The sequence below is a fragment of the Lissotriton helveticus genome, chromosome 4_1 (assembly GCF_964261635.1).
Source record: "Lissotriton helveticus chromosome 4_1, aLisHel1.1, whole genome shotgun sequence".
Taxonomy (NCBI): domain Eukaryota; kingdom Metazoa; phylum Chordata; class Amphibia; order Caudata; family Salamandridae; genus Lissotriton; species Lissotriton helveticus.
This window is the reverse complement of record NC_136063.1, coordinates 1,183,713,808-1,183,857,986: the sequence shown is the minus strand read 5'-3', so window position 1 is coordinate 1,183,857,986 and position 144,179 is coordinate 1,183,713,808.

Here is a 144,179-nt window from a genome sequence, read left to right as displayed (position 1 = left end):
AAATAATTTATATAATTCTAAAATGATGTTGTGTTGTAAAAATTATAATATTATATATTATACCTGTATTTTTTCTTCTCTTTTACAGATCCTAATTCTAAAGTTCAAAAGTTTTCAAACTTTAAAATATAAAAAAAACAGCAAAAAAATGTTACAATATTGTGATATCTACTACAGTAAAGGTAGGATTAAGTATTCAAACAGTATCCACCCACTATTACATTCACCTTTGCACTATCCATTTAAACCTCTAACCACCTACTTATTGCTCATTAATGTCTAAAATACTTCAGGTACTAGCTATACAGTCCATCAATCACTCTGTTACTCATAATGCAGTTCTTCAGTCATCTGCTAGTACCATGTAATATTTCAATACCTCTGTCAATACCCAAGCAGTCATGCAGTTCCTCAGGTGATCTCCTTGAAATACTCTTATCTTTCAGCCAGAACTATGTCCTTATCTAATCACTGTGCCAAAACACAAGCACTTATAAACTCACCCTGCTGTCAACTACCAGCACTCTAACTATTCAGTCTAGGTATTTTCCTTCCTATCCCGTGCACTTCCCCAATTACTTATCCACCACTATCTACTTATCCTATTACTCCGCCAATAACTAAACACATAAGTTTACCATGCACTCTGTTTGCAGCACTGTAATCATTCTAATTGTTAGTCATGTACTGATGGAATAGTCTAGCAAATAACACAAGTACACCTAGAATATTTTGTGCACAATGTATGTAGACGTCTAACCAGGTACATACTATTGGAAAGGTCTTATAAATTCTAAGGTACTACCCATGCAACCTTGGATTCCTCCTGTCACTACCATGCACTTCCTCATCACCCATCCAGCACTATCTTCTTATCTTATCACACCACCAATACTTACACACTCACAAATTCACCAGGCACTGTTTACAGCACTGTAATCATACTACTTACTAGTTATGTATTTATAGAATGGCTTAGCCACTAACACAAGTACACCTACAATATTCTGTGCACAATGCAGACAGACCTCTAACCAGGTACATACTATTGGTACACTCCTGTAAAATATCCAGATAGTACTTATACAGTCTAGGAATGTTCCTGTCACTCCCATGCACTTGTCCAATCATCCATGCAGCACTATCTACTTATCTTATCACTCCACCAACACCATGCCCTCTGTTTGCAGCACAGTAATCAATTTAATTACTAGTTATATACTTATGAAATGGCCTAGCCAGTAACACAACTACAACTTCAATATTCTATGCACTAAGCATTCAGATCTCTAACCAGGTACATACTATTGGAACACGCTTGCAAATACCCACTTAGTTCCTATGCAGCCTACCAATCCTCCTATCAGTCCTATGCACTTCTCCAATCACACCTCCAGCACTATCTACTTATCCAATCACTTTTGTAATACCTAAGCACTTATAAATTTACCATGCACTCTGTTTGCAGCAGTGTTATCATTCCACGTGGGGGTGGGGTCGCACACTACTCACACACCAGCGGGATCGCCCCTAAGGACTGTGGTAAGTGTAGTTCGTATTCCGCGATGCATCTTCTTTCGATTCTCTGCTATCTTCGCTTTCTTCGCCATCCCTGGACACGTGTTTCGCGGTATTTACCACTCAGCAGCAGGGATTAGGCCATGTTCTGGGGTTGCCGGTGGATGCCAAATATCTGCCAGGTTTAGTACCACTCAGGCGTGCAGGTGCGGGGTCCCAGGCTCGTCAGCCAACAGCTTGAGGGAGCTTTAACATTACACGTGGGGGTGGGGTCGCACACTACTCACACACCAGCGGAATCGCCCCTAAGGACTGTGGTAAGTGTAGTTCATGTTCCGCGATGCATCTTCTTTCGATTCTCTGCTATCTTCGCTTTCTTCGCCATCCCTGGACACGTGTTTTGGGGTATTTACCCCTCATCAGCAGGGATTAGGCCATGTTCTGGGGTTGCCGGTGGCTGCCAAATATCTGCCAGGTTTAGTACCACTCAGGCGTGCAGGTGCGGGGTCCCAGGCTCGTCAGCCAACAGCTCGAGGGAGCTTTAACATTACACGTGGGGGTGGAGTTGCACACTACTCACACACCAGTGGGATCGCCCCTAAGGACTGTGGTAAGTGTAGTTCGTGTTCCGCGATGCATCTTCTTTCGATTCTCTGCTATCTTCGCTTTCTTCGCCATCCCTGGACATGTGTTTCGTGGTATTTACCCCTCATCAGCAGGGATTAGGCCATGTTCTGGGGTTGCCGGTGGCTGCCAAATATCTGCTAGGTTTAGTACCACTCAGGCATGCAGGTGCGGGGTCCCAGGCTCGTCAGCCAACAGCTCGAGGGAGCTTTAACCTTACACGTGGGGGTGGGGTCGCACACTACTCACACACCAGCGGGATCGCCCCATAGGACTGTGGTAAGTGCCGGTGGCTGCCAATCGAAAGAAGATGCATCGCGGAACACGAACTACACTTACCACAGTCCTTAGGGGCGATCCCGCTGGTGTGTGAGTAGTGTGCAACCCCACCCCCATTTGTAATGTTAAAGCTCCTTCGAGCAGTTGGCTGACGAACCTGGGACCCCGCACCTGCGCGCCTGAGTGGTACTAAATCTGGCAATATTTGGCAGCCACCGGCAACCCCAGCACACGGCTTAATCCCTGCTGATGAGGGGTAAATACCCCAAAACACGTGTCCAGGGATGGCGAAGATAGCGAAGATAGCAGAGAATCGAAAGAAGATGCATCGCGGAACACGAACTACATTACCACAGTCCTTAGGGGCGATCCCGCTGGTGTGTGAGTAGTGTGCGACCCCACCCCAATTTGTAATGTTAAAGCTCCCTCGAGCAGTTGGCTGACGAGCCTGGGACCCCACACCTGCGCGCCTGAGTGGTACTAAACCTGGCAATATTTGGCAGCCATCGGCAACCCCAGAACACGGCCTAATCCCGGCTGATGAGGGGAAAATACCCCGAAACACGTGTCCAGGGATGGCGAAGATAGCGAAGATAGCAGAGAATTGAAAGAAGATGCATCGCGGAACACGAACTACACTTACCACAGTCCTTAGGGGCGATCCCGCTGGTGTGTGAGTAGTGTGCGACCCCACCCCCATTTGTACAGTTATCATTCCAGTTACTAGTCATGTACTTATGGAATGGCATACCCACCAACACAGGTATACGTACAACATTCTATGCACTATGCATGCAGACCTCTAACCACATAGATTCTATTGAAACACTCTTGTAAATACTATGGTTCTACTCATGCATCCTACAATTCCTCCTGTCAGTCCCATGCACTTCCTCAATCACCCATCCAGCACTATGTTCTTATCCTATCACTCAGCCAATGCCTAAGCACTTATAAATTCACCATACACTACTAATGCATTCTTTCAGTCAATCATGCTCTACACATATATTCAAGCAAACTTTCAGACATTACCATGCAAAACTTTTTTCTTTTTTTAACCAGATAAGGTAGTTCTGACAAGAACTTTTGTTTCATCTTTTTTCTTTTGTATTTTTTTTACCAATTTTGTATTTGTTTTTTTTTTTTTTTTAAATACTCAACAAAAAAAGTAACAAAGTAAACAGTTAACTTTTGGAATTAATTATCATTCCAAAAACAAAAAACAAACAAAAAATTAACAGCGGTGGTTTCTTTGGGCAGCACAAACAGCATCCACGACTGCTCTCGATAACTGATGATTTTCTTACGTTACACATAGTGCTGCTCCAGGAATGCAAATTCCGGCCTAATGTCCATAGGAGGTATAGTTGACGATGCTCCTGAGGTGCTTGCAACACCTGGTGCTGGATTTTGTGCAGTTCGTCTCAGTTCTTCCCGAGCAAGATTTCAGGGATGGAGAGTGCGCAGATGTTTATACATGCTAGCAGTGCTGCATGAATATTTTTTGTTGTTCCCTCTTGAGACGACCCTCTCGCAAATCGTGCATGTCACTTTCCTCGCATTAACTTTCTTTTCACCTGGAGTAAAAGTAAAAAAACTTCCAGACTACATATTCTGGTCTCTGTTTTGGTGGTGCTTCCTCCAACACTTCTTCATCTGAAGAAACTTGCACTTGCTGCTGCTGTCCTCATGCCATTGTGCTGTTAAGTTTTTCACAAACACCAAAAAAAACACAAAGAGGTTCTAGTAGGAGAAGAGATATTTCTCACAAGCTGCTCCAACAAGAATGATTAAAATGGGTGGGGTCCTTCAATAGTTACAGTGGGAAATGTTATGAACCAATCAAATCTTTTTTTTAAAGTCACATGGGAGTCGCGCACCCAGCGCGCATGGAGAACGCACCCGACGGAACTCCGCGAAAAAATATTTAAGGATAATATACGTTTATTACAAGTAGATATATATTATTTTTATGAATAGTTTAGATAATCTCTTGCCCTAATATGTACATTAAAGTTACAGACATATAGTTTTACAGTACAAAAACTTTTACAAGAGTCGCGCACCTAGCGCGCCCCAGCATGTAAATGACATCACACGTGTCCCGCCACTGCGCAAACATCGTGTATCGTAATACGTACGTGACGTGAATACACGGGAACAGGAATCGCGCATTTGTCGCATACCAATCACGCACATCACGTAAAGTTATACGTATATGACGTAACATGTAGATATACACCTGTCGCAGACCGTACGCGGATCTTTCATGACTTTTCCAATTTGGCGGTTGAAATATGAGCACCTGCCATGTTAGGTGCCCGATAGGTGCGCAACACCAAAATTTTTGAGGAAAAAAAGTAACAAATTTAAAGATAAAGGACATTACATAATAATATTAAAATAAAAAAAACAAAATAATTATACAATATGAGATTCAAAGATTCTTTTTAAAACAAATTGAAATTTACAGGAAAGTATATAATATTATTTAATGAATATTAAAATTACAAATTTACAATTAAAAAACTCAAGAAATTCAGTAAAGAAACATAGGCATAACAACCATTATACAAAAAAAATAGCATTTAAAAAACCTTTGAAATTCACTGAAAAAAACATAGGTTTCAGGCATGTTATAGTTAGAAATTAGCATTTAAAAACCTTAGAAATTCACTGAAAAACCATAGGTTTCAGAGACGTTACAGTTGGAAATTAGCATTTAAAAAACCTTAGAAATTCACTAAAAAAACATAGGTTTCAGGGTTGTTATAGTTAGTTGGACGTTTCACTCGTACAAAACCAATGAAATTCGCTGTTATGGTTAGTTGAGCTAACCATAACTTGTGCACCTGAAATGCACTGCTGATGGTGTCACATATTACATCACTCATGACATGGTCGGTGGCATCACTCATGACATTACTGATGACATCTCAAATTACATCACTGATGACATCATCCTTGTGATAGAGTGACAGACCTCCTCTCACCCTAATATAACCTTTGATACACAGACTCAAAAATATAAATTAGCATTTTCAAAACAATCAACATACCAATACCAGTTACAACATACCTAGGCTGTGGGGTTTTAGGTTTAAACCTATAATAACTGATAAAACCCCACTGAAAGAAAAATAGCCCTCACCGGTGAAAACATATAAACACTGAAAAAACGCCTGGACAACCACAAACTAAATGCCATTCAAAGAAAGGAAAAAGAGAGTGAAAGTCATTTTTTTCTTCCTGGAGGGGTCAATACAATGTAACTTTGTTATACAAGTAGCAGTAAGAAAGACTGGCTAACATTCTTTAGGAATGCCACTAAAATATTGTTTCTTCTTCCTTTTACTTTTTCAGTTTTGTGGCCTTGGTCTAAAGATGCAGGGTTTAGTTTCATGTTTTAGGTCTAAATCTTTCCTAATATGTGTCATCACATTTACCCACAGAGAATGGCTAAAACCCCTTAATACATCAGACCATAGTTTCTAGTGGGTCAGTATTGATAATAGGTGAATTGCCAACACCTCAGGCTTTAAACATCCAATGCAAGGTATAATGACAAGTATATATATCACCAAGCATCTGGGATAGTGGTGAAAACATGACACCAGACTTTTGGAAAACATGGAACGCAGTGTCACTTGTAATGTTCTGCAAAAAAGGTTCTTTCCAAGTAAAACAAAGATTGGAGTGATATTGTTTGTTTTTGCAGTGATTCAGCTACATATATAAAAAAGTTGTGTGATGATCTGTCAAAATTGATACCCGAGCTGAAGTGATTCCCTGTAGTAGATCCTTGCCACTTGTTGGATGGTATGCTGAAAGCATCTTTACAATCTTAAGAGTTAATGACAGATGCTATTGACTTTTTAGTCCATTCTGGTGCACTGGTTTCTAATGCACAGGAACTAAATCGCAAATATTTATAATTTCGTGCTTTATGTGGCATCAAAGAAAGAGTTATCCCAACTGTGTCCCTTAGCTGATGGTTTACATGGGAAGGAAAGAGCGAGCGCACATGACCCAAAGACTCACTGAAGAAGTATTGTATGGTGTACTACAATAAGATTAATTTGCAAAAATCTATTTGGACCTCATATACACTATAAGTACACTGTCTGTATACCATGTTCTTTCAGTGCAGAAAGCAAGTAATAATAACAGCAAAACGTTCCATAAACACCGGAAAAACACTTTTTCTGTTGTTTTTAGTGGTGCGGAAATGTGTAACCACTGATAACAACTGTTTTTTAAGATATTAAAAACACTGAAAAAAACCCACCAGAATTTACCAAAAATAGAAACTGAAAACAGGAAAGCCTAAACATACCCATTCAGTAATTCCACAATCTACACACACACATCATCTCATTCACCAACTGTCCTATTCAGTCACTCATACATGCACTCACTCATCATAGGTACTCATACACCTATACATACTGTTACACACCGCCACTCATTCATAGAGTTACTCACACACAGTCACACATGCAAACAAAGTATCAAACATTGATTTACTTGCATATTCAGGTATACACATACCACCACACTTACTTCTACGGAAACGTACACATACTTATTCTCTTAAACAATTATGTATAGAAACACATACTCATTTATACAGGAACTCTTACAATCTCTCACTCTCACATGTATTCACTTATATGCACCAATACTCACATATATTAGTTTAAAACATATGTTGTTACTCATAAAGACACTATTGATACAGTCATTCACTCACCAAAACACCCATGCACACACTCATCCACCCATACAGTCCTGCACACATGCTGTCTTCAACACATACAAATAGTGAGTCACTCATGTGTGCATCTATGCACAAAGTAATACCCCAGCAAACCATACAGACACTCAGACACTCATACTGATATTCAAAATTCCAACTAATAAACCATATAGACACTAATGTAGCTACTCACCAACGCATGCAGCCACTTATACACAAAATGAGAGACTGATACAGATATTTACATATTTAAACATTACTCATTAACCTTTGTATTCACTAAGATACACTTAGTCAGTTATAAAATCAATTTAAAACAAACAAAATCATCCATTTAGACACTTATATACACATTTATTCTTCCATCGACCTAGAGATATATATATATATATATATAAAACATATTTAGTTTTCAGAAAAACACACATTCACTGCTTATGACCTCACATATTACATCACTCATGACATGGTCAGTGGCATCACTCATGAGATTACTGATGACATCTCAAATGATTTTCTAAGCTTTTTTAAAATGTTAATTCCTAACCATAACGTCCCTGCAACCTTTGGTTTTGTTAGTGAATTTCAAAGGTTTTTCAACTAGCTGGTGCAGAGTGGCAGAGAAAGGGGGCAGGGCCTCCGACCAGCTCGCAGGCATTCTCTTGTGTAGAGCTTACATGAGGTACCAGGAGGGCTTCTTGGCCCCCAAGGTTCCTCTGGAGCCAAGGGGACTTCATCCCCCAATGAGTAGTGCACCAGGAGGTACATTTTCAGAGTGGTGGAGAAAGGGGGCGTGGCCTCTGACAACTTCAAAGCAATCCTGCTGTGTGGGACCTACCTAGTAGCAGGCAGTGTAGTTGTCCCCATAGATGCCCTTGGGGGTCAACTACCCCTCCTATTACCTCCAGGAAATCCCATACAGCAGGATTACTGAGTTCTGATAGCAGGAAATGCCTGCATTCACCCCCACTCTGCAAACAGGACTCCTGGCAAACTCTTGGTTGGGCCCCCAACTCTTGGTTTGGGGCCCCTTTGCTTGTGAGGGTCCTTAGGGGCCAACTAGCCCACCTGTTACCTCCACGAAGCCCCACACAGTGAGTTTGCTGACAGGTTGTCCAAGGCCACCACTTTGCAAATGTGCCTCCTGGTGCACTGCTATGAGGGGGGTGAAGTCCACTTTAGTCCTGAGGCTCCCTACCCTTGACCCTTTTGAGCCCCAGGGCCCAGTAAAATCATAAATGCAATCTCACATTAAAATGCAGTATATAAACGGAATGTGACCTCTTTTACCTTACTTGTTTTATTTCCAAAGGATGATGTCATGAAGAACTGTTATCCTTTGTTATGAAAAAATAAACCTAGCCGATTTCTGGCCCGGTCCCAATCCCCCGGGGCTGGGCCTTTTTAATTTTTTAAAATTTTAAAAGCAGGCCAATTTCAGCCCAGGGACCACATTCCAAGGGCCTGGCCATGTTTCTTGTTTTCATGTTATTTATTTTTTAGGGGAGGGGGCACAGTTTTGTCCCTGGAAACCCCATCCCCGGGGCCTGCCGTGTATTTAATATTTTCTTAATTTTGGAGGGGAGCTGCGCAGCCTCCCTCCTAATGCAAATTTTGGCCCCAGGCACACCACCCCGCAGGCCAAGTCTTAATATTTCTTTTAAAAAAATGAGTAGGGGGCTGCAAGGCCCCCTTACCTGGGCCGATATTGCCCCTGGGACCCAATCCCCTGGGACATTGCTAGGTAATTGGGGACCCTGGGGAAGCCTCAAGGCCCCCTTGGTCCCTACTGGCTCACTGCCTCCTTTGGGAGTCGGCTTTGATTTAGGGTGGAGGGAGCTGCAAACATGCAGCTCCCTTTGCCCAAAAGCAATTCTGCTCTGCTTCATGGAAGCAAGAGTTTTTTTTCAATATGCACTGACTTTTGCAGCCTCCCCAGTTGACACTGAACGGGCACGTCTTCCTGGATGTCTGATCTGGGAGATGAACCCATGCCTGAACAGTGGCAATATTGCTGCAACCAGTCCCCACAAACTCTCCCCCAACTATCGCTTACGCCTCATACATTTCAAATATCTACACAGATTGTACTGTACACTTATAACCCTCTACAAAATGGGACTGACTGCAGATGCTAACGGCGCGAGATGCACCACTCCTGATGCATCATTTGTGCACCTAGCCTGGACGTGCCCCAGAATTGCGTCCTTTTGTTGGTACATAAGCCGCATCACAAGTGATATCTCCATGGGCCCTCTAGCGCTAGACCCCATGATTTGTCTCTTAGGTTATGTCAAGGAGATTCCTGACTCTAGCCGACATCTGGTTGCGATGCTCCTGTTACTTGTCCGGCACATGGTGGCACTCCATTGGGGCCGGAAGCTGGCACCATCTTCCAAAGCCTGGCTTGTAGACCCTGCACATTGCCAGACACATCTAAGCGAATACTGAAATCGTATGCCCCCCACAAGCAGGTCACATGATACATGGGCTCTCCTTGTGACTTATCTACAGCAGACTGACAAAGACACTCAACCCCCCAACACCACTGTAACATACCTCTTAGTGACCGATCTAGCTGATGTGGAAATTGAAGATATGAATCTCTATGTTAGTATGACACAGTAAATTCCAATAGATCAATCCCGAAAGTCATTTAAATGCTCAGTATCTGTACTTGTTGACATGCGTAATATCACTAATTAGTAATACTTACTTATCCATGTGGGTAAGGTGCCTCAAAATAATGGTGTACTCAAATGCATAAATTGTAATGTTTATTTTCCCAAATAAAGTTTATAAAAAAATAATATTAATGGACATTACAATTAGGAAATAGAATTTTAAAAAACTTGGAAATTCACTGAAAAAAACAAAGGTTACAGGGGCATGATAGTTAGGAAATAGAATTTAAAAAAAGTAGAAATTCACTGAAAAAAACAAAGGTTACAGCGACCTTATTGTCAGGCTGATATTTCACTCATACAAAACCAGAGAAATTCAGTAGTTATAGTAAGCTGAGCTAAATATAACTTGTGCACCCGCCATGCACTGCTTATGACCTCACATATTAAATCATTCATGAGATGGTCAGTGACATCACTGATGACATCACTGATGATATCTCAAATAACATCACTGATCCTACACCGATTCCAGCTTCCACAATACCATTCTCAAAACCATTGAGACACCCATGCCAGTCAACATAAAGCTATAGTCGACAGTGTGTGCCATAAAAGCTGTATACATGAAAATATAATTTCACATTTAAAGCATTGGCTTATACAAAACTAATTAATTGGATAAAAACTATACATCGAGATGTGCGTTAAAATACATCAGTAGCTTAAAAATGCATTAGAAACATACACACAATGTAATTGTAAGTTACATAAATGAAGTTTTGATGTATTAAAAAGATCCAAGCAGGCCTAAAAGGCTCATTATCACAGATGACATAATCCTACATTCAAGTGTTTGCTGGGAGCAATTTAGATTTTATTGTCCACATCCATCTTAAAATGTTTCCATTGGTACTGCATAAGTAAGTGATGAGTCAGTACACAGGATTCTCATGACTATGCTCGATGAGTTGGTGCCCATAGTCCTACAAGTCGGTACAAGCCATACTTTACGAGGTGCAACATACGCTGAGCATACAAACAGCACATGAGAGTAAGTTTCTTCTTTATTGTCATCAGTAGCAAACCATTTAGCAGTAAGAAACTTCAGAGGTAAAATACAGCTTGCGGTCTAGCGGCTTAGAGATTACATACCTGTAATTCTCAGCAGTCAGGCATGATTTTATTTGTAAAAACTTCCCTGTCAGTGTCACATTGCTTATTCTGTAAGCATCTTGTACATTATGTTCTCAATTCCTTTGTGTCTTTTGTTGGAAACTGGGTGCTGCCAGGGGGTTCCCATAATGATGTCATTCCGATACTGGTTAGAGATCTTCTAATGTCACACAGCCAGCTGTTTTTATGGAAGCAGACATCAGCTCCGGTTCCACCAAACTCCTCTGAGCAGTCATTTTGAACGTGGTTATAGAAATCAAGTAACTGGAACAATAAGTGGGTGAATGGTTCCCTTTTTATAGAGTAAAAGGATACAGGAGAGGTGGATCCACCCTCCAAGAATTCAGAACAAGTTTACGGTTGTTCTTCATCTAAGTGTCTTTTATAGGGTGTTCTTCAGCCACAGCTTCTTTGTAGAGTATTGCTGAAATGTGATCCTGTTTCAAATGGTATAAAAGGAACTCATAGCCTTACTTAGAGGTTGAAGGTAATGAAGTTTCTACCAAAGGTAGTTAAATGTCCTGCCCATCAGCCTATTGGGTATGTTTCTTCACCTCATTTTGATGAGGAAACACTGGAAACACACTCACCTGCATGGAATGCTGGATGACATGGCACTAAAAAGCTCCTTCTCTTAAAGGCAGGCTTTATATGAAAGATAATAAGAATCCCACTACTCCCATACCATGTCTGTTGATTGGAATTCGTATATGCACACAATGTCAGAGTGAGTGGGGAAAATGGGGAAGTGAGAAAGATAGAGACACACAGATGGTAAGTATCTGTTTCTCACATTTGGCAGCAACAGTAAGCAAAGAAGGCCTGATGAGGCTTGAAGAAATCACATAACCCAAATAAATTACAGGTGTAAAGAATAACACTGTTGGTGTAAGACTGTTGCATTCTGAATTCTTATTGGACAATGCTGGAGCAGGAATCCGTTTAAATAAAACTTGGTTTACCATCTTACGGGCAGATCCCTGCTCATGTGCTCCTTAGGTCAAATGGGGCTTTGCTGTTGTTTTTAGAGAAGATCAAAAGCAAATCAGCGTATACATTATAATCACTATTCTAATTTCCATCAATAAAAATAATTTGTATGTAAGTTTCAAAGTTTTTATGAATGGGTAAATATTTTTAGTATTTCGTCTTTATTCAAAGTCCTAAGTTTTATTCATTATAGTTTCAATAGATCAATCATAAACAGGAATCGATAATAAGAACTGGTTAATTAGTAGTTCATATTAAATGCATTAATTGTGTTCCTTTAAGTAAAGAATCCATATCCTAAGAATCTGACAAAAACATGTCAGTTAGAACCTATAATGAGTTTAAGTTCGAGCGAGTGAGACTGAGAAATCAAGCATTTAGCCCATAAATCAATTAAAAAATGAATAAACGATTAAAGCATTACTTCCCATGAAGAGAGTTCATGAAACTCAGTAGAGTCTCAGAGCAACAGGGAATCAGGCAGGTTAAATGGGCAGCAGCAGTATCAATTGCAAAAGGTATAAGTGTGACATGGAAAGGTGTAACCTACTCAAGGAACATGCACCATTATAAATAGTTGAAAACTGTGTTAAAGTTAATGTTGCATCTTCTCCTCCTCTCGTCCAGCCAGCTTTTGGTACTCTCCTTGTAACAGGATCACTCCTCCTTCTTTTTATACAAACACAATAGTTCACAAACAGAAGCATCACTTTGAATTGCAAAACATTTCTCATCTGAAATTCTTTCATAACAAAGGATAACAGTTCTTCATGACATCATCCTTTGGAAATAAAACAAGTAAGTTAAAAGAGGTCACATTCCGTGAGATTGTATTCATGATTTTACTAAATTACAATTTCTAATCAACATTTAGCAATCTTGTTTATGTAAGTGGAAACATTTTGCAGAGTTATGGAAAACATTTGTGTATCATTTTATTGAAAGAAAAAAATATGATAATTTAAAGGTTAAGAAGTAAACATTTTATGTGCACTTCAGCAAAACTAGTCAAACTTATTTCAGGAAAAATGCAGCTCTAGTCATTTGAGGCCAAATACCAGTGAATCTGCCTATTTGGTACATTTCCCCATTTTTAGAGCATTTCAGTTTCATGAAAGCTTAAATGCTAATGTCATTTTGTGTTTTATTTAATAACGCTTCCCTAATGGTGCTATATTGAACCTCAGACTAACCTGGATACAGGTTGAGAACCGAAGAACACCACAAAATCCTGCACATTTACAAGACAATTGCAAGGTAAACCCTTCCTAAACACCTGGGGAATTCGCAGAGAAATACACAAGAAAGGTGCAGCGAATGGCTGAGGTGATAAACTACACAATACAGGAGACATGCAACTACATAGAAACATTGCCATGTACCTAATGTATGGCCCAGCACACCTTAAATACAGACTTTAACTGCAAAGCTCTGGAAGGGGTGGTTTAAATCCAGAAGAGGCTATACACAGAGGTAATGGGTCTATTTTTCTCTCCAAGTTTCTAAATCCCTACTCTCCAATCCATTCAACTACCCTTAAACCTCTGCTCCTGATTGTACCAGAAACTTGTAGTAAACACAATCTCCCTTTTGTGGTTGTTTTTTAATCAGTACATTGACATTGTTTCTCTTGACCGTTATTTCTAATCTTTGGATCTTTCTGCTGTCTATTCCTGATGCTGTCATCCATGATAGCAGTTTTTTTTACTGTGGTGAGGCACACAATGGGTGTATCGACCATGTAAATGTTGGTGGTACTTGAAAGGAACAATACAAAACCCACACACTAGGAGAAAACTCCAAGCACATTAGAGACATTGATTTGTTTTGTTTCAAACACTAATTCCTCCCTTGGGAGCTTGTCTTCTGAAAAACATTTTTGATCCACCATGATTTTATAGCATGGTGGACCAAACAATATTGGCTGCTTTCTCTGAAATTGTTCCTCCCATGATGAGAGTGCATTTTCTGTGAACATGGAGCCACAGAATAATTGATAACCTACAGATTTGTTAGGCAGGCTGAAGGTAAGGCTGATGAGTAGGTGCCTTCTCTATATCTGCTACTTGGTGTCCAGCACCTAAAACAAAAAATTAGGAACTCAGGGCACGGTTCACAAAGGTAAACTAAGACCAAAAGTCTAAGTTTACAACGTTCATTATTCAAAAAGGTCAAGTTAGACCAAAAGTCTACATTTACGACTTTCGGCATTCACAAAGTTAAGTTACGAGTAGCATCTTCACTTCTGAACCTGGAGTAGAGTCTCCGCACTTGGGGCAGTGGTGGAAATTCCACTCTGTGTGCAGTATGGAATCTCCACACTAGGGTCAGATATTCCAACCCAGATGCGAAGATTCTGCCCGAGTGCAGAAACTCTGCCTTGAGTGCAAACGTAAAGATACTACTCATAACTTACCTTTGTGAACTCTAAAAGTCGTAAACTTTGACTTTTGGACCAAGTTTACCTTTGTGAACTCCAAAAGTCATAATCGTAGACTCTTGGTCTAAGTTTATCTTTGTGAATCGGGCCCTTAATCTTTTACATATTTGACATCAGGAACTATGAAGACATCAGGACAATAGAATGAAGATGCAAGACCCTAAATCAGTACATTTTTGTCATAGGTAAATGTCACTGAAAAATGGCAACACTTATCCACTCCCTGTTATCCTCACTGGCACCAAAGATACGCAATTTTCAAGCAAAAATGAAACCAAGAGGAAAGTCGAAAGCACTGTGGTCATTTGCAAGATGGGTCACGTCTACCTTAAATAATTGGTGCTCGTTGGTCATAAATGAGTAGAATAAACTCAGAACGGTTCAACAAAGGCCCATCTGATACTCCATGATCTTGTTTAGTCTAAAATGATCAATAGTATTGAAGGCAACAGAAAAATAATGGGCCACAAGGAGACAGGGTCTACACCACTCGAATACTAGAGAAAGTACTCTAAAATCTTCAGTCTAATGCTGCAGCCAGTTCATAGGTGTTCTAGTTCAGTATTGGTTTTAACAGTTATCACTCACTTGCGTATCCTAGACAGCATAGTCATTCATGACCTACAATAATAGTAATATTACAACTGTGGAGACTCCCCAGTCACAGCGAAAAAGAAAGGACAAGCCAAAAGATAGGATAGGCCTATTATTTATGTACATAGAACTCTCCCCGATTGTGAAGCCTCCACAGTCGTAAAGTGACCATTAAATCGTAGTTTACGAATGTAGAAAAAGAGTAAACCTACAGAAAAGTGTAAGTTTAACTTTATGAATCATTCCCTATGTGGATCCCACAGCTAAAGGCATGCATTTGGTGCGAGAAAGCAATTGCCTCCACTGCTCAAACTTAAAATTGGAGCTTTCATTTATTATGGACCCCCTGTCTGTGGCCAAGTCATTGGGGACAACGGAAAAGAAACTTATTGAAGGGTGATCGAACATTCGTGTGGAAGGAGTAATCACAACCTCAACACAAATTCTGTGTTTCAGTGACTAGCGTTCTAGACTATGGAAGGCTTTCTGTGTAAACCAATGCTCCATTGGGCATTAACTTGGTTCTTAAATAGAATATGGAATGAAAGATTCATTTTAAGAATGGTCTCCACCACATAGCAGCATTCAGCAGCCAGAGTTAGCACGTTAGCGCATGCATCCATTTATTTGTGCGCACCTTCAGTTTCTATTTTGTGTTTTATTTTTAAAGTACAAATGTTTGAACTCGACTCCTTTAAAATCTTTGTTCGTGCCATATTTGTCTCATGTTCCTTCAAATTAACATGACTATTTTTGCATTATATGCTCTTTTGTAATGTTAGCCTCTATTTAATACATTAGCACCTTAAACATGACAACGTTTAAAAAACTGCGCTGGGGGAATGCTGTTAAAAACAAATTCAGAGAATATGTGTTGTTTCCCGCGTAATTATTTTTTTTGCATACATCTATACAGTACATTTTGGGGTTTAGAGAAAAACCCCAGAGACCCACAGTTATACTTGTACATTTTTAAAACTTTATTTTCCATAGTACATTGTAAGTAGAAGCAAAACGTACCGAGCTAGGTGCATCATCTACATACTAAACTGAGCCCGACATGGTCATGACATATAAAAGTATAATGAACAGGTGTGCTGATTATCAGAAACAAAACAGCATGTATTTGAAAGCTGCCAAGTATAGCGGCGATGCTGTAATGGTGAGGGCCCCACAATATCCAGATAGTCAGGTGTAGGGGACCAACATAAATAAGAGGAGTCACATATAATCAGTTTGGAGTTCCATCTGAAGCAGCTATTAGACATGATGACCTGATTGAGAAAGGTCTGACTGGAGAGGCCCCATTAGGGTGGGTGCTAGAATAAGGTACATTGCTCAGACATGTCATTGCAAAACAATGAGGGCCATATTTATTACAAAGTAATGCAATGCAGCGCAGCAAGTCACCTGGATGCCTTGTGCTACAGAGAAAGGGCAGGAATGCACCATATTTATTATGCTACTGCACGTTCCGTCCTGTTCCCATCACTGGTGCTCAATGGGCTGCTTAGCATAATGTTGCAAGGGTGCCTGTGTTGCATGCAGGATTATTTTTTGTGCAGGAAGGGCCACAAAAACAGTCCCCTAAGGGATATTCCTCTACCTTTGTGTGCTGCAGATGTAGCATTTTGGCACATGCCCAATTTTCCAGCAATGGCAAATCTGGGATTGCGTAATAATCTATGAGAGATGCATGGCAACACCCATGGAATGCCTTACCTGTGCAGAATAACACAACACAGTGATTTGTGCTGTGCTGTGTTACTCCTAATTTATCAAGCCACTCAGGCCTACGCAAAGTGGCCATGTGTGGGTTGATAAATTGCATTTGGAGGTTGTGTTGTGCATGAACCACATTGTGTGGCGCAAACGTAATCCAATCCCCTTCAAAAGTAGAGCCCAGCGTTTCTCAGCCAATCTTTATTCCTATAGGTGGGTCCTAAAAGCAAGGTCATCCCCGCTCAGGCCTTTGCAAGAAATTGGAGCACAGCAATTAATTGTGGAGAGTGTTGTGGTATACATCAGCATTGCACCATGTAACACCCTAAGAGGGATTGGGTTCAAATGAGAAGTAGCAGTTATTGTGACTACTACATAACACCAGTCCATAATGTATGTATACATGGACAATAGCAGCTTTAATGCATAGACCATGAGCAAGGATAGGAGCACCTAGGACAAGCCGGATGGTGGGCAGGGTCAAACATGTGTATTGCGTTCTGCCAGAGACACAAACTTTAAACTGATCAATTTTTGCCCATGGTTCATGGATACTAATTTTGTTTGAGTGTAGCAGAACTTCCAGCATTCACCACTGATCTCAATTCAGCATGAGCCAGATGAACTAAGATGGTACTCTTCATAACAGTAGGGCAATCAATCTAGATATCTATGTATGAGGTGTCACATTTGGATAAGACCAGTAGAAGATGTGAATTCATAATCCTCTTTAAGGAAAGTAGCATAGGTGGATAAAATGTATGCCAAATCCAAATTATATGAACAATTTCCATGGTGATGATGTACAGGTCGCCCTGAAATGAACAAGAGTCAGAAATGTTCCATCAGAATAAAAGGGATTGGTGTCACTACAACGCGGTTTTTTACAACGCATTCCGTTACATCGGAATTTTTACAACGCAGGATCCATTACATCGGATGCCATTACAACGCATGGCATTACATAGCAGATGCTATTACAACGCATGGCATTACATCGTAAGTATAGGTAAGTATACCTTTTTAAAAAAAATGTAATTAAGTTAATTTAATTAATTTAATTTAATTAATTTAATTAAAATACATTTTAAAATAGTAATTAATTTAATTTAATAGATTTAAATCTATTTATTTAATTTAATTTTAATAAAAATTGTAATTAATTTTAATTAATTAATATAATGAAATTAATTTAATTTAAATATTTTTAAAATTGTAATTAAATTAAATTAATTAAAATAATGTATTTAATTTAATTAATTTAATTAAAAAATGTAATTAATATAATATAATTACATTAATTTAATAAATATATTTTAATTAATTTATAAATGGTAAATATAATTTAATTAGCCCTAAGCACAAACCCAACCCTGAACCCTAAAACACCCCTGTACCCCAAAACCCAAACCCAACCCTAAAACCTAAAAATACCCCTGTACCCCAAAACCCTAACCCTGCCCTGAAACCTAAAAACACCCCTGTACCCCAAAACCCAAACCCTGCCCTGAAACCTAAAAACACCCCTGTACCCCAAAACCCAAACCCTGCCCTGAAACCTAAAAACACCCCTGTACCCCAAAACCCAAACCCTGCCCTGAAACCTAAAAACACCCCTGTACCCCAAAACCCAAACCCTGCCCTGAAACCTAAAAACACCCCTGTACCCCAAAATCCAAACCCTGCCCTGAAACCTAAAAACACCCCTGTACCCCAAAACCCAATCCCTGCCCTGAAACCTAAAAACACCCCTGTACCCCAAAACCCAAACCCTACCCTGAAACCTAAAAACACCCCTGTACCCCAAAACCCAAACCCTACCCTGAAACCTAAAAACACCCCTGTACCCCAAAACCCAAACCCTACCCTGAAACCTAAAAACACCCCTGTACACCTGTACTTATTTTAAAAATTACTTTAATTAACATAATAAATAATAAATTAATAATATTAAAAAACATAAATAAATATATTTAATTATAATTAATATTAATAAAATAAAAAAAATTAAATACTTACCTATACTTACGATGTAATGTCATGCGTTGTAATAGCATCTGCTATGTAATGCCATGCGTTGTAATGGCATCCGATGTAATGGATCCTGCGTTGTAAAAGTTCCGTTGTAAAAGACTCCCGTTGTAAAAGTTGCGATGTAACGGTGCATCACCGAATAAAAGTGCCCTAGTTGAGTAAGAGCTCCATTCATAAGAACAATCTGAGTTCCTTGTTCAGCAGTCAGAGGTAGCAGAGTTTGTCTTTCAGGAGGATAATGGGGGAGTAGAGTGCTCCAAAGCCAAACCTCCGGGCTGCCTTGTGCCACGTCTAAGCCATGCAATGAATGGGCTCCACCAAAGACACAGAGCAGGGCTCATGTTTTGCCAATACCATTTGGTTCAGCACAATCTGATCCCTCTTGACAATGGAAAGATGCAAGTACTGTTGCAAGTGACTCCAACATAGGCAAGAGCAAGACCCAGCAGGCACTATTTCTCCTTGCCCAGTACATAGAAACTTCCCAGATATGCAACTGCTAGATCTGGCACCTAGGCGTGGGTCTCACCTCCATTTTTTTCTGTTGCCTCATGTGTTTTTGCTGGATATATATGTTTTGGGCACTGTGCCACTGTTGTCCAGTGCCACAGTGCAAGTGCTCCCTATGGTAAATTCAATTGCTTTTTGGATTAGTGACTCCATGATTGGCTGGTTTGGGTTACTTGTCAAACCCTAGAACAGTGCACTGGGTGTGCCCAGGGCTTGTCAACCAAATGCTGCTGGTGGGCTTGCAGTACTGGTTGTGTCATCTACAGAAGCAGCCTGTAAAGTGTGTCTCAGTTCTGCCATTGCAGAGCCTGTGTCCAGTCTGGTACTGCCATGTTGACTGGACAAGGGCCTCTACTTGCCAGTCTCTAAACCTTCCCTTTTATGCATATCAGTCACCCAATGGTAGGCCCAAGGGCAGGGTGCATTGTAGGTAAAAGGTAGAACATGCCCTGGTGTGTGTGGCATGTCCTAATATTGAATTACAGCCATTTCCGTTTTTCAAAATTGCAAGGCTACCTGTTCCTCATAGGCCAGAATGGGCAGATTGATTATTAAATCTTATAATCCTAACTGACTCAGGGAACTAGGTAGCAATTTGAGTTTAGTATGCCTGAACACAGAATGATAAAATGCATCTTTTAGTGAAGTTGTTTTTAACTTTCTGAGTTTGAAAATACCACTTTTAGAAATTATGTATTTTCTTGCCTAACTATCCAAGCCTGCCTCTGCTAGGTTGTGTATTCCTTGTCTGGAGTTTGAGTGACAGGGGTGGGGGGATTCCAGGATACAGGGTGAGTCAGCAGAGGGCTGAATAGTTTAATCTCATGTAGATGGGTTGGAGGAGTTGCACCTGGGACTTGAATAGGGCTGTGCCTTCCCTCCACAATGCTGGCTCCACCTCCTTTGGTGCGTCTGATGTCCCTGGCCTACACTGTGAAAGGAAAGAAGGAGTCTTGTCAACAAAGTGCTCCAGGACTGACCAGAACTGGTTTGGACTAGGCAAAGGCCCCTCTGCCTTTAGATAACAAAGGGAAAATGAGTATAAAAGAGGGGACCCAAATCCCAGAACATTTGGGAAACAAGAAGAACCCTTGTTGAGGAGAGGAACCAGAGAAACTGAGGAGGAGACTATCCTTCGGCTGAGTGCTGTTTGGGGAATTGGCCTGCAGCGGTTGCCTGTTTGCCACGGAAAGAAGCAAGGGGTTTGTGCTACTTTCAAATTAATTTGGGCTTGAGATTATGCTTGCCTCCTGCTGAAGTCTCAGGGACAACAAACTTCACCAACCAGCTCCCCAAGAGTTCTTTGGAAGTGCCTGATGTTTTGTAGGTCTTTCTGAGGGACTGCATGTAGCAAGGAGCTGGAAGCGTGACTCAAGATGAAGAAGCGTGACGCCACCGCAGCTGCTGTCGTCACATCGCTGAAGAAGGGTGTCGCTGCAGCCGCTGTCGCATTGCGCCTTACATCGCGGGAGAAGAGTGTCACCGGAAAGGAGTGTCGCCATTGCAGCAGATGCGGTTGCATCACCAGAGAAGCGCGTCGCTGCCGCAGCCGTTGTCGTCGCATCCCAAGAGAAGAGTGTTGCTGTCGCAGCAGACGCTGTAGCGTCACTGGAGAAGCATGCCGCCGCTGTCACCATCGCATCACCGGAAGCTCGCTGCATCACCGGAGAAGAGTGTTGTCGTCGCAGTAGATCCGGTTGCATCACTGGAGAAGTGTGTCGCAGGGCCTGTCGCAGCTCAGAAGAATCGTTGAGTCACCGTACTGCCGTTGGGCATTCACTCATCTTTGTCGCATCAGGAAGAAGACGCCATTTTTGTTTCATTGCACTGGATCTTCATCGCATCACGGCTTTGCTGGTCGCATTGCCATGGAAGTGAAGTAAGAAACCGACCATCACCGCCCAACGCCGAGAAGAACCGACGCATCCCCTACGCAGCAGTAGGGAACAGAAGCATCACTGTTCTTGCGTTTAAGGAATCAACGCATCACCTTCCCTGCAACACTTTCATTGTATAGCGTTACGCATCCAAAGGTACAGTGAACTTAAGGTGTCGAATTTTACATCTAAATAGAACTAAGCTATTTCTACCATTTTTAAAGTACAGTATTGTGGATTTTTGTCGTTTGTGGTCTTGTGTACTAATTTTTATACTACACTTGTGTGGTGTCAATCTGTAGTGTTGTCACATGGTTACTGAATGTTTTCACAAATGCCTTACACACTGCCTCTGAGATAAGCCTGCCTGCACATGCCAAGCTACCAAAGGGGTGAACAGGGGTTGTTTTTTGCAGTGTACCCCCTTATGCTGACTAGAGGCAAGGGTCCCTATTTGGTCAAAGGTACCTACTTCCGCCAACTAGAGACCCCCAAATCTAACAGCAACACTAACATTTCTTCACAGCTTCAAAATGACTGTATATTGTCCGATATTACCGACCTAATCTTTATCTACAGTTACTGGCCTAATCAGTATTATGAAATTTGCAGTAACTCTTTTGGATCTATAATGTGTCACCAATGGAATCCACCTGCTGAAAGCAGACAGAACATCCTGGTCAAATACAGGGCAAATAAGGAATTTGTCTACAAGACCGGGTACTGTTAAAGCCTGGTTAGTCTACAGAATTGGGTGAGTCCATAGACATGTACTTCTGCAGCAATATTGATGTGCCACAAGGGCTATAGTTCACGCTAGCTCACTGTGGGCACACATCACATGTCACTGTTTTTAACTATTTTAGAGTCCTTTATGCAATTTCATCTATTTGTCACCACTATAGATAAGAAGTCAGGGTCACTAAAAGAAAACACCTGTTATTTGATGTTTGCCATACCAGCCTGTATGATGTCACATTTTGTCTCCTCGTACAAGTAGTTCCAGTTCTAAGCAGGTACACTAATAGGTAAATACTTGGATGATGTGAGTATGCTTCCATGTCACCCAAAATGTTATAGTGTAGATAGTCTTACCTCTATGGTCCTGAAAAATCGCAGGTAGAATATACTTAGAGCGAGAAACATGATGAACTTCACTCACCAATAGGGAGGAAGATCTAAATCCATGGGGAAACCCAGCAACAGAATCTGTTCCACCATACTATGCTTATGGAGTAGAACATTATTTTGGTGGTTTTCTCCTCAGGATTCACATTTACATCACAGCATGATTTTCTGTTACTCCAACCAATGTAAATTATGCCCTTAGTTCTCTTGAACATTGCTTTCCAGAGATGTTTGTTTCATCTGATCACCATAGTGAGTCCAGTGCAGTCCTAAAACAATCATTCAGTCTGCACGCTTCACTCAGTACATAAATAATGCCAAACATGAATGTTGTCGTTGAGGCTGCAAATTCAAAAACTTAGCTGATTGCATCTTGCTTGTATCATGTGGAAACATTGATTTGCACTAATACAAGCATGAATTTAAGGGGCTAATAATCAAGGGTATCTTGCAGAGCTTCGCTCCACCTGGTATGTGAAGACTAGTAAGAGAAAAATTATGCTCTCAAGCTGGCATTTTCAAGTAACTCTCAAGGTTGCAGTTGAAGTGAGAAGAGCCACTGATTAACAAATGTTACCAATGTACCAAAAGAAGTTGGTATTCTTATAATAAATGCACATATGACTGTTAAGCTTGAGAACTGAAACTATGAGTACATTTTCATTGGTAGATGAGGATATAACTTACTGTGCTTAGAGTTTTTTTTGTCAGATATTTTGCTGGAGCTCAGTAAAACTTTGCTCTTAAAGAAGAATCCTGCTTACAAATGTTATTTAAAGGCTCAAACACTCACAGGCATGCTTACAATATTTGATTAGAGAAATGCAGAAACCAATACAATATTTATTTTTGTTCTTCAGCATTTTGATGTCTTTTTGAGCAATTTATTGATGTCTATGTCCATAGTTTAACATAATTAAACATTTTACTAGATGATACAATAGTGTGGGATACTTACTTAATTTAGAGGTATAGTCCATATCTTTGGTTTTGCTTATTTTGTATTGCTAGGCAATTGTGATCGATAACATGAAGCCTGAATCTGATTTCATATTAACAGACATCCATGTCTTTTGAATTTAGGTGTATAATTGTCCTTTTAGTTAACTACATTTGAGGAGATATTTTTATTCTTCTTCAATTAACATGCATCATTGATATTTGTTCTGGATTTCGATGCCAACCTTTCTTTCAACTCAATTTATTTTTTATTTGCAATTTGGTTTGGAAAGTGTAGAAAACAAAATTCAACATCTTTCTAAAATTGAAGGTTTTAATATGTACTTAATTCTCATTGATTAAAAAGAGAATATGGCTCATATTACTATCTTTTATGCACTGCTGTGCAGTTTGAAATATTAAAAAGCACTTAACACCAAACTTACAAATAGTTGCACACTGCTTAATTCCTCAAGACTGTTTTTGTGACTTTTGGCTTTGGGCTATTGTGCAATGGATTCTAGCAAAAGTGTTTTAACAATATATCCCTTCCAGTATAATTCACTGCATGAAGTCAACCACACAAGTTGCGGATGGATAAGATGTGTGCTTTGATTCAACCAGACTTTACCCATAGGTATATCTGGCAATACTCGCTTGCCTCCTTACTTCTTTCTAGATTACCTTAGTCTAAGGATTGGGTGTACAGTCAGGTCATGCTACTTTAGTTGATCTGGCTTTGCAGCTAAATCTAGGGTAGCAGCATTTTTCTACGATATACACCCCCCTTAGGTGAACTAAAAGGATTATGGCCCTTCACAGTGCACGGCAGTTTGAACAATTTCTACACTAAAGAACATCAGCTCTTCAAGGTATATTTACGTTGTTTCATCCGCCTCCATGAGCAGCAAAGTAACTCTTTGCATTGCATAAGTACTGCAATGCATATACATTGGCCTGGTTGTTTATCTAGATGTTTGTATTAGAAAAAAAAAATGAAATGAATGAAAGTAAGTAAGAGTTGAGTTAATAAAAAGACAGAAAAAAATCTATTAGACAGAAAACCCTAAATACTATTCAATTTAAAAAAGAAGCACACAGAAAACAAAATAAGGTATTTACAGCCTATTTACTACTAAACAGCTATTGCCCTGTTATATCTGTTTCCTGGATTTATCCTTTACATGATTTACATGGTGGAGCAATGTATTGTATATACCGACCTTTAAAGGAAGGACCAGTCACCCGGTGATTGATTATATTTTTGTTTCTCACAACCTCATCCCCCTTCTGTCCCACTGTACAGTTATTGATACTAATTACCGGATTATAGCCTAGTCGAATTAGCACTAAGTGCCTCATTACGATGTCGGTCAGAAAGGCTCCGAATGACATTTGATTTGTCCCAATCCATGTTAGAACCCGTGTTTCCGACCGACCAATTATGATGGAAGGTAACCGTTCTGTCCTTCAGACTCGGTTCTGACCAGCATTGGGAGGAACCAAGTCAGTCGGAGACGACTTGTACAGCTTTATGGACCATATTTCCGACCGACAGATTACGATGTCAATTTCGGACGGCCTTTGTCTGGCATGGATCAGATGTCAGATTGCGACTTTAGGGCCCATGGCTGCACCCCCTTTACCCAGAGGCCTCCGGTTTGGGGCCCGTGGTGGTGCCTATGGGACCCCTCTTTGTAACCATTCAGAGTGTGGCAGGCACCATGGTGTGCCCGCCACTGAGAAAACGATTTTCCGCCACCACCCCTTTCTTCAATGGGAGTCTGTGTTGTCGGTCGGAAAACAGGCTCCCATTGAAGTCAATGGGAGTCTGACAGAACAGTGTTCGGAAGCATTGTAATTGGTCGGTGGACTCCCAGAAGCCGAGTCGGTCAGAAACCATTCCTACACGAAGTTGGTCGGAATGCTTTCCACCCGACATTGTAATGAGGACCTTAGTGTCTTATCCTGTAGGGATTACAAAATCCTACCTAGTCCCACAAATTTTCCCACATCTACTGACAATCTTTGATTGTGTTGGAAAACTATTGACCCCTCTCCATCTTTAGAGAAATTAATAGCAGCAAACTGTGATTTAGTTATGGAGCGTTTGACTGAGGCAGAGTAACATGTGAATATAGTCCGTTCTTTTGTGGTTCTTTGTGCCAAGATCAGGCAATCCCTTTGCAAACCCAATAGACGAGTGCCCCAGGTTCCCAAATGGTCTAATCATGAATGCTCTATTTAGACTGCGCATTGCGCAGAGCCCTGACAGAGAAACGCAAAGACACAGTTGTGGTAGGGACCATGCGGAAGCAATATAAAACAGCAACAGTACGCAGGTGAAATGAAATTATTACCTAGCAAAGGGCAGTTCTTGTGCATACAACAGGGACTAAAAATAATAAATCCTTTTGGTTGACTGCTTTTAGTGTGCGCTCTATCAATCAGAAAATAACTTGTACTAGTTGTCACATAAATAGCGAGGCCTGAGTGTCTAAGTTTCCTCAAATTTATCATGCTCCTAACCATAATTCCCTAACATCGGGCATTGAGGTTCAGTCACAGTTTACTAAGGTTACTTTACAGGAAGTTACTTTGGCCATTAGGCAAAGTGTAAGGGGTAGTGCCCTGGGACCTGACGGTGTCCCACTAGACCTAATCAAATGCAATGTGAATCTATGGGCCCACTTGCTGACCAATGTTTTTAAGAGTCTGTCTCATTCTTCTAACCCTGGCTCCTGAGTAAGTTCTGTAATAGTGCCAATTTTTTTAAAAGGGTACCGTTTGAAACCTCACTGTTATTGGCTAATCGAACTGACTGATATCCCCACAATAATCTAGGTGAGGGTACTTTACAATAGGATACAGGAATGGGCCACTGACAATAACATCCAATATGTTCTCCATTACAGTTTCCACACTGGCATTGGTACCATATAACAACGTCTGATTTTAAATCTTGTTATAGGAAAATACACAATGGCAAAAAGGTCCACACTTTACCTAGCATTCATGGATTTGTCCATGGCATTTGACTGTGGCAACAGGTCAATCAATCAATCAATAACTTTCTTTGTTACTCTTCAGTAAAATAAAAGTATACGCATAATATAAGCAGAACAAAACTTTCATATTATTATTCACAGCCATAAAACTCGTAGTTATGCAAATATACATTTCAAGTGGTAAAAATCTGCAAACACCATTAGATTCCATAATCATAAAAAAATCATATTTGTGCAGATGTGCGTTCCGACTAAAGAAAAAAGACTACCCCCAGATTTCCCTAATTATTGGAATCTTCCATGAATTGGAATATAAAACACACCAAACCAATCAGCTGGTTAATGCAACAATAGCGTAAATACATGATTGTTATACATTTTCATATAAGAATTTATGCACCATAAGCCGCACAGTCATGCAAAATTGTCAACAGGTCAAAACTGTGGCAACTACTAACATAGTTGGGGTTAGAAGATTTCTTTATGTACAAACATGAAGGCTAGGGTTAGGTTTGGGCATAATGGTGAAGTGATGGATCAAATGTTATGTTATGTTATGTTAGGGTGTTTTATATAGTGCAACAGCTGCCCCAGCAAAAGGGGCTGATATCAGCAGTGGACATGGAGTACAACAAAGTTGCATTCTCACCTCATTGCTTTTCATCTTGTACATTAATTACCTTAGTTCTCACTTAGCTAAGAGCTTGCACAATATCCCTAGAAATAAGATCATTTTTCTTCATACGTTACTCTATGCGGACAATGTTGTTTTAATGGCTCCTATGCTGAATGCCCTACACCATCTGGTTGAGTCTTTTGTGCAGTTGATGGCCAATCTAGATTTAATTACCCATTTTTTCAAAATCATTCATGATTTCATGTGGCCCACAGCATTCTAAAATATCTAGTATAATAGTTGGCTCAAACTCACTTCTTAGTACTAATACATTTTCTTACCTGGGTGTGACTTTCAGCTCCGCAGGTTCTTGGGCCCCACATGACTCCCAAAGTACGGCTAAATTGGCAAGAGCAACTTGTTCCCTGTTAGGCCTTCCATGCTCCCCTGGGCTAGGGTACTGGCTCAAACATTACAATTATACAATGCTACCCATCACCTTCTTATGGGGCGGGGATTTCGTGCATAGCAAATTGCCTGGTCTTACAAAGGGAAGAAAATCGAAAGTGTAGAAAGGTTTTGGGTACTGTCATATTCAATTCCCTGTGCATCTGTCATAAGGAGCTGGGCCTTACTTATCTGAGTGATTTTATACGCGCTAGACCTCTATTGCTATGGCTAGTAATCTGGCAGACAAAGGAAGCCATATTAACGAGAAACATACTTATGGACTGTTTAGGCTGGGATTAGGGTTTATCCATCCGATGGTTAGCAAACATTTTAAGATCATTGGATAGGATTGGTATTGGTCAAGTATTCTCAGCTACCACCTCCGATATGTGCGAACGGTGATAAAAAGCAGGTGTTTGCACTAACTTCAGCCCAATTGCAAGAACAAAGGCTAAAGGTTGAATCTTTGAAACCCACAGTTGAAGCCTTTTTGAGACTTAGCACTGTGGCCTCCACCACTAGTTATCTTTGGCAGAATAGAGAGAATTGGGATCACTCCTTGTTACTTCATTTTAGGACTGATTCAACTAAATTCTTACTCTGCTTTCATTGTGGGTACCAACACAATCTCAAAGACAGAGCATGCCCCTATAATGAGCCCTCCAAACAATCTATGTTGCACATTTTATCCTTTTTGTAATTTTTATAAACTGCATACAAAGACTTTTTTGTCCCTTTTATGAAATCAAAAAATCTCAGATGCTGCGTCCACGCTTATTATTACCTTCAACAATTGTCAGATTAAGAGGCAACTTTCTCTGTAAGTTAATTTCTCCATGCAGCTGCTCGTTCATGTGGCACAATGCCTTTCTAAGACACATCAGCTATATTCATATTTTATCCATGGTGTATACTCTATGGGCTTTTCGGTCTTTGTAATTGGTGGGTTATTTGATTTTACACGTCAGCACTATTCCAGTTGTTATATATGTTAGGTACCCTGTTGTGTTTTTCAGTAGTACTGCTTCTGTTTTATTGTTGTGATTTGTATTTATTGCATTCAAGTTTTTTGGTGGTTTGTTAACTGAACAAAGTTTATTAAACTGAAACTGGTTGTCCCTGTTGGTCTCTTTAGAAATGAGCAATTATTGATGAGATCCATAATATAGATCCCAATTCACCTCATTATTTATTATTTCACCCAATGTTTTTGGCTGCCTTTAGGAGACAAAAATATCTAAATAGAAAACACAGGCTCCATTGTGTTCATGTGTATCTCATAACTCCTGATGAGATCAATAAAAATAACTAACGCGATCTCTTAATGTCACTCTAAACATGCTACCTCAAACCCAAAAAAAGAATCAATGCAGAGAGCTTGACCAAACACAAATTTGTCACTTCATTGATTAAAGATCACACCTTTACTATAATGGAGTGGTTGTCAGAGGAAACAAACACGCTTTTCAACAGATAAAACAGAGACAAAACTAGTTAAAGACAAATAATCAAAAAAATACATTGAAATATAAGATGGAATAAAGTGACAACCCATTCACCAATGTTAATAAAAAACCTCTTGAAACACAGTATAAAGCACTAATAACAGGCAGAAACCAAAGTAATGAATATATGTGTTAAACCTGGCATCCTTGGAGTAGTTTCCCCTGCCTTTTTGCCTTCTGACCTCCTGTTTTGCTGATTTCATTTTTGCTGGCTTTATGACTCTGGGCACTTTACCACTGCTGACCAGTGCTAAAATGCACCTTCTCTTTACCTAAAACATGGTAACATTTGGCTTATCTATAATTGCCATTTTTCATTTACTTATAAGTCCCTAGTAATGTGCACTACCTGTGCCCAGGGCCTGTAAATTAAATGCTACTAGTGGGCCTGCAGCACTGATTGTACCACTCACATCAGAAGCCCTTTAAAGCTGTCTCAGGCCTGCCATATGCAGAGCCTGAATGTGCAGTTGTAAACTCCCATGTCAACCTCACAAGTTAATTCACTTTCCTGACCCAAACCTTTCTTTTTAATGCTTTTACGTTACCCCTAAGGTAGGCCCTAGACATCCCCAAGGGCAGGGTAACCTGTATTCAAAAAGTTAGACATATACTTTTATGTTTTTACATGTCCAGGTAGTGAAGAAATCTTACACTCATTTTTCACTACTTCTAAGTATTCTTTCCAATTTGGAAAATATAGATATTTCGAGTTTGGTGTCCCTGAGATCATAGCTTATGGTGAAATTGGATTTTAAGTCGTAAGTCTGAAAATGCCACTTTACGAAGGTTGGCAATTTCTTTACCCATTCCGTGCCTTTGCTGGTCTCTGAATACACATCTGGGTGGGTGACAGCTGGGGTTTTTCCAGTCTCTCTAGACATTCACAAGCTAAGAGAGCTTAGGTGTGCCTGTTGGCCATCCACATCTTGATGGACAATAACATCCTGATAAGCCATCCTGGGCAGAATGTAAGGGTGGAGCTAACACTTTCGCCGGAATGGGCTGTGCTTGTCCCCATCCAAAGAGCTGCTTATTCCCCTGCAGTATGTTTGGAGCCGGGGCAGGAAGGGCAGGACCTTTGTGCACTTCAAAGGCCTCTATTTGAAGTCACCCCACTTCAGAGCCATAACTGGAGTATAAGTACTGGGCCTCTGATACAACCACTTCAGTACACTTCTGGACCTGAGGACACTCTACCAAGAAGAAGGACTGCTGTGCTGCTGAAAGGATTGTTATTCTGCTGTACTTTGCTAACTCCTGATTTGCTGTGCCTGTGTTAATGCCCTCCTTGCCTGAGAGTGAGAAAAACTGGACCTGCATCTCTACACCCCCTGAACCAAACGTGACTCCAGGGGGCTTTCTGACTTGCCTCTGGTTCCGAAGCCTCAGGGGCGTCAAAGACTTCCAACAACCTTACTAGAGCTTCTGGACTCTTCCAACGGTGAGTCCTGCCCTGCCAAGTGGTGCCACCCTAGGACTGGGCCAATGGAACTGGGTTGTCTGGCTCTTTTCTGCAATATCTATGCATCAACAATGATGCAACAATCAGAACCAGCTCATTCCCTTTGACACTGAAGCATTCCGGTGCTGCTCGAACCTCGGCCACTACATCGTCGACAGTGCAAATCAACAGTTCCTGTTTCCATCTCATCTTCGACCTTGCATGTCCCAGCGCCAATGCATTATTTTTTGTTGCTCACATCACCTATAGCCCAACAGTTCAACAACGATACATCTCCCCGATGGCTATCACATCTAGACTCCCGGAGCTTCTTCGACTTTGTGTAGCTCAGAACTGGTGCATTACCTACATCTGCTCCATGCATTTCCCTTGACATCGGCACATCCAAGGTACTGTTCAGCAGGTGAAGCCTGGCCTCTGTATAGGACGCAAGCTCGTGGTCGGCCTGAACTTTTTGGATTTGACCCGGCCAACCATGACCAGTTAGCCCCGGTTGGCACTATTTGTTTCTAAGCACTACAAAACAGTTCATTCTTCAAAAATTCATATTTTGACTTCTACTAATTGGATTTTCTTATGAAGTCTGTTTGTGGTCTTTTCACTGTGTTACTGTTTGAAGTATTGTACAAATACTTTACATGTTGCCTATAAGATTAAGCCTGTCTGCTCTGTGACAAGTTAACACAGGGTCAGCATAGTTCCATTGGGTGTGTTTATCTGACTTACCCTGACTAGGAATATGCCGCCTGATTCATGAAGCAAAATTGCGCCCGCAATAGCTGCGAAAATGCTATTGCGGGCGCAATTTCCCTAATCGGCATTCACCAAGAAAATACCCAAAGCTCAATCGAAAAATAGCGAAATCGCAAATATATTCTCAGAATCCCTGCAGGAGTGCGACAAACCACGGAATCTGCGAAAATAAATAGCGAATTCGCTATACAAGCGCAATCGGTATTCATGAAAATTCTCAAATAGCGAAAACCCCCAAAAACGCTGTTTGCGAGGCGCAAAATAAGAACAACCCAAAGCAGGTGGTAACCCTAAAACCCATTGGAATTTTTTTTTTTTTTAAACGTTGGCCAATCAGGAATAAGGGGCAGGCCTGACCAAACACACATAAGGAGAGTCAGCAGCAGCAGTTGGAGTCTCACAATGCCAGGAATGTACATGGTGGTCAGGCGGCGAAGGCTACAGCGAGCAGCATGGAGGAGACGCAGAATCCAGGACAGGATATTCCGCCAGCGGGTCACCCTGCTGGGCCAAACCAGAGAGCAGATATATGCAAAGTACCGCCTGAATGGGGAAATGATAATCCAGCTAATACAGGACCTTGACCCCCTTATGCAGCACCCAACAAGGCGGACCAATGCCGTGCCTACACATGTCCAGGTACTGTGTAGCCTGCACCTTCTGGCCTCCGGGAGCTTCCAGGGGATAGTAGCGGTTGCTGGGGGGATATCCCAGCCCACCATGTCACGCTGCCTCAGGAGTTTCGTTGACACAATGCTGACCCAGCTACACCGGCACATCAAATTTCCCACCAGCCAACAGGATCTGGACTTGACCAAGCTACAATTCTACAATGTGTCCCATTTCCCACATGTGATAGGATGCATAGAATGTACCCACATCGCCATCTGCCCACCAGCTGCAACGGAGTACATGTACCGCAATCGCAAGTCCTACCACTCCCTTAACATACAGATGGTCTGCAATGCTAAGACATTCATCACGGACATAGTGGCCCAGTACCCAGGGAGTACCCATGACTCATTCATATTCCGGCACAGCGGCCTCCACACACGACTGGCCAGGGGAGACTTTGGGGAAGGACACCTACTTGGTAAGTACACTGTTTCAACAATGTCACATTGCAATGAAGTAGCTGCGCAGCACAGGCACTCACCCTCTGCTCCTCTCATTCAGGTGACAGTGGCTACGCCCTGCGTGAATACCTCCTCACCCCATACCTCAACCCTGCTACACCACAGCAACGGCGTTACAATGTTGCACACATACGGACAAGGAATTGCATAGAACGGACTTTTGGGCTACTGAAGAGCCGTTTCTGCATACTGCACAAGACAGGTGGGGCCATGTACTACAGTCCTGAATTGTGCTGCCGCATTGTGGCTGTCTGCGCAATACTACATAACATTGCTACCAAGCGCAGGATACCTGTTGACATATCTGGCAGTGAGTCGGAAGGGGACGACCGGCCACCTGCACATGGGCGTCATGCACATGGGAAGAACCCAGCTGAAGGCCACAGACGCCGCAACCACATCACCATGAACTGTTTCTAGTGCACCCTCTCCCCTCATCCAACAAATCACAATTGCATGCAAAATTTAATAATGACACTACGCCAATGTGTGATGCCAAATTAAATCTTATTGTTTGATTCACAATAATGTTTCCAGTTGACATCCTTTCATTGCAAACAGTATTTCAGCATACTGCTGCGTCCAATACACAGGGCAGGCTTATGTTCAGCCTGTGCCTGTACAAGTACTATTCAGTCAGGTGCGCCTCCGGCGCGAAGCACCCAAGCGCCTCTCCGGCCCCTCCTCATCCACCGCACGTGTCCCTGCATTGGGCCTGGTGCTGCGTCACCGCACCCCTATGAGTGAGGCAGAGTGGCTGCTCACACTTAATGTCCCCTCACTGGCATCGTCACCCCCGACAGTGTGAGGTACAGCAGGGTGAAGTGCCATCACGGCAGTGGTCAGGCCCTCAAGTACCCTGGCAACATCCTCGCAGCATTGAATGAGCTGCTGCTGCTGCGCCAGGCACCGGCGCGATAGCTGCGAGGTGGCATTGCCAATTACATAGTTTGACCGGGTGTAAGCCGTCAGCCGGGTCAGTAGCTGACGGTGGCGGCGGCGGTCCGTGTTGCGCTGTCTAATCATTGCAGCTGTGTTCGCCTCCATGGCTGCAGTCATGCGGGTCATCCCCTCCCCCACACCTGCCATGGCTGCAGTCATGCGGTCCATCCGGTCCCCCACACCTGCCACATTGCGGCCAATGTTATGCAGCTGCAGCTGTATGGCCTCTTGCCGGCGTGCCTGCAGCTGGTGAATCCGGAGCATGCGACGTTCGACACTCATGCTCGGCAGCCGCTGTCCATTCCCACTCCTGGTGCTGGGAGCATTGGTCTGCAGCCGAGCCCTGCCATGCCTGCTCTGCTGGCCTGCCACAGTGGGTTGCCGCTGTGTCGCCGCTGTTGCGGGACCTGATGTTGATGCGCCAGCTGCTGGTGGAGTCAAGCTAGGCATTGCTGGTGCTGCAGAGGCTGGAGGCACAGTGGCAGTGTGCCGGGATGCAGGTGTTGGTGCTGCAGCAGAGGCTGGAGGCACAGTGGCAGTGTGCCGGGATGCAGGTGTTGGTGCTGCAGCAGAGGCTGGAGGCACAGTGGTAGTGGGCCGGGATGCAGGTGTTGGAGGCACAGTGGTAGTGGGCCGGGCTGCACGTGTAGTTGCTGCGGCAGACGCAGGAGGCTGTATGTATAACGGCACCTCCTCGTAATCCTGTGCATCCTCATCTATGTGCAGCCTCTCGCTGTCGCTGCTGTCAGCGCCACCTGTGAGGGGAAGTGGACGTACATTAGTTGCATGTATCTGTCACACGTGCAGTTGCTACATGCATGCTGGGTGACATTCCCTGACTGCCTACAGAATTGCGTACTTTTGGACCTGTCTGGCTGCATTGGGGTACTTCTACATTGTGGCCACACTACATGTCCCACAATGCTTTAGGGCATTAACTGATGTGCACCGATGGCATGACTTTGGAACAATATGGGAGGCTATAGGGTCATGGCCATTCATAGGGGACAGGGTCGCAGTTGCATGCCACTTACCTTGGCTCTCTTGGGTGGGGCGGGATGAGTCCATTCGGGTGACTCCAATACACGCCTCTTCCTCCAGCGTGTCTTCAACGCGATCCTCCAGGGGGGTGTTTGGAGGGACTGTAGGTCCTCCCCCTCCAGTGCCCAGGGACTCTCCCAGCCTCTCGGCGACCCTCTCTTTGGCACGACCTCGGAGATCGTAGCACCTTTTCTTAAGGTCATCCAGTGACCTGTCGGCCACACCCACAGAGTTCACTGCGGGCGCTATCCTGAGCCAGATCCTGCGCCTCTCCTGCTCGGGCACCCTCCTTGATTCTTTCCCGAAAAGTTTGGAGTGGTTCTCCACCACCCCTTCAATTAGGTGCTCCAACTCTTGTTCCGAGAACTTGAGTTTCCTCTTGCGCCCGGGGTTGCTGGGCCCAGGTACTGCCTCCTCAGCCATTGCTGCAGTGGTATTGGAGGTGGTAGTCCAACTTAGCAGGTGTCCTTGCAGGAGCTGTCTCTGTTGCTGCCTCGAGGTCTGCCTCACTGTGGTGAATGGGGGTGGGAACTGGCTGCTTCCTGGTTGTGATATCATCACTGTGCTCGAAATGCGACTTCCCGTTTTCCCGATCTCGCGCTTTTTGCGGTCCCGCTATTGACGATCTCGCTATTAGCGATATCGCTATTCCGACACGGATGTTGCCGGAAATAGCGATTTTCATGCGATTTTCGATGATCGGAAACGGTATTTGCGGCCGCGTGCGATTCGCTTTTTTTTCTCGCTATCCGCCATGAATACCGTTTTGCGAGTCCTTAATAGCGATTCGCTATGAATCGCTATTTGGGGCTCGCAAAACGGCCCGTTGATGAATAAGGCTGATGGTCCCTACTTAGACAGGGTGCATACCTCTGCCAACTGGAGGTTAATAGACATATTTGTGAAATAGTGATGTCACTGGGAAAATGCAGTAATGCATCCTATTTATCCTATACAGCACATTCACGTCCTTTCCCCTGTGCTGGCGCTGTTTTGGCAGCCTAGTACCAAATCAGACACTCTTGAACCATGGTACAAGGGTGCCTCTGTTTCATGCAGGATGATTTTTGTACAAGAAAGGACACCTTCTTGCACAAAAACAATTCTGTGAGGCTTTTTTTTCTTTCTATGTGTGCTGTGAATGCAGCACATGTAAAAAAGTATAAACAATTAAGAGAAATAAAGACATTTCTCCTTGTTATGCCACACCTGAGGAGGAGTAAGATGTTGCTACATTCCCAAGTTTACAAGTTCTTGTTAATCTGGGAATGCATAAAAAACATGGGATTCAAGTGGGAACACCCACTGTAATGCCCATAGAACACCTTTGTATAGAGTAAGACACCACAGTGATTTGCACTGCGTTGCCTATCTCCAGACTTATGAGGCCATTCAAAGCTATGCAAAGTCAGAGGCTTCCATCATGGATGTACCACTCTGTGTAGCACAAATGTTACTTAAACAACTAATATATATGTCTCCCCTTTCTAACAATATTTATGAATGTGTATGGTATTTCTATAGCATAAACCTAGCCAAAGGGCAGCAGAGCTCATTACACGATGGAAGACAAGCATAAAATGAACAACTAATTTGAGAGGCAGCTGGATTTTGGACTGTTGAAGCAATATGATGTGGAGATGAGACTTAAACTCTTTCCTGCATTAAAGCAGTGTTGGAACAGTCCTTTACACATATGGGGATTTAGTTTCAGATACTTGGTGCATAGAATTAAAGGTTGTTGTAATGATCAAGTCTACAAGTGATCATGTAGTTTAAAGATGGTTTATTTCAGGGTTGTGTTTTTACACTTCTTAGTTTGCAGTCCAGACTGCGTGTGTGCCAAGAAATGACACCAAACAGCCACATGGAAATGTTTCAACCACACACTGTAAACAGTCAGTTTGTGAAACCTCCCCCCAGAGTGTGCTTGGATTCTTCTTTTTTAACATTCTGCTGTATTTAAAATCCAATGTTCTTTTCTGAAAATACACTGCACTCACACCTTCAGGAAAATAAAAAAGTCAGTCAAGTCTGATATGTGAAGCTAATGAAAGTGTTTTAATAAAATAATATATTTCAAATTCTAAAACTAGGAGCCTCATTATGTCATGCAGAGTTTATGACGACCATTAAAGTTGCTTTTATACCATTCATATCATCGCTTTCCACTACATAAAACTTGTATTTCGTCTAATAGAAATCCGAGGACTATGAACTTTAAAAGACTGCCCTAGCAATCTAAAGTTATTGGCAAAAATCTGAGGCTGTGCCATTCATTACGGTTTTATTTTATGCCTGATACTTGGTAACAGCAACAGCATAATTTTTAGCTGGTGTGTGAGTTGTTTAATGGTATTTGCGATGCTATATGTTCATTTTGTTCAGCATAGGTTCCATGCTAATTACCATGGAGTGCTGGAAAGGGGAATTTGTTTTAAGAAAATGAATGCACGCTTACCATATGATTTTAATCAACTGTAATCACCTAAACATTGTGAAATGAAAATAACTCTCAGGTCAGAAATAAGTGTTTGAGTGTAAGAAAATCCTGCCTCAGGATAAGACTTTATTGTTGAAATTTATTTTTAAAAAAGTATGCTGTAGCTATGCACGTGGGGCCTTATTTATGAAGGCCTTGCGCCGCCGGTGCGTCACTTTTTCCCATTTTAAAAGTGACGCACCGGTGGCGCAAGGCCTTCATAAATAAGGCCCGTAGTGTTTTATGGCTGTGTGGAAGAGTTTGAAGCGATTGTTAGTGGAGAGATTGTTAGTGGAGCCTGATGAAGACTTGTCTCTAGACGTTTTCTTTGTACAAAAATGAGAGAAGTGAATCTAAAACAAACGAATATATTTTCTCACAGCATACACGTTTAAGTAAACCATCATACACACATTTCTCAGAATAAGAAAAACTTATTTTTCTATGCACCACGGAGACCAATTGCTTCAGAGTAACGTGTGCAAACCATATGCAGTTATGTCATTCAACAGACATCAACCACTCTATATGACACCACTGGTTGCCTCAATAATTGTAATAATGGCTTCATACATAAAACACAAGCGGGCAGTCCTCGAATATTTAATATTAAAAATGTTTCCAGCTACAAAGGATATTACTACGTATGTGGACGTTAACAGACACGCTATGCGGTACATTCAAAATCAATTCCATTATATATTTTCTAGCTGCCTTGAATGCATCTTCTAAGTCACAAGGCACCTTATTGCGTAATACAAAAAAGCATGGGAATTAGAGGGTATGGTACGCAGGCTGAAGTTTTGGCCAGGGCATACCTCCGCACCTGAATCATAACGAGCTCCTTACGGGTGCAGTGATTCTCTCTCATTATTTTGACATAATATGCGAGATACAATCTAATTTTCTATCTAAAATATTATTATTTTGGATACTACAAAAGCTACAGAAAGAAAATGCAAAGAATTGATTCTAGATAGACCTCTAGACATATAGAGTAGACTAACTTTAAAAGAAACCAGTCCTATTAAAGTGATACTGATTTGCAAGACCAAGTCTGTTGAAATTATGATCTGGACGAAACAGGCCATGGATTGATTGTATTCCGGGTCAGAGAGGTCAAAAAACGATGGACTGCGATGTGGCCCGAGCGATTGCCAGTGGCTGAGATTGAGCAGGCTCCCGCCCTTAGTAGCGCCATGGGGCTGAGCCTCCTCCGGGGTCTGGCCCTGAGAAGAGGGGCTGGATAAAAAAGGGCTGGATAAACTGATGTCATCAGGAAGAAACTAAATTTAGCAGGTTATTAGAGGGTGGATTATGGGAGTTTCGTTTACTTTGTCTCCTCGGACCACAGCAGGACCACAGGAGCGTTGTCGACGTGGAGAGAGATTTTCTGTTGGGGGCGTATAGCGGGCTGTGTTGGAGGGGGCCGGGGCGTAGCGTATTTATTAGGTTATATATATATATATTTATTTAAGGTATTAAGAGTTGTATAAATATTTGTTCTAATAGAGGTGTTCGGTTCCGTTCCTGGTTCTCTGCAGATTGGTACACCGTAACATAGGGGGGTTGGTAGGAGACCCGCTGCGTATTTCAATCACGTACATGTATATTTTTTACGTGGGGTTGGTGTTTGCAGGTATCAGTGTTCGGTGCAGGCACTTTTACAGTTTCTGCAGGTGCTCGAACATTATTGCTACTGCCGGGGTCAAGCAGCAATGTGGGGGGCTGGGGGAAATAGATGCAGGTGTTAGAATTCTGAGTCTGCAGCGGTGCATGGATCTTAAAGCTATTGCCATCAGGTGCAGGAGCGCGCCCGATGTTCTCACTTCCCAGCCGGCACTACGCAAAGGGCTCCTTTTGGGTTTCCGCCTTCCCTGGGCTTCCTGCGGGGGGGCTCGTCTTGCACTCAGGGTAGGGGAAGTGGGGGCACAGTCGAGATCGGACTGCTCTGGTGTTGGTGGAGCACCCGGCAGCTCATGGGAGCCCCCCTCTTTCCTCGGGCACAACTTGACGTCAGAGAGGCTGCAGGCCCTGCCCACAGAAAGGCAACTTGACAGTAATTCCGGCTCGAGCCGGGGCATTGCTTCCTAGGGGTATAAGTAAGTGGCAAGTATAGCGGGGTGGGCACCCGCTTATATTACCATACTTCAATGCGGGTCAGGATTCAAAAAACAGCGGGGTGCACAACTTAGACCATCGGCATCCTGTTTCAATTTTGCAATGACTGTTCTCAACATAAAGGTAACATAAATAATCAGACAAGACAACTTTTTGGTGGAGAAAATAGCTGCAGGTTTATTAGCATACCAAATATGCCAACATGGTGGGTTATCTTACAGGCGATGCAAAGCCAAGCGCCCCTCGCGGCCTACGACCTGATGGGCCAACTTGCATCGTGGCCTTAGCCAATCGGTGCTTAGCGGTTGTGGTGAGGGGATAGCCCTTCCCACTTCCGGTGAATCGTCGGTCCACCTCCTTACTCACGCCCCCCCCCTTCGAGGGGCGGAATGTTCAAGCGAACCCCAGTTGTACAGGTTTCCAACCACCCGTAGGATAGACGGGGCGCCGTCGCACCTCAGGGTCCACCGCAAAGACTTCCTGGGGATATTAGGCATCAGCACCCTTTGTGCTCCTGAAGAGGGTACCACTGAGCACCTTTCCGCTTCTGGATTGCCCTGTAGCTCCGCCTGCAAAACAAAAAAGAAAGATTATTAATTCCAGGATGCAAAAAACGGCGGGGTGCACAACTTAGACCATCCGCATCCTGTTTCAATTTTGCAATGACTGTTCTCATCATTCTGTTGTACATGCATAGTGCCAATATCGGCCACACTCACCAGCCCTCACGCAGCATCATAAAGGTAACATAAATAATCAGAGAAGACAACTTTTTGGTGGAGAAAATTGCTGCCGGTTTATTAGCATACCAAATAGACCAACATGGTGGGTTATCTTACAGGTGATCCAAAGGCAAGCCGCCCCTCGCGGCCTACGACCTGATGGGCCAACTTGCATCATGGCCTTAGCCAATCGGTGCTTAGCGGTTATGGTGAAGAGATAGCCCCTCCCACTTCCGGTGAACCGTCGGTCCACTTCTTTACTCACGTCCCCCCCTACGAGGGACGGAGCATTCAAGCGACCCCCAGTTGTACAGGTTTCCAACCGTCCGTAGGACAGACGGGGTGCCGTCGCACCTCAGGGTCCACCGCAAAGACTTCCTGGCGATATTAGGCCTCAGCACCCTTTGTGCTCCTGAAGAGGGTACCACTGAGTACCTTTCCGCCTCTGGATTGCCCTGTAACTCCGCCACAGCCCTGGGTGTGTCAACCGTTGGAACCAGGACCCCCCACCAAGGCCGGCATTCCTACTTACATCCTGCTATTTCTAGGATCTCTCCCCTATACAGCAAGTACCCCATCGTCCTCAAAACACCCTGTGAATTTGGCGTGTAGTACCCATGTCTAATGTAGCCAAATACCCTCTGCTCAGTGAATTTACACATAGCGCAGATGAACCTCCTGTGTGCAGGCTCCCTCACCTCCCCTGACTGAGCTCCATGCCATGGGGGCTGGGGGTGAATTCAGACCACTAAAGTTCACCTTTCCCCAACTGGTAGCCAATTTGCACCTTGTGGTCTTCTTCTAGGGTGCATTAATTTGCCCCATTGACCAGATAATTTGACAGTTCTTTTCGATTGATCCCTGGCAAACATAGCATTTAATAATAATAATAATAATAATAAAAGCCTTTTATATAGCGCCTGGTTACACTAGGAAACAGTGTGTCCCCGCTGGAGGGAATAAGTGTATGGTGCCTGTTTATTAGACACTGCAATCTTTCGTGAAGTGCCAACTTTCGCAGCCTACCCTGTTTGCTGAACCTTTGACTGGTTACAGATGCCAGATCCCTGCTACCTACCTGTGATCCACGCTGTAGTCCTTTTGGTGGATCCGCTGGGACCCTTTTGCACCCCTGCAAATGCTGTGTCACGCACTACAGCCCTTTAATGCCCTTGGTCGTCCCTCAAAGACACCTGACAGCCTGATGCCCCCGCAGCTTTGGTGAGGGGTTTTGGGCACAGCACACCCCAGTCTGTGTTTCCGAAATTTATCTTCCTTAGAGGCTCCAGTTAGTGTGGTGGCTATCCCTGTCATGTCAAGGTATGTCCATGACCATTCCCCCCCTTGGTGAGTATCTTGTCATGGGATATGAGACATTAGGCACGGCTGTCCTCATGTACCTGCTGTGTAAGAGGGGAAACAACATGAACAAATACTTGTCCCTTCTTGAGCAGTGGGAACGCCAAAACAATCCTTCTTCAATCATTGTTGCCAAATTGTGCTCTGACCCCATGTTCCCCTCAGCTTATTGCACCAAAACCCCTTAGTTAGCTGGCACTCTGCAAATGCCTGGCTCCCTGACTAAAGGATGGATGTTTTTGTCTGTCCTGGATGGTCTCGAGGATCCATCTCTTGGTGCATGCTTACAATCTTGTTGTGTTTTAGACTGTTGTTTTTGCCTGACCACATCCGGACCCCTCACACAAAACCAGCCAAACCAATCGCAGGCCCTCCTGCCAGGACACAACCTACATGGCAATTAACATGCCCACACGTGTCCAATGAGATTAAGCAAGTTAGACACTTTAATGTATCAGCCAGACCCAAAGTGGAGCCAGAGCTGAATGGTCTTAGTGTGGGTCAGACTGGAGGAGGTATGTGTGGCTAATGCAGGCCCAAAGATCTCCCGATGGCAAGGAAAGGCAGAACCTGGGCATAAGATCCCCGTTTCCTAGAGTGAAACCACACTTATCCTGCACCATTATCAAATGTGCCACAAGCACCCAATGCGCTATCCACCTTTTGCTATGCAGATGTCATCCGATTCAATGGCATAGGCGACATATCAACCCAGTCTGCCTTTGTGGTCAACAAAATACCATCTGCTTGGATTTCTCCACTAATCATATGATGCTGAACCTGGATTTGTAAGATGCCATGCATCCAACTTATCAATATCGTCCCACTTAGTGAGGGCACTACGAGGACTCATAGAATGGTATAGAGCTCTAAAGCAATAGTGCCAATTTAAGGACCGCAAGGAAACCTCTGCATCATGCAAGAACAAGCCATTGGGCCACTTCCCTGAAAATCAGCCACAACCAATCACCCACATAACCCTGCAATCCTGACATACACCTGTGGGGCAGACAGGCGACTGTGGTAAAGGTGAAAGAACGTGCGAATTCCCTCCTTGCAAAACTGGTATAATACTAAGTTAGAACCGCACGTTCATATAAGCAAACAGAAGGACAGCCGAACACAGCCATGCAACATCCCAGAAGAACCCTCTAAAGTTTAAGGCCCACTGGGGGAAAAGTACAGTTCCTGACTACCTCGAAACCAGCAAAACTTAAGAGAAGGTCGACCTCTCTGGAGTTCCCCACTTTGGCCCCCAGACAAGCACTTGTGCTGGGGGGGCAGAGAAACGATGACCAACTGAGTGGTCACTCACCACACCAATTGGGTGATAGCCTGCAGACCCATCCGTCATCTGCACTGACGGGTGCTGTGCCACCATGATGGCGTCCCTCACCCAGCATAAATATCCCATACCGACTTTGCTAAAGTATCCCAGTGTGCCAAAAAGTTAGCAAATGTATTTGGATATGAGGATGGAGTGATGCTCCAATATCTAAAGTATTTACTACAAAAGGAGCACAACACCTACAACAAGCCCATCTATTGGCTTAGCCAATGCTACTATTTGCATTGGATAAATAAGCCACAATCATAGCACAGTTCCCTAGCCAACCAAGAGCGAGCCGCCCCCATCCATAGTTGCCAATGTTTCAGCTTGCAATGTGTGACTTGTTCATCATTTCAGTGCAACTATGAGGGACAATTAAAGGACTATGACTCACACTTGCTTGCGAGCAAAATCAAACAATGAAGATGAGGGAGACATATTGATATCATTAATAACCCCCATTAGCCCAACGAGAGACTCTAAGACAACCCAGGTTTAAGGCAGCCTTTGTGCGCATTACCGGGCGTAGAGGCGCCTTGATCGATGTACACATGTTACATAACCCCTGGTGGCACAAGGACCTTGTCGGCCAAGCAGCAAAGTCTTCACTCAATTCAATTAAGTGAAACCAATTGCTCCAGCGCCCGGCCTCCATAGCGCCCCCCAGGTGCCAATGGGACCAGCAAAAGTTTGTACTGAGCATCCCAACTCCAAGGAAATTGCGCTTGAAACGTATGCAACCTACATCAGCCTCGCCTGTCTTTGATATCCCAGAAAAGACACCGTTGTAGACCTGCAACACATGCTTAAGAGACCATAGGTATGGATTGAAGTCAACCAAGCTATACTGGAATATGAAAAATCAAGAGTCCACACCCAAGTTGACTAAGCCACATACTGGAACCAATGATCTCATAGCACTTGTGACCACCATTAGTAGTGTAATTTCCTTTATTCGGTATTGTGCAAAACACCATAAAAGTTACAAATAAAAACACCAATAATACACACATAATTATCATCTATACAAGTAAAAAGAAGTATTAAAAAGAAGAAAAGGGCATAATAGTCTTCATTACAGTTCATTACAGTTTATTAATCTCGTATCAATCCTCCACGTCTTTACACAGAACCTCTTGTCTCTCTTAACTTTAGGGCAACCCTTACAAAGCTTGTAATGGAAAGCCGAGTAGGTGGATCTTGCGCCATTTGTAAGTGTAAAAGGGCGACCTTTGCATGCCTGAATTTCAGTTTTTTTAAATATACTTATTAGATACAGGCACCTAGGCAATGAATAAAAAGGGCAAAGTAGTACAAAATGAAGGGTGTCCTGCGGAGATCGATGATCGCGGCCGCAGGGACCCTTTGGCTCAACACTAAAACCTGCCGGTTCAGCTAATAAATAATGTAAAAGGTTGATCCTAAAACGTGTAATTAAAAATCTATCCTGGGCATTGTGTGTAGGGGCAAGGTATGGTTCCATTCCTTCGCTAGTCCTCACTAAATTGTAAGCTCTAACAGACTGTTTGCCATATTCCTTCTCCTCTCTATAGGCTGTTTTGTATGTGATGAAACTCTTTTTTTCAATGGTATTGTCCCGGACTGCTCCACCAGTCGGGTTTGTGAAGAGTTCCATACAGCCAACTTTTCCGCAAACGGCCTTGATGGCCTTAAGCCATAGGATTTCCATTCCCTTATCCCTACCAAGGCAATCAATGATTATTTGCCTTGTTAGTTCAGCCTCCGGGTTATCCCAGATCTTTATCCATGCTAACAGGGGTCTGATTTGAATTCTATCCTCTATGAATACCCTCCCCCCCCCAGTTCTTCATGCACAATATAGGCGGGGATACCCTTTGGTACCCTGAGCAGCCTTCTCATGTAATTGTTCTCCTCAAACTGCAGTTTGTCTAAATTGGTGAACCCCCAGAGTTCCGCTCCATATGCCACCTTAGAGTAGCAGATGGAGTTATATAAATTCATCCTTTGCTCCGGTGACCACCTTCCCAATCTGCGGCCGAAGTTCATCATTGCCCCTGTACTGGACAATATCCTATTGCAACGCTCCTCTTGTAGAGTTTTAAAATTCAAATGCCCGTCCAATAAAATGCCTAGGTAGGAGAAGGTTGTCACCTTCTCCAATTTATGATCTCCTATTCTGTAGCTAAAACTTTGTTTTGGTTTTAAACCTACTTCCATAACAGATGACTTGGTCAAATTGGCAGATAGATCTAAATTATTCATATAACCCACAAAGCCATCTATTAGTGTTTGGAGACCTTGTGGTGTGCATGCCAACAGTACCGCGTCATCAGCGTAGAGTAAAACTGTGATTGCTCTTCTGTCTATTCTTGGCGAATCTACATTAAGGGTTAATAGGGCTTGTTCTAGGCCGTTTATATATAACGAAAAGAGAAATGGTGCCAGGATGCAACCTTGTCTCACCCCACTTGAGCAAGTAAAGGAATCTGTACATCCGCCCTCCAAGTTATATCTTACATTGGCCGTCGTATTCCAATATAGGACCTTTAAAATCTTTATAAGGTCCTGATCTACCCTTAGCCTACTCATTAGATCCCACAGCTTTTCCCAATTAACGCAGTCAAATGCTGCGGTGAGGTCCATGAAGGCTAAATAGACAGTTTCCGTGCTAGCCATAGTGTATTTGGCCACCAATAAATAAAGATTCAAACATTTTTCGGTGGTCGATCTATTAGCCCTGAACCCATATTGAACATCAGTGATGATATGTTCTTCCTCAGCCCAGTCCATAAGGCAGTTAAGAACTACACGTCCCAGGACTTTGGCAGTGACATCTATGAGGGAGATTGGGCGGTAACACTGGGGATTGTCTCTGTTACCCTTCTTAAAAATGGGCACTATTGTAGCCGTGGACCAAGAGCGCGGAAGCCCTGTGGCTACGGCGGCATTTATGATTCTTGTTAAAATTGGGGCCCAAAGGTCTATCTTGCTGAAGTATCGGTCGGGTGGGATCCCATCTGGTCCTGGTGCCTTATTTTTAGTGAGGCCCTGAATGCCAGCGGTAACCTCCTCTAGGGAAAATTTTAGTGTTACATTCCACCACCCGGCCCCCTCACCCTTTTGTAACTGGTCCTTATGCCCTCTATTATAAAGAGCTCCAAAGTGCGCCACCCACTGTTCTGGGAGAACATTGGAACCTATCTGCGGGCTATTGACCTCTTGAAAACAAGGGTTATTAATTATATTCCAGAAAGCTGTTGTATCCTTCAATTCTGCCGCCTCTCTAAGGTCCTCCCATGTTTGCATTTGGAGGGCTTTTCTACGTCGGTTAAGAGCCTGTTTATATTTTGCACTACATTGCACCACCCATTGTTTATCCCTAGAGTTACCCCTCAGACCACCTCTTAACTTTCTTTGTGCAAGGGAGCAGGCTTTATCAAATCAACGCGGGTCTTTTGTGGGTTTTACTTGTCCCGATGTTTTTAGAAGAGCATCTATTATTTGGCCCATTTCTTCAAAAGCAGCCACTAAGTCTGTCCCTTCCACTGATAGGTCAAAACATTTCTCTAAAAAATGTCCGCCCTTATTTACCAGTGAGCTGTAGAAATTTTCCCCATTAATTCTTGCCCACTTCAGGCGCCTGCCCTGATCTGTAATTTTTACTCTATTTAGGCCCCCCTCCCTTGTATTTACCCTGCTTACAATTGGTGCTGATAAAGACAATACTAGGGGGTTGTGGTCGCTGAAACAACTTGAATCTATGGCGAAATCTTTTACCCTATTCTTTAACCGATGAGATACTAAAATAAACTCAATAAAGGGGCACCGTCCCCTCCCTTTAAAAGTTGGAGTTGCCCGCTTGTTGGAATTTACGGCCAATTGGTCCATTGTGTGCTCAAGCGCATGTTTACCCATCAACCTACTCAATTCCCTGCCATCCAGCGTGTGCTCGAAATGTGGTCCGTCCTCGACATTATAAGAGGACCAGACTTCGTTAGTGGGTAGCAGGTTTGGGCACAAGTGGCAGTTGTAATCCCCCGCAACCAGGAGCATTGCTACCGTTAGGCCCTGCTTCTGCTCCTTCAATTGCGTTAATCTCTTCTCTAGTTCTCTCACTCTTGAGCATCTTGAATTATAGAAATTGACCAAGTTTATATTAAAGTCCCTAATTTTGAATCCGAGCCCCAACAAGTCTTTCGAATTCCATTTTAGATCGACCCATCTCCCCCCTAATGAAACATCTACAAAAATTGAAAGTCCACCCCTCGCTCTTCCGGCTGTCGAATTGCATGCAGGTATCGAGAAGGATTTATACCCCACTATATGATTCTCCATGCAATCAACAGCCCAGGTTTCTTGGAAGCACATTATTTGGAACTTTCTAATGTATTCCATCCACTCCAGGTTCTGGAATTTAGATGCCAATCCTGCGATATTCCATGAGACTAGTTTAATTGTGCACGCAGCGTCGGGAATAGGGCCTATACTAGGTTTCTCAATACTTGGGGGGGGCCAATATTTCGGATTTCCTTGTTATACGGGATACAGTCTGATGTGTGTTTGATTTGGATTCCCTATCCAGCGCCACTAACTGCAAATTTATGTTTGTCGGGACCGGCATCCAAACAGTCTCACTCCCAGCTACCGCCCCCTGGAGTCAGTCCACCTCACTGAGGTGTCTTCCCCATTGCAGCGGAGTATATCTATTGTACACAGCGAGAGAGAGCCCAAGCCCCTCCCCCGATGGCATTATCTGCTGGACATTAGTATTTCCTCTACCTGGCCTACCTGACCAGGCGTCATTCCTCACCCCTTCCATCCCTTCTGTGGGCCTACTTATCCTAACAAAACTGCCCCTATCCTCATTATAGCCTTCAGAGTTCAGGCTACAGACCGGTGGGATATAGAAGTATTTTCAATTCCGGGCTTTGACATGAGAACGCTCATTAATCCAAGGGCCCCAGCAAACATGCTCCACCACCCTGGGGTCGTTGAAATTAATGACGATACAATCTCCTATAGTATTTTTTTCCCTACTTCCTACCCAATTAACTCTCCTAACTGAGAGAATTTTACACCATGTGTCTTGAGGCAATAGTCTGTTTATATTTAACCAATGCGTTATTTTATTTTTTAGTTTGTCATGGGATTCAATTATGCCCTCCCTCAATACTGGCACACCAGTCATAACGACCCCATAGGGAGTGCTTTCGGGGGGTAAGTCTAGGTGAGAACACAAATTCTTCGTCTCCTGCTTCTCCGTGGCGCTATCCTTGCCATGGATTCTACCCCGTTCCTTTTGCGGTACTATGTGACCTCTGCTCACTACATCCCCTTATCTTTTCTTGACCCACGGATCGAATGACCGGACCCGTGAGTGGGGCTATTTCCCCACTAGAGCAGGCAACAGGACCCCTCCCTCTTTCCCCTCCACGGCCCACAGTCTCCGCATCATTTTCAGTACGTCCTAGAGTGGGCATTATCAGACCCTCAAGTTTCACCAGTTTGTTTTCAATCCGTGTCAATTTATCCATTAGTGGCCCCAATAATGATGCTACGAGATCGCCTCATTTCTGCAGGTGCATATCTTCAGGGCCCACTAAGTCGATTATGGTGTCATCCGCTTCGGCAGTAGTTACGATAGGTACAATCTCTTGTGGGGCCTCAGTTGTTGGCTTGGCCGTGGGCGGTGACCTGCTCTTTGTAGTTGACTTGGCAGTCTTTGCTTTCTTTCCCCTTTGCTGCGGTCCTTCCCGATTGCCCCCTCTTTTTCTCTTCCCGCCCTCGCCTTTTGTTAGCTCCATTGATTGGGAGGGTTCATTGTGGACTTCTGCCACACAAACTACTGTGATGGTTTGGGCCGGCATAATTCCTCCTTGCAACCCCCCGTCATTCGATGAATCTCCTTCCATATTAGTAACTGCTTGGGTCGGGGCATGATGTGCAACTGCATTCTCCGGCTGCAATTCCATGGTGGCGACAGTTTTGCACGACCATACCAGGGTGCAAGCATTGATTATGCTTCCCAGGGACGAGCGTTTGGAGGACGCTGGATCCAAAGACAGGCGTCTTTCCGTTATTGCAATCTCATGTGCTAGTACAGATGATGCCCTGGTTATAAACTGGTCAAGAGTTCCAGCTACATAACCCAAACCTGTGCCTTTCCTCCCTTTTCCCTCACGTGCTGTCATTTTGAAATAGTCAATTCAATTCCTATTTAGCGGGGCGGGAGTATTCACAGTTAATCACAGTTAATAAGGTATTCGATTCAAATGTAAAATGACCCACTTACTGGCAGGTTAGTTTTGACGATTAGTCAAGGATCTTAGAGGGGTGGCCCAGCCCAGCCTCTCCCGGCCTCGAACGGGCTCAAACGGGCCCGCCCGAGCCGCTTTCAAAGAGGAGGAGGCGGGGCTGGGAGCAAACACGGGTGCAATTGGGCTCCGGGCACTATGGTCTTTGTAGTTCTCTGCTTCCCACCGGAACAAAAACACCACGGCTGCAAGCGGCTCCCGCGTAGCGGGGGCCGCAAGCCGACAACAATAAGGCAAGAAGCGGGGGCGATGAAAAAGTCAGATACGTTAGGCTCCGGGCACGTTACACTTGAGGGTCATTTAGCCAGCACGATGTCCCACCAAAATGCCAATGTCCACAGCTACGAGTGACCACCAGTAGAAATTCTTCGCCGACACATACCCTTTCAGTTGGCACAAGGAGATAAGTGATTTGCGCAGTGTCACCAGTTAAGTGTTTGCTGTGCCACTAGGTGTACATCTCCTTGTCGCCAATCCAATAAGCCAGCCTCCCAACAAACATGGCAGCCTTCAACCGAGGAACATTTCCTGAGGCCATAAGGATGAGAACCCTGTTGTCGCGCAACGTGCTCCATCTCAGGACCACCGTATTGAGCACCTTGATAATTCACTGCTGCAATGTGCCAGATTAGAGATGAACTGGCATGGGAAACCAAACTCCAAATCCAAACCATGATGCTCCAAATGAGTGATAGAGCCATCCCCGGCGGATTTTCAAAGGAACCTAAATTTAATTTTAAAACTCTGTGCTCCAAACTAAGTCAAATTCACTGTGACTGTGAAAAGAAACGCATGCGGCCTCCCAAGGGACAAAGCACGCCTCAAATCATTCCAAAACCATGAAACATAGCCCCGGTGCAGGGCAGGAGCAATTTGCACCCGACCCCGCTACCCATGCTCAATATTTGGGAAATCAAAACACATAATTAATTACCAGTGTTCCAAACTGAGTTGGTAACTGTGCTGAAAACACCCAAGGCCTCCCCCAGGCCAAAGCACGCAACCACTCACTCCCAGAATCGTGCGACATGGCCAAATACATACACTGGCCATCTTTAGCTAGTCCTAATAGAAGTCGGTGAGCACCCAAGCAATGCGCCGCCAGCCACGCTGCATACCCGCTCCAACATCACCAAAAGAACTACACTGCACAATATCCTTGGAAAACTACATGCACTGCAGACTAACATTACCCGCCCCTACTATCACTATGACTTTCTCGCGAGCATAAGACTACTCAGTTCATGGCACACAAGAACAGAACTGCCTCCCTCTGTGCCCTGAACGTTAGACCAACAAACCACCACCCGAAGACCGAGTCTGTCCACCGTGCAGGACCAAGTGGGGGCATGGGGGCTGTGAAGGATAAACGGTTACCGAAGGCTGGCGACCCCTCATGGCCGTGGGACCCCACTCCTCCCAGCAAAGGAGGGCGACTCCGCACACACCCGCCACCCGGCATCATCACTGAAGTGGATAATACGCCACAACCAGAACCTCAGACCTCATGCGATTCAACCTCTCACGTAGCTGATTTGCCTATGTCGAAAGGTCCTTCAAAAGGGCGGTAACTCCAGGGACCACCTATTGCTGTGGGTTTAACACCAGGCCCAAATTTGTATTCATTCCCCATGACATGGGTCCAGCCCCAGAAAAGAGTATTGTGTTGGAGGGGAACACTCCCAACCACGAGCCACACAAACTGTCCACACCGCCCCGGTTTCCCATGCTGCGCCCCCAGCAAAACACACACACTGCCAGGCCAAAGGGCTCAGAACAACACGAGCCCTGAAACTCAACGCTCAGCACAACCCATGCGACCCGGCTCAAGCACGAGATCAGAGCCACAGACCAAAGGTGCAAGACCTGGGGGTGGGGGAGCAACACTGCCAACACTCACGGAAAGTGAATAAATATTCAAATTAATAGCACAAACAGGTCCAGCCCATGGTGGGAGTGAGCTCCTCCCAAAGCAGACAAGGAGTGCCTCTTGTCCTGTTTAGGCCTGAACAGACGTGGAAGCCAATAGGAAGATGGCCCCCTGCGCGTTAGCAAAACCATGACGAGGTCAAAGCTTGCCCTGTGTGCCTCTGTGGCCCTACCTATATGGGCCCAATTTGAGACACCTTTTGCCGTTATGCAGTCCTGCTAACAGAGTAGAACGACAAAGTATAAACCCATGCCTGTAAGAAAAGCACTCCATGGCACAACTGGGCACGAGAGGAAAAGGCCTAAACACCCCAAAGACCCAAGGCCCTGTTTGAACCACCTGCGAACCCCGCAGATCCTACCTGCCTGCGGGGGTCTTCTTTGTCCGATGCTGGTGCTCTTTCTTTGTTCTGGGCACGCTGTCCGGGGTCGCTGTTCCCTGCTCTCTCTCTGCGGCCGCTGTGTGGGGGAGGACTCGGGCAGCTCGGACTACAGGTACTAGCTTGCAAAGCGGCCGGAAGCCGCCGCCACCACGAGAAACGTGCCAGGAGGCGCTTTAAAAACTGACTCATCCACAGCGTCGCGGCGCCGGGCTAAGCCCGGGCAAAGGGCGGGCCGTCTGTGGCCGTCCGGGGCAGGAGGAGGCAGGGCTGGGCTATTCCCTTGATATTTCACTTCGGACAGACGACCGGTGAGTGGCTTTTCAGTTACTTCCATTACCCGGTATTCACCTGTAGTAAAAAATGGGAAAGAATGGTGCCATAGCCACTGCGACCAATTTAAATACCATTGACACTGTACTGGAGCATGCTATGACCCCGGTGAGCAATGAAATTTAGATGGCAAAGAGAAGATTGTCCGTGGGCCCCTTTAAACAACCAGGCACAAACCTACATGCCATCTCAGACAATAACTTGGCACAATCACTGATACACACAGTAACTGTACATTTACCTCAGACTGTAACAGGAGAAATCTCTCTGGACTTGGAAGGTCCTGATCTGACCAGTCAGGTTGCCAATGTTGAAGCTGACTCCAGCCAAACTGACCTCTCATTAATAGCGAATGCACCACCACGCCTGACCCTGAAAAATCTGGGACCAAAAAGAAGAGGAAGGCATCAAAACCATCCTGCCCCAAACCCAAAAGAAAACAGCCACCTCGCCTGAAATCCCTAAGTGCAACTCTAAATAAATGGCTCGAGGGCAACTCCACCACCATTGACCCCACCTTTGATCCTGTCTCAGATCGAATTCCAATCGGTGACAGATGTAGTGATACCACCGTTCCAATCATCATAGTTGAGGAGGAGTTACAATGCAACTTTACGGAAACAAAGTCCACACAAACAGGCTTTTCAGACTTTACAGTGGGGACACTGCAATTGATATTATTGTTGATACAGTGTGTAATCGCATTAAAGGGTTTGTAGATTCAAGTTTTGATAGATTGTGGAAATGATTAGATCGCTTGGAAAGCCTAACCCTGAAACCCACACTGTCAAACAAGGAAAATAATGAATTTACCAATCTTGCTAATACTCAGAGAATGCATATGCCAGGAAAACAAACTCTTATCCCTGCATCCTCAGTACCCAAAGCTGTCAAATCTATGCCATCAGGGACATCACTGCCCTCCCCCGCACCCACATCAATCCAAATTGCAAAAACTATGCAACCCACCACTGATTGTAACATATCTTCATGCCCCGGTATATCATGCGATGCTAATTCAAACCCTGCTCATAGCAGGACGACAGATAACGCTAGTACAGCTGTGGCTGTGGATAAAGGGCCTGACGAACCTAATAAGGACATTCTGAACCTGCCACCCCCATCTTGCCCATACGTTCTAGTTCTTGCAGGGGTTCCTCCCCTACAGAAAAATAAATCTGAGTCATGGGTACAGCTAAGAAATAAATGTATGGATTGGTTGGCAAACATAAGAGGTTCAAAAGGCCCGATATGCGCAAAATCCTAATGGTCCGCAGGGTGGGTTGGGTGGGACCCGCACCAAAAACCATCAAAGGGGATTGTATTGTCATTAATTTTTCACACCCGAGGACTGCTGGATCCATACTTGGAGTTAAGGAAACTAACAGTTTTAGCCAAACTAATATTTGCGCCTTATCCCTTGGTTTCTTTTACAAATGTCCACTGACACGACACTCAGTCTCTAGTTTCCCCCAGTCAGCAAATCAATACTTGGCTATTTCTGACTTGGACACCCTTGATTGACCTTCTGAGACAACCACCTCTAATAGCCTGATGGTGTGTGGGAACATGGACGTGACCGTTCCTGTCAACTCTGAGGTGTCTCACTCCTGCCAAGTTGATAGCTCTGAATCCTTACTGAAGGTCCTAAGTTGGAATGTGGCAGGCCTAGCCCCAAAGTTAAAATTAGTAGAGTGGGTGGATATGATTAGAGCATTCGATGTTCTTCTGCTCCAAGAGACCTGGGCCTCCAAAGAGTTATACCTCGAGGGATACGAATGCTTCAACATCGTTCCTGCCACCCCCACCCATGCAGACCGATGGGGTATCAATATGGACCAGAATCGCCTCAGGGGGTAGAACAAAACTAATCCCTACTGGGTGTACTAACTTCCAAGTTCTAATCTATACACGGGGTCCTTCTATTTGTTTTATTAATTTGTATAATAATGATTTCTTAACAACTCCGAACCCTAGTTCTGTACAACTTTTTAATTTCATTATGGATCAAGACAACCTATTAGGGAAATATAACTTGGCGGGGATCTGTCTGGGGGGTGATTTTAATGCAAAGATTGGAAGAGGTGTCAACGGACTACCCATTGACTTAAACACTCATAACCCATGCAAAAGGGGGTATGAGTTAATAGATCACATAGTAAACTTAAGTCTCCTAAATGTGATAGATATTGCCCCAATTAACATCAATGGGAATCCAATGCCCACATACAGAGGATTAGGACGAGCGTCAGTTATTGACTATGTTTTTCTATCTCCCTCGTTACAAGGTCACCTCCTCGGGGCAGAGGTAAAGCCGTCCACCTTTGGAGATCACAACCCCATAATTGTCCTGCTAAAGGTAGCACGTCGCGCCAATTTTAGGAAAGAACTGGAGCGAGCAACTTACATCTCTCTACTGACGCCCTGAGAGTTAAATGGAGAGGTTTAGTCTATAAAGAGATTTTTGTGAAGATGGTAAAAGCATACCCCACCTTATGTGAGACGTGCCTGGTCTTGTCAGACCCTAATCCTGAGGCCGTCACTGCATTTAATGAATTATGAGTAGGTATAAAAAATCTGATCTCTAGACCAGTGGGCATACGTAACCCCGACCCTAAATGGTTTGATAACATCTGCTCCAGAGCTAATAGGGAGCTGAGATTGGCTTTGTCGGCACACCCCAGAGATCCCATGCTTATTCGCGTACTAAGGTCCAACTATAAAGTGAATAAAGTCTCAGGCGTGACACCGTCCTGAAAGAACACTGGGATAATCTGGCCTGTGCCGCCAATACTAAAAGTACAACTGTCTTTTGGCCCGCAACCAAATCCCTAAGAACTCTTGGGAATCCTTCCACTCCCTTCGACTGCAATATCTCCAGTGAAGTATGGGTTGCCCACTTTTCTAAGATATATGCCCCCCATTATACTGCGATAATTCTTTATCTAATATGTGTCCTACCAAAATTTCAATAACCATAGGCGAGGTTGAGGAGGCAATATCCCAGAGCGCAGGCAATAACGCCCCAGGCCCGGACAGCCTACCTATAGACCTTATAAAATCAGAACAGGTATTCTGGGCTCCCCTACTATTAAATGTTTTTAATAACTTAATTACAACTGATATCCCCAGTACATGGTCAACTTCTGTAATTGTACCAATTTTTAAAAAAGGATCAAGATCGGATCCTAGTTGCTATAGGCCGATCTCACTAATCTACAACACCCTCAAAATTTTAAGCATAATTTTATTCAATAAAATCAGGGCATGGGCAGAGGAAGAAAACATTTTTAATGAATGCCAGTTGGGATTCCGGAGTCACCTGGGTACAGTGGAACAGTGTCGGAACCTGAACCTAATAATAGGAAAATATACCATCGCCCCACACAGTCCACTGTACCTGGCTTTTATGGACCTTTCGTCCGCTTTCGATTTTGTTAACAGATCGAGGCTCTGGCAAAGCCTCTGGGACTATGGTCTGGATACTAATTTGGTATACTTTCTGGCATACCTCCATAGAGATCTAAAAGCTAGAGTAAGGATAAGTATGGATGGAGCAGTGTCAGGACATAACGGTCGGTAGAGGCGTTAGACAAGGGTGCGTCCTTGCCCCTCTTTTATTCATTTTATACATCAACGAACTCCACAACGTTCTGTCTAACCTAACTCCCGATGTCTCTATAATAAATGGCACTAAACTCCCCGCCCTACTCTATGCTGACGATGCAGTTTTAATGGGTCGCACACCAAATGCTCTGAGGGGATTTGTGGATTTTATGTATAGTCTTGATCTTTGCACCAATTAAAAAAAAACGTTTTTAATGTGTTGTGGCCCCAAAAAACGCCACATCAATAGGATCGTCCTGGGCCAGGGATCACTGTTATGCACTCGCTCTTTTCCCTACCTGGGCTTACAATTCTCCGACAATGGTTCATGGACCCTACACTTGGCCTATGGTCGGTCTAAGTTTCTTAAAGCCATAAACTCTGTACTGACCCTTCCCAAGCCTAAGAGATTTGTGGTGGTCCAGTCTTTATTAAAAAATCTATAGGACACAATGTGTTCCAATTATGACGTATGGGGCCGAAATTTGGGGACATTCAAACTTAAAAAATGCCGAGGCTGAGGAGAACAGATTCTGGAGAAGGCTTTTGGGTCTACCAATTTCATCATCCACTTTCATAAGCCACACTGAACTGAAACTGTTTTACTTGGAGGACTACATTAAGGCACGTCCTGTGTTGTTCTGGATTTAGGTTTGGAAAAACCCTGAAGCCTTATTGACAAGAGAAATCCTGGCTGACTGCCTAAAATGTGATCAGGGTATTAAAATCCCATGGCTGGCCCAAGTTCAGGCGAGCCTGGCAGCAGTCAATCTTGAACATATGTTTGATAGTCCAAATGGACTAGAGGGGTTTAACGGGAAGACAATCCGTAATATCCTCTACAGGCACTACGGGGAGAACAGACACAATGTAGAACTAGCCAAATCATCTGTGAAACGTTATATTCAAATAGAAGGCGATATTGAATCCACTTCGCTTACACCAGCCGGTTACCTCCTTAAAGGGATTACATGCTGGGAGCGTAGTCTTCTGTTTCGCCTAAGAGCAGGATCCATAAAGTACTTATTGTGTTTCCCCATGGGCTACCACTCCAACTTCGAGAATCTGGTTTGCCCATGTCAGAACCCAGGAAAACAAACACTAATGCACTTTTTGTTCTTCTGCTCCTATTATCAAAAATACAGCAAGTTCCTCCTGATACCATTCTTCAGAGCTAAAGGCATAAATAATTTTAATGTGGCATTTAAGTCTGTTTTGCAGCTTAAAGATGATGGATTAATATATCGTGTGTGTACTTTTTAAAAAATGGCCATTCGATCTCGTACTTCTATGAATTAATACCTATTTACATGGACTAATGTGATCTTTACAGACTGGGAGGAGGCTTCTTTGCACTTTGCACAGTTGCACTTTAACCCATGCTGCTATTTGTAAATATGTGAATCACAATAACCTGACAATTAATGCATATCTGGCTAACATGTTTTTTAGAGATTTTATATATCAGCACTTGGCACAGCTGCACTTTTTTCCCCGCATTTCCATTTGTAAATATGGAGGTATAGATAACAGCCCATTTTTGATCTTTGGCTGACATTGCATTCTGCACTTTACCAAGATGCCCTACTAACTAGGATTTATGCTCTATGCACTTTACAAAATTTGTACCTAAAATAATGCTGCTAAACATGTGTTCTATGTATATATTGCTGCTAGTTTAATGGTGATTCCTGTATATGTATATTTTATCTGATAATGCCATAGAAATAGACATGAATTTGTGGAATCAGACATTAATGATACTTTGCACTTTTTGCTGTCACTGTTTTTATTAAGGAAAGATGCAGTATTGTTACTGTATTTTACTATGATTTTATCTTGACCATGTACGTATTTATGTGTGTACTTTTATGGATAATGCAATATCCGAATAAAGGTTATTTGATCCTTGACCCAAGATGGTGACCGGTGCACAGCTGCAAACCTGCTCCCACCCTTGTCCAAAAGAGCTGTACTGCGCAATGCCCTGGGAAAAAACTACATGCATTGTAAACTGAAATTACCCACCCATTCTTCGAAACCAACCGAAATGTGAAAAGGGAGCGCTCAAGCGCATGATGGCATGATTAAAACGTGCAGCTCAGGGATCACCAGGCACTGAAGGGGGAGACCAACCACTCTCCTACCCTCCAGCAATGGTTAGCCAGGGTGAGATGACTGTCGCGGATTGCTAGCACCAGCCCCCACGTGGTTGTTCTTGCCGAAAGTAAGGGTGGGCGTAGTACGTGTAGTCGCGCTTCGCGAAGCTACACGAAGATGTTCTTGCACCACGCGAGCTTCGCAAGCGTGCGTAGTAGCTTGTCGGACCTGTTTGCGAGGCATTTTTCTTGCTCGGGAGCGCGTTGTGGGTGTTCGGGGTGCTGTCTGCGTGCTCGAGGGATCATATTAAACTTACCCATGCGGTGGGCTATGGGCGCGGCCATCTTGTTTTTTCAATTGTCCCACCCGCTCACATTGCCTTATTTCCTGTTCCGGGTTGTGTATAACGTGTTCGCGTTGTGCATGTCATGTTCGGGAACGCTATCTACTTGTTCGCGACGTGCGTGTTAGCATGAAATATCGTGCAAACTTACCCACGTGGTCGCTACAGGCGCGGCCATCTTGTTTTTCACTCTATGCTATGGTTCTGGGCCTAGTTTTCTATCCATCTTTAATCTTTGCAATCTTTACTTATTTTCAGTGTTTTTCTCACTTTTTTTATCCTCTCAGTCTCTCTGTCCCTAAGTTTATATTTTGTCATTCATTTCTACTTTCACTGTGTTTTTGTTACTTTTCTACTGTTTTATTTTACTTCTTTATTCAAACTCCTACTTCTTCCCCCTAACTTTATTTTTTCCTTCTATTCTTTTCTGCCTCCACCCCAGAAACATGGCCAAGGGCAGCAGTACCGGCTCCAAGGGCAAGGCGCCTGTGCCCAAGAGCCGGCTGCCTTGCGGCAGAATGCGCCCTGCAGGGGTGCAGGCCTGACAACTTTTCGTAGAGACAGCGGTGGCCGCCCGGGTTTTTTTCATCCAGCGCCACCTCCCCTTGACCTTGGCAGCAGGCGGCAGGCGGCAGGCCAGGCTCCGGGTACCTTACTCAGGAGCGTCACCGCCGGTGGGTGAAGGTGCGCCAGGCAGTGTTTCGCTGCTCGGGGATCTGGTGCACCCACCAGCAGCTGGCCCACCAGTGGTCATACATCCCGGACCAGGAGCAGGACCTGTTAGACCTGCTTGGTGTCGAGGACGTGGGGCTTGGTGAGTAGCTAGTAATATATAGTAGTATAAGTATTGTGTATAATTTTGGGACGAATAACATGATTACTGGTGCGCTTAGTTACATTGCAGATCAATTCCGTTTCAAAATCTTCCGTGATTGTATGACACAGGTGCTGCTTGGCACTTCTCTTACTTGTTTGTAACTTTGCACTAGCTTGGGCTGAATATTGATGTTAGAGTTTACTTTAGAGAACTGAAGTTAGTTGATGCTATTGCTAGAGTCTAGTCCTTCCATTGTCCTTCAGTGAAATAGTGGTGGATGGATAATAGGTTTACTTAGTATTAGTTAATATTTTTTTTTACGGTCTGCTGGACGCCTCCTCTGTCACTGAATGCTTCTTACCCCAGTCCTCCATAGAACCTTTTTGTAGTTTGTTTAGTGAGTTGTAGGCTTAGCAATAGCATTGTCAGTCAGTAGCAGAACAACATATGACTCAACCAACCAACAATTTGGTGTATGCACAAGTTTATGCAGGTGTCCTCCATCTCATCTATGCATTTTTGCTGGCAAAAATAAAATGGAAATGCAGACTTACTGAACAATTGGCCCATCTGGAATAGGTGGTGTAGGTCAGGTGGTACTGGCTTCGTTAGTATTCTGTAATCAGAAAGATTATGGAACATTTGATTAGTGTTCATATAAGTAGACGGTCCCTGAATCCTGCAAGCCAGTAGTCATTTAGATAGGTCAATTTTATTGCAATTGTTTCCTAAAATGTTTGAGCGTTTTTTTTATGATTTATTTGTTTCACAGCACTCAATGTTTCTCTCTTTCTTTATTATTTCTTACATGATCAGCACCCAGGGGCAGGAAGACGGGGTTTGAGTTGGCAGGACACCCACCAGAGGAGCGCTCCTCTACCGAGGATCCTGCTGCTGGCCCCAGTAAGTCCTACAGTGCTTATATTATTAAAATGAAATTCCCCTAACTTTTATTGCACCTTATTTTTTCCAAACTATTAATTACGCTTCCTCCTAATTCAATTTCTAACAAAATCTTCTTTGATCTTCATTATCTGTTTTCCAAATTTTAGGTATCCCTGCCTTTCAGTTCCTTCAAACTGCCTCTGCTATGACTCTCTGTACTACTACTATTTGACTGTCTGTAGCTAAGCTTGCCCTGTCGGCCACTCTTTAGTTAAGGTTTTCTTTTGAATAAAGCTGTGATAGAACAATAGCTGTAGCCACTGGGTCCACTCCTGTCCTTTGTGTTGTCCTCTTTAATCTCTAGGCTTTGACAATTCCCACCAACAAAATGCGCAACCAGATGTTTGTCTAGTATTTTTTGTTAGGGTAGAAGTACATACTACTACTACTGTTGTGGGTATTCTACACAGCCACATACAGAACTATGCACAATAAAATAGGATGTTGGTGATGGGAGGTTTGACCTTACTTACACCTCAGTCAGAGAACTCAGAGCCCACAATTCACTGACCGACTAGCTATAGTGTCTCAGTCATTAGTCATTATTATGTCCTGACCCCCCACAGGAAGATACCCAATGATTTTATTACACAACCCAGAACATAACACCCTTCCGCTCGCTCACTCACTCGTGTAAGTCCACAACACCACAGACACTCCAAATATACCACAGAGTCTATGTGCAAGTTCAAAAGCTGTCTTTTTTTCAAATAATAACAAGCTTTGTAAGCTGATCCATGAAATTACATCCAGCTGCATTATGCAAAATAAAGAAGATTAAAACTAAACATTTGTACAACTAGTGCATGATAGAGATCTGTGTGATTTGTGGGAGATCCCTCACCGTTGAACATATACTGGTTACATGCAGCTTTCGTAAGGTCTGCAAATCTCTGGTTCGTAGAAGGCAATCTTCTCATCTGCCTATGGTGGGAAAAATGGGGCAGTTAGACAGTATAATATTACAATTATGCAAGCTTTTTGCAGTCATGCCAAAAAGTGTAACATTATGGCTAAGCAATAGGGACTAACCGAACTCCATAAAAAAGTGGCTTGTTTTTCAACATCTTCACTTATATGCAACACTCATGTGGCCTCAAAGGCTCTTACTGCGCAACAAGCTGCAAGGTAACATGCGCAAAAGAGTAGACATGAATCTAATATGGTTACATGGCTCAGGCTAACTTTCCAAAGACTACAGTAGGAGTAGAGATAAGATGACCCTTGGGACCATATATTAATACTACTAATGTCTGTCTACTGACTCTACTGTAGTCCGCAATTTGGACTAGTGATGGTTTATGTTGTACTTTAACTGTTTTTTCAATCTTCCTTCCTGGTGAAAATGAGTAAAATAGGGGGAGGTGTACAAGCATCTAAAAGGTGTACTTGTTTTTATAGGTGCACTACCAGTACCAACCACCAGTGCCGACGTGGCCAGCGGCGATGCCAATGCTGCCATTCAGGAGGGGGCAGGAGATGCGGCATCTGCAGGAGACCAGTGGGGGAGGAAACAGCAGCGGTGGGCGGTGGTAAGTTATATTTATTACTTATTGGCATTACTAGCTGGAAGGGGAACACTTCACTCACTGTACTGTGAGACTTATTAAGTAAGTATGAACTTGAAGTTGTACTGAACAATATACAACGGTTGCAGAAGACACCCTTTACTTAGCATTACCAATGCATTAGCAATAGCATTACCAGCGTGAGTTGAGTAAACAAAGGCATCTTCTATCAGACTCCAACTCAGCTGTGAAAGTTATGGAGAAGACTAAAAGTCAGATCAGATGACCTTGATGGATGTGTTGAACAAAAAGGGAAAGAACTAGGATGGAAGGAGGAAGGACAAAAGAGATGTAATATGACTAGCAGAGAAGTATACTTTGGAAGCAGCATGCAGGTGGCTGATAGGAATCAGATGCATGGGTTGTTTGTTGAAGGATGGGTGGAGGGTGAAAAGAGATGCCTGACTGGGTGAACGACACAATATGGGTGGATAGTGGATAGCAAGAATCATCAGCGGTGTTTGTGTCAAACCCAAAGCCAAGGCAAGGAAGGAAGGAGTGGACGCATGGGTGGTTGTTGGTGAAAGTGAAACCAGCTAAGGTTTGTTAAGCGATACCTAATAACAAAAGAATGATAGACATTTACTTTTAATGGATGGATGCCACCTGGATGGATTGTATTCATCATAGGTGGAGACTGTCACTGGATGCAGACAAGTCTTACTTTGAAGATAATGTAAAAGAAACTGCACCAGAGTAGCAAAGCAGAGGGTCATCGTATATTATATAAAAGTGGGATTTCATTTCAGAATACAGTTGATGACTCAGTAGTTTGCAAGCACATCATATATATTATCAAGTGCCTTCCTCTGAATCCAAGGACCACTTCCTACCTATGTTAATTTTTTTATTATGTATATATTTACCTACCAGTAATTGTCCACAATCCATAGTTTGCTCCCCCCACCCTGCCCCTCTCCACATCACCACCCGCCAGCACTCCCACCTCTGACCGCTACTGGACTGATATGTCATTCCGTATAAGTAATGATCATTGGATCATAAGTATATTATATTATTATTAATCTGCTTTTTTGTAGTCGCCAGATGCCAGGGCACAGTGAAAGTAAAATTGAGCAATTGCCCTTTATGTAACAGAGAGAATATGGCCAGTGCCACTCGTAATCGAAAAATATACGAGCTTCCCCATCTGCAGCTTAGTTAATAAAAGTAACAGGCATCTGCGTATTGACTCGTATGTTGGTGTTGGACGCAAGCTTAGCTGACTGAGCAGGCTTGCCAGCTACAGACTACAACAAGGTTATCTAATTTATGTAAATTAGAGATAAGAAAAAGTCTGGTGTTCTTCTCTGTACTGGAGTCCATCCATAGTACTAGGGCAAGTATAATGCAACAAATGTTAGAGGCCGGGGAAGCAGGAGGATAGATACTTAAAGTTACCACAAATGTTATGTACTGCGCTTGCTAGTGCTACTGTGCTACTATGCGTGGAATTCATTTTGTGTTACTGTTTTGCTAAGAGTTTTGGTTACAATTCTGTTTCTTTCTTTATAGATCCTCCTTCCCAAAAACCAACACGGAAGGAGTTGGCAGCCAGGGCCCGGCAACGGAATACCGCTGGCTGGTGGCTCAGGCTGAGGAGGAGGAGGAGGAGGAGGAGGAGGAGGAGGCGACGGCAGCAGCTGCTGCCTCTTCCAATGCCCCGGGCCCCAGCCAGGCCCCGTCTGCAGGAGTACGGTGCCACGGTCAGGCAGCCGCCCACCGCCGCCATTTGTCAACATCTGCCGCCCCCCCACATGGATGCAAATGTAGGTGCTGTGCATTTCGCCAGCAACTTCTCCTCTGGATGGCACAGCTGGAGGACCAATTAGAGGAGCGCGTCAAAATCCTGGTGGACAAACACCTTAAAGCCCACCGATTATAGATGGACCCTGTTGATTTGCCCCTTTTCAAATTCCTTTGTTGGTGGGTGGGAATTGGGTGTTGGGGTTTCTCTTATTTTTTGGACATTCGTTGGACTTAGACATTAGTTGGGGTTAGAGAGAGGGGTGGGTGAGGTGTGGGATAGGCTTTTTTTGTTATGAAAATAAATGTTATTTATTTATACTTACACATACAATGTTAATGTTTTGTGGTGGGGTTACTGTTTCACAAATTAATGTACGTCACAATATTTACTTGCAGATGCAGGGCAGCAGCCAGTGTTTGATTTAAATAATCTGCCAATTTTTTAACATGCAAATTGATAGACGCGGTACCCCTCACTGGGTTATATTTGTCCTACTAGTACTACCAGTACTACCAGTTGCTCCTTCTACTTTATAATACATCCCAGCAAACTTATCTTACCTGTGATTGATGAGGATTATGTTCGGCACAGCAATGGCTGCATGGTTTCCCAAGAGAATGGTGAAGATGCCGTGGTTGTGGTGGTAGTAGTAGACACTCTCACTAGCATTTGCAAACAAAAAAAAAGACACAGTCATTTGCCTGGAAGAGACTGTCGGAGTAGTAGAAAAGTACAGTACATAAGAAGACTGCCAAACAAACAATATTGCAACTGCTAAACTAAAAGAAAACAATGGTGTCGGGGACAGCCTAGTACAAGAAGGTAAGACGTTAAACTGTAGTTGTGTTGAAGGAGTCACTTAAACACAATCCTAATTCATAAACTTTAATGCTGTAAATCCAATCAATGTCGGCAATTAATTAAGATGTATTCGGTGGGTCCCTTTGGGAAATGTATTGGCTTGTACATACACTGAGCATGGGTGGGCAAGCAGAAGAAGATCCTCGCCCTGCCTCATTGACATTTAATAAGTGTTGCTTTCACCACATCTGCCCCAGCAAGTGTGTGATCAATTGTTGGTGTAGATTTAATGTAGTCACATCACACTTCAATACAAAACCACACAGCCCGGGGGAAGAGGGTTAGGATTTGATGAATGGATGGGAAGGGGTGTTTGGGGAAAGGTTTGACAAAGAAAAACAGTATGCATGGAGACAACAAAAGCAAAACAATGACGACAGTGTCACTTTTACTTTGTTATTATTTAAACTACTAGTATAGTTCTACTTCATGCACATTTGCTCAGAGTCAGCAAGCATCCAATGCAATGCATGGCATCATTCATTAATCATAGACCTGTCTTGCTCTTCTCTTTGGCTGTCAGATCAGAGATGCCTTCTGAAAGTGATGACAAGTTTACTTTAGTTTTGGATGCCTGCTCAAGTTCTGACAGTGAAGAGTTGTGTATGCCTGCAGACAGAGGTGGTTGCCTTAAGACAGTGTTGAGTTTCGGAGTGTAAACAAAACAGAAGATGGCTATAGTCACATACGTCGCACTTGTTATGGAGGGACTGTTAGAGGCTACATTATTGTACTATTCTCCATCTCCATCCAATGTCTGACAAGATGGAAATGTATTTAGGGCGAGTCAGGAAGATGGAGCAGGCTCTGAGGAGTGGAGTAGACAGTTAAATGCACAGACGTGCAACTCCAATAGGTAAATAAAAATAAGAGACAGTGGTGATGGATTTGTTGTGGTTTGATTTGAACCAGAAAGACAGATATACACACAAATAAAGGAAGGGAGAAAGTAACAATTTGAAAGCCTAGTTGTTAGGGAAGAGGAGCTTGTCCTCAAACCCTGGTAGTTCGGACAGAAGTAGGTCATGTAACCCACTACTTATCTCTTCGGAGTTGCTCTCCTCTTCCTGCTGTGATTCACGTATTTTGTAGTCCAGTGGTATGAAGTGCTGATTCATTTTGATCATGGTTAACCTCTCCACGCTTTTGGGCGAGAGACTGGTCCTTTTCACAGTTACAATGGCACCAGCAGCACTGAAAATACACTCAGAAGAGACACTTGCGACAGGGCAAGCCAGATACTTTATCGCCAGCCTAATGAGCATTGGCCATTGGCTTCTTTTCCCATACCAATACACCAATGGGCTTTGCTCCATGAACACCTCTGTTGTATCATCCAGATAGGCCTGGAACATCCACTCAATGTTCAGTGGTGCTCCGATTTGCTTGGCCTCTTTTGACTTTGCACCATCAACGGACTTACCCATCCCTTTCTGTAGAAACCAAGTAGCTATTATTTTTTGCTGTGTCTGATGAATCAGATCCTGTTGGTGCTGTTGTTGATGTTATTGATAGTGTTGGTGACTGCTGGGAAGCAAACGCACTGCTCTCATGCTTCGAAGAAGAACTTGACTCTGGATGCCCTGTAGTACTTTTACTGTCCTGGGCTAGCACTGGCAGGCCTCTAATTGAGAGCCGTTTGTTTTCTAAATCAGTGGCTTCCTTAGCTATTAAAGTTTTGTACTTGGCAACATCCCCTTCGGAAAAAGGAATTACTGCATTATTGTTCCGAAATAATTTGTACCATGGATCCAAATTTGTGGCAGTAATGTAATGTCGATGTGACACAATCTTATTTTGAATCCTTGTATTGTCAGATAAGCAGACGGCTAAGGCGTTCGCCAAATAACATGCGTCTACTTTGTCTTCCACACCTTTGTATGTTTCAGACACCTCCTTTAGCTCTTGCTCTAGCATGCACAATAATGGGATAGCTTGGTCCATAGTACAGTCCTTCCTGCTGACTGCACATGTGAAGACCTCAAAAGGAAGTTGCATCTATGTCAGGCATTTAATGAGGTCCCATTGCCACATCTCAATGGTCATGGCTTTCACAGTAGGATCTCCTAATCTTCTTGTCATGACATAAGCTTTAAGTGGTATGTACTGCTCAAACAGACGATCAAGCATGTAATAAGTTGAGTTCCAACGTGTTGGCACTTCCTGGATGAGTGCTTTGACTGGCATTTTATGCTCACGTTGACTGACCCTTAGCTGCTTCCAGGTTTTAAAAGAATGGTTGAAATGTGTGTATATTCTTCTGCAGGTGGTCAGTAAGTTGCTGACTTTGCTTTCATTTTTCAGAAAGTCTTGAACAACAATGTTAATTCAGTGTGCCAAACACGGGACCCTGAAATAGCCACCATCTTTCATGGCCTTAACTACATTACTGCCATTGTCCGTGGCAACAAAACCAATGTCAAGCCCTCTTGGTCGCAGCCATTCAAAGACCTTGCTGTTAAACTCAGCCAAAATGTTTGCAGCAGTATGAGATTTGTCCATAGCAAACATAGCTACAGTTGCATGTCTGCGAGTCTCATTAAAAATCTCAACAGTGTCAACATCTGCAGATAGCTTGTCTCTAACACCTGAAAAAGAGATCCAGTGTGCAGTGATGCACATGTAATCAGTGGCTTGGCAACTGGTCCACATATCTGTTGTCAGGTGGATACTATGAACAGCACTCTGATGTAAGGCTTCTCCAAGCAATTCCAGCACGTCGTGATGTAGTGCTCGAACAGCAACTCTGGCAAAATAGTAGCGGCTGGGAACCTTCCATTTTGGGCAGATGGTTGTCACAAATTCCAGAAAACCCACCCCTTCAACAAAAGAAAAAGGGAGAAGGTCCAGTGATAACATTTTAGAAAGCTTAGCATTGTACAAACGTGCTATTGGGTGGTTGCGTTCGTACTTTCCCTCCTGCCTAGTAAACATACTAAGAATGGTACGCTGCGTGGTATTTCTTTCGGTTTGGCTCGACGCAGCACTTTGCATCGCAGACTTCGCAGTACTGCTTGGTGTCTCCGGCTGACTCTTACTCTTTTGCCACTGAGATGTTGCTGATGCAGAGGATGTGGGCTGTACCACTGCAGTGCTGGGAACAGGGCTACTTTGTGTACCACTACCAGATAGAATGTCTCCCTCTTCTTCTTCTTCTTGTTCGACCGTGAGTGGAACTTGTACTAGTTTATCCCCACCAACATCAATGGTTCCAGTTTTTATGCTACGAAGGTGTTCCTCCCACTTGATTGTGTGGTGTTTTTTCAAATGGATCATTTGGCCTCTGGTACCATAGTTTGTACCAAGCTTACCAGGACTAACAGAGGAATGACAAATGGAGCATATAGCAATGTTCTCCTCCTTTCCGCTAACCATAAAGAAGTCCCACACTGGGGAGCTTAACTTTTGTCTCCTGCTAGAGGTGCCACTTCCAATGCCGGATGAACTGGAGGGTGTATGTTGAATTTCACTATGGGGCTGCACAGTAGTACCACTACCTACTTCTTCTGAGCTGGTGCTTGTGCCGGATGTAGGAAGTTGCCGGTCCTTTGCTAATGTAAATATGGAAGCTGGAGGTCGTGTTGCTGTTGCCTGTGTTGGTGGTGTGCGTGCTATATCCCTACAAGTCGCAGCTATCTTGGATAGGGTAAAAATGTTGGTCTCCATGTCCTAGGGTCCAGGAGTGATGCTTGTGATGACTGGGTCAGACTCATCATCATCATCATCATCATCAAAAGTACAATGTGGTGTCCCTCAGGGCTCATCTCTTTCTCCTCTTCTTTTTAATTTATACATTTTCCCACTGATCTTTGCTTTACAGCAGATGGAGGTCACAGTATTCAATTATGCTGATGCCCTCCAACTTATTTTCACTCTGTCTAATTCCTCTCATTCCATTCACAGCTTCCAGTCAGTGATGGTCTTTATCAGGGATTGGATGAGTTCGAACCACCTGAAACTCAACCCTGATAAGACCGAACTTGTCCTGACTGGAGGCAAACTCAATCCTTGGTCTTCTGCTTTTTGGCCCCCCTCACTTGGTCCCCCTCCTTCTTCTTCGGTTAAAACCTTGGGGATCACGCTTAATCAACACCTTACCCTTCATTCACATGTTAGCACTGTGGTCTCCTCTTGTTTTTTTATGTTGCGGACTATTCGCAAGATATCGCGTTTTTTCTCTACCTCTGCCCTCAAGCTCATAGTTATCGCGATGGTTCTTTCTCGCCTTGACTATGGCAATGTACTGTACAATGGTATCCCCAGCTATGCCCTCCGCCGGCTTCAGCTGGTACAGAACCAAGCTGCTCGCTTGGTTCTTAGTCTACCCAGATTTGAGCACATTACCCCGTCCCTTGGCTCCCTGCATTGGCTTCCGATAAAGGAAAGAGCCCTGTTCAAACTCGGATGCCTGACTTTTCAGGCCCGCGCTGGGACGGCCCCTGCATTTATCAAAGCCAGTATCCATCATTACATTCCGGGCCGACAGCTGCGTTCTTCTTCCCTTTCTCTTTTAGCTGTACCTCGTTACAAGAAATGTAGGACAGGAGGCTGTAAGGTTTCTGTCCTAGCCAGTCCTTTTGGAACTCCTTGCCCCTTCCCATTCGAACCTCTGTATCTTACATGGAGTTCCGCAGGAGACTGAAAACCCATTTGTTTACACAGGCCTTCCCATCCTAACTAAATTGGTCCCCCCCTGTTAAAGCTGTTAAAGTTGTTAAAGTTGTTTGTCCCCGCAGCGCCATGAAACTGCTAGGTAAACGTGCGCTATATAAATATTTTAAAATTCAAATTCAAATTCAAATCATTATCCTGCTGTTCTACATCGACCTCCATAAGTGTAAGGCATTCTGGAACCTTCCTTTTCCCTAGTCTGGTCTTGGGATGTGTCTCCCTCTAATGCTGAGGTTGTTGTGGCTCCCAAGTGAGATCTAGATCATCAGAAGGTATGCTTGGCGAAGAACTCGATGGACTAACCCTCCTTTTCCTTGGTGAGGATTTGGAAGATAATAGATCTCCTGCATGAGTGGCTTCCTCTTCTTCTTGCACTGCATGAGGCTCAATTTCCTGAACTGCCCCTACTTCGGGAGGAACAACAACTGCTATTGCGGGCGGTGGTTGTGGTTGTTGGTGTTGTTCACCACTTATCTGCTGTGTTCCCTCATGCGTTGATTGTGTACTACTTTGAGATAGCGATAAGTTTAGGTCAGGCTCAGCATCACTACTTTCCACCATTAGGTTGGCTACCTCTTCCACATTAATCTGCTTGGGCCTGGGTTGGTGGGTTGGGCCCACTGATGCGGAGGTGCTGGCCCAAGCTTGCACCCCGGACACCGCTGCTGCTGGCGTACTTTTTGGTTTCCCAAAAAAGGTTTTGGGGTCACACCAGACTTAAGTGTCACTTCCTTCTTCTGTTCTTCCTTCTTCTTCTCAGCAACATTCTTGGTCTTGGAGGACCTGGTACCTGCTTTCTTTGGGCCCATCTTCTTCAGATGTCAGCAGCACTCAGTTGCACAAGTTGCAGAGATGTCTGGTCAGGTCACACCACACGTCACGTACAGCAGAAGAACCTCCGTCTGGCAGTACAACGGGCGATGAATGATGACAGACACCTCCTCCTCAGTCATTTGTGCACCTACAAGCAAAGAAGGCAGAAGAACATCAGTCAAAAGCGTTGGATAGCGTAGGGGTAAAATTTACTATTCCAACTCCAAAGAGTGCAACAGTAGGGAAAGCGTTGGATAGCGTAGGAGTAAAAATTACTATTCTAACTCCAAAGAGTGCAACAGTAGGGAAAGCATTGGATAGCGTTGGGGTTAAAATTACTATTCCCACTCCAGAGAGTGCAACAGTAGGGAAAGTAAATACTTCATATATTATTTAAAAAAATATAAATTAATATCTATAAAAAGTTAATTAAAAGTAATAGCCAATTTAATATAATATAATAATTAATCAATTAAAATTACAAATTAAAATTAATTATTACAATTAGTTACCTATTAATACAAATTAATTACAAATTAACAATTAATTATTTAACAATTTAAAATTAATTAACAATTAATTCAAATTAAATACAATTAAATAAATCAAATTATTTAATTAATTATAAATAAATTACTTCCCACCCTATTCCCCTATAAACCCACAACCCGCTACAGAAAATGAATTAGTAAAATTAACATAATTAACAATTAATCAATTAAATATAATTAATTGGCAATTAAAATGTAATTAATTACCCATAAAAAATTAATTAACAATTAATTCTAAATAAATACCAATAAATAACTTTACATATTTAATTAATTATAAATAAATTACCTCCCACCCAATTCCCCAAAAACCCACAACCCACTACAGAAAATAAATTAGTAAAATTAACATAATTAGCAATTAATCAATTAATTAAAATTAATTGCCAATTAAAATTTAATTAATTAACAAATATAAATTAATTAACGATTAATTAAAAATGATTACCAATAATTAAATTTACATATTTAATTAATTATAATTAAATTACTCCCCACCCTATTCCCCTATAAACCCACAACCCGCTACGGAATTAAATTACGCAAAAGTTAATAAAACAACATTTATTATTTAAAATAAATTATAACATAAATACACACTTTTCACACATATAATAACATAAAAAACACTATAAAAAATTCGATATTATAAAAAATTTGATAATTTTAATAACCTATATTATATACTTCGATATTTTAACTTTCTATATTTTTAACATTCGATATTATATTACTTACCTTCAAAACGATATTTTTGATGTCTATATTCTGTCCATTCGATATTTTGTCCTCCCTATATTTTGTACTCGATATTATGCCCATTCGATATTTTGTAGTCGATATTATGTCTGTTTACCGGCAGTCATCACACGTAAACGAGTTTCTTGCATAATAGATACACTGGCCTCGAGGAGCCACGGGACACGCCCACTCCTGTTGGCCACGCCCACCCTCCACCAGGCATAAATACGAACGCTGACTGCTAGCGCCGCATTTAGACTTGGACCTCCTGAGGCGATTAGCCGGGAGACACGCAACTTAGAATCTCAAAACTGCTTTTAAAATTTGTGTGATAATTTGGAAAACTGCTTTTTAAACCTGTGTGACATTGATTCTAAACTCACCTGCTAGCATCTCCCCAGCACGCACTTGAACTCCCCAAACAGCAGATGTAAACGCTGTTCAGGGGCAGAACTCGCTCGACAGCCGCCATCCCTGGCCTCGAGGAGCCACGGGACACGCCCACTCCTGTTGGCCACGCCCACCCTCCCAACGCCTTGACCCCCACCTATAAATCATGTGTCAGTTTAGGCAGCGCAGCGGGCGAGCGCAGCGGGCGCGGCGATGGTGCGCCGAAGGCGCGCTTAAGGCAAGCTCGTCTGCGCTCGTCCGCGCTAGGCAGAGCGCAGAGCCAAGCCACACTACCAAATCCAGCAACCAAACATGGAAATATGGAAAAGACGACTTGCTCCACCTAAATAAAAAGGTACATGACTCATGCCTACATGGCCTATCCGTTGATCACCCCTCCACCCGATGTCCTCACTGCCTTTACAGACTCACCCCCACGGTACCTAAACTGCCACCCCATATCCCGATACGAATGGCCCTCATCAACTGCAGATCTCTCCCCAAGCACTCGACAGAAATCCATCTTCTGCTGGAAAATTACAACCTAGAAGTGCTCTTCCTTACAGAAACGTGGCTAGGACCTGACTCGGACCCTGACATTGTCAACTCCCTCCCCCCGGGCTTCCTCATTCATCGTTTGGATCGCCCGAAGGGAAAGGGTGGGGGCATTGCCATAATTCATAAAGACCAGCTATCATGCCGTCTCCAAGGCAGTCACCTCGTCGACTGCGAAAATGTCATGTTCGCTATCCAGGTCTCCCCCTGCCAATCTATATCAGGCTTCCTCATCTATCGCCCCCCAGGACCACTAGGTCATTTCTGCGATTCGCTTACGGAGCACTCTTACACTCTGACCGCTACTAACTCCTCATGTTTGATCCTGGGTGATCTAAACATCCATTTTGACAAAAAGGAAGTCAAACCCACGGCCGACCTGATAGCAGACCTCGAAACCCTTCAATTAAAACTACTAGGCCATCTACCTACCCACACCTTAGGACATCTGTTGGACCCAGTCTTCACCAACATCAACGATCTTACTGTCCTTGATCCCATTCCAGTCCCTTGGACTGACCATCTCCTCGTCCCCTTAAACTGGCAGATCACTCGCACCCCCCACCCCACTGCCCTCCCCAGCAAGCCTTCAGGATCCTGGTCTAAGCTTGATGCTGAAATTTGGAAACAACATCTAGAGAGCTCTCCACCTGCACTCAACAACAACCCTATCAGCGATGATGCAGAATTCTCAGCATGGATAGGCAACACTCTAGACAAAACTCTTCCCAAAAAAATCTCCTGTAATCCACGGAACAAAGCCACCTCCCCCTGGTTCACTGATGAATTACGACTCCTAAAAAAAGCCTGTAAAAGGTCAGAAAGAGAATGGAGGAAAAATTTTGACCACACCAGGAAAATTGCATATAAGACTACTCTTCTTACTTACAAAAAAGCAATCAAGGAAGCACAAACCCACTACTTTGAGGAGAAAATCAAATCATCCCTCAACTCAGCCCGAGAAACGTACCTAATAGCTAGGAATCTCCTCAAACTACCGGAGCCCCCCCCCCTTGGTGGAACCCTCAGTTACTCGATGCAATGAACTTGCAGAATTTTTTAACGCAAAAATTGCTAACATCATTAAATCACTTCCCCCTACCCCCCCGGATGCCCTTGACGCCCCCTCGGACGTTAACCTGCCCACCACTCAGCTGTCAGCCTTCACCCCGTTACAACTGACACCACCCTCCTAACACTCAGTTCCATCAAAAGTGGTAGCCCAATTGACCCTGCTCCACTTAATATTCTGAAACTAGTCGGATCCACCATTCTACCTTACCTGACAAAACTTATTAACAATTCACTCACCCTTGGCATCGTCCCTCCCAGCTGGAAAAAAGCAATGGTGAAAGCATTGCTAAAAAAAAAACACCTCGATCCACTGGAACTCGGCAACTACAGGCCGATCTCCCTACTCCCAGGTATCAGCAAAATCGCTGAGAAACATGTCAACCAAAATCTCTCCCAATACCTCGAATCTAACAAACTACTGGAGCCCTCCCAAACGGGATTCAGGCCAGGCCAGAGCACCGAGACCGCAATATTGGCGGTAGTCGAAGAGGCAAGGAAGATCATGGACTCAGGGGGATCAGTGGCTGTGATCCTCCTGGACCTCAGCGCTGCATTCGACACCGTCAACCACTCAATCTTGATCCAAAGACTCAAACATCTTGGAATCACAGGAACGGCTCTGGCTTGGTTAGACTCATTCCTCACTAACAGATCCTTCCAGGTAACAGAGGGCACCTTTACGTCCAGGCCTATGGCCGTCAACTGCGGGGTACCCCAGGGCTCATCCCTGAGCCCAACCCTTTTTAATGTGTATATGTCCCCCCTCGAGAAAGTCGTCGCCCCCTACGGTATTAAACTACTGACCTATGCTGATGACACTCAACTGGTGGTCTCCCTCAACCAGCAAGACCACTCCATTCCCAACCTTCACACCTGCTTGACCGAAATAACGAAATGGATGAGTAGCTCCCACCTCAAGCTAAACAACGAAAAAACTGAAATAATGTTCTTAGGTAACAAATCTCTATATAGCTCCATTTCCGTATGGCCTTCAGCCTTGGGCCCTCCCCCTGTGCCCAAACCAGAAATTAAGAGCCTGGGCATCTGGTTAGATGAAGAGCTCAACTTCTCAGTCCAAGCGCGGGAAACGGCTGGAACCTGTCATGGCCTGTTAAGATCAGCAAGGAAAATACTACCCTTGCTTCCGACACAATCCCGCAAACTCCTCATCCACGGCCTAGTACTTTCCCGATTGGACTACGGCAACGCTCTCTACCTGGGGGCCCCCAAAAAAAGTTCTAGCAAAACTTCAAACGACCCAAAATGCAGCAGCCCGCATTCTCACAGGAACCCATCGCCGATGTTCAGCCAAACCATCCTTAAAGGCCCTTCACTGGCTCCCCATCCAAGAGAGAATACAATTTAAGGCACTCTGCACGACCCATAAGATTCTGCACGGCAAAGCCCCCCCTATACTCCAAAACCTTATCTCACCTCATACCACCTTAAGAACGCTCCGCTCTTCCAACTGCAATTTAGCATCGGTACCCAGGATCAGAAAAGCCCGCTCAGGCGGCCGACTGTTCTCATTCAATGCGGCTAAACTATGGAACTCGCTCCCCTCAAACCTTAGAGCCCAACCTAACCTTCTCTCATTCCGCAGAGCACTTAAAACATGGCTTTTCCCATAAAACATCTCTCACTAGGCTATCACTAGGTTCTCACCAGGTTCCTGTCTATTAGCGCTGGGACGCCCATGGGCAGCCATGCGCTCTATAAATCTGTAAAATAAATAAATAAACTGTATACAGGCTGCAGTCTATTTTGTTCTTTTCCTACAAAAGGCTATAAAAGTAATTTAATTTGCTACAAATAGTCTTGATGTATTATATAAATGTCATCTTGTGTCTTGCCTGCAACGCCCCTCTTGCATTGGCATATCATAGCCTTTATTTTCTTGCACATCGACTTTTAAAGAAATGCAGGCATTCAAAATGTATCTATAAGGTTTAAAGCGATCTCCTAATTTCTTGATAGGGTTTTCGAGTTGTATATATACGTATGGGCAGATTCACCGAAAATGGCGGAAAGGCAAAGACTAAACAGTAACGTAAAACAGTAGCTTATTTTACGTGACAAAGGAAGTAATATCGTACCTCTTCTTGAACAATGCTATGTGGGCAACTATGTAGGACATTTATAGTCTTAATGTAGCTTGATTGTGTCAGTGGAGAGGCAGGGTTCTTCATCTAAAGTTGCCATTGCTTGGCCGGATGCAGAGGGTGGGGGTGCGGACAAGGACAGTGGGTGTTGCGTGAATTCTTGAGTAAACATGTCCAAATATTGACCAACGCCTACTTACGTCACTGGCCCTTCTTTGATGATGCAGCAGCTGCTGCACATCAACAGACATAAGGCAGCCCCTGAATGATTCAAAGATGGTCAAATAAATAAATTAAAATGTAACACATGCGTGGCTGGAGATGGACCGGGGCACCTCGTATTATGCACTTAATATCTCAAATAAGGTACAAGAAAAGAGACACTAAATATAATACCCCCTACAGGTATAGACGTTACTGGTGGGATATGGTGGGTGCTGCACAAGACACAATCACCAGCACGAAAGTCACCCAGGCTAAAAGATGCAAAAAGGAGCAGGGCATTTCTGTCACTCACTTGCCATATTCAAAATTCGGAGTGATTTCATGTCATGTGTGTAGCGCCTAGTATCGGGTGTGTAGTGTAGCACGGCGGGGCAAATGCTGCATTCCAAATAAGCAGGATGCTTATCATTGTCGATCATTAAGCAAATCTTTCTAAAGTTTGACTTAAGCAATAGTATTTGTGAGGCAGAGCGGGCTGAAGTGGCTCCTGATGTAAGAAATACTGGTTATGAGGCAGAGCAGCCTTATGTAGTTCATGCTTGGAACAGGATGATGCGCCTTCAAAGTGGAATACCGCCAAACATGACTTACTTAACAACAAAGGGGGATGCACAACAATTTTGGTGCAGCCATTCCATGGACCCCAGGAAGGGGGTAGATTTCATGTGTGCACTGGGTAGGCGAAGAGGAGGGATGGACCTGATGGTGGTCTGGACTCTAATGCCCTAACCCACAATGTACGATTGAGTAGAATTTTGGGGGAGGCTGGATGTGTTCAGGTACCCTGGTGGGCCGGTGCGGTATGCAGTGCCCTGGTTGTCAAGTAATGCAACTATTGGCTGTAGCGCGTTGGGGCTTGTCAGCGCAACGTGCGCAGTAGAGTGGAAGATGTGGGCCGAGACGGCCAAATTTAAATGTACGGCAAGTTCTAGTGTACGGCCGAGTTAAAGTGTAATGTGGTACCTATTTTCCTTACTGCCGTTAACATGTTGATGCTGAGAAAGGTGAAGCTGTGAATAAATGTTATATACCCAAGAAGGATACTTTTGTCTGGTAATGGCAAGTGCTGAATTACTTGGTTTGATGTGAATAAAAGGATATGTCGTGACCACATACCTTGATTCTGAGAGTTCTTGGGCGTAGCGGGCGGTAAGGTGATGTAATTGGGGGAGGAGGGAATGTCACGTTGTGCGTTAACTATAATTCCAACATTCCATCCATCACCATGTTGTTGTTGCAGGGGTAAGTATGAGTATGTCATACATGATCATATTTAGAAATGATCCGGTAAATAATATCCTATATTTAGGCCCTGGTTATGAGTCTGATGAAAAATATCACCCCATCCTCTGCAACAGTAAAAATTCCACTGATGAAAAAAAGTGAATTTGTAAGGTTTGTGCACTGCCACAACATTGTTATTTACCAATGTTCAATATAAATTGCATGCAATAAATATGGTCAGCATGAACAATCACATGTGATATTTACTACCTGTGATATTTACTGTATGTAGTATTTTGCACATTCACATGACACATGAAGGTTCATGCACATGACACTGAAACTGGTATTTTTTAGAACAATTACCTAATTGCAAAGTGGCTTGTTTTAAAAATGATGCATTTTGCATCTGTTAACTTACATAAGGATTGAGTAGCACAACACTAATTTCATTTTATAAGTTGACAATTTCTTAATACAAGAAAAGTGATGCCAATTACTGACACCTATCACAATCCAAACATGGAGCCACCACAAACTGCTCCAAATTTCATCATGGCTGCCACTGAGCAAAAAGAAACATAAATATACAGACCCTGAATTACAGGTTCTAGCAGAGGAGGTTGTGAAACATTTAGACTGCTTAATGTACCATTGCTGGAGTAGGAATCCATTTAAATAAAATGGTTTAACATCTCTATGTCACTCCAAACAGGAAGGATTCCCGCTCTCTTACTCGTGGGAGTTTTCTCTCACTTCTCTGCGACAGGCCTTTGCCGTTGCATATGAGAAGGTCTGGAGCTATACATCACAAAACCAATTTTATTTATTTATTTTTATTTATTTATTTTGAAAGTTTTATATAGCACGAACAAGATCTTTGCAGATATCAGAGCGCTTTACAAAGGCAAGGGGAAAGTGAGAGGTAGGGTAGGTACACGAGGGAGCATAGTTAGGTAGGTAAGTCATCAATGCAAATAGTACAAATGAGAGGGAGCATAGACAATCAGGTAAGTCGATAATACAAGTAATACAAATTGGCAAAGAGATCAAACAAGTAGTACAGATCGACGCAGAGTCTTAAAAGGTCCAAAGTAGTAGTTCAAGTGTATTTAGCCATGAGGATAGCTTTTACTTCTTTCTTAACCCCTTCGACGCTCATGACGAGCCCAGCTCGTCATGGAGTTTCCATTGGTTTCAATGGAAATTACATGAAGGACAACAAATAGCCTTAGCATCCAAGTGGTTAAAAAGAGGAGTGGAGGAGATGAGCCTGGTTTCAGGAGGGAGTGAGTTCCAGATCCTAGGTGCCATTCCTGAGAAGGAGCATTTGTAAGTTTTTTCCTTCCGGAATCTTCGAGGCTTCAGCAGAAGATTGTTTGTGCTTCTGGTGGTTCTGGAGCCGCCGGATATTGTCAGCTTCTGTGTGAGGTAGCCAGGTGAGTTCAGGTGTACAGCCTTGTGCGTCATGCAGGCAATTTTCAGATGTATTCTGGCTTCAAAAGGCAGCCAGTTCAGGGATTTAAAGTCAGGGGAAATCCAGTGATGAGTCTCGCTGCCGCGTTTAGCGAAGCTCTTAGGGGTGCAGTTGTAGTTAGGGGGAGACCGCAGAGGGCGATGCTGCCGTAGTCTATGCGAGGGTTGACTAGTTCTTGTACTGCAGTTTGGAAGTCTTTGGCTGGGAGGAAGGGTTTAAGTTTCCTCAAGGTATTTATTTTGAAGTTCGCTCCCTTAGTTGCCTTGCTGATATGCTGCTGCATGTTGAGATTGGCGTCAAGTGTTATGCCTAAAGATTTTGCTGAATCCACGATGGTCGGTTTGACATTGAGTGCAGTTAGGTGCTTAAGCCAAGTTTGAGTGGTAGAGATTTTCGCGGGAGGTGAGATCAGAAGGAACTCAGTTTTCATAGCATTGAGTTTGAGGTGGTTATCAGCAAGCCAGGATTGGGTGCTTCTGATCGTTGAGTTCAGAAGTATAATGTCTTTGGGGGATTGTAGTTTGAGATATAGTTGGGTGTCATCGGCGTACATGTGAAAGTGTACATTGGATGCTTGTAGCAAGGTGGTGAGAGGTTCCATAACTAGGTTGAACAAAGTTGGGGATAGGGAGGATCCTAACGGTACAGGTACTGGAGAGGACATCAAGTTGTTGCTCTTGAATTTCTGAGACCGGTTGTGTAGAAAGGAAGTGAACCACTGGAGAACAGTCCCAGAAAGACCCATTCTTGTGTTTAAGAGTTCGAGTAAGTTCTCATGTTTAACAGTGGCGAATGCTGAAGAGAGATCAAGAAGGATGAGGAGGCAGGTATCGTTTTGATCTAAAATTTGGAGGGCGTCGTCAATTATGTGAGTCATAGCAGTTTCGGTACTGTGCCGTGCTCGGAAGCCTGATTGATGAGGGTTGAGGAGATCAAATTGTTCTATGTGCTTTGTCAATTGTAGTTGAATGCATTTTTCCAACAGTTTGGCGAGAGTGGGAATGTTGGTAATAGGACGGTAATTGTTTAGATCAGTGGGGTCGGCTGTTGGTTTCTTTAGTAAAGGTGTGACTTGTCCAACTTTGAGGGAGTCAGGGATGGTTCCTTGTTGAAGTGAGCTGTTGATAATTTTATTCCAGAGTGGGAGGAGCAAAGGGGTGAAGTCTTTTACAGCGTTAGCAGGAAGAGGGGCAGTGAGGTGATTGGATGGTTTCAAGGTGCTGAGTAGTCTGTCAATTTCTTCTTCAGAGTAAGTGCCAAAGGATGACCATGTCGCATTGTTTTTTGGTTCAGTGGGTGTTATGCAGTGGTGTTTGGAGTAAAGGCTTGCGTCAATGAGGAGATCGCTCCTTATGTTGTCAGTTTTTTGGTTAAAGAAAGCAGAGAAATCTTCACAGGAAGGTGCATCACCCATAGTGCCGACTGATTGGGGTTGTTCCTTGGATTGTGTTTGGATTAGCTCAAACAGTTTTCTTGGACGGTTTTTTGCTTGGCCGAGCTGGAGTATGAAGAAATCTGATTTTGAGCGTTTTATTTTCCTGAAGTAGGCGTTTCTCTTTTTCTTCAGAATTTTTAGGTGCAGTGCCGAGGGAGCAGATCTCCAGGTGCGTTCTGCCATTCGCATGGCCCGTCTATCTTCATTGAGACTCCCGTCGTACCAAGGGTTGGAGATCTTGGTGGAGACTCTTTTCAGTTGCATCGGTGCAGCCTCATTGAATATTGAGGTCATAGCATTGAGATAGTGGTCAGTTAAGTATTGAACATCAGTAACACCAGTAGGGGGAAGTAGGAGATTGCAGCTGTTAGGGGATAGAGAGTTTGGATTGAGTTTCTTCAGGTCTCTTTTCCAAACTTTGGGCTTGAAGGATTGGACCGGGTTAAGTTTAACTTTTTCATTGATGAAGAATGTGACAATATGGTGATCTGACCAGTCACGGGGGTGGATTGAATCAAGTTGAATAGTGCCTTTGGGGTGCCGCTCGTTTAGAGGTTTCTTGTCCTGTGAGTCCTGCCCTTTGCTACAGGAGTAGCTACCAAGACTGTCTGCTGCCTTTTGGTTCCAGCGCGAGGTAAAGACCAGCTCCGTGGCCGCAGAGGAGGTGAGAGGCGCGGCCCCCGGGACTGCGAGGACCAGCATTCACCACCTACAGCTGGGTCCTCTTCCCGCGTGAGCCGCGCCCCCTCCCAGTGCCACGCCTCCTCTTTTCCAAATCGAACTTAAGTAAGCCCAGTAACGCCCATCGCGGGACGCGCGCGGGCCGTAGCCCGGGCCAAGGGCGGGCCCATTTTTGCCCGTTAGTGCTCGGTAGATACCGGTCCGGGCCACCCCCTTGCTTCATATTGCCAATTCTTCTATCTTACAGCACACAGGGATTTTTTTTTTTTTTTTATGTCCATCATGCCTGGTAGAACCAGAAGTAAAACCAAAACTGCCCTAGCTGTAGCTCAAATCACTGGACCGATAGACCAATTCATCTCACGGACCAACGAGGCAATTGATCATAGTATCTCTCTTATGGAACGTAGAGTGTCTCTGGCCCTCATGAAAGCAAAACGCTCGTCCTTGGGTCTTTTAGCAACTGTAGTATCCTCCATCCAGAAAACCCTACCTACCTCTTCCCCTCCCTTACCTGTGCCTGTTGCTGATACCAATACAGTCCCATGTACAGTTTATTTATCAGTAACTCAATCAGAGTCCGAATCATTATTATCAGATGACCTAGAGGTCACCCCGGATCTAGAAGCGTGTCAAACACTCGAAAGACCAGATTCAACCATAGATAATCATCTTCGAGGAGTAAGGGAAGGAGCTATTCCCAAACAAGGTAACATGTATCCATCTGATAATACAGTAGCTCCTGTCATCCCTACGGGACATGAGAGGGAATCCGGGAGGGATCGATCCAAACAGTCAACGCAACCCGCACAATTAATGACAATTACTTCAACAGAAAACAATTTCTTACTTCCTCCTATTCTCATCGAGGACACAGATAACCCCTGCAAAATATGTAAAACTACATCCCAAATACTAACCTCAATTAAAGACCTTCTTTCTCAGCAGCTGAAACCTATACAAATTAGTATAAGGAACCTGGAAGCTCAATTAGCAATCCTATCATGTACATATTCCAGCATAAATCCACATATAGCTAAGCAAGGGACAGGAAACGTTATTCACCCCCCAAAAGTATCTCACCAAACACAATCAGCTATAGCAATAAAACAACCTGTCCCGATTATCCCACCCTCTCAAAAACCAAAACATAGTGTTCCAACACAAAAACTGCAAGATTTAATGCCTAGTGTACAAAAGCCCAAAACCACTATGGAGCTGCCCCAACACACGCCCAGCACAGGTCCGGTAAAAACAGGAATAACTGGGTAAACAGCAGGCAGTGTAACCATAAATCATACTATAAATAAATCGATACCTATACCCTCCAAATCAACGGTTACACCCCAGCTGATATCCAAAAAGACACCAAGAGTCAGGCGCCCAGTGCACCTCCCACCAGAGGCTACCCCATATACAATCATTCTTACAGGAGTACCTGAACTAACGGAAGGTATGACTGAAACTGCCTGGTCACTTAAGAACAAGGTCATGCAGTGGTTAAGTATAAACAGACCACTAGAACCATACCACTCTGGAGGGATCTCCACAGCCCGTAGAGTAACATGGGTAGGTGGAGAACCTAAGTTGATCCACGGAGACTGCATTATAGTAACTTGCAGAGATCCATCTACTGTGGACCACATTTGTTCATGGCCCTTACTGGAGAAAAAAGGTGGAATAGATGCCCAACACCTTTCTTTCTTCTATCCACCATTGAACACACATCAATATACTTCCACCTTGAACTGGCACCACCCCCAAGAAGATCAGTGGAAACAGGTGGGATATAGCTATGGTCACGGAAATAGAAACAGAACTAGAGAATGGCACAAGCAGCCTTGGCAAGGTAGACCCTATCATCCACTGGAGGGCTGGCAGGGTTTTCCAACAAGAAACCGTTATGACTGCCTAGAGATGGTGGATTGACCGTCAAGGTTCCAAAAACTTAAGAGCAAGAACGTTCACATCATGCTTTCTCCACTAAACCCTAGATCACAGCCATGCTCACTTAAATCCGGAAGCCAAGTAAAACAAACTTCGCCTATTAATATAAACTCCAAGCCCGGGAATTTTGTAGATACCTGCCACACCATTACTAACGAAGTGATGACCAGAGTTTCGGTTATCCTTATGGATACTATAGATTTAAATTCTCATCAGTCAAACGATCTGAGAGATACTATTAACTCTCCCTTGATTTCGACAGAGAGTTTTCCTAGTGAACCCCCCGTCCCACATGTATCCCCTGATCCCAATAAATTGAACCTTTCCATAATGTATTGGAATGTCGCAGGACTGTCTTCCAAAATAACGCTAGAACCATGGTCTGAAACAGTGAGGGAACATCAGGTACTCTGTTTTCAGGAAACATGGTCTATTACTCCAAAACATTTAACGGGATACAAAACCTTTTTCACCCCAGCAGTGCAGGGAGCCTTGGGCAGGCCTAAGGGGGGTCTTGTGATTTATGTCGCCAATACTCTCCCTTTTCTATCCATCAAAATGCTAAAAGAATTCCCGACCTATCAAATCATGCAAATAAATTTCACAAATGATTGCACCTATATTTTTATTAATTACTACAATAACTCAACTATATTGGATTGTTTGACAATCCTAGTAGAGATTGCCACTTTCTTAATATCCCTGCAAAATGTTTTTAACCAAAACACAGTACACTTAATATGGGGCGGTGACTTTAACCTCCCACTATGTCTCAACCACAAAAGTGGAAACTGTGGGCTGCAAAACGAACATGGTAGTCCCATGCCCCATTTTGCTCACTCGACTTGTGGAAACAAGTTAAATGAGATTTTATTTTCTTTAGATCTGGACTTTGCAAATGAGCTAGTAGACCCACAGAAAGATTTTTCTCCAACTTTCCATGGTAGAGGCTTCCTAACAACTATAGACTATATACTGTCCTCCCAATCGCTCAAGGGGCAACTAACCAACTTTGTAACTGGGATAAATGTAACGAGTGACCACTATCCAATTAGTGTAAGAATCACCCCAAAAATGGCCAATGCACACCCTGCAAAAATGAGTCTCTTAAACCAAAACTCATTAACCATGAACAAACTGAATGGCTATACAGTCAAATGGGCCAAGATTGACCCGGTGGAAGTGACAGAGAAGATTCTTGAAAAATCTAAGCCTTGGATACTTGAATGCTTATCTTCAGATACTACACCTCGGTTAATAGTCAATAGCTTCCAGAACATCTTAGAAACAATTGGTAATGAACTCTTTGTCAAGTTAAAGAACACTAAGCCCTCTACTACGAGATGGTTCGACGCAGCTTGTCGAAAAGCCCTCTCGAGCTTGAAAGAAGCCTTACATAGACCCATAAAAAACCAAGTGGAAATCTCCAACTTAAGAAAACTTTATAACCTAGCCAGACGGGAACGCAAAAAACAAATTAAGCAAGACCTATGGACACAACTCCATGACAGCTGCCAAAGAAAGGATAGCGCCCTATTCTGGCAAGTTATAAGATCTCCTTTTCTGGCCGATAGTACAGAAGGTCAGCATCTAGATGTAGCAGTCACGGAGGATGACTGGGTTATGCATTTCTCTAAAATCTTCGGTCCATCCTCTCAAAATGCAACAGAAATAGGAACAGAACCAAGTGAAGCCCATAAATCGAAGAATAACATCTATCCGATAAATATCCATTTTCATCATAGTGAAGTTATTAAAGCAATTAAGGAATCGAAACCAGGCAAGGCTCAGGGCCCTGATAGAGTTCCAATGGACATTTTTCTCCATAACATAGAACTCTGGTCACCGATAATTACTCAGGTTCTGGCAGCAGTAACATCGGATGGGCTTTTTCAGTCATGGTCGACATCAACCTTGTTACCCATCTTTAAAAAAGGCGACCGAAACGACCCAGCCTGCTACAGGCCAATCTCCCTTCTGGATTCCATGGGTAAAATTGCAGGTCGAGTGCTCCTGGACCGTTTACAATCTTGGGCCCAGGAAAATAACATCATGACCGACCTGCAATATGGCTTCCAGAAGGGGCTTGGGACCGTGGAACAGGCCCTGAACCTTGCCCTCTTGACCGGGAAATATGTTGGCGCCAAAGGAGGTAACATCTTCCTCGTCTATGTCGACCTCAGTGCGGCATTTGACTGCGTCCAACATGGAAAACTTTGGAAAATACTCAGCGACCTTGGAGTGGATCCCCCTTTAATAGTCTTCCTTCGTGAACTTTATTCCAATGCTTCAGGGCGAGTCAGATACAGTACCAACGGTGAGCTGTCCCGCTCATTTCCAATAACAAAGGGAGTAAGACAGGGTTGTGTACTGGCTCCCTTCCTGTTCAATCTTTACACCAATGGACTAGAGCAGGCTATGCTGGAAGGGAGCCAGGATCTACCCCAGATGAACCACCGTCCAATACCGACACTGCTATGTGCAGATGATTCAGTCATTCTGGCCCGTACACTAAATCAACTACAGAAACAAATCAATAAATATAGCAGCTTTATGGACTCACTTGGCCTGAAAATTAATATAAAAAAGACCTTCACCATGCACATTGGCCCCAGGGTCAAAAACCATAAATCAATATTGGTGGATAATACTAAGTTGGAAAAAACCTCTGTTTACCCTTATCTGGGAATTCTTGTGGATGATGCTTTAAACTGGCGTCAAGCTACGGCCACTAGAAACCTCCTTTTTCGGCGTGCAACATCGGCCCTGATTTCTTTTTCGAGAAAACTGGGGAAACCTGCTCCACCTGAACTCTTGAAAGTCTACTATGCTAAGTGCCACAGTGTGGCTACTTATGGAGCAGGCGTGTGGGGGTATGGCCATATAGATCACCTACAAGTAACAGAGAACGGCTTTATCAAATATGTGCTGGCCCTCCCGCAAAGCGCCCCGAACTTCGCTTCCCATAGCGAGCTTGGCATGGAATACATTACAGACACTATCCGTTCCCAACCTATCTTTTTGTGGCAACGCATATGGACCAAACCCGAGTGCCACTTAACACGATCTCTCATCACAGACTGTTTAGCTCTAACCAACTGGCATAAGATCCCATGGTTGGTCTATGTACGGAACTTTTTTAATGACCTTGGCTACAAGTCTTATTTCGATGACCCTGCTACTATCGAAGATATCTCTAGAAAGCAGTTAAAGTCAATGTGCTTGGCTCACCTGAGAGAGATGCGAAATCAGGCAGAGATTACAAAAACTTCGAATACCCAAATTTGCGCAATACAACCTCTCAAAGGTTTGCAACCCTATTTGTCCTACTTTCTGTCAAACCACGAGAAATTCTTATTAACAAGATTTCGCTTTAATACTTTTTTCCGCTTAGTTTCTTTTCCTGAAATCCATAATTGGTCCCGCATGCTCATGAACTGTCCATGCGATGGAATATCTCCACAAACAACGATTCACATTACTTTGTTTTGCAAATATTACAAATCTCCACGTAAATCTTGGATTATTCCACTTCTTCGATCTAGTGGTCATAGACAGTGTTATTCTGCATTCCTCTTTCTGCAGTGCTTGGACTCGCCACATGTAGCTAAATTCATAGCGACTTTTTTAAAAGCCACTATCACAATACGTCAAAAACTTTCAAACTGAACAGGAACATTCAAATCATACGTTTTTTTTTTTTTCTTAAGTGCCTTTTTAAACTTTGTTCTTCTTAAATATATGTTTATGATGAAATCTTTTATTATGTACTTTTTATGATTATACAAGTGGTAATCGAATAAAAGTTATTGAACTGAACTGAACTGAATAGTGCCTTCTTTGGAGATAATAAGGTTGAGGATAGAGCCTTTGTCATGGGTCGGACTGTTGCAAATTTGGGTGAGGTCAAAAGCGTTAAGGAAATTTTTAGGCTATTTACCACTGTGTCACTGCAATCATTCCAGTGAAGATTGTAATCGCCAAGGAAAATTTGTGTGTTTTGCCGTCCTGAGTTGGTTGAGATTGTGTCCATGAGTTGTTGGGAGAAGGTGAGGTTGTCCCCAGGTGGGTGGTAGATGAAGTTTAGTGAATATACAGGTTTGTTTTCGCTGATGACATCAAGGCAGATGTATTCACAGGAGGTAAGAGAGGGGGCGGTGACTTTATTAACTGAAAGGTTGCTCCTCTAAATGCATGCGATTCCACCGCCTGTCTTGCTGGATCTGTCAAGTCTAATGATGCAGTAGTTGGGGGGGACTAGGATATCCATGATAGGAGTAGAAGATTCAGTTAACCATGTTTCAGTTAGGATGGCTAGGTCAAGGTTCAAAGTAATGATGAGATCAGCGACCTCCGAGGAGTGTCTTTGGGCCGATCTACAGTTGAGAAGTGTGCATTTGAGTCTGGGGGGGCAGAGGGAGGAGGAGGGATCTAGAGTGAGGGGGACTTTTGTGAGGTTGTTGGGGACGGAGCCTCTGTTGTTTTGCGTGGGGTGCCTGAGGGGGTTGGAGAGAATCGTAGGAATGGACAGGTGTGTGGTGGGTAAGAGGTTTTGGCGAACCGGGACATATGTGCGGAGTAGGGTGTGTATGTCGAGGTCCGAAAGAGTATTGATAGTGCGTCGGGGGCGGTTGGAGGTGTTGCGAGAGGGGAAAGAGGTCCAATGTGGGGGGTGAGTAGGATGTGAGGGGGATATGTTGTTAGGTGGAGAAGTGGTGGTGGGAAGGGGGTGTCTGGGGTGTGTGAGGAGTAACTCTTTGAGGGTGTGGAGTTCTTCTCTCACTTGGAGGAGGGTGGACATAATCATGTCCAGCGTGGGGTTGGGTAAGGAGTTGGTGGTGGGCACTGAAGGAGAGCAGGTGTCTAGGTTACTGGAGTAGGGGGGAGAGGGGTGGGGGTGTTAGTGAAGTGGTTGGAGTTGGAGTTGGAGGTGTTAGTGAGTGTGTTGATGTTCGGGTAGGTAGGGAGGTTGGGGGGAGGGGAGTGAAAGGATTAGTGATGGTGTTGGTGTTATTGGACAGGGAATCAGTGATAGGAGGGGTGGGGCAATTGCGGGAAGTGTGGAGGCTGGGCGTTGCGGGGGAGACGGTGTGGTAGTGGGGAGTGAGAGTGGGGGGAGAGGTTGAGGGAAGAGTGAGGGCTAGGAGTGGTGGGAGTGCAAAGAGTGGGGGGGAGAGGTTGAGGGAAGAGTGAGGGCTAGGAGTGGCGGGAGTGCAAAGAGTGTGGGGGAGAGGTTGAGGGAAGAGTGAGGGCTAGGAGTGGCAGGAGTGCAAAGAGTGGGGGGGAGATGGGTTGGGAGAGAGTCATGTTGTGTGGGGTGCAGTCAGGTGAGGTGGGTTGTTCTGAGAAGCTAGTCGGAAGTGTGGGGTTCTGGTTATGTGGGAGTGGGGTAGAGGGGGTGGGGGTGTTGGTGGCTGAGGGGAGATCCGCATCTGGGATTGAGGAGTGTGAAGTGTATGTAGCCGGGGGGTGATAGAGTAGAGTACTGACGGGACGGAGGAGGTGCGTGTTAGTGGTAGGTGGTGTTGTGGGGTCGAGGATGTTGGGATTGGAGGCCGGATGGTATGGGATCTGAGCGTTGGAGATGTATTCTTTGAAGGTGGGGAAGTTGTCAAATAGGTCAAGGTTTCTGTCTGTGGATTGAATTAAGATAGTGCCGTTGTTGTAGATAGTGATGGTTGCTCTAGCTGGGTAGAGTTGGGATGGTGTGGTGGAAAGTGTTATGCCATGGGCAGTTTTCCTGGTGGTCGAGATGGTGAGTAGGGTGAGGAATGCTTTAATCACAATACTAAGTTCAGTCAATAATGAGAGTTTTGATTAGTTTTAAGGGCTTTATTTATATAAAGATATTTAGCAAGATTTGTAATTCTACTTAATTCAATTAGTTGAAAAGGCATAGATCATATTACAGTGATAGTAAAACTATTGTTTATATCAAATCACCGACTAAGCATGTTCCATAAAGGAAATAATCCATATTCTAAAGAATGGGGTGAGAATGGGTGTTAGCAAGAACCCATTAAGAGTTCAAGTTCAAAAGTCAAGAGTGAGAATGGGCATGACGCTTGAATTCAATTGAATCAATAGCAGCTGAATTTCTCCTAAAGAGAGGTTTATAATATTCTAAATAATCATGCAGCAGCAGTAGCGACTGCAATCAGCAAAACATGTCAGGTAGGATTGCAAACAGCATTTAGCCTTGAGCATAACGCTGTCAGCATTCAGCTATAGTGTGGACAAATGTTATAGGTCTTGAAAAGTATCATGAAAAGCATATCATAAAGTGTGGTAAAAAATATCTTGGCGAAAGCGTGGCAATCTACTCTGAGAGCACACATTATTATAAACAGCTGAAAGAAATGATAACATTCATTTTGTATCTTCCCCTTCCTCTTCATCAATGGGCTTTGAGTCTTCTTGAGAACACCCGCGTCCTGCTCTAGCTTACATTATTTCTCAATAAGCTTACATGTAATTACCTTGAAGTTTGAAACAATATCAAGATGGCGGTCTGTTCTTAGACCAAGCAGCAGCATAGTGTGTGAGCTCTGCTCCACTCCGCTTTAGAAAACCGGCGCACGGAAGGGATTACGGAGGGTTTGATGCTTCGCACCTACGGACCTACGCCTGATTACCCAGTCTAGCGCTGATCACTTTTCAGTCAGAAGCTCTATTAGCTTTCGGCGTCTATGCTTACTTTTGAGAATTACGGAGATTTTGAGCGGCTTTCTTCTCCCTTGGTGCCGGAAGCTTCACTCGGCTTCACTGCAACGCTGCGATCCTTCTTTCTGGTTCTCCCTCCCACAGCTGCCGTTTGTTCCTCGAGCGCGGAGCTGCAGGGCGGGGTTTTTACTCAGGGATCGAGTCTAACTAAAGAGCAGCAACAATGTCTCAGCGTGTGCGGTAACACTGTATCGAGCCCTGCTACATACAGCGAGAGTAGAACAGAGAAAGCTAACCCTGGTGGGCTTTCCACAGTGCAATTCGTCAAAGTACAGAGGGTGAAGGAAATCGACCTGCGGTCATTAACAGAAATGCCAGCAAAATCATCGGCGTCAGCTGCAGCAACCAGAGCAAGGGTAGCCAAAGCCGCTAGAATTTTACGCAAAGAGGCTGAGCGACAACAACATGAGCAACATGAACAGCCAGAGGAACCTGACAGAAGAACACGCTTACTGTCTAACATGGATAAAACTAAGACAAGAAGCCAACAGGCAATATCGGATTCTACAGCAAGACAGGAGCTCCACGCTGCCCGCAGGAAACTAAACTCAACTGGGGATACAGTTCTCGATTTATTTCTCAAAAAGGGACTCCTCAGTGGCTCTAACAAACTAGCTCCAATGAATGAGACCTTCCCTCTATCTCCTACTACTATCAACAACATTGATGTGGAGTCAGGACAGCCAATTACAGAGACATGTACTACACCTGAGCTACAACATCTTGCTGTAAACATCGAAACTGTAAGTAACATTAATGAACCTGCTCAGACCCCTGTTCTACATGTTTCTGAGGTCCCGACTAGCGCAAGCCACGCCTCAGCGCCTGCACGACAAACTATGTCTTTTTCTGGAATAGGGGGAAACATTTTGGGGATGCAAATAGATTCAGCCTCTCCTTTACTTGGCACAGCTCAATCTAGCCAGGTGACCCCTAGTGAACTCTTAACTACTCTAACTGAGTTCTCAAAAACAGCTACTCCCCCCATACAACAAACAGGTGCCTCTAAGGACTCAGATTTGGTAGAAGAGAGTCATATGTTGACTCAAACACTGACTCAAACAATGGCAGGGAAAGGCCTATCAAAGAATCAGGCTTCTGTGGAGAAGGAGAAGGAATCTAGCGAATTTTATTCATTCTCTGATGAAAATGGTCCAAATGTATTGGCGGAGTGGTCAGACGATACTGACTCGTTGGAGGGTTTTGAGGTTTCTGAACTACAACTTAGTTCATATGACGAAAGTTCAGAAGAGCAAGATACTAATGTTAATACTATTAGAGCCAAATCTAAAATTACTACCAGAATACATGAAAAGGGCGCCAAGGATATACAGACAGCTCCTGATTTATCTCCGCTGCCAGCTTCTACATCCAATCTCCCAGTAAGCTCAGAGATTTCTCATTCAGCTGTAGAGACTATCTTACAAGCTATAGCGGCTCATAGAGAAGAGGCTGCACAAGACAGTAAAAAATCAAGAGCTGCACTTCGAAAAATACAAGGAGTAGTCAGAAAACTATCTAAATCCTGCAACCTAATAGGTGAAAGAGTCACCGAGATGGAAGCTAGGGTTATGTCCAATGAAAAAGAAATCACGTTGAATGCTGAACGCGCTAAGCTTCAAGATGCTGAATTAACTGATATTAAATGGAAGCTTGAGGAATTTGAAAACCGGCAACGTCGGAACAATCTCCGCATTTTAGGTGTCCCAGAGAAACTTGAAGGGGGTGATACTAGAGCATTCGTGGTTAAGCTATTAGAAGACTCTATCCCTGCACTCAAAGACTGGAACCTGAATGTAGAGGTTCAACGAGCTCACCGGATGCCATTTAATATTCCAAAAAAACCTAGCATATACCCTACAGCCATTTTGGTTTATTTTGGTAATTTCTTAGTGAGACAGATTGTAGCTGAGAAGGCTAGGCCTGACCACAAGGTTCAATATAACGATTTTGCATACTTTTCAAGACCAGATTTCTGTCATGTAACGGTGGAAAGACGTTGGCAATTAAGATCTCTGATCAAACCATTTCAGGACAAGGGTGCACAGGCATATCTTAATAACCCTGCAAAGTTAAAAATTGTACATGGTGGTCTTACTAAATTTTTCGTGTCAGAGATCAAAGCAAAAGCTTATTTAGATCAGATGTCGTAATATGCTGATTAGATTGTGAATGAAACTGGAAAACGGTTTTGCTTAATTAATGGCTCTATGCTCCCATATATATTTAAGTGATACGTCATATTTGTCATTATGTGTACTATCATTATTATGGGAGTATTTCAAGCTCTATATACTATATTGCATTGATATTGACTAGAGGTTTTTTCTATTCTTGACTTTTCCTTTATCAATCCTGTTTGTTTCACTGATTAGTTCTTTTCTTTTATTCTCTTTTTATTCCTTCTTATCCTTCCTATCTAATGTTTATTTTCTTGAAGCGGTTGCTCATACACATTGCTGCAATCACATCAATCAGACTCTGGTTGAGTCTGGCTGCCCACTGAATTGGGGGGGGGGCTCAAGGGGGAGGGGGGCTGGGCAGACAGGGGTGGGTAAGGGTAAGGGTGGGTCACCTAGGGGGGTGAAAAGGAAAAAAATGAACCAGCTTTTTTTGCAGAGGAAATACGTAAAAAGAGATTAAACAGCATACCAACTGAATTAGAATATTATTTGCTTGAGGCACTGCGACAATCATTTTCTATTAACAATGGGTAGGTTAAAGGTCCAGACTTGGAATGTCGGAGGTTTATTAACTGGAGATAAACGAAGACGAATGACTGAATTGCTTAAATTAGCTCCAGTAGACATACTCTGTCTTCAAGAAACGCATCTGCCATGGGACAAAAAATCATGGTTGAATATTAATGGGTATAATTTATTGGCAGTCTCCACACAGACTTCAAATATAAGGGGGTCGCAATACTTGGAAAAAAAAATCTGGGTTTAAGTGTACGACATTTATCAGATCCCCATGGCAGATGGGCTATTGCTAAACTCGCCTGTGGTATAAATATCTGTACAGTTTATGGCTCAAATCTAGACGATTCCATAATTTTTGAAGAACTAGAGATTGAGTTGCCTATATGGCAGGGCCCGCTAATCCTATGTGGAGATTTTAACATCTCATTAATACCAACGTTGTCTAATGTTTCCTCAAAAACAAAATACCAAGGACGCAAACCTAAAGTTTATAAAACCCTCAACAGACTTATCAGCAATCTTGGATTAACAGATTTGTGGCTACATAACAATCCACGTGATCAAGGTTCAACTTATTTCTCTCATCCCCATCAAAAGCACGTTCGCATTGATTATATTTTTGTAACCGCAGACCTTATTCCACTCTCAACCATAAAAAAAATTCCCAGAATAATCTCAGATCATAATGCATTAATATGTGCAATTACATTTAATCCTTTTACTACTCAATTTAGGTCTTGGTCATTTGACCGGAAGTTACTATCCAATACTGAATTTATTTTGCATATTAAAAGAGGAGTTTTTTAACATTAATCGCTTTAGCGCTTCTAGAAATATAGTCTGGGATTCATATAAATCTGCTTTAAGAGGTGAGATCTCTAGTTGTCAACATGCAGCACGAATCAAAGCTAGAAAACTTTACAAAATAAAGTTAAATGATTTAACGAAAGCTGAAATAGAACATACTTGTTTAATAGAACAGAATAAAGGATCCCATGATCAATGGCTTCGGGTGGCGGTCTTGAAAGCTGAGCTTAATACTGAATTAAGTCAAAAAGCTGCCCAAACTTATAGAGCTTATAGGAAGAAGGTTTACGAGACGGGTGAAAAAATAGGCAAACAACTGGCCATGCGCACACGTCAAAAAAATGTGCATAATAATATTACTTCTATTGTAGATGGTGGTCGTAGTTACGTTCAGTCTAAAGATATTATTACCCAATTTCAACGGTATTATCAAAAACTATATTCTGAAGAAGGGAATCATTCCGAAAAAGATATTGATATGTTTTTGGCTGGTTTCCTTAACAATACGGCAGCTACTAACTTGCTGGATGATGAGATGAGAGAAACACTTGAAGCTGAGATTACTATTGATGAAGTTGTAGAAGCTTTATCACTTTTATCTTCGGGCAAAGCAGCAGGCCCGGATAAATTGCCAATTGAGATTTATAAGATCTTTAGCCCCCTATTAAGCCCTCTATTACTGGACTTATTTCTCGGCGTACAGTTTAATGGCATTCCCCCACCTTCTTGGGATGAGGCTAGCATTATAGTATTTCCCAAGAAGGGAAAATCGCCCGAACAGTTGACATCGTATCGACCCATTTCACTGATAAATTCGGACTCCAAATTATATGCCAAAGTGATGGCTCTCAGACTCAGCAGGGTCATCGGGCATCTGGTTTCTCCGTGGCAGCATGGCTTCGTTCCGGGTAAGGGGACAACGGATCATATTCGCCGTACTATCGCTCTATTCGATGCCATGTTGGTCGCGGGGGATCAGATGTCTATGATCCTACTTGACGCTGAGAAAGCCTTTGACCGTGTCTCATGGAGTGTTTTGTGGGTTGCCATGACACGTCTTAATTTCGGCCCCAAATTTCTTAAATCTATAAAATCTATGTACCACCAACCTAAAGCAAAAGTCTCAATTTCAGGATTGGAATCAAATTTTATCAATATAACAAGAGGCACAAGACAAGGATGTCCCTGCTCTCCTTTACTTTTCGCCCTTTATATTAATCCCCTTATCTTAAAACTATTAGAAAATAATAACATAAAGCCGATTATATATAACCAATATGAAACTAAAGTTCTAGCCTATGCTGATGACATCGCGGTATTAACATCTCACCCGATCGAAGCCTTATATGAAATCGAACTACTCTCTCTCCAATATGCTAAATATTCGGGTTATTCTCTGAATAGGGAAAAGACCATTGTACTGTGCACAGACAACACTATATGCTCAGACTCAAGAAGAGCAAAAACTGCGACATATCTGGGTGTGATTTTATCCGCCGATATAAAAATACTAGTTAAAAATAATTTTGACCCACTAATAGATAAAATTAAGATCGATTTGGATAGGGTAAATGGTCTGCATCTTTTCATTATAGGCAGAGTGAATTATTTAAAGATGAATATACTACCGAAATATCTGTATCTCTTTCGTTCTATCCCTTTATTTATTGATTCTAAGATAATTAATTTAATTAACAAACTTACCTCCAAATTTGTTTGGCAAAATGGGAAGATCAGATGATCTCTACTTTACCTATCCACTCCGCTCAATAGAGGTGGGCTTACTGCTCCGAATATTATTCTATACCATTGGGCAGCCTTTTTAAAACACCTAAAACCAATGATTCTAGAAACACCCTTAGCCTTGGACACTATCAACCTCACTATTCCCACAATCTATGAACTAACGCTAGGGCATGAAGCGAATGGTATGTTATTAAGAAAAACTGAAAAAGCCCATAATAAGCAAATTAAGGGTGAAATCATTAAAAGTGTCTGGCTGATCTGGAATCAGATACTTAAACATACACAGATTGGCAAACTCAACCGATATACGCCCTTATACCATTCGACCTTTACTTCTGATCTTGATTTTGAACATACAGCTAAGAAATGGTATAGCCTAGGCATAAAAACAATAAACGAAGTTTGGATAAATGGCCCACAAACTACATTTCAAGATGTTAAAATATAATTTGGTCTCCCAGAAGGGGATTTTCTTAAATTTGCACAACTGCATGGAAAATTAAAAGCTAAAAAAGATTTATTTAATCTTCAGAAGAATGATTTAATAGAAGCTTGCTATCTAGCAAAAACTAGGATAGGAATGCTATATAATATTCTACTAACTAATGTTAACGATGATATCGAGAAAACAGAAACTAAATGGACGGTGAAATTAAACAATCCCGATATCGATATAGATAAAACACTCGAAATGAGCAATAATTTATTTATGGCTAGCAATTTAAAGGCACAACTGTATAAAACCATTTATGATTTATATTTTACCCCTGCCAAACTTTTTGCATGGGGGAAAAGGGAAAACGACCTATGCCCACGTTGCTCACAAGGCCCAGCGACGTTAATTCACCTGTTTAGCAGTTGCCCTGAGCTACGTATATTAAAAAATATGATTGCCACATTTTGGGAGAACGTTTTTCATCACAAACTTCCAGAGTCCGATACTTTGTATGTGTTGGGATATGACAGCTCTTTAAAATTAAGTAAATCTGAACAAAAACTGTTATTTATTGGTACAGCTGTATTGAGATTAATCTTGTCTGCGCGCTGGAAGGATAGTCTTCCTCCTACCTTCCAAATGTGGCTAGCTCGCTTTCTTGCAATTTTTTATTTTGAATCTGCAATATATGCGACCAAGGGAATCAAAACAAACTACGTGGTAAAGAACTGTGGCACCCTATATCAATATGGAAAGAAGGGCTCTGTCCTAGTGGAATTGGTTAAAACAATTGTGAAGTTTTCTTTGCACTTTTTGCTAATTGTTCTTTTCTTCCGAATTTAAATGTAAATAATGAATGTATTTCACTGAATGTGTATTATCCTCTGCTAATCGCTGGTTCTAAAAAAAAAAAAAAAAAAAAAAAAGAAGTTTGAAACAATATCTTTAATCTGTGATTATGTAGAAACATTTTCATTCTTAGACCTCCCTTTCCCAATGGACATGAGCATATTCTAACCTACTAATCAAATAAAATGTATGTTAGGCTAAACAATAGACTTATGTCAAATCAAAACATTTGGCAACGAATATCATTCAGCACCACATTTTCTCATTATGAATCAGAAAAGAAATAGATTAAACTATTAACATTTTCTATTCATGAATTGCATTTAGTGTAAGAACTAATATGAAGTCATTGTATTCAACGATGAAGTGTTCCTAGCAAAACATTTCAAAAAGTTATTATTAATCAACTACATTCTTTAATGCAATGTGGTGTGAGGCTTTAAAAAACATGTCATGGTAAGGTCAACTATCAAGCATTTTCTGCTGTCTCAGCATGTTTTGCTTTGCTGCCTAAATAATGAATCTTGTTTTAACATTTGTATTGCCTAATACAAATAGATATAACTAGGTAAAACACAATTACACACTTTAATGTCCTCTCAGTTCAAATTAATTTGCATGTTAGCCATGCATATGTGTCTCTAACTTTATTAATTTTACATTTTAAGATAATGCTTTATCACCATCTAAAGATGAAAACACCTCCTAAAACAACACGACTATGAAAGCAGATCAATATGAAGATGAATGCTGTGTCTTCATACTCCAGAGTCATGGAATATATCAGGAATAGATACCATGATCGTTAGTGGAGGATGTAAGTAATTGTTTACAAGCACCACACAGTGAGTCACTTGCTACAGGAGGGGTCCTGCCCCACATATATATTTAAAACAATGCGAGGAGAATGAGGAGATTGCCCGAGGATTGGAGTATAGAGGAACTCGTGCAGGAACAGGCAAGTGCAATTTATTCCTCAGATCATCAACTCATGTAGCTTACAGTGCAGTGCTGGGGTAGAGTTATTAGACACTTGCGGCTGACTGCTCACTGGTTGTCCATGCAGAGGTATAGATATCATTAATGTACCATGTCAAGGGGTGTGACCGGCCCACTTTGCACAATTATTGCGAGTTTGTGATAATAAAGCAAGTGGTGTGGACTACAGTTTGTTTGCTTTCGTTAAGACCCATGGTGATCATGCTATGCGAGTGAGCCAGGGTCCAGCAGTTGCTTGTGACAATAGGCAACAGCAAAAAACAATAATAATATCCTGCACGTATAGCCTTTTGTTTCGGAGTAACATGTCAAGTGGGGCATTATCCATAAGGGAGAGAAGCCTTGGCCTTGTTGCTAAAACTGATGTGTTTGGGGGTGGGGAACAAGGTTTAAATCTGTGCCGTAGCTCAGCATCCTGTGATTCTGTCCAAATCACTTAATCTTACCGTAACTGAAATACAAAATGTGCAATGCAATCTGGTACAACTCTAATGCACTCATGCCAAGTGGCACTCTAGAAAACTGAAAAAGTGTGTAATTGGCATATGAGCAAAGTTAATAACAAATACCATGCAATCCTTTGGAGTGTACTCTCCACAGCTGATTTTAAAAATGAGTTAGAACACACAATAATGTCACTCCAGAGCTGCCTAAAGTATACACAAGTGTGAAGAAATTCCAAATATATTGTTATCCAGTGACTGATTTAACTTGACTACTAGTGAAGTTGAACTACAAATTGACACAAATCAGTAAGCAAAATGAAATCATTGTTAAAGTTTTGAATTAGAATTCTGACATCACTATTTCCATCAACAGGTCCCACACCAGAACTTTCAGAACAAGAAGATATTCCCAGTATATCTGCAATGGCTACAGCAACTGCCTCATAGTCTTTGTTGAAAATGGCCCAATTTGCAGGGTTATCCCCAAATGTTTTGCTTCTTCCTCCTATTTTTCCTGACCTGTTTTCGTTGGCTTTAGGACTCAGGGCACTTTACCACTGATATTCAGTACTAAAGTGCAAATGCTCTCTGTGTAAATTGTTATTATGATTGGTTATCCATGATTGTGATATTTGATTTACTGGTAAGTCCCTAGTATAGTGCACTGAGTATGGCAGTTCCTGTAAATCAAATGATACAAGTGGGCTTGCAGCACTGGGTGTGTCACCCACATGAGTAGTCCTGTAAATGTATCTCAGACCTGCCACTGCAGGGTCTGCGCTCACAATTTTTAATTGCTATGTCGACCTGGCAAGTGCATCCACCTGCCAGGTCCTAACCTTCCCTTTTCTTACATGTAAGATTCCCCTCAGGTAGGTGCAAGGTAACCCCATGGGCAGGGTATGGTGGAGGTAAAAGGTAGGACATATGTGGGTGTGTTTTACCTGCCCTGATAGTGAAATACTGCCAATTTCGTTTTTCACTAGTGGGAGTCTATCTGTCCGATAGGCTAACATAGGAGGTACTTTGTAACATCCTACAAGTATAACTTTATTCAATCCAAAATATCTTTATTTCGGCATAATTGCCATAAAAGAGTCACTACACATACATATATTAAGTAAAACATATGACATAAAAACAATCGACTAAAATACATTACATAATACAAGTAAATCAAAGCACAGACATCATTAAGATACTAGAAAAGGAAGAAGACCCCCACTAGTTGCTGTGTTATTCCTGTTTTTATAAATAAACTTTAATCACAACTGTTGGCCCTTTTTTTTCCTTAGGAAAAAGATTGAATATAAGAATCTACTAACGCTAAATATTATTGTTTGGTTTGTGTTAGTTATAAGGATTCTCAGAGCCTGTGTACAGGATCTCACACCCAACAATAGGCATATTGGTTTTATCCATCTTTTCCTAGCCAGTACATAAGCAGGACAAAAGAAGAAAATATGAGACTCATTTTCAATCTGGTGGCATTCACACATGGAACAAATTTCATCAGTCACTAAGGACGGGGCATTCGGCCTCTTCGCCCAGCGTGCCAAAGTTGTTTTTAGTAGAAGATTCCCATACCTTAATTTTAAGAATAAAGTTTTGGCAAGAGGGGGCTCTATCTCGTCCATAAAGGTCTCAAATAGTGGTACATTCTTAAAGCTAAGAACATTTGTTACTAGGGTCCCAGCAGTTAAGGCATTTGTTATCATATTAGCAATACAGCTCCAGAAAGCCCTTTTTAAAATTAGTTTTGAGCTGGGCGGTAATTGCTCAGGGTTCTCCCAAAAATGTTTTAGGCCTATTTTACTGAACCAGTATTTGGCGTGCTTTAACCATGGGATAGTTTTTGAATTATCTAACTCCATGATTTCTTTTAGCCCGTCCCTGTAATCGTGTAATTCTGGCACCCGCCATAGTCTGACCCATAACATCAGTGGCCGGATTATAGTGTGGTGATCAGTTCTTTTGATGTTAAGGTCTAATTGAAGGGGCACTAGAGGAGTACCTCTTGGAACCCTTGCCAGGCTTCTCATTAATTTATTGTCCAAGACACTAAAAGTGTCCTTAGACCCTGGACCCCATGTTTCAGCGCCATATAACACTGCTGGTTGTACCTTAAATTTGAAGAGTTCAATCGCCGGAGACACAGCTTTGCTAGTGCTCAGACTTTGCTCCCTGAGGATTGGCTTTGTATTCTGAGCGAATGCCACTTTACTTTTTTCCATTTGTGCTTTCCATGAAAATTTGGAATCCAATGTGACCCCTAGGTATGAGAATTGGGAGACCGATTCTAATCTTACTCCTTCCAGGAATAAGCAGCCTTTATCAGTTTTTGTTGGATTTAGGGCCATACATTTAGTCTTTTTCCCATTTATCTCCAGTCCTTTCTTGCTACAGTATTCGCTAAAAGAATTCAGTAGTGCCTGGAGTCCTTTCTTAGTTTGGGAAATCAAAATGGTGTCGTCAGCAAACAGTAAAGATGTTACCCTTTCTCCATTCAATTTTGGTGAATCATTTTTACATCCTTCTAAGTGTGACGGGATGTCATTCACGAAAAGAGAAAAGAGCGTGGGTGCCAGTACGCAGCCTTGGTGAACACCACGCTCGATAGGGATTTTTTGGGTTAGTTCCCCACTTGGGCCCCATCGAACTTTCGCAAAATTCCCTTCATGTAACTCTTACCTGAACTAATAAGCTAGTTGGCATCCCTACTCCACTCAGCATTTTCCATAGAAGGTTGCATGGCACTAAATCAAATGCTGCCCTCAAATCAACAAAAGCAACATATAAATGACCCTTTTTAATTAAAACATATTTCCAATAAAGGCAACAAAATCTAAATATCTGATCAATTGTGCTTACTTTACATCGTAAACCAGCTTGGAATTTAGTTAAAATTGCATTTCCATCCATCCAATCACTGACACGAGATAAAATGTGTCGTGAGTACATTTTCTTGAGGATATCCATCAGGCTGATTGGCCGATAATTAGAGGGATCCATCCTATCCCCTTTTTTAAAAATTAAAACAATTTCAGCTCCCCTCCAACTTTCGGGGAAATCTAAAGTAAGGGATAACTTATTGCACAAAAGATTAATGTATGGTACCCATACTTTTAAATTGTGCTTGTATAAATCCCCAGGGATCTTGTCTAGACCTGGTGCTTTGCCAGACTTTACTTGGTTAATTGCCAGCTCGGTTTCTCCTAAAGTAAAACCCAGGCAGTCTGTGGGGTGGTCGTAGCATGGGACATCCAAATCCATATGAGCATCATCATATTTTTTATAAAGACTAGTAAAGTGATTAGTCCATGTTAACTCATCCAGGTAGATGTCCTTAGCCACTCTCCCTATGTGGTTTCCGTTGGCTACTAGCCTCCAGAAGCCTACATTATCTCTTGTTTTAGCAGCCAGCAACATATCGGCCCATTTTTCTTCCTCCCAGGCTATTTTGGATACCCTTTGGACTATCTTATAGTTATTCCTTGCTGTTTTTATGTCCAACAGGGACTTAGATTTGATTGCTGTTAGAAGAGCCCTTTTAGATTTTCTACAGGATCTGCCATACTAAGGTTTACTATGGGACAGATTCTGTGTCTTTTGTTGGTTCTTCTTGGGCATTTTAGTAACTCAAATTTTTATTTCATTAAAAAACTTTTTGTGTAGTGACATAAAATGGATTGGGTTTACCTCCTCTATCATAAGGCCTATGTATAAATCAAAGGTTTCAGCGAAGAGAGTATATATTTCTGCGAGGATCTCACCATGGTCTAATATAAATGGCCATTTGAGTGCTCGTCTGTTGTTACTTATATGGATCTCAGCGTTGTCGATATTGCTACCATCTGCTAGAGGAGAGGAAATTACTCCTTCAAACAAGGAGGCTTCCATTGAAAGACTTACAGGAAAGTGATCGCTTTCTAGCCTATCCTTTACCTCAAAGTCTAGAATGTTCGGCCAGATAGATATAGAAGCAATCACAAAGTCCAAATTACTCCTGCAATTATTCCTAATAAAGGTTGGTCTTTTCAAACTGTCAGACGGAAAGGGTCCATTGCAAGCCCTAAGACAATACTCCGTGCATAATTTTGTTATTTGGAGTTTCAAAGCCGAACATTTTACGGGTTTCGCATTCTCCAAAGCAGGGATATTATTGGCTTGATCTTCCTCTTCGAAGATATCACATAGACCCAAGATTGGTTCGTAGTTCCAATTTAGATCACCCGCCAAGATAACATGGTCCGCCCTGCCCTCTAATGTATTTAAAAAACAATATAATTTGGATAATGTTAGTGAGTCTCTTGATGAGGCTGTTGGTCTATTATAGACATTTATTAAGACAAATTTTTTCCCTTCATATGAGGTTATTTTTAAAGCTAATGTGTCAAGGGAATTTGCATCCAACACCTCAATTTGTACCCTTAAGTTTACTTTCGCCCAAATTAAAAGTCCACCCGAAGGCCTTCCACTTCTAGATTGAATAGCACCTATCCCAAAAGACTTGTAACCAAGTCTATGTGGTGTAACTACTGCCCAAGTTTCCTGTAGCAAACAAAAGTCAAAAACATCAATGAAGCTTGCCCATTCTGGGTCCCTTATGTTTTTTACAACTCCAGCTATATTCCAAGAGACCAATTTTACAGGCTCCCTTGTTCTAACTGGGATCTCTGGGGCTAAATTGGATAACTCCCTTTGTCTAGCTGGAATCTCAGGTTGGGTCACCAAGGGTACTTCCCCAGATGTTAACATTGTACGGCCCTCCCCCTGAAAGATACCTTCCCTCACAACCAGATTGAACAAAGGTAAAACCCCAGTATTCCCCAGCACTTCAACTCCATTGACAACACCCTTTACACTAGGGGTGTGTATCCCACTTTCCTCGCCCCCCATACTCAAAAAACATCAATCACAATCATCTAGGCCACTAAATATGTCAAATCTATTCATGGTCTCTAGAGGTGTGAATGGTTTTAGATGATCCATTCTCCTGTTATTTGCATTGTTGGGTCTGGCTGGTACATAGTTCCACCCATAGGGATCAGGGTTTGGCATAGGATAGGGCACATATTGGGGGATCCTGACACTCTGTGCGATCAAGGGATAGGTGTTCAGATGGGGTTGTGATGTTATAAGATTGGGTGGTTGGTGCTGGGTTAGAAACACCGCTGATCTTGGATAAAAGTATGTCAATAATCTGGGAATTATACGATTGTTGCTGTTACCTGGTGGCCAATTTAATATAAATTGTACAGCATTCGGGTCCCTGAAGTTTACTACCACCACATCACCCTCGGTGTCCTTGGGTCTGCCCCCCAACCACTGAAGACGGCGAACATGGACAATGTCGCCACTGATGTTATTTATAAGAGGCCTAAATAGACTCAGCCAATGCATAATCTTGTTCTTCAGTTGTGCAAACCCCTCCCGTTTATTTGGTTCCAACACAGGCACCCCTGTCAGAACCACAACAAAAGGTACGGCCTCAGGTGGGAGTTCTGGAAGTGGAGCCCGTTTGGGTCTCCCCCAGTTGTACCTAGTACCATCCGCCTCCCTTGTTGGTCTCCCCGATAGTAAACTTGCCGTGCCCTCACGTGGTTTGCTGGCTGGGATAGCCGAGCTCTGGTCGGGTTTGTCTTGTGGGAGCTTGGTTGGTGGGTTATGATGTTTGGTAATCTTATTTTCAGGCTGCTTCGAAGTAGATGGATTCGTATTCGGAGCAAATTTTGGGGTAGTTGCAATAGGTTGGATTGGCAATGTAGTGGTTTGTAAAACATTACTTGTAGCTGATTTAATAGCAGCTCCCTTGTTTCCCAATTCCCGTTCAATTTTCCCTAATCTATCCTCCACTTTATTCAGTCTCTCTAAGATTGCAACTGAATAGCTTCTGATTAAGCTCTCTATGCTGTGCAGTGAAACGTGTTCCTGAGCTTCTTGGGGCACGTTGTCAGCCACGCTAATATGTAAGCTGGCCTCCTTATCTATCGGCATGCTCGGTAAGGATGGAGGAGGAGTATTAGTTCCTTCTATCATGGCTATTAAGGCCTTAGCACTTTCTGCAGAAGTTTTTGACTTTCTTCCAAAGTCAGAATGGCTCAGCTTTAATTGTTGTAATTCCCCCATTTTCCGCCGTTTTTTATACGGGGGTGGGCCATATATTTTGTGCATTGGCATTGATGGTTTACCCCTATGTCTTATTGTTTTACCTAAAATAGGAGCAGGGGCAATCGATGGCTTCGTTGTTTTAGGGGTGCTAGTATGATTAATAGACAGGGGGCCATTCAAAATCAATGTGGGGCAAGTATTATGTATATGCGTGGTATCTTTCAATGCTATTGGCTGGCTTTCCAGCAGAAGTACACTGTCATTAACATTCTGGCTGCCCTCATCAGAAGAAGTAGCAGGTAAGAGTGGAACAATCACTGGCCTGTTCTTCATGCTTTCTATAGAACGGCGGCGTTCCGCTCGTCGCTCTTCTAGGGTGGATCCCTCGATGATATTAGCAGCAGGCTTTGTAAAATAATTGTCCAAAGTTCTATTTAGCAACCCCCCTTGCTTGTCCGGCATAGCTAAATCAGAGCCTAACAAAGAAAATGACATTTAGCGAACAATGACAGCTATTGGTAATCAGGCGCAGTGGACCCTGTTGGAATATCACAAGAATGGCTGTGGGCCAGAGGGTTGTGCCCAGTCCAGTCTCTTCAGGCCTCTGAGGGCCACAGAGGGCCCGCCCTTTGCCCGGGCTTAGCCCCGGGCGCTCCCGCGCGCTCCTGCGCAGCGGTAATGTTGATATGTTTATAGAGGAAGTGACTCGCTAGGGGCGGGGCTTGCAGGGAGAGCGGGCCAGGTGTACACTATTGGCCGGGCAGGGACTCCTGGTAATTGGAGTCCCTGCAGTCGCTCGCAGCCCTGCAGTTCTCCCCCGTCTCACCTCAGCAGCAATAGTCAATTTTGCCCAGCAGTCCTCGCCCACGAAGCGGGACCCGCGCAGCGGGACCCGCGCAGCGGGTCCTGCGAGAAGTGGAGTTGAGACAGCAGCAAGGTCTCAGGGCGGGAATCCAAGGCGCAGTCCACGCTGGTAACGAAGGCAATCCAAATGAGCAAGGCGTCCCACCAACACAGGGAACAGGTAAGATTTTAAAGCTCCGTTCGCTGGGGGCGGGGCTTGCAGGGAGAGCGGGCCAGGTGTACACTATTGGCCGGGAAGGGACTCCTGGTAATTGGAGTCCCTGCATTCGTTCGCAGCCCTGCAGCTCTCCCCCGTCTCACCTCAGCAGCAATAGTCAATTTTGCCCAGCAGTCCTCGCCCATGAAGCGGGACCCGCGCAGCGGGTCCTGCGAGGAGTGGAGTTGAGACAGCAGCAAGGTCTCGGGGCGGGAATCCAAGGCGCAGTCCACGCTGGTAACGAAGGCAATCCAAATGAGCAAGGCTTTAACATTGGGACAAGATGGAGAAATAGAGTTTAGGCTCTCTGAACTCAGAATTTAATAACACATCTTTTAGTAAAGATGATTTTTAAATTGTGTGCTTGAAAATGGCATTTTTAGAAAATAAAAGACACACAATTGATGGCTGGGTTCAAACTGGAATGGCATGTTGAGCAAAAAAACTATGGATTTCGGCTCAGATCTCTGTACTGGGGTGAATGTATGACATTGTTCTGCATTCTGTCCATCAACTGTTGTTTTTGCATTTGTCACCCTGGGTGGGACGGGTATGCCCATACATGGGTCCCGTGCTCTTTGTGCCACTGGAATCAAGCTATCCTGGCTGAAGAGGGGTGAAACCCCAAAACCGGTCCTAGGATGCTTGTTTTTAGTCCAGAGTGGACCTGGCTTGGGAGTTCAGGCTGGACTGTTCCCATGAGGCACAGGTTCAAGAATGATTTGCACATGGCTGGGTTTAAACTGGAATGGCATGGTGAGCAAAAAAAAAACGATGAATTTAGGCGCAGATCTCTGTACTGGGGTGAATGTATGACATTGTTCTGCATTCTGACCATCAACTGCTGTTTATGCATTTGTCACCCAGAGTGGGACAGGTATGCCCAGACGTGGGTCCCGTGCTCTCCATGCCACTGGAATCAAGCTATCCTGGCTGAAGAGGGGTGAAACCCCAAAACCGGTCCTAGGATGCTTGTTTTTAGTCCAGAGTGGACCTGGCTTGGCAGTTCGGGCTGGACTGTTCCCATGAGGCACAGGGTCAAGACTGATTTCCATATAGCTGGGGTCAAACTTTAATAGCATGGGGAGCAAAAAAACAATGTATCTAGTCCCAGATCTCTGTACTGGGGTGAATGTATGACATTGTTCTGCATTCTGTCCATCAACTGTTGGTTTTGCATTTGCCACCCCGAGTGGGACCGGTATGCCCAGACGTTGGTCCCGTGCTCTCCATGCCACTGGAATCAAGCTATCCTGGCTGAAGAGGGGTGAAACCCCAAAACCGGTCCTAGGATGCTTGTTTCCCGTACAGGGAGGATCTGGCTTGGCAGTTCGGGCTGGACTGTTCCCATGAGGCACAGGGTCAAGACTGATTTGCATATGGCGGGGTTGAAACTGGAATGGCTTGGTGAGCACAAAAAAAATGGATCTAGGCCCAGACCTCTGTACTGGGGTGAATGTATGACATTGTTCTCCATTCTGTCCTTCAACTGTTGTTTTTGTACTATTAGAAAATGGGCATTTTCTTGTTTAACCATTCTGTGTGCCTCAGCTGATTTGTGTATCGACTGTCTGGTTTTGAAGTGAGAGTGGCTGGGGATGTGCATTCATTGTAGACTGCCAAAAGGGGGTTGAGGTGTGTCCTGCCTTTCCTTGGTGACTCAGAGTTGAGCCGAATAGACCTTGGCTGCATTTAGAGTGGTGGGAGGAGTTTCACTTAAACCTCAATAGGCAGTGTCTCCTGTGCATAATGCTGTCTCCACCTTCTGTAGTGATGCTGCACTAAAGAGGACAGAACTGGTTTGGACTGGGCTAAGAGACCATTGCCACCACTGAACAAAATGGGGTATAAGTAGTGGAAACTAAACCCCAGAGAAGTAGATCACTTCTGGACTCGAGAGGAACCTTGTGGCAAGGAGAAGAGCTGAAAAACTGTAAGGGGATGTACTGCTCATTTTCTGTGTGCTTTGCTGGGTTGGCCTGCAGTTGCTGCTTCTGCCAAGGAAGAGGACAGACTAGAACTTTGAGCGAGAACCTGCTTAAAGAAGAATCTCCAAAGTCTTGTGTGTGCTGGAATCCTGTTCTGAAGTCTCAGGGACACAAATACTTCACCACCACCTCCCTTGAACCCTACTGCTTGGATTTCTGACCAGCCAGAAGGTCCCTGTTCCAGTTCCGAGCCTCAGGAGGTTGTTCCTGCTATTGGGAGTTGGAAAGAACTCAAAGAAAGAAAAAAACGACTCTGATGCTATCAGCGATGTCACCAATGATGCCGCGACCTGCACTGAAGCCAGGGGCACCGCTTGTGAAGTGCACGATGCACTGCCCCGTCTGCACTGCAGCCCCAATGACCTTCTATACCTGCTTATACCTGCAGTTTTTAGCCTACCCGACACCAGTGCTGCATCAACATAGTCACCAGAAGCTCCTAAATCCCGTCATCGCGGAGCCGATAATTGCACGGTGACTTCACAAACTCTTCGACTTCACACTGCCTCACCGGAACTGAAACCTCACCGCCGACGTCACTGTCTTCCCCTTTCCTGGACATGACACGTCACCTCCTCACGGACATGACGCCTCACCTCCCCTGTGACAACCAGGGAACCGGCCTCAACCTCGGTACCAACGTCTCACCTCCACAACCCTGTGCATGGTCCATAGACTTCGTTTTCCAAGGTACTGTTGTTTGGGGTCCATATGACTTGTTGCCTTCGCACCTTGCAGTCAGCACCGTATTTTGGATTTATGCCTTTCACAATGTCATAATAGCCCACGGTGGAGCTATTTGTTTCTACACGTGCTATTTATGCAAGCAACTGTTTGTAAGTGCTTTTTTGATATACGTTTTTTGGAGTTTTGTCATTTTGGTATTGTTTGGTTTAGATAACAATACTTTATTTTACTACACTGGTGTGTGGCTAGTGCTAGGAAACACAATGTAAATCTTACATCATCTGATCTAATAAAAGAAAGACCTTAGAGCTTGCGATAACTTTGATAAGCACATCAACCATAGCTAGTAAAGCATCAACACAAATGGATGGTAAAGGACCATCATTCTTGGCAGGTAAAAGACTGGCATTCATGGCCAGTAATTGCCCTGGACCCATAACTGGAAAAAAGACAATCAGCCATACAACACAAAATGCCTTCATTCACAATGAAAACGACTTGGTTACACTCCTATCTGCAGCAGGCAGGCAAACAATAAAACCCCCTCAACATAACAATCACCTTCAGCATTTCCCAACAAATCTGCCATGAACATCCATTCTGCTCCTGCTAATGATAACATTCCTTTGCCTTTAACCCTCCAGCAGACATGCCACCTTCATCTGCATTGGAACCCACCATAACAGTAGAAACAGAATCAGGCACATTGTTGCCTGTATCCATGGTAGTTGTGAAGGCGAGTGAGTAAATACTTTTCCATATTGTAGCCCATATTGGACCCTTTTGAAAACGCCGTGTGTACTTACCGGCTGTTTGTTGGACCTGCTGGACCCTTGGGCGTTTGCAGACACTCCCTGGAACCACTGCCTGCCTGCCTGGAACCACTGCTAGCCGCACCCGCTCCGCGGGTGCCGCGTCGCCGTGAGAGACCTTGGGGTTGCTGGGAGCATTTTCGGCTCGCTGCCCATGAGGATTTGTTTACCGCTGCCACTGCGGTCACAGGAGGATCTGGGGCGAGGCACTAGTGGCGGCGCAGGTCAGGGACTCGCTCTACCAGGAGTCCCTGCTCTATCAGCACACCTGACGCGTGCTGTTCTGCTGCCCCGCCCACAAGCCGCTCTGCGCTCTAGATAAGCGGCAGTGCTTTGTGAGGAAGGTGGGACCCTTTTGAAAACGCCGTGTGTACTTACCGGCTGTTTGTTGGACCTGCTGGACCCTTGGGCGTTTGCAGACACTCCCTGGAACCACTGCCTGCCTGCCTAGAACCACTGCTAGCCGCACCCGCTCCGATGGGTGCCGCGTCGCCGTGAGAGACCTTGGGGTTGCTGGGAGCATTTTCGGCTCGCTGCCCATGAGGATTTGTTTACCGCTGCCACTGCGGTCACAGGAGGATCTGGGGCGAGGCACTAGTGGCGGCGCAGGTCAGGGACTCGCTCTACCAGGAGTCCCTGCTCTATCAGCACACCTGACGCGTGCTGTTCTGCTGCCCCGCCCACAAGCCGCTCTGCGCTCTAGATAAGCGGCAGGGCTTTGTGAAGAAGGTGGGACCCTTTTGAAAACGCCGTGTATACTTACCGGCTGTTTGTTGGACCTGCTGTACCCTTGGGCGTTTGCAGACACTCCCTGGACCCACTGCCTGCCTGCCTGGAACCACTGCTAGCCGCACCCGCTCCGCGGGTGCCGCGTCGCCGTGAGAGACCTTGGGGTTGCTGGGAGCATTTTCGGCTCGCTGCCCATGAGGATTTGTTTACCGCTGCCACTGCGGTCACAGGAGGATCTGGGGCGAGGCACTAGTGGCGGCGCAAGTCAGGGACGCGCTCTACCAGGAGTCCCTGCTCTATCAGCACACCTGACGCGTGCTGTTCTGCTGCCCCGCCCAAAAGCCGCTTCACGGTGATTAAAGAGACGCCCCGCTCCGCTGTGCGGCAGCACGCCGGGAGAAGCCCGGGACAAGGGCGGGGCCATCTGTGGCCATCAGGGGCCAGAAGAGGCCGGGACGGGCCACAACTCTTGGTCGTAGGAACTAGGTTTCTTCAGTTGCATTGACCATGGCCACAGGTACGCGATCGACCAAATCACGTAAAGTTAAAGGGGACCAAGTGACAGGAACTATGGAACAATTCCTCACTCGGGCGTTATCCATAGTGGAAAAGGAGATCGCCATTACAGATCACAGACTATCTAGAAACTCTTTAGGTTTGCCAGAAAAACGCTCCTCTATGGGTAGCCTGGCTCTGGTCCCTTCTCCTGCCCACACACCAGTCCATTTGCTTGTAGAAGAAGCATCACTTGATGATGAGATTGACGAGCGGGTTTCGAGGATCAGGGCTAGTCTCGATAGATTGTCACCTAGTTCCGTTGTTAGTGGCAAAACTCCACCACCTACTCCTGCCCCCCTGGTTACTTGTAGCATAGAGCCCTCTACCCCTACCAATATTAATGGGGCTAGTGTAGACTCCGTGGTAAATATAGGGACCGCGGTCAGGGCTGGTACTAATCCTGACACCACTCTCCAGGGTGTGGCGGTTTTTGGGAAATCCCCCTTCATAAATCCCTACAAAAGGAAAGGCCCTCTAAGCCCACGAAAGGGCAATACTTCCAAACCCTGTTGCAAGTTCAGAAGGAAAGCCGTAGCTAAGGGGGGCTTTCGCAACACTGTTAGCGAACCAGGGAAAGCTCTTTCTAACTTCCAGGCGGCAAGGGGGATGAGCTTCTGTGCCCAGGACTTCACTTCTGGTCCCTCACAGAACCCAGTGCCTCAGACTCCCCTGGGTGATCCCTCACTTTTGAATAGCATTGAGTGTTTACTCAAATCACTGGTTTCACCTATTATGGATAAGATGGAGGGGCTCTCTAAACGGGTAGACTCTATAGAACAAAACATGCTGGATGGCTTCTTTTCTATAAAATCATTGATTAAGCTCCATTCGAAACTTTGTGTAGAAGATAGGGCAGAAATGGAAGGTAGTGGCACCACCCATAAGCCAGTAACCTCTACCCAGGTGCCCGTTGTAGTCTCGGGCCGTCAAGTTCATCCTCCCGGCCCTTTGCTTTCAATCCCTCCAGACACCAGGAACCAGGTGATTACAGCAGCTCTAATCCACTCGCACCCTAAGACTGCGAGCCCCCTTTCCGGATCACCCGGGAAGGTTGTATCGGACAACAATCCCTTAAATCCCTTCCCCTTGATTACACCCAATAGCCAGTCTGTGCCATCCAGTCCTTTAGTAGCTCCCCTAGTAGTAGCTCCCTCTTTGGTTGCCCCCACGGTGACTCCTGTAGCCAGGCCCCTAGCTCAGACACAAGTACGGAAAAATAAGCAGGCTCTCTCAGCAAGCCTTCCCCCGGGGTGCCAGCCATTTGTTGTCGTCTTAACAGGGGTCCCAGTCCTCAAAACAGTGGAAAATGAGTCTTTTGAGAATTTAAAAAACAAAACTACCTTCTGGCTCAGGCAAAATAGACCCCTCCCAGATTTTGTTGATGGGAGGATCATTAACGTCAGACGGGTGGGGTGGGTTGGAAATAGGCACAAAAACCTCAAGGATGACTGTGTCCTGGTGAATTTTAGGGACCCAAGAGCAGCAGGGCTGATTAATAAACAAGCTAATCAATATGATTCTAATGGCATACAGACAAGGGACTTGGAATATTTTTATCGTCCCCTGCCTACTATGTGGCCAAACCAGTTACCTATAGAAGGGGGAAGAGGGGTGTGGCAGCCTCTGTAGTGTAGTTCCTATTATCCCAATAGGCTCTGCGCATTGGAATAATACCTTCAATAGTATAGGCCTAGACCAGACGTTAACTAGGTCTTCTATTGTCGATATTAGACTTAAAGTTTTGGGTTTGCCAGCTAGCTCAGAGTTCACTAGAAACTTTCTCGAATAGGCAAGGAGGAGTTGAACCTCCCTGGATAGACAAGAAGGGATTTAGTTTCTGACAACCATAGAACATGACAACTTTGCTCTCCCCTAATCAAGAGTGTATCTCTAGAGTCGTGTGAAAACAAAAGACAACTTATTTTACTCAGTCAGTACGTGCATTCTTAGTCTCACCAGATTGTAGAGAAAAGGAAGAGACGGGCGTGTTCAATAAAAGATGTTATTTATTGATCAGTCTCTTTTCTCATACAAGAGAAATGGATCGATATTATCGCAATACTTATGGTTAAGTAAAGTGCATACAATAAAAGCAGAAGTATAAAATAATACTGTAAAAACATTTATATGGTTTCTAAGCCATATGAAGGTTTAAAATGGGTAAAATAGATACATACATATATACATTTGACTAATCGTACTCAACTGGTGTTTCTACCTACGCCTACCCCAATGTACCTGACCTAAGCCTAATACGTGGGCGGGAATAGAAAGTAGCAGTTTAAGTTAAGGTTGTTTTGCCAAGTGACTGACTCAAGAATTCTCTGCAAGGGGTTATTCAGTTCTGTACCTGGAATCTAGGATGAATGAGGGATGGTATCTCTCGTCTCTGGTCTCGATATTCCAGGCTGCCTGCGAGGGCTACCCGGAAGCGCCGGAGCTGGATTTCTCGGCAGGAGAAAGCAGCGTCTCGTTCTCAGCACGTCAGGAAGGCGGGGCTGCGCCAGCGGGGTCTGCTCTGCTCTGGGCTTCGGCAAGTCTGGCTGCTCCGATCTAGTCACCACCGCGTGTGTTTGCTTAAGGCAATACCGGTAATATTTATACCTGTAAGGTGCCGAGATTGACGTAAGGATGGACATAGATACGTCAATAAGGATGTCATACGAGCTGGTCGTTAGCACATTCTTTTGCCGAAGTTCTCGGTGAAATCAAAACAATGGCCGCAGGGTTTTTCCCAGGTTGTCATAGGTTTGATTTGTTTTGAGAACTCCGTATGCCTTATCAGGGGCTGGAGGAATATCGCTTGTCTAATTAGATGGCAAGCGTTATGACCTAATCACATAACACGTTCCTGTGCCGTGGTGTGGCTCAATCAGATAACGGTTTCTGCATCATGGGATGGCTGCTAGTTAACTTGTTAACCAGAACAGGGTCAGGAATAGGGGGATCGATACAGAACCTATAGGAATACATCACACCCACTCCACGCTAACTATGGCCATATTTACGAATCTAGGCATAGTAAAACATACTGTAGAGTATCGTGTATACCTTACCACCCCAAAATACATAAAATGCATTTTGAATTTATCTAATATACGGAAAAAACAGTCACATGTATTATATGCACTCAAGCTGTAGAATAATGCTAAAGTAATCATGCATATCTATACATTATCACTAATTTGTATATGAGAATTTACACATGAAATGGCTCTTAATACAGAAAAAAGGTTTGAGACCATTCCATCACAGAATAAAATAATTATGAACATACCAGCGGGCAGCTAATGTCTATTAAAGTTGAAGGCCAAATTCAGGGTGTTGGGAACGCCGTGTGCTAGCTTGCTCAAAAGTCTCTATTTCTGCTCTGGTGAGAACATCATATCATTTAGACTGTCGAAAAAGCTGTCAACAGCTTCCTGGGAGAGTTCCACTAACTCGGAAAAAGGTGTAACCATGCATTCGTGCGCATGATTGTCTCCATTGACGTTTTGATTAGTATTGCTGACAGAAGGTCGTACCTGATCGATGCTGCTTTCATCTTGAACTTCACTACCCCTCAATCGTAGTGGTGAAGTTTCCACGAATGCCGTCATCAGGATTGGTAGCCGTTGAGGGCAGCACAAAGCATGAGCCGTGTTTGGACTCAACAATGTTTCTGCATCCATTGGCGCATCCGATTGTAGCGTCAGACAGGTGTCCAACACACATTCTTCTCCGCACAGCAAGCACCTTAATACAGGTAAAACACATCGATGCCACATTGGTCGAAATGAAAGAAACCAAGTCATGTTCAGGTCTCTAAGCCGGGATAGTCACAGGATTTTTGATATCCGGTCCCGGTATCCAATGGCTCGGATTGTTTCTTCCCTTGTCGCAGGTGTTTTGTCTGTGACACGGTTTGCCATTACGAAATATTAGGACCAAGAATAGGATTCCTGCAATTAGTCCCAAAATGAGGGGAAGTCCGCCAAAAATCGAATGGACGAAATCTGGAAAAATACCCAGTATGGCTCTGAATGGTGTTAATGCCATCGAAAATGCTGTCTTCAATACCTTTGAGACTCCACTGGTATCAGAAATATTTAAGATTTCATTCAGGATTTCTGCGAAATGTATGGGGGAATTAGTTGATAACAATGAGTGAATCTCTGCAGTCGTCCTTGCGACTAGGAGATCATACGTTTCTTTTGATGACGTGAGTCTGGTCGGCGTCTGAAGAAGCACTGTTTTCATTCTGCTTAAAGTATCTATTCGAATAGAAGTAATTTTCAAGTTAGGCCATGCCCTTGCCTCCCTGTCTGGAAAGGAGCTGGGGAACAATAAGCGTCCACAGCACTTGACCTTCGCAGTCGTAGTTATGAGATAAGGAGTCCCGGGCATAAGACTACAACATCTGCGGTCCACAATTAGAACGTAACTCCCATTATAGAGTCTTTGAAAGAATGGTTCTATCTCTGTTGCAGGTGTGCCTAGCTGGTGACATGAAAGGTTATTTGAGTTCCCTTCACAGGCTCCATGCAAACTAATTCCATTTCACAGAAGTGTACCGCTTAGCGACATCGCACAATTATTGCCACTAAGAAACACTTTCTGTCCTTTATTACTGACACATGCATGTGAATAGGGCAAGTTCCATGTTGTCTTAATGTACCCTTTTCCCAATTTTTCGTACATGCCAGCCTGTATATATTTTTGGCAGTATTGAAACCTGAAGGTAGATATTGGAATATTAATTATCCCATGTATTATCCACTCACTGACAGGTCGTTCTGACATTGTCACTGGTAATCTCTCGAGTTTCTCAATGCTCAGGATTGTATAATCAGCACCCTTCTGTGCCATACTGATTTGTTTATCAGTAAGGTTAAAGATATTGAATAGTGACGTTGTGTTGATTAAACGCCAAGGCACATAGCCTGAACGCAGATTTTGTAACGTCCAGCCAAGCTGTACAATAGAACGCAATTGAGACTGACCGTGTTGTAACAACAGTAAGTCTTGCGATAATATGTCGATTGCTGAAGACACAATGCTGTCCAGAGAAAAAATTCTGGAGGACAGAGTCATTAACCCATTGTCCACTACAGAAAGTGATTTTTCCAAATTAATACGGTCAATTTCCCGTATACTTTCTGCTGTCTCAATTTGAGTCACCTTCCAGGCCTCGTTGTAAGCTGCATATACAGAGGCTGCTATGAAACGTTTTTGACGCTGTTTGCGCGGTCCCATAATGAAATCACGCAAGTCAGCACCATCAGTAAGTAAAGTTAGGTGTTGCTTAATTTCTGTCAGTGTGGAAGTTTGTAGCCATTGAAGGCATAATTTGCCCATACTGTAGGTGGTTATTATCCCTGGGTGTTGTCTTTGGGAATATGTAGGGTCTGGCCTGGTCAATGTTAACCCCTGTGTTTTGTTCAGGAATCTATCTTGACAGTTATTAGTATCTGTGGGCCAGATCAACCACTGTTTCCAATCAGGATGTGTTCTGTTTTGGTTTAATACATAGTTTACGTCTATCTCTTCATCTGTAGAGCTATTGCTGTTCATTGTTGGCTTCGGAATAGACGGTTTATTTAAATCTTTGATTTTGGCTAGGCCAAGACAGGTCGTTTGTTGAACAGTGTCATTCAAGAATATAATTTGTTCTGGGATCATGCAGGCTCTAAACAATGATTCTATACCTTGTACTTGCCATTCTTTTGTACCCCAAACACTTTTTAATTCAACATTTTTGTCCCAATAATCAAAACCAAAGGTATTCATTTGTTCAAAGAATGAGTCTGAATATATCAATTTCGTGTTTGTTATCATGGTCTTTGTCCCTGTCTTATTTGACAATTTGAAATAAAATGTTTCAGCATTACTTGTGTTGAAACCTGAAAAGTATGAATATTTGTCATAAAAGGTTCTTGAGCTTCCTTTTGGAGGGGTTGCACAATGTTCCCATTGATTATAATTTAAAACATTTCTAGGTTGTGCCGATTTATGTAGAAAATGGTTACCATAGTGGTTGTAACAGTACATACTATCATAATTAGTCGAACCCTGCAAATAATCATGTTTGGAAAATTTAGCAGACATCACTAAGTCAGACATCATATTATTAACGCTTTCAAAGTCCCAATCATCAGCAAATGAGCTTGTTTTTACAAAGTCACTCAACGAGATCTTGATTTGGTGTGGATATTTCAGGATTTCAACTGGACCATAAATTTCGTAGTCAGTGTTGTCCCATGCTACCCCACCCGGTATAGGATTGGCTGTGAAGTTGACTGAAGAAAGTTCTCTTTTCTCGACGTGTGAAGATGTGTGTGGCTTGAGGATCAAGTTGATTTTCTGACTTGCTGTGTCCATTTTAGCATATTTTCCCTCAATGAAGCGTCCCAAAGTCAGTACCATGATGAGCCAAAGTATGAGGATAAATGCACCAAAGCCCACCCAAAATTCAATCCATGGAGAAATCAGATATGTTTCTTTCAGTTGTTTTAAAAGTTCTTTAGCTTTATCTTTAAAGGTTTTTGTTGATGGCTGTGTTTTTGATTCACTGAGGTCTTCAGAGGAATCATCGAAGTTTATGAAGTAGCCGGATGCAGTTCTGTCAATTGTTCCAATTGCTTCACGATTACTGTTTCTTGCATATTCGTTTGTTACTTCATTGTAGGTTGGTGTGTCTCTGCTAAATGTTTTTATTTGGGTTTTCAGAGGTTTAAGTTCCATTGCATTGTTGCATAGTCCTTGTTGTTCTTCTGTAGGCGTTTCGAATGTGATTAGCCTCTTAGTTAGGACCTCTGTATTGGTAGCAAACCTTGGTGTTCTACTACTTATCGGGAGTCCACTTGGCCTACTATTTGTTATCGGCCACATGATTGTGGTTGTACCAGGTCGATGGATACAACTCGGTTCTCCTTTTTACCAGCAAGCGGCGGTAGTACAACTGATCTTGTCCCGTTGATAGACAAGACAGGAACTGCTTTTCTGTAAGAAGGCCCAAATTCCTTCTTTACCGCGATCTTTTCTCTGACTAGATCCCCGACTTTTGGAATCCAGACAGGTCTTGCTGGGACAGGTGGTGGTTCTTCAGTGATTGTTGGCTGCTGTTTCAACTTTATGTTGCTCAGGTCTTTTCTTGTTTTGTTTAAGTCCTGCAAAATAGCCAAACGATCTTTGATATCAAAGCTTTTTTCCTTCACCACTGAAGTCTGACTGTCAAGATCTAAGACTAACATCCTAGTTCCAAACAATAATTCGTACGGACTGAATCCCTTCAGAGAATTTCTTGGCAGGTTATTTAGACTACGTTGGACACTTATTAGATGTTTGACCCACCCAGCTCTCGAACCTAATATCCTTTCCGTTATAGATAGCTTTATGCCTTGGTTTTTTCTTTACACCATCCCGTATCCCTCAGGAAGGAAGTGAGAAGAATCTCGCTGTGCTATGCTCATTTGGCCATGTTTCCCCACAGGCTTGAGGGCTAGAGTGAAAACATTGGTCAAACGTAGCATGCTCCTAGCGTATATGCCATTTAGACTCGCAAATCTTTGTATAACAGTCCCAACGTCAGCCGAGTGCTGGGGTCTACATTATAAGTGGAAACTAGTCTTTATTTGTTAATCGGACGCATTATTAACACTGGAATTACTGATTATTGTTTAGCCCTTATTGAGTGAACCGCCATGGTATTACCCCGTTCCTCTCGCCGCTGCGATGTATGTTGCAGTCCGGGCATTTTTTACAAAAATGTGATGATGCAGGCTCATGCCTGGCCACCAGTACACTGATTGTAGTTCTTCCAGAGAATCTTTTAGTTTGAGGTGTCTGAGACCCTCGCCCATATGTGCGTCTGCTATTAACAAGGTTCTCCTGTCCTTGTTTGGAATTACTCTATCCCCCACTCCAGGGATTCGAGCAAAAGGGACGGAGTTTGCATCGATTATGTATGTATAATTGAGTGGATAGTTGATCGGTAGCGCTGAGCAGTCGCCTTTTGATGACGTTTTCACCGCCAGCACTGTTTCGCCGTCAATGTATTTCATTGTACGCTTTTTTCTAGCTACGGAAGCCGATTTAGATGCTACCGCTGTGGCTGTCTCAGCCAATGAATTCCCTGCAACGTGAACGGCATCACGCTGATGACTCAGTGTATGTATCACGTGAGTCTTTGGTAGTTCTTTTTGTAACAGAACTATTTGTTCCCAAAGCAGTATTTGCTTTATTGTTGCACCTGTGTCATCTTTGTAACCGTTTTGAATCCATTTCTGCAAATCGTTGTTATATGATTTGACGCAGTAATATGAATCGGACACTATAAGTGTCGGGAATTCGCGTTCTGCATTATCTAGCGCCATTTTCAATGCTATTATTTCAGTCTGTTGTTCTGAATTAGTTTCTACTGAGTGTGTTTTTGTTAATAGAGGTCTTAGTTTACCTCCGCGCCACACTTCTTTTGTAATCTCACATGTGGGGTTGTATGCTTGTTCTCCCCAAACGGAGGGTTGAGCATGTCCGTCTGTATAGATTACACAAGCGTATTGTCGTAAGGGCAGAATGTCGGTTGGCAGAGGGTATTCTCTCTCATATTCTAGGTTTTTTAATTCCTTTAATTCTGGATCAAAATAGTAGTATACTTTGTCCGTTGTAATTGAATTCACCCATTGTATCCATTCAGGATTCAATGCTGTTGTTGGTAAATTACATGGTGTTGTTAATGCCTCAAAGGCTGATTCTGCTGTTCTGACTGTGATACGTCTACCGTCAGCTTTATCTTTTTCTCTAGCTATTGCGGTTTGAACTGCATGAACAATGTTTTCTTTAATACTGAACTTCTTTTCAGCTTCTGTGTACAAGTGTGATTTGAATGCAATTGGTACCTTTTCTCCCTCATTAGAGGTCAGGTATGTGAATCCGCATCTTCCTGGGATGACTCGAATCACAAGATTGCGTGTGTTATCACGTGTTTCTAATTTTGTTTTAATTAACATGTCTGTTTGTAAGGATCTCAGAATTTCTGTGTGTATTTGAGTCCAATTGGTTCTTTTAAAATCTGGTTTTATTAGATCAGAAAGGGGTTTGACCCTTTCTGCGTAATTTGCAATATATGTTCTTCCGAAGTTTAGGAAGCCTAGAATTGACTGTAGGTTTTTTAGTGTTCTAGGTGCTTGGAGTACGGCACATTTCTCTAGGAAATTGTCGGCCAGGCTTTTGCCTTGACTTGATAATTCATATCCTAAGAACAGGACTGTTAGATGGGCAATTCTAGATTTTTTAAAGTTGAATTTGTAACCCTCTGCTGCGAACCCAAGTATTATGGTGTTCACTCTCTTCAAGTGAGTATCCAAGTCATCATCTGTTAGGTATATGTCGTCGACATACGATAATGCTTCGTCATCATATGTTTGTAGTAATTCTGTTACTCTCGCTGAGAATACTCCTGGGCTGTTCTTGTACCCCTGGGCTAACCGACAGAATTGTTTTTGAGTGCCATTTATTGAGAACGCGGACAAATATCTGCTCTCTGGTGCTATATTTTGACAAAAGAATCCATTAGAGATGTCTAATGTTGTTTTGTATTTTTTGCGCACTATGTTATTCATTAGTGCAGCACTATGCGAGTTTTGCACTGCAAAAGTTTTGCAACATGAGTTAAGGTGTCTGTAATCCAAAACTAGACGATATGAATTGTCTGGTTTGGAGACCGGAAACAAAGGGTTGTTCATTTGTGAGGTGCAAGTTTCAATCACCCCCTGGTATTCTAGTTGATCTAGGATTTCTTTTACCTGTTTTTTAGCTTCTTGCTTAATTGGGTACTGTCTTTGTGCAGTAGGTTGTGATTTTAACTGGATTTTGTGAGGAGGAGAGTCCTCATCCCATCCTACATGATTTTTATATAAAGCAGGAGCTTGAGCTACTGCCCACTTTCTAGCAAGTGTGTATTTTTTATGAATTGGGATATGATTTGAGAAGGCAGGCATAATTATTTCTTCGCCATGAGGGCAGTCCCTGACAAACTCTGGTGGCCAGTCTTTTTCAGCTAGAAGGATGTCATAGCCCTTGGAGAGATTATCCCAAAATAGTCCCCTTATTTTTCTAGTCTTATCCCCTTCTATACGTAAAGTTATTTCATATATTTTGTGAGGTTTGCTAACTCTGGTGTCTGCAGTTTCCACTTGAAGGTATTCATTTGTGTCCACTGTCTCCAGATGATTCATAAGGACTTTGCGAGCTATGCTCACTTCTGCTGCGCTGTCTAGCATTGTCTGAGCCCATTCTCCGTTTTTCAGTTGTGTCCTCAGAATTCCCGGCATTGTTAACTATTTTAATACTGGCTACCTTCTTTTTTGGAAATTGTAATTTCTTTTTTAGATGAGCAGGTTCCTTGTCTTTTGACTTGACGTGCTCTTCTCTTTGTTCTGATCGTCCTCTTCTTTCCGATTTCTGCGAGGAAGTCTGAAAAGATTGAGAGGGGCGTGTATCAATTTCTTGATATCTATCAGGCTTCTTTATATTATCCCTATTTCTAAGGTTGTATTTTTTCCCAGAGGGCTCACTTTGGGGAGACCTGTGTCCTTGGTTCGGAGATCTTTCTCTCCGCCGAGGAGACCTTCCTCTGGACTGGAATTTCTTTTCTTTAGGATTGGATTGTTTGTTTCCATCCCAGCTCTTTTTTTGTGATGTTAAATTATTATTAAAAAATACTTTTTCAGGACTTTCAATCAGTTGTGGTTTTACTGGTATTCCACCTAAACTATCTCTACCTAGTTCCTCATAGGATTTTTCTATAATTCTGGCAATTTCAGCTGGTTGTTCTGCTATATCTATTTATTTTAACCTTTGGCAGATCGCCCGTTTGCTGCTTCTCCCTTTATGTTGGCAAATAGTATTGCCGAGACCTGCTTGAAGTCTTTTAGTAATTTCATACCAAGAGTTAAAGCGGGTCCTGGACCGTATTCATCTTGAATTTGTTTTAGCACATCTGGTATTACCGAGATGGATGGAACGCCATGCGTTTTTGTGTAAATGGAAGCAAAGACTGTACCCCAAGTGTCACAGTCCTCCACGTGTGGTGCGATTCCCATTGGAAGACAGATAGTCAGAATCCTGTGTTTTTCTAACGGGGTGGTGTCTGGAAACACCACCTCTATTTGGGTGATTTTTTGTGCTAACCAGAATGGTATTTGTTCCCGTTTAGCTGGTACTTTACCTAGGCAGGACTGTATGTTCTGTGGTGTAATTTTATTTGTGTTCCCCTGATGAGGGGTCAGCTGTGGAATTTTAATTGCTGGTTGGATTGTTGAAGTCCGCATTACATATTGGACTAATTGTCTATGTAATTTTATTAATTGTTTTAGTTGTATTAAAAGAGCTGCTGCAGACATCCCGTCGATGTCTGGATGTGGTGTGTATCCGGCTAGGACCGGCCACGTTGCTCCTGGTCTACCTAACGGACCGAGCCTGGTGATGTGATTATTATGTTTTATGGTGCCATTAAACAAGAGCAGGTGCTCTTGAAATTTAAGTGGTACTTCCACCTCCTCGAAAGGAGTGTACTCTTCAGGAGGTTCCTCTGTTTTGTAATAGTGGAAGACCTTTGTTACAGCATTAGCTGCTGGAAAGTTTATCCATGAATAGAATACCTCTGTCTGCCGATATTCGTGTGCCTCTATTACGAATATGACTGTGCAACCTCTAGGTGTCAGTCCATTTTCTATAAGTTTTAAAGTTATAGATTTTCTTATGTTGACCGGGATGATTATTATACCCGGGTCTGCTTCTTGCAGTGCATTATCAGCTGCTACGAGTTCAGCTGCTATTCTAGCTGCCTCTCTTTCTCCTTCACTGTCTGACATTGTACTGTCCAGAAGGTTATTCCGTTTGTTTGCAGATCAGGTTTCTTATGGAAACAAAGATTAGATGCACAATATTTTGGAACAGTGTATCCTTCAACGTTGACTAAACCAAGAACCATACATAGGAGTTTCCTCCTGCGAGGTTTGGCGGATATGACCTTTCACCCACTCCAGACGTCTTTGGAGTATTATGGGAAAAAAGGGGTCTGAGTGAAAAAGCACGACTGAGTTACTCTAATGTCTTGCGTTAGTTTTATCGCCTTTCCAAACGTTTGGGCGCCATGTAGTGTAGTTCCTATTATCCCAATAGGCTCTGCGCATTGGAATAATACCTTCAATAGTATAGGCCTAGACCAGACGTTAACTAGGTCTTCTATTGTCGATATTAGACTTAAAGTTTTGGGTTTGCCAGCTAGCTCAGAGTTCACTAGAAACTTTCTCGAATAGGCAAGGAGGAGTTGAACCTTCCTGGATAGACAAGAAGGGATTTAGTTTCTGACAACCATAGAACATGACAACTTGTGGACCAGCCAAAAACGAGACATACCTTTGCCAAGAGAGAGGAGCGAGGCAGGAGACATTTTGCAGCCTGAGGACCCGCTGCCGCACAAGAAACGCCGCCACCAGTCGCGCCGCCGCTCCGGGACTTCATATCCCGGCAGCCTTTGCGGCGGCGCGTTCCCTGACGCGCTAGACGCGCCGGGAGGGGCTACTAAAGGAGCGAGCCCTCGGTGGAGCGGGGGGACCAGCCAAAAACGAGACATACCTTTGCCAAGAGAGAGGAGCGAGGCAGGAGACATTTTGCAGCCTGAGGACCCGCTGCCGTACAAGAAACGCCGCCACCAGTCGCGCCGCCGCTCCGGGACTTCATATCCCGGCAGCCTTTGCGGCGGCGCGTTCCCTGACGCGCTAGACGCGCCGGGAGGGGCTACTAAAGGAGCGAGCCCTCGGTGGAGCGGGGGGACCAGCCAAAAACGAGACATACCTTTGCCAAGAGAGAGGAGCGAGGCAGGAGACATTTTGCAGCCTGAGGACCCGCTGCCGCACAAGAAACGCCGCCACCAGTCACGCCGCCGCTCCGGGACTTCATATCCCGGCAGCCTTTGCGGCGGCGCGTTCCCTGACGCGCTAGACGCGCCGGGAGGGGCTACTAAAGGAGCGAGCCCTCAGCGTCGCGGGACGCGAGCGGGACGCCCGGGGCGAAGCCCGGGCAAAGGGCGGGCCCTCTACGGCCCTCCAAGGCCAGACAAGGCTTGGCTTGGCCAATCCCCCCAATGTGAGTAGCACCATACTTCTGTATCAGCCACAATTATTTGAACGCTAGTATATTCCTACTGATGGCTAAGCGTGCTACAGATGTTCAAACTCTATCAGATGGGGGGTCTATCCTGGGTCCTCTGGACAAATTCTTCTTTAAAGCTACTGCCGAAATAGACAAAGACTTGGCATTGGCTGAGCGTCGCATTGCTCGCCGATTATCCATTGAGCATCTTAAAAACACCATATGTGACCCTTGCCTCACAGTCACGCCTGAGGATTATTCTTTAAACCCTACTCAGGATAATATAGACGATGACACATTAAACACGGACAATATTCCTTTACTCTTTCAATCTTATTCGTCTCCAAAAAATGATATAATTGGATCTCCTCAATTGGATTTTCCTATCAATACCAATACCTCAAGTATTGATCTTATAGATTTGCGTACTCCCAATTCACCGAAGGTTGCGGAGGATCTTACCTCAGATATTTCAGAAGTACCACCATCTGTGGGGGCCAACCAGCAAATATTGTTTCTTCCAGCGCCCCCTATACAAACAGTAGACAAACCAGTGTACAAACCCGTGAACAACAAAAATCAATCTAAAAAGAAACAGGTCATTATTCGATCACCTCCAAAAAAGCGCAGAAAAAGAGGCCCGGCAAAGGTAAACTTCTTAGCACAAAAATCTGCTAAGGATTTATCTACCAAAGACTTGTCACAAATATCAGAAGGGTCACCCTCTTTATCTAGAGATACACTGACCTCCAGTGTCCCTCCCTCTATTAAATACTTTGTGGATGCTATGGAACATCTTATGAAAGCTCTACTAATACCATTAGTTGAGAGAATGAGGAAAATAGGAAGTCAGCTGGATACCCTTATAGGATGCTCGACCCAAATCCATTCTTCCAGTAATAAGGATCCAGCAAAGGCACCTAGCTCTAAAGAGGGAGAGAAAATGTCAAACACAGGAGAAACAATCATGGACCCAAAAATTAGGAAGAACTCGAGAAGTTCAATTCAACAAATAAGTACAACTACGTTGAGGCCATTAAATAAAGTCCCAGTACCTCCACCCAAAGTATCGCCTAAAACACGGGTATACTCCCCACAAATAAACTCCCTCATGGCCTCCGCAAGAATGGGCAACACAAAAACAAAATCAGACAAGACCAGAACTGTTCCTACATCTGGAAAACGCCCACTTGAAAGAAATGTAGACTTACCCCCAGCGGCATCTCAGAACGTTATTGTTCTAACGGGGGTACCACCACTATCGGCTACAGGGGGCTATGAAAATCACTCCAGTCTTAAAAATAAGGCGATTTTCTGGTTTAAAAATAACAGGCCTTTACCTTCCCACATAAATGGTGAAATAATTACGGTGAGAAGAACAAACTGGGTTGGCATTCGCCCTAAAGACATAGAGGGCGATGTAATAATTGTCACATTTAAAGACCCTAGAGTTATCACGCATATAACTGATTGGTTCTCAGACCCAAATAGGGGATCTATAATACCTAAACCAGTCTCTTACTTTTATCCTGAAGCTTTAATGCCCTCGAAGCCATGCCAACCAAAACCCTATTCTGATAAGCTCCACTTCCAACAGTTCAGAAGACCAGCCCAAAATAAATATCCCCCAGGGGATGTAGCAAAGGTCTATACATTTCCTTCCTATAACAGTTATCAAAATAGCAAATATATCCAGGAAAGTAGATATCCTACGACCTATAGATATGACCCTGTGGGTTATGGTCATCTCTTTCCACCCTCAACCCCACAATGGAACTATCCCTGTTACAATTATTATGAGCCACTCTACGGCCTAGATGACGTAGAATGACTCACTCAAAAGAAAGCAGACTATCGGGGTAGTGAGAAATCACCTAGTATAAACACTAAGGTATCCCCAATACAGGGCAATCCTGACAAAAGGACCATCAAAAAGGGCTTAGAAAATGGGGCAGAAAAAATTGACAGAATGAATATTATGAAAACAACGCTCTCCTTGAAGCCACATTCCACCATAAATACAATTTCTACCCAGGTGGAAAACAGGAATATTACGGCTAATCTGCAGATCCTCACCTGGAACTTAGCAGGACTTTCTTCGAAAGTGACACAACAGGACTGGTTAGACGTGATAAACCATTACTCAGTCCTGTGTTTCCAGGAAACGTGGGTGATTTCTCCTATTCACCTGCTTGGTTACCAGACCTTACATTCACCGGCGATAGTGAGCAAGCAGGGCAGACATAAGGGGGGGCTTTGTACATATATTAGCGTTGCAGTTGGGCATAGGATTATAAAAACGGTACTCAGGGTTTCATATCAAATAATTGTTATGAAGATTGGCCCTTCCCTGCTATTATTAATCATAAATTTTTACAACAATATGCCTCTAGAGCAGTTGGAAAAAGTCATGGATGATCTACACCACGCTTTGATAACTATTAAAGAAACATCCGGGAGCGAGTGCGCAATAGCATTCATGGGCGATTTTAATTGTCACATCTGCCCAAACTCACCGAAGGATAAGTGTGATATCTTTCACACACAGGAGTTTGACCGTGATGAAGCTATACCTAGCCACTTCCAACACTCGAAAATAGGGGAGTTACTGAATAATCTCATGGCCTCTTTTAACTTACACTTTGCAAATGACTTACTTCTCACCTTAAGAACTTTTAAACCAACCTTCCATGGTAGAGAAATAAACTCTATCATAGACTTTATACTTTTCACAAAGAACCATGCCCCGCTAATATCCTCGTGGGACACTCTTGATCACCTATATGGCGACCATTATCCCTTGTCTTTATCTCTCGTGTTTCCCCCTTCAACAACTTTTCAAAACAACTCTAAAGTCAAGTACGAACAACCCATCAAAGTGGGGGCTACTAACGGTTATACCATCAAATGGGACAAAATCAATCCAACCACTCTCCTGAAAAATCTACTGAAGATGAGGGGGGAGGAGGTACATATTTGTTTGTCCACGACCGAACAGCCCCATGTCATTCGTGAAGCCTTTTTGAAAATACAGGCCAGTTTGAAAAAACTCTTAACACGACAGTTTAAGACAAGACCTATGGCCGCCAAAGGGTGGTTTGACAAAAACTGTTCCAGGACCTTAAAGTCACTGAAGAACCTGTTGCATATGATACCAAAACCACTCACGGAGATACGCCAGGCTAGACTCCGATATCGTTTAGCTATCAAAAACAGGAAAAAAGCACTAAAGGTGGAAGCTTGGCAGAACTTGGTGACAACGTCCGAAAAACGGGACCTTTCAGCCTTTTGGAAATTTATTAACACCCCGCTTCCTTGGGTAAAAATCCCTGAGATGAGTTTGGACCTTGCGATTGACGGTGAGACCTGGGCCGCTCATTTTCAACAGCTTTATAGCAAACCTACATCCTCAAAAAACCTGACATCAGAGCGAATCCCTTCACAAATCATAAGACCTCTCGGCGATAGTCATTCTAACATCGTATTTTCCTGTGAGGAGGTCGAGTTGGCCATTAGGGAGAGCCCTACTGGAAAGGCACCGGGCCCGGATGCCATCCCAGCGGATGTTTATAAAGCAGAGATAGCCTTTTGGGCCCCTTTATTGACTTCCGTCCTAAACTCTGTAAATACCTCTGGTCATATTCCATCTTGGGCCGAGGCAATAGTAATACCCATCTACAAAAAGGGAGATAGGCACTCTCCATCATGCTATAGGCCTATCTCCCTGCTTGACACTTTAATGAAGATCGCTGGCCGTATCATTCTGAAACGCTTAACTCAGTGGATCGAAGAAGAGGACATTCTTTCAAACCTCCAATATGGTTTCCGATCTGGAAGAGGCACAGTAGAACAAACCCTGAACCTGTATCTTATTATGACCAATTATGTGGACATTAAGAAGGGTAGCCTGTACGTCACGTACATAGACTTAACTTCAGCATTTGATTGTGTCCTTCATGAACAGCTTTGGGACATTCTTGAACATCTGGGGATAGATCCATCAATCCTCCTTTTCATTATGTCTCTGTACAAAGACGCTGGAGCCAGAGTCAGATTTGGCCCAAAGGGAGAATGCTCGCCTAGATTTACCATCAACAAAGGAGTCAGGCAGGGGTGCATCTTAGCTCCTCTGCTTTTTTCGCTCTATATAAATGCTATAGGCTAGCATCTGAAAAACATTGAATGCGATTACCCAAAAGTAGGTGGTAAATCCATCCCGATCCTGCTATATGCAGATGATGCGGCTATCCTCTCCCAAACAAGAGTGGGGCTTCAAAAAGCTGTTACGGCATTCACTGCCTTCATGAACGAAAGGGGCCTCAAAGTGAATATAGGGAAAACGTACTCAATGGTATGTAGTAAGAAGAACAAAAGAACCACCTGCCCTATATTTATCGAGGACAAAAGACTGGAGACAGTGGAGAACTTTACATACCTAGGTATATGTCTACATCGGAAAATGTCCTGGCAGTCGGCAGTTGAAAAAAGGAAACTCGCCTTTGTCAGAGCAACTGGTGGATTGCGAGATTTTGCTGGAAAAATAGGGGGGAGGCCGGTAAAACAGCTCATCACAATATATAAAGCAAAATGCACCTCAACAGCTATCTATGGAGCCGGTCTGTGGGGTATCGACAATAATATCTCCCTGATACGAAAAGTGGAAAACAGCTTCTTAAGGTACCTTCTGGCTACATCAAAAGCAACCTCTGTATATATGATGCATATTGAATTAGATCTACCGTTCATATCGGATCTGATCAAAGTGGAGCCTCCGCTTCTCTGGCATAAAATCTGGACCACCCCTGAGACTGGTTTAAACAGGGAAGTAATATCAGATATTTTAAACAAGGAGGGGCTAAAACCTCTGAAAAATTCCAAATGGTTGACCTATGTCAAAAACTTCTTAGATGACATTGGTCGTCCAGAGCTGTTCACAGATCCATCGCTATTGGAACACATCTCGAGGAAAAATCTGAGAAAGCACCTAATGGATCACCTGGAATTCAAAAGATGGAATAAGCAAAAATCAAATAAAACAATCCAGGCATATCAAAGGGTGACACTGCATAAAGGGCTTCAAATATATCTTTCAACAGATTTCTCCTGCTAGAATGTTGCTGACTAGACTTAGACTGGGCTCCTTCTTTCGATTGGTTACATTCCCCAAATGTAATGACTGGTCCCGGAATCTGTCTCCCTGCCCATGTAATGATATTTCAGCACAATCTAATATTCATATTATTTTATTCTGTAGATACTACGAGTCTCCTAGGAAATCTCTATTGAGACCCTTACTTAAGAGATGGGGCGTAAGGGCCTGTAAAGACGCTTTTGAACGCTTACAAGAACTAGAAGACAGAGATGTGATATGCATCATGGAACATTTTTTAAAACTGCTGCTTAAACTTAGAAAATTGTTTTAATGACCTAGACGACACTGAAGTTTTTTTTTTTTTTTTTTTTTTTTTTTCTTTCTTTGTGATTGTGTGAAAAATGTCTTTTATTATTTTTAAAATTACTGACATTTCTTGTTTTTTAAACTATTGCTATGTATGCTTATATGATACTTCTTTTGGAATATCGAATAAAGCTTATTTTGAACCATTTGACAACTTTGCTCTCCCCTAATCAAGAGTGTATCTCTAGAGTCGTGTGAAAACAAAAGACAACTTATTTTACTCAGTCAGTACGTGCATTCTTAGTCTCACCATATTATAGAGAAAAGGAAGAGACGGGCGTGTTCAATAAAAGATGTTATTTATTGATCAGTCTCTTTTCTCATACAAGAGAAATGGATCGATATTATCGCAATACTTATGGTTAAGTAAAGTGCATACAATAAAAGCAGAAGTATAAAATAATACTGTAAAAACATTTATATGGTTTCTAAGCCATATGAAGGTTTAAAATGGGTAAAATAGATACATACATATATACATTTGACTAATCGTACTCAACTGGTGTTTCTAACTACGCCTACCCCAATGTACCTGACCTAAGCCTAATACGTGGGCGGGAATAGAAAGTAGCAGTTTAAGTTAAGGTTGTTTTGCCAAGTGACTGACTCAAGAATTCTCTGCAAGGGGTTATTCAGTTCTGTACCTGGAATCTAGGATGAATGAGGGATGGTATCTCTCGACTCTGGTCTCGATATTCCAGGCTGCCTGCGAGGGCTACCCGGAAGCGCCGGAGCTGGATTTCTCGGCAGGAGAAAGCAGCGTCTCGTTCTCAGCGTGTCAGGAAGGCGGGGCTGCGCCAGCGGGGTCTGCTCTGCTCTGGGCTTCGGCAAGTCTGGCTGCTCCGATCTCATCACCACCGCGTGTGTTTGCTTAAGGCAATACCGGTAATATTTATACCTGTAAGGTGCCGAGATTGACGTAAGGATGGACATAGATTCGTCAATAAGGATGTCATACGAGCTGGTCGTTAGCACATTCTTTTGCTGAAGTTCTCGGTGAAATCAAAACAATGGCCGCAGGGTTTTTCCCAGGTTGTCATAGGTTTGATTTGTTTTGAGAACTCCGTATGCCTTATCAGGGGCTGGAGGAATATCGCTTGTCTAATTAGATGGCAAGCGTTATGACCTAATCAGATAACACGTTCCTGTGCCGTGGTGTGGCTCAATCAGATAACGGTTTCTGCATCATGGGATGGCTGCTAGTTAACTTGTTAACCAGAACAGGGTCAGGAATAGGGGGATCGATACAGAACCTATAGGAATACATCACACCTCGTCATGCGACTCTAGGCATTGACAGAATGGTTGGGAATTACCCTCAAACCTATAGTCCATATGGGTCGGGATACTGACTCGCCAATCCAGCCTCATGTGATTCTTCCCCCCATTTTCCTGTCCTAGGATTTAATCGTTGTGACTCAGTGGGACCAGCAATCGCTGTAGGGACCAATGAGGGAGCCCCTAAGAGCCCCTCCAATTCCGGTTTGGATGAACAAAGGAATGAAGTACTCTTGACCAGAGCCACAGGTACTCTCGATCCACTAACCCCTGTCTTGAAAATAGTAAGCTGGAATATTGCGGGACTAAGCCGCAACCTTGACCTTCCCGACTGGACCACTTTCATGGAAGCTTTTTCAATCTGTGCATTCCAAGAAACGTGGTCATTAACCCCCCAGTATAGAGTAGGTTCTACTTCTTACTTTATACCTGCAAGTATCTCTGAATCAGGCAGAGGACGGCCTTCGGGTGGGCTACTGATCTGGGTAGATATTGCGTTGGGTCTTCAAATTAAGGTCCATTGCACGAACTCCCCTGATCTACAGAGGCTTTCACTTAAGAGTCCAGGGAGTGGCATTAGCTTAGAGCTCTTTAATATCTACACCAGAGGGCCCTCAGGTAGTGCCGTATCCCCTACATTGCTTGTCCTAGAGTCAGAGCTAAGGGACTGCTCTGCCAACTCTCCCATTCTTCTAATGGGGGACTTTAATTGCACCTATGAGCCTTTGTCACTCGAGGATATCTTAGACCTCAGTGAGGAAGACTCTAGGAAAGGTATTCCTTCTCTCAACCTATCCCCGTAAAAAGGTGGACACCTAGAGTAGTGCAACTAAACGCCCTCACACTTGAATTCGGGCTGAGAGCCAGCAATGGGAGAACAACCTCAGATCCCAATGGGGCTCACACCTTCAACAGGGTAGGATCCACCTCAAGAATTGATTATATACTTCTTAGTCTAAACTTATGGGCCCATCTTGTTGATATGAAGGTTGCTGCAACAACTGACAGCGACCATAATCCCCTATGTCTGTCCCTTACCCCCGTATGGAAACCTAGGGGATGTTTTGCGAGAGTGTCCACTCCCTCAGCCGTGAGGGAAACCAATGAGGTAATCCCTGCTAACTGTTTGAGGCGCTTAAAGTGGGATAGGGTAGCCCTTGATACCCTCAAAATAACTAACATTGGGGAGATTATGCTGAATGCCATGTTAGAACTTGGACAAGGTACACTGAACCCAGGGGATATTTCAACCCTATTCTGCAAAACCACTAGACTAATAGGAGATTTGTTTATTGTGTCTGGGAAAGTGAGACAGGAGAATGGGCAATGACGTGCAGCAAACAAAGAGGGCTGGTTCACACCAGCCTGTCGGGCGGCCAAAAAAGCTGTTATTACTGCGGTTAAATTGGGGGATGGGGCTATCATAACCTTGAAGCGGAAACTGTACAAAGCAGCGTTAATCAAGGCACGCAGGGAGTGGGAGGATGCCTTTTGGGCCAAGTTAAAAACAGCTAGTGGGGAAAAGAATGCCAGAGGCTTTTGGACCCTCATAAGGGAGAAATCGAGACCCACTGATTCCCTTATTACCTGTAACATTCCTGAGGAAGCCTGGTTCAGCCACTTCTCCAAGTTGTATAATGCCGGGGAAGGGTCTGAGCCAGACCCTGCAGGTAATGGTTCCTCCCCCGACACAACCCAATGTGGCGAGACTGCTTTTACGCCCAAGGAAGTAGAAAGGGCTGTGACCAGTTTAGTCCCTTTTAAAGTTGCAGGACCCGATGGCATTCCGGGGGACTTACTCCAGAAGAATCCTGTTGAATGGGGAATCCTAATTGCATCCCTGCTTAATGCCTCTGCCGAAGGTGCCCCCTTACCCGATTCCTGGATGGGCGCCGAGGTTGTCCCGATTTATAAAAAAGGAAGTCGAGAAGACCCCGCGAACTACCGGCCAATTAGTCTTATCGACTGCTCACAAAAAGTGGCTGGAAAAGTCGTATTGGGCCGTCTCCTGGACTGGATCGACGACAATAATATTCTGTCTGTCTTCCAAGCTGGGTTTAGGGCAGGTACAGGAACAATCGAACAGTCACTGCGCTTATTGATGTTGTATTGGAAGGGGGTAGTGCTAGGGAAGGGAAGCTTGTACCTAGCCTTCATCGATCTGCGCACTGCGTTCGATTTAGTTCCACGCCATCAACTCTGGAGGGTACTACAAGAGCTGGGTATGCCTCATTACCTTCTGTCCCTTATAATCAGGCTCCATACGTCTAATTTTGCACAGGTGCGTTGGGGGATACAGGGCCAGAAGACCGGGCGCATTGAGGTCGGCAGAGGAGTCCGACAGGGTTGCGTACTTGCTCACACTCTTTTTTCCCTCTATGTAAACGGGGTAGTTGACCATCTGCTGTCAGCTCCTGCTGACGCTCCCCGTTTAGCTGGGCAGCTTGTACCTACCCTTTTATTCACGGACGACACTCTGCTGATCTCAAAATCACCTGTTGGTCTACAGCGCCTGTTGTCCAGCTTTGAGCTTTTCTGTAACTTGAGGGGACTCAAAATAAACACTGATAAGACAAAATATCTCATCTTAAATCCCCCCAAAAAACTGGGTACGCCCCCACTACTGGATAAAGTCCCTTTGGAACGTACTAGGGAGTTTGATTACTTGGGGATCCGTCTGGTTGACTCCATGAAGTGGGATAGCCATTTAAACAAAATGCTCCTTAACCACAAGAGAATTGCTGGAACATTGCTGAAAGAGCAGAGGGCATCCTCAATGAAGCCAATAGCTACGGTTCTTGAGATTTATGCTGCAAGAGGAGTTAGTTCTGCGCTTTATGGTGCAGAACTCTGGGGAGCCTTGAACATGAGTAAGCTCACCCTGTCGGAAAATAACTTCTTCAGAAATCTCATGTGTCTCCAAGCATCTGCCCCTACTATTCCGCTTCAATTGGACTTGGGTTGTCGTTCCATCGAGGACCAAGCAAGGCTTCGCCCCCTTCTTTTGTGGGCCCGCATCTGGAGGGTGAAGGCGCTCACTAGCTATGCAGAGGGCCTACGGGAAATTCTGGACTCACCGAGTTGGGCCAAAATCAGGTGGCTCAGAGACATTAAAGCCCTTCTCTTGAACTTAGGATTGGGCGAGTCATGGGAACAGAGGTCTGCCCCACCTAAGTCAATACTCAAGAAAATATATTGGTCCTTGATTACTGAGAAAAGGAACAGCAAAACGAACCTGTGTAGAGCAACCAGGTCCTTTCTGTTGATCAAAGATGCCCCACTACGTGAGATCTACTTAGATGTCATTTTTATTCCCTGGGACAGAGCGTTATTTTTTAAATTTAGAACTGGCTCCTTGCCAATCAGGGAATTCACCTCCCGCTGGAAGCCGCCCTACCAAACTGTTTTGTCCTGCCCTTTTTGCCCCACCAGGCCAGAATCCATTGGACATATGTTCTTCGAATGCCCCGCCTATAAATTGCCTCGCCGCATATGGATTAAGCCGGTATGCTCGATATTGGGGGCTAAGCGGTGTGCTGACGCACTAAGGATTCTCCAAACTGATACCTGTGTTTTAAATGTTTGTGCTGTAGCCAAGTTCCTAGGGTGGGCTTGGCGCATAAGGTCAAAGTGGCTTAAACAAATTGTTTAATTAGGTCTCGTTTAGAGACTGTCTTAGTTAATTTATTTTCCAACCGTTTTGTAGCATTTACATAGATAAATATGCTCACGGGGGAGTTTCTTAAATCTCTTAAACCTTCCAAATTTTTTAAATCTTTTAATGTTTTTAAACCGCGGGCTGCTTTAGATAAATGTTACTGTTCTTACTCTGTCTGCTTTTAAAGATATAACTGTATCGAAATAAAGCTCCTTTGACTTGACTTGACTTGACATATTGTAGCATAAGACATAAACTTTGACATACTAGCTTTGAAAGTTATCAACAGCGAGAAACAGCATATTAAGAGGAAGAATAAACCACCCCTTATTGTCAAATTTGGCTATTAAGGAGGTGGTCTGACAGAAGATATCGTGAACACACTGGGAGACGGTGGAAATTTGGGTTATTGGTTGTTATTGGTTGTTAACACTGGTCAAGCAACAGTCAAAATCCATTGCAGGGTAAACCACAACAAATTCACTAAATTAACCTGTGCTTAACCCTAGGTGTATTGGCACACAGCAGTCAGGCTTAATGTGTAAAGTAGTTATGCTGCACACAAACAGTAATAGAGTAATAGAGTGAAAACACAGCACAAGAAAAACCCAAACCAAGTCAGAGATTTTAACATGTTATTTGATACCAAGTATGGGAGGGACATCGGCACCCCAGGATCCCACTATGGCCACAAAACCCGAGCCACTGGGGGGTCAGAACTTTAGGGAGGAGCTCCAGCTGGACCTTCAGGGATATTTTTAGGTCAACTGGCATTCTATGCAGCAGGGAGGCAGAGAGTGGGACACCTTGAAAGTTGTAGTGTAGGGGAAGAGCCATTTCTGAGTGTGTGGCACTTAACTATGCATGGAAATGAACCTAATGCAAGCAGAGGGATCACTGACTGACTTGCAGCAATGACCAGGGTGGGTGGAGCATTACACCCAGTGTGGTTGGAGGCTTGGATCATGGTAGCTGACATTTGGGACAGACTGGACTGTTTCACCAGGCAGCAAAACAGGCAGCTGTATGAATACTGGGTTGGAGTGCTGTGTGCACTCAGTGAGGTCACAGGAATCAAGCTGCTCAAATGGTCCGCCATTGTCTGCTCAGACGTTTGACGCTATTCCAAGCAGGGAGAAAAATGGAATATCAATTTGCATTTGTGGGGCTAGTATTGGCGTGGAGACGCAATGCAATGGATAGCCGCAGCTTCCCCTCGCATTGGGGCAAATGGTTGTTGGATATGAGTGAGTGCTCAATTGCAGAGGAATGTAGGCTGCGGCAAATGCATATGGACGAGAATGCGGAGAGAGATTTGGAACTCTGGGGAGTGATGGTGGAGCATTTGAGCGCTGTGACTGAAGTGATTGATGGTTCCCCTTGGCCTTCTAGTGAAGTGTCCCCAGCTATGCCTTAGACATGGATGAGTGCACACGTTGCATGCTGTACACTTTCCGGAACATTCTGGCAGAGAATCTGCTCAGTGGGGTTCCATGAACTTTTGCTGGACCCCTGAAGATTTGTGCTACTGTGAAAAGTGTTTTTAAAGGTGGGGTCACCCCTCTTGGTGGAGGCTGCTGAATAGTGAGCACAAGGTCCCTGAGCCTGGGTCAACCCATGTGTTTGTGGTCCCCTCAGAGCTACTAGGCTATTCTACTGGAGCTGGCTCCCGAACCCCGCTGGCAGTACACTTGGGGTTTTTGCTCACATTTTTTGACCCCAAATGAGGATGCATTCAGATGCATTCTTCAAATCCTCTGTGACCTGCCAGGCCAGTAGAAAATCAGAGGGAAAAGCAAAAGGCTCCCCTACTTTTATTGGCTGTAGTTTGAATAGACTTTGAAAGGGTAGGCAATCTTTTTGTTAAGGCTTCAGACCCTAAGACTGCATTAGGCAACAGGTCTTGGTGGCCCATGCCACAAGGGAGTCTGAGGTCATACCCCTGAGTTTGATGACTGCACACCTGGTAGCCAGGATACTGATGGGGATATTTACCTATGTGGGTTCCCCAAGGAAGTCGATCTGACAGGGACTTGGCACAGCTTACATATTGGTAACCTTTCCAAAAATGAAGCAATCACCAGAAGCAGCTTCCAAACATTAATGTAGTGGAAGATCAACTCAAGGCAGATGCACTTTATTTTATTTTGTCGTTTTTAGACTGAAATTAGATCATTTAATTTAAAACCATTGTTTTACATCAATACTATTAAGAACTACAATTAAGCTTATTTGTATTTAAGTTCTCTGGAGGATCCAAGCTCGTGTTTCAGAGTTGCTTCTTTTGCATGAAAAGCCATTCTATTAGGAAACATCTTAATGATATGTATCAAACCTATTCCTAGGCATCATGTGTGATTCCGCAATGGGCTAAATTTATATTTATTATTACCTTGGAATTAGTGCCCCATTGTGTGGCAGGTTCACAGACAAAATACTGATTACCAAAAATTTCTACATACAAAAATGTTGATTCAAAAATATCGACTTACTATACTTTGAGTCAAAAGTATTGATTTTTAAATACATATAAATGTAAATAGTAAACATTAATCAAATAAAATAATAATACTCAAAAATAAAATATATTAAATAATCTTTTTATATATATATTTACCTATATCTAATTTAATATTATGAATTATTATTTTTAATTTGGGGTATAATTTAAACATTTTTTATACCTTTTGATTATATAAAAAAGAAATATGTATGCATATATCCAATAAGATACATTTAAAAAAAACATTTTAAATGCAATTAAATAATGAAACAAAATACAAAAAATACATTTACAAAAAATAAATACATTTTATAAATATTAATGATTTTAAAAAGCATATTTTTAAATAACCAACAACATATTAATATAAATGTAAACAATATAAAGTAAACTACAAAATGTTAAATTAATATATATACTATTTCGACTACAATGTATGCAAGGGTAGACAAAGGGCCTAATTACCATGTTGGCCAGACGACCATTGTGGAATCTGGCCGACTGACCTTTAGTTGCTGGTCCCGACCGCAGCATTACAATGCGACCATACATGGTGCAGTCGCATACTCCCATTTCCCTATTGGAGCCTGTCCTGCGGCCGTAAACCAGCCATAGCACAAGCGCCCACTGAGAAAGGGGAGAATCTGTTCGTACCTGCACCGTGTGGCAGGAACCTCAGGGTGCCTCCAACATGGTGCATGCATTAGCAAGGGTACCCCTCAGCTCCTAATCGGTTGCTGTAGGGTGAAGGGAGCCCTGCTAGGGGCCCCTACTGTCGCTTTCCGACTGACTTTTCATGTCAGAAAGCCCGACATGGAAAGCCCAAAATGGAGAGACTGTTGGAAACTAACATTGTAATCCCTACGGCAGAAACGCTCTCCATAGGAATTATGGGCAGGCATTAGACTGCTCCTTGAGCCCGTCGGAATCCAGCTGAATGACCAGCCACTTTCACTTTTGACTGCCTGCATCATTATTTGGAGATCAAAACTGAAACCGCGATGAGTATTGGAAAGCTTCCAACCTGCGGTCTTAGGCTTTCCGAGCCTCATCTTAATTATGCCCAAAGTGTCATACTCTAGAGTTGTTAAATTTACAAGTCCCACTATACTCAATACAACAGTAGAGAGAGTGTTGAATTGCCAAGAGATAAAATTAACGATTGCCACGCCACTCAGTTGAACAGTAGGGAACATTTTGGATTGCAGTAGGGTAAAATTGACTAATCCTACTCCAATCAGTGCAACAGTAGGGAAAGTGTTGGATTGCAAAGGGGTACATTCACTATTCCCACTTTTCTCCCACTTTAGTCAGTGCAACAGAAGGGAAAGTGTTGGATTGCGGAGGAGTAAAATCTACTATTCCCACTCCAGTCACTGCAACAGTAGAGAAAGTGTTGTATTGTTAGGGGAAAAATTTACTATTCCCACTCTGGTCATTGCTACGGTAGGGAAAGTTTTTGATTAGAGAGGTGTCAAATTTACTATTCCCACTCCGGTCAGTGTAACAATAGGGAAAGTGTTGCATTTTGGATGGGTAACATTTACTATGCCCACTGCAGGCAGTACAGCATGAAAAACAAACAAAATATCTGGAACAACATGAAATTATAAAAAAATAATAATAATTAAATATAAATATATTGAATAAAAAATACAAATATATGTATTTTTAAAACTTAAGAAAATACTAAAATATTACAACGTTAAATACATATCACAAATACCTACAAATATTATTCTAAATAAAATACAAATATATTTTCCATACAAATAAACATTTTTATTTAGAAAGTTTATATTAATAAAAAATATTTTTTACATATATTTAATTGCGTAACTTCACACACTATAACCACTCTAAACTCACAACCTGCATCTAAAACTTAACTAAAACAAAAAATGACATGCTCCATTATTATAAATATTTATCCCAAAAAACGTATCATTAATTAAATATTAATTATTAATGATTTTTAATTGATAAATTTTCCAAAGTATACCGCCACAAAACACACAACACACATAAAATTTTACAGAAAATTATTTGCACAATTAACATAATAAATTATGAAATTAATCATTTATATTACTTAAAAATAATTATCATTCACTTAAAATAAATTTACTGCCCACCCTGTACCCCTACAAAATCCAAAACCCACATCTAAAATAAAAAAAATCACAATTACCATAATTAATTAACAATTAAACAAATATTAACTATTATACTAAATAGAAATTCATTACAATGAATTAACTTCACACCCTTTACCCCTATAAATCCCACAAATACCACGTTCAATTAAACAAAAAGAATTCACAACACGATGAAACAAATTAATTTATAATTAAGTAATTGATAGTATTTAACAATTACTCAAGTCAAGTCAAAATACCTTTATTTGGTTCAGATTAGACCATAAAAGTATAACATACCAAAATAATACTTAATATTTACGTGTCCAGTTTATACAATAATGTAACACTTATCTTTAAAGCTCAACACTTAAAAATAAAGCATTATTACTTTAAAAGGTACTTGAATTTAAGACTACTTGAATTTAAAAGGCACCATTTTCGCTTACAATTCATGCCGTTTTCTTATTAAAAAAAAGCAGTTTTGATAAAATTTAAAACAGCGGTACTAATAGCGTCAGTTGATAGAGAACGTAAGAATTTAAAACCCTCTTGATAGATGCAAGGTCAAATTTCTTTTAGAATTGGAATGAGGAACCTTGCCCTCGGCTCTTTATAAAGTGTGCAAAACAGCATAAAGCACATGGTGCTTTGTTGGGCTAAGTTGTTGCAGGGACATGGAATAAGATTCTCACACCACGCTGCCTGCTTAGGGAAGGTCACACGAAAGTGCAAGTAATTATTAATGAATATTAATTCACTCCCTACCCTTTACCTCTATAAACTCCACAACCCGGGCCTAAAACATTTTTTATTAAACAATTAACATAATTAACGATCAATTAATTAATGAATATTAATCAATAACTAATGTTTGATTAATTACTCCTCACCCTTTATCCCTATACTACCCACGTAAAGCATTTGCATAAAAATTATAGTACATCTTTGAATATCAGGTAAAACATTTATCTTGAATAAAAAATAATTCATTAATTTATTATAATTAAATGACTTCCCATCCTATACCACTATATACCCACAACCCACTACGGAACTCAAAAAACATTTAATTAAATTAAATATCTCAACTACAAAAATTTTACTAATATAGAAAGAAACCTAAACAATAATTAAACAAAAAATAATTGGGATTGTAAGGCTGTGGTGGTTATCTCTGAAGGTCATGTATTAGGAGGTTTACCACTTTATTTTAAATTAACATAGCAGATTCTAGTTAGAGATTTTTGTTTTATGGAGTCTAGTGGTTAACCTGGCTGCTTTTTAAACCAAGTCTATATGAACGTTATGGGGTCAACTTAGTATGGCAATCACATGTGTTGATGCATAGTCTCAATCTGACCCATTTAAATGAATAAATCTGCATTAGCTTTGTGTGACCTTGTGGGACTGATTTAAACATACTAAATTGCAGTAGTTCTTTACAGCAGTTTGCTAGTTTTGCATCCTGCCACTGTAGTTTTTAAATTGCTATCTTTCTGCACTTTATTGACAATGACTTTGGAAACATCCTATGAATTGTCTGATATGGCGCATTTATTGACAATAGTGTTTTCATTCTACTTTTATATTTTGCTATTTTGCTATCTATGCACACCTTATCTATGTTGAATTTTGAAATGTTTGACTGAATCATGCTACATTCTGTATTTATTGTTCGTATTTTATGCCAAACATAATATTGTTTTGATGAGGTACTGACATACACTCTGGATTTGTTAGTGTACTTTTGTATAAAGATCTTGAATCAAATCGAATTAAATCATATATGACATGGACACCAACTTCATTTCTGACTACATGAAGTCCATGTGGGATGAAATAGGGTAACCTACAAGTACTCTACACCATACCACCACAGACCAATGAGCCTTTTGGAAAGTTTCAACAAAATCCTAAAGTACATGATTACGGCCTACTAGAGCCCTTGAGGCATAAGTGCGAAGTCCTCTTGCCATGCATAATGTTTGCCAATCAGGAAGTGCCTCGGAAGGGAGTGAGATTCAGTCCTTCTGAACTATTATTTGACCACCCTGTGCATGGGCATCTCGGGATTGTGAAGGAGGGGTGGTAGCAAATTCAAAGTAAACACCCCCCAAGCCTATTGACTGTCCAGTATCAGTTGAAGCCCTTCTGGAAAGAAGCCATTGAGATTCTTGAGGCCAGCCCGGAAGTCTTGAAGCATGGGCACTACCAGAAAGACAGTCTGGTGGAGTATCAGTTTAGCTGTAAGTTGTGGTTGATAGAGCTTGAACATCCCCAGGCCTTGTAGGATACTGAACCTTGCCTTATGAAGGGAATGAATAGAAAGGGGAGGTCACACCCAGGTGGACCTTGGGACATCCAGGAACTCCTTACAGGCCTTGCATGTAAACATTTCAGTCCCCTTTTTGAGAGGTCTGAAGTCAATATGTTCCTGGTGAGAGATGGAGGTGAAGAGGAGGAGAGCAAACTTGTCATAGACCTCCTGTCTTCCAACAATCAAGACAGAACAGTGGATGGTGTCATCCTCCCCCCTACACTGACCCTATAATAGGAGAGAGAATATTGACAGTTGCTGGAACAATTCACTTACCTTTTCTACTTCGAATAATCAGTTTGCCTCAACTTGCTTGTTTGCTTCACTAAACGAGTTCCAACTTACAGAAAAGTTTTTGAAGTCTGAACATTGAGGGCTTTGCCAGGATCAATGTTGATCTGCATTCAAATATTGTCAAGGTCTTCCTGGGTGAGGACTTTAGACTCTGCATGCTTGGAGCTACACCGACTTCCTCAACAACCGCACCAGGACCCTGCTCTTCAGCAGTCCCTTGTTTCAGATCCAGTTTCTAGCCGGCCCGCAATGAATCGGCAACAACCACTTTTCCTCCAGAAATGTTTTTATGTCAGAAGATAAAATTTGAACCCGGGTGACCATGGCATTTAACCCTCACTTCATCATGGTTGACCTTTTCTTTTGAATTTGAACCGATCTAGCTTGACGAGAACCCCACAGTATTTAATTTGTGCTTTTTGGCACTATTTTTGATTTAAACTTAAATAATGCAAATCTTCAGTTCCTATCTATTGGCTTTTTTGTTTTGTTCTCATTTTTATTGATTAAGCTATTCCCTATTCTTCGAACCTGGTTTGGGCTTTTTTGTGTTGTGCTCTCACTTGATTCCTGTTTGAATGCTGCATAAATACTTTACACATTGTCTCTAAGTTAAATCTGACTGCTTTGTGCCAAGCTACCAGAGGGTTAAGCACAGGTTTATTTAGTGACTATGGAGGTTCGCCCGAACAAGGACTGGGATTAATATTTGAAGTGGGCACCCACCCATTTCAAAGAACACTTCAATTTCTTTCACTTGTGTTCTGTTTTTCGGTTTTCTACACTTTACCAGTGCAGTTTGTATCTTGCATTTAAGTCAAGAGTTATTGCACTTTTTCAGATTACAATTTCGGAATTGGAATTTTCACTGGAATATAGTATGTCCCATTTTGTTCTATCTACATTTTTGGTAATAAGTTAAACCTTTGAATTCGTTTTTGTTTCTGTATCTTGAAACGTGTAAAAACTGATTATTTTGGTTTCTAAGCTGAGCAATATAATTAAAACATAAAAAGATAATTTAAGAACGTTCCTTTACAGTTAGTGATGAAAAGTACTATAATGCACCACTCATAATATTTAAATTGAGTTCAGAAAATTAAGAAAAGTGTGCAGTTCAAGGTTTACTGAACACTATAAGCGATAGTTCATGTTTGTGTATCCACACAATAAACTAGTGTAAATGTGAGTTATGACTTCTCACCTAATGTCACTAGATCTGTAATCAGTCTTTAGAATTCCAAATGGATTACCAACAGGATGAACTATTTAGGATGTTGGATAACATATATCGGGAGAATATGATGCAAAATACTTTGGAAACCTTATGAGAAAAATAACTTTGGGTATAAAATTATATAAAAATCCCAAAATGGTTATATTTAACATTAACTTGGCAGTCATTTCTAAATTGAATGATCTGTTTTCTGGGAAAATCACAAGCATTGTCAATAATGATATGGATATCATGAAGAAAGTCACAATACATATTTAAAAAAACAATATGACAATCAATGAGTATCTCTCTTTATAGGAGAGAAGCACAAGTGTCACCTTTTACAGATCATGCCACTTTACCGCATTGTTCATAGATACGAAGCAATATAATGCATACTGAGCTCCATCTGTGTTTTTTTTTTATATGTTACTATTGGTTATATCTTAGAATCTTAGAAGTGGTCAACATTAGTAGTGCGTATTTTGTCAGTGTGGGGCAAAATATAATATTATTGGATGTGGTACTAGTTTATTTCTCTAAAATTACATCATCTAGCATATGTGATATAAATTGATGGGTCAGCAAATGTTAAAATGCCTACTTTTAGGTATTTTTCACATTTTTGAAATATTCACGTTAACTGTACATCACTTAACAAAAATCAGTTTTCCAAGTTTCCCACCTCTGGCTCTTTGCTGAAACCACATGGGGGAGATGGTTACAGACATTCTGTTATTTATGTTCACTTTTTAGTAATTCAGTTTGATTTTAAGTTGTTGCTTATTCTGTGCCATACATAAGTTTAAGAAAAATAGAGTGTTATTGTTTGGGGTTCAGTGGTCTTTCTTCTTAAATTATCCTTACTGTTAACAGTGTTTCGATTCATGCATCTTTTCTTCCACTTTCTCGTACTTCAAGCATAGAAGACTTGCTGACTCCAACTGACCTTATATAAATCCATTGGTGCGTCATCATTCCAAAGAATTCCAGTAAAATTACTTTCTGTTGTTCCTTACAACTGGTTCCGTTGCAATTACAGAACGAATAGAGAGCATCATAGGGCCATATTACGATTTTGGGCTCGGAAACGGGACCAACCGACCTCCGGCCGGCGGTGCTAACGGCCTAATTACAATGTGGCCGCACATGGTGCAGTTGCATTCTCCCATTTCTCAATGGAAGCTTGTGTTACGATAAACCGGCCTTAACACAAACTCCCATGAGAAATGGGAGTCTGGGTTCATCCTTGCTGTGAGAAGTAAGCCTGATATATGATGCTCACTAGTTCTAGTGATCACCTTGTATCAGTCCAAACAACCCTTATGGTGATTGGTTGTAAGTCAACCTTATAGACCAGCTATCCTACTGGTAGCATGGACAAAGCAGTCTTAGGCTAAACTCTTTTGGCATGTGAAGCCAGATGTTTTACCACATTTAACCCCTTGAATACCAGATGAAAGGACACCACACAGGTTGTTATAAAAATATACAGTATATTTATTAATAACAAACACCTCTGAACTCTTTATGAGATCAGAGGGCTAAGCACATGACAATCTCTTAGGAAAAATACGATATGTTGCACAAAATTACAATGGTGCCCTAGGGGCACGGCAAACCATATACTAAGTAAATGGGTTAAGTAGAACGATTTAGAAAATGAAGATGCCCAGAGGCTGTAGGTTCGCTGGGACTACCCTACCCTAACCTTAGGTAAGTATCAGGAGGCCCACGGGACGCGTGTGCAGAGTGTGAACTCACACGCGGGATGCTGAACAAAGTCAATGGGCAGAGCAACTTACGAAAAGGTAAGTAAAAGACAGTTACGACTAAAACGACAGGGTACCTGGACACTAGGAGAGTCAATCTACCCTTGAGCACTGAAATGCTTTTGTTACCTCACCCACGGGCTGCGGGTGCATAGGTGTGAAAGTGTGTCGGGTTTCTGCGTTGAAGTCAATGGAGCCTTGGAGAAAGATGCTGCAGGCGACCAGGAGGAAGATGTCCGGTGCGATCCACGGGTGTATCGAGGAAGAAGAGGACCTGAAAGCAGAGGGGACAGTGTTCAAAGTCACTAGCCAGTGACCGGAGTGGAACCAGGAGGGAACCAGATGCTGTCGTCGCGATCAGGTGAAGAGTGGACGCTTGTCTCTGCAGCCACATGGACAAGGAGGTGTCTTCAACAACCAGAATGGAGGCAAGAGCTGTCCCACGCAGGCTCTCGCTGTCGACGGTGTCGGATCCGGAATTGGAGTCAAAAGGCCTTGGCAAAGGCAACCCACGCGGTGAGTGGAAACGGCGTCTGGAGTGGACCAGGAGGGTCCAGGGTGCTCCTCTTTTGGAAGGGAGCAAGGGCCAATCTGGAGCAACTAGACCAAAAGTGTAGATTTCTTGGGTCATCGTCTAGGAGGTCACTAGACAGCCGGCAAGTGACCAGACAACGCGTCGAGCAGCAATCAAGCAAAAGGGCCCCACGCAGACCTCGTGGATGCTGGAGGGCTGGTCTTTGGTGCAGGAGCTGCTCGGGGCTGGGGCTTCTTAATCCCCAAAGCACTTTCTCGAGGATGCCTCAGAAGTCGTGCTGGAAGCGAAGCGCAGTCTCTTCAAGATGGCCGGTCCCACGTGTCTCATCGCACCCACGGGTCTCAGCTGTGCTGCAGATGTGAGTAGAGGTCAGAGAGGTCTGGGAGTCCAGGTCTCGTCGGGCTCTGAAGTCTGGATCCGGCAGGAAGGACGATAAAGTGGACCGCTAGGACGCTTGATGGTGCCTGCAGTTGCAGGGTGAACACTCCTTGCCCACAAGGGAGATTCTTCAGTCTTCTGTGGAGCAGAACATCGAAGTCCAGAGTTTCTTCTTGTAAAGTTATTCAGGATAATCTAATTTGGAATGGGACCAGCTCCTACCTTTATCCTGCTAAAGGGGGCTGTACTATGACTAGGTCCCTCCTATGGGTGGGACCAGGGAGGGGGATGGTTACACCCCCTATCCTATGTCCGGTTTCGCGCCAGAGCTTGGGCTGGAGTGCCCCAGCAACTGGTTTGAATCGGTGTATGCACAGGGACACCTTGTGTGCCCCAGGCATGTCTCATTCCTTTCAGGCCTCCCTACCTCAATACACAAAATCCTGTCTGGGGTGGTGCTAGCACCTCCCAAGGCAGGAAACCCTTTGTCCATGCCTCCCTTGCTGGAAGGACTCCCAGCAGCAGGAGGTCAGACTTGTGTCTGTGCTGGCAGCATCCATTTTGTGATGCTGAGGCTCGAGTTAACTTTAACCGGAGTTCACAGTTACATACATGTTGTGTTCCTCTAAAAGGGTGGAATGCTACCCCCGTCGCCAGAACTGGCGAGGGGGTAGTATTCCAATTCGTATGACACCTTACTCGACATGTTTTGATAATGCTATACCAAAGTTAGCAAAAACCGCGAGGATTATAATGCACTTAAAAGTATATGGTATAGCGTTATCATGGAACAGCTATAAGGACTTGGTTCTGCAAGCTGCAGACAGGCTCAGCTCATGCTAGAGCACCATCTCACATAATTCCAAGCACTCTGCCTTCAGGATTGATAAGGCCTGCCATAGGAGTGACTGATAGGAATATATGTCTCAATTTTGGGGTTAGATATAGGTATACTATATCTACAGCAAAGGGTGATTACACCACCTGCCCCAGCTGTCTTACCAGCCAGTTGTGTCTGTTTAGATGGCCAGCCAGGGGTGGCATAATACATGCTTCAGCCCCTGGTAGGCCTTGGGTTCACCTATGCCCTGGGTACCTAAGGTACACTGTACAGGGGCTGATAAGGGGTCCCAATACCAATTGGTAAATGCACCTAAAGTACATGGATGTCAATTTAGAGAGAGAACAGCTAGGCTGTGGGTCTGATTAGCAGGCCCACAGCCAGGGAAAGTCATAAACCAGTGAAGCAAAAAGCAAAAATCTGGGGTGACCATAGGATTGCAGACCCTACTCTCCTACATAACCCCCCCCCAAACTTAGGGACATTAAACTCAATCAATCAATCAATCAAAGCATTTGTATAGCGCACTACTCACCCGGAGGGTCTCAAGGCGCTGGGGGGGGGGTTCTACTACTGATCGAACAGCCAGGTCTTGAGCTGCTTCCTGAAGGCGAGGTGGTCCTGGGTCAGGCGGAGGTGGGTCGGGAGGGAGTTCCAAGTCTTGGCGGCGAGGTAGGAGAAGGACCTTCCCCCTGTGGTGGCTCTTCGGATGCGGGGGACGGTGGCGAGGGCGTGGCCGGTCGATCGAAGCTGGCGTTTGGGAGCGTAAAAGTTGAGGCGGCTGTTGAGGTATCCTGGGCCTTGGTTGTGCAGGGCATTGTGTGCGTGGGTGAGGAGACAGAAGGTGATTCTCTTGTTGACCGGGAGCCAGTGCAGGTCTCCCAGGTGTCCGGTGATGTGGTTGCGACGGGGCATGTCCAGGATGAGTCGTGCCGAGGCGTTCCGGATCCGCTGGAGTCTCTTCTGGAGTTTGGCGGTGGTTCCGGCATAGAGGGCGTTGCCGTAGTCCAGTCGGCTGGTGACGAGGGCCCGGGTGACCG